Source organism: Pituophis catenifer, unplaced genomic scaffold (assembly GCF_029215685.1).
Source record: "Pituophis catenifer annectens isolate HBS135680 unplaced genomic scaffold, rPitCat1.0.hap2 SCAF_2, whole genome shotgun sequence".
NCBI lineage: Eukaryota > Metazoa > Chordata > Lepidosauria > Squamata > Colubridae > Pituophis > Pituophis catenifer.
The window spans coordinates 284,631,861-284,776,039 of NW_027256882.1; the positions used below are offsets into that span (position 1 = coordinate 284,631,861).

General features: G+C 43.4%; 3 protein-coding genes across 3 annotated transcripts; 1 reads left to right on the plus strand and 2 right to left on the minus strand.

The window, feature by feature from the left end:
- Nucleotides 1–5,590: 5,590 nt before the first annotated feature.
- SKA1 (spindle and kinetochore associated complex subunit 1) lies at nucleotides 5,591–22,593 on the minus strand. The gene is made up of 7 exons (XM_070935992.1): nucleotides 22,509–22,593; nucleotides 21,183–21,284; nucleotides 19,122–19,246; nucleotides 15,209–15,300; nucleotides 13,019–13,156; nucleotides 7,053–7,222; nucleotides 5,591–5,903 (listed from the first exon to the last, which is right to left on the minus strand). Exons 1-7 carry the CDS (start codon nucleotides 22,567–22,569, stop codon nucleotides 5,755–5,757), a joined length of 837 nt encoding a protein of 278 aa, XP_070792093.1. The 5' UTR covers nucleotides 22,570–22,593; the 3' UTR covers nucleotides 5,591–5,754.
- A 3,107-nt stretch (nucleotides 22,594–25,700) lies between these two features.
- Nucleotides 25,701–63,590, minus strand: LOC139313360 (tetraspanin-36-like). The gene is made up of 7 exons (XM_070938937.1): nucleotides 63,329–63,590; nucleotides 46,203–46,394; nucleotides 39,068–39,142; nucleotides 37,604–37,699; nucleotides 33,041–33,193; nucleotides 30,495–30,572; nucleotides 25,701–27,401 (listed from the first exon to the last, which is right to left on the minus strand). Exons 1-7 carry the CDS (start codon nucleotides 63,386–63,388, stop codon nucleotides 27,315–27,317), a joined length of 741 nt encoding a protein of 246 aa, XP_070795038.1. The 5' UTR covers nucleotides 63,389–63,590; the 3' UTR covers nucleotides 25,701–27,314.
- Nucleotides 63,591–82,582: 18,992 nt separating this feature from the next.
- Nucleotides 82,583–109,929, plus strand: CFAP53 (cilia and flagella associated protein 53). The gene is made up of 8 exons (XM_070935993.1): nucleotides 82,583–82,648; nucleotides 86,106–86,338; nucleotides 95,303–95,476; nucleotides 100,062–100,365; nucleotides 104,648–104,866; nucleotides 106,676–106,892; nucleotides 107,222–107,324; nucleotides 109,701–109,929. Exons 1-8 carry the CDS (start codon nucleotides 82,583–82,585, stop codon nucleotides 109,927–109,929), a joined length of 1,545 nt encoding a protein of 514 aa, XP_070792094.1.
- Nucleotides 109,930–144,179: the final 34,250 nt, after the last annotated feature.

The following is a 144,179-nucleotide window of genomic DNA, read 5'->3' on the forward strand; positions in this document are numbered from 1 at the left end:
GGAATGTAGAGCCAAATCAGGATAGAGACTAGAAACCACAAACATTTTGATTTATCATATTTTTATCCCACCTTTATTACTGTATAAGCAGGGGTGGGCTGCTGGGGGTTCATAGGGGTTTGGGAGAACCTCTAGCTAAGATTCTGTGCAGTTCGGAGAACCTCCAAATCCCACTCCTGGCTAGCCCCACCAATCCTGCCCACCCCTCCGAGGAGTCCTCACGCGGCCTGTTTTGTAACAGGTAAGTGCAGAGTCTCAGGGAGGGTGAAAAACGGGCCTACTGGAGTTCGGGAAGGCCAGAAACAGGCCCGTTTCCAGCCTCCAGAGGGCCCCCGGAGCCTGGGGAGGCCGTTTTCGCCTTCCCAGAGACTCGAGGAAAGCCTCTGGAGCCTGAGGAGGGCAAAAATGCCCTCCCCCCATCGTGGTGCAGGAGGCCCAGTAGGCCATGCTCACCATGGCCATTCCCACTGAGCAAACCAGGCAGAGAACCCCTTGCTAAAATTTTTGAAGCCCACTCAAGATGGTGAACATCCCTAGTCCTCCTTCCTTCTCCTATTTTCCCCACAACAACCCTGTGAGGAGAGATAGGCTGAGAAAGAGTGACTGACCCAAAGTTCGCCCTTTGTGCTAAGCCAGGATTGAACCACTTATGTAGGTTTGAGGGTTGTAGCAAACTTGGTAGCACATGGAGAATAGCACCCATGAAGGAGGTTAAGAGTAACTCATTTCATCGTTAAATCTTCCCCCAAATGCAAAAAAAAGGGGGGCACGGAATAGAGGAAAAAACTATTGTCACTCAACATTCCCTTTTTTCCTGTTTAGATAAATATGTTTATATAAAAATGCTGCTAAAAAAAGATATTCGGCGAGATTGATAGCTCCCATTAAAGTAAACTGTCTGCATTTTCTTAAGCTTTTAAGTTAGAGAGAAAAACGAACAGTCCCAACCAGCTAAATCCTGATCAAAGAAGGCAGTCTGTCCCAAACAGAAAAACAAAAAAGCTAAGAAAATAATACTCTTTATATTCTTGCCCTGCCAAATGTTTGCAGAACAAACTTTAAGCAGAGATTAACTGCTTAAATAAAATGGATAAACTGGGATTTAAATAGCTAACAATAACCTATAATCTTAAATATGTCTCTGAAAAGCAAAACGAAATAAACTTGGCCTTTTAATAACTTGACAGAGGGCACAATTCAGAGGCCATGAAGCATGTTTAAATTCCACTGAAATTAATAGCAAAAGCTCGGCGCTAAGCTCCCCATTTAAATGAGATTTAGACAATCGCCTTATGATTTCCATGTAAGAAAAAGGCAGACCAAGAGAGAGATTTGGGCTCTATTATACTGCCACAACTGACCCTGCTACTTGAAAAGTTTTTTTTTTTTTAAGAAACTGACCATCCTATAAAAATCTGCTACCACCCAATAAAAACCATAAACTGATTTACTATTTACATCCTCAGTGGTTACAATCCCTACCAACTGCAGGAACAATACCGAGGGATGCTGGGAATTGTAGTTCAGTAAGATCTAGGTTGCCAAGAGTACTTGATGTTTGATTGATTATGGGTCATCAGGCTTGTTTTCAACTCTTAGCAACCACATAGGTAGCTTTTCTCCAGGGGTGGAATTGAAAAATTTCAGCAACCGGTTCCCTGCCTGGTTGCTGGCCATGGGGGCGTGGCTTACTCAGCTACTGCATCAGAGGGGGGACGTTTTTGCCCTCCCCAGGCTCCGGAGGCTTTCCTCAAGCTTCTAGGAGGGCAAAAATAGCCTCCCCCGGGCACCGGAGGCCCTCCAGAGGTCAGAAACAGCCCCATTCCAGATGTTCTGGTAGGTCCATTTTTTGCCCTCCCCAGGCTCCAGAGGCTTTACTCGAGCCTCCGGGAGAGTGAAAACGGCCTCCCCCGGGCACTGGAGGCCAGAAACAGGCCGTTTCCAGACTTCCGGTAGGCCCTTTTTTGCCCTCCTAGAACTTCCATGCGCACCCTGCACTTACCTGGCATCCAAAATGGACCGCGTAGAGACTCCTGGGAGGGGACAGGTGGTGTGGGCAGGGTCAGCCAGTTCTTGGAACAACCGGTTCGCCCGAACCAGTCCGAACTGGTTGAATCTTTTCTCCATGAAAAATGCTTTTCTCCATGATGATTGTCAGAAGAATAATTTGGGGTTCCAACTCAAGCCAAAGTTGTGGTTCGATAAATAGAGAGGAAATCCAGAGAGCTGGGAGGAAAGAATTATTTATTCCCAAAAGCAAAAAGGTTTCGCCTTGGGTGCAGCTGCAGAGAAATGGGGTACAGGGATATGGTTTTATAGGGGAGCTTGTCCTGGGAATGAAACTGTGTACCTGCTGATACTAGGGTGACGAGGGGCATGGGTGTATGTTTATTTTTGTGAACATGCAGTTCCACCAGTAGACCATTTTAATTTGTTATGGAATGATGGGACCAAACAACATTCCTGGGTCAGCCAGAGACAGTTTATTGCGCAGTTTCAGAATCAGATTTGTATCTGTAATTCTGAACAAAGAAGAGCTCTGATACAACTGCTTTTATACATCTCCAAGACAAAGGATTTTGAGAGCACAGCAGTTTTCCATATATGGTTAACATACATTTGTTACATTATAATTGACACTTTCTAATTACTAAATTCCTTCATTATTTTCTAGTTCATAAGATTATTTTAGCTAAACAACCTGTACAGATCTCGGCATCCCATGTCCGTCCAGCGCCTAGTGAGCTGCCCAGAGTCTTTGGGAGTCAGGTGGAATGAAGGAAGGAAGGAAGGGTTATTTCAATCAATTTATCGTTATGATGACCATATTTTCTTGAAAAAAAGGACAAACAGGAAAGAGGCAAATATGAAAGAGATTCGTAAGGATAAAATATTTTCATTCTTTGTTTATAACTGCTGTAGAAAGGATTCAAGAGCGAAACCAAGAAAAAAACTTCATAAAAAAGGAAGGAAGGAAGGAAGATGTTAAGATTATACTGTAAACAGGAAAGTCAGCATTAGCTCAGAGGTGGGTTTCAGCAGGTTCTGACCAGTTCTGGAGAACCGGTAGCGAAAATTTTGAGTTCGGAGAACTGGTAGTAAAAATTCTGACTGGCCCCGCCCCCATCTATTCTCTGCTTCCCAAGTCCCAGCTGATCAGGAGGAAATGGGGATTTTGCAGTAACCTTCCCCCGGAGTGGAGAAGGAATGGAGATTTTACAGTATCCTTCCCCTGCCATGCCCACCAAGCCACACCCACAAAACCGGTAGTAGAAATTTTTGAAACCCACCGAGCTGAACCTCAATCACTGAATCCCTTCTACAAAGCAGATCTGAAAAATAACAGCATCTGGCATGTAACTTTTTTCCCTTAGACAGTAGAGGCAGCAGAAATGTACAAACATCCAATTAATTTAAATAGGGAGAAAGGTTATCCCGTCATCTTCATGGTTAACAATTGGCCATGGACATCCAGTTGCTTTACACAATCCGTTCTTAAGGATGTGACCTCTGTTGTCAAGTTGTTTCAGACCTGCTCTGTGAACACTAGCCACAAAATGTCATTGTGTCCTGTGGCGTTCCCTCAAAGCAATTTCACCATGTTCGTTCTGCTGCCAATAGAATTGAATCCATGAAGTCACCAGGAGTCAAGCTTGTCTTGAAGATTTTACTTAATCCATGCAGGTAGAAACTATCACCAGCGATGGATATTTGGGCAAATGATGAGCCAGAACAATCCTGTTCCTGGTTTTGTGGCAGAACAAAGGACATAAACTCATCTATTGTGGTGTGCTAGTAATACAGATAGCTGAAAAAAGTAGACATGGGGCATTTAAAAAAAAAACTGATTCCTAACATATATTGGGATCTGGTGTACATATCCAGGGGTACTATTTCCATTTATCATAGTGTGCAGCAGTCAACATGTATTTCAGTGATTCTAGGTTTTCAGCGTAATTAGAATACATAGAACAGAACAGGAATAGAATAGGCATAGGTGGAATATTGAATCAATAGGATAGAATAGTGAATAGAATAGAATAGAATCAATAATTGAATCAAATAGAATAGAACAGAACAGAATAAATAGAACAGAACAGAAATAGAAAAGGAATAGAATATTGAATCAATAGGATAGAATAGAGTCAATAGAATAGAATCAATAATCAAATAAAATAAATAGACTCAAATAGAATAAATAGAACATAACAGAATTTTTTATTGGCCAAATGTCAGGATTCCAAGTAACACCACCAACGAAAGAAAACTCTAAGGCTTAAGTTTTCTCAAAGTTACATTTTATTAAAGATGTCATATTGGCCCATCTGGGAAAACCCGAATCTGAAAGTTTCCAGATTTTCCCCACCCAAAGGAAAGTCCAAGTCCCTGCCCAACACCCACATGTCCATCACATGGTCCAATCAAATCACCGTCCCAACTGGAGATGCCTCCCAGTTCCAGCCTTCCAGGTGCAGGGCAAGATGGCCTTGACTCCTTGAGAAAGGAATGTTATTATGACTATATATCAGCCTGCCTCCACACAATTCCCCCTCCCAGTTTCCCACAGTAGGAAATGTGGCAGGCCTGAAGATCCAATGAAAAAGATGGCTTGACCAAGTGTGATTGGACACACAAGTAATTTGTCTCCAATGCATAAACTCTCAGTGTACATGCAAAGCAACAGAGTAATAATAATCACAATAATGATACCAATAAGAGAAGGTAGTAGAAAAAGTTAAAAGGATAATTCGGCCCTACTACATGGGTAAATATCCATACAGATAAGACAGTGCTGTGAGAATTAGTGTCAGACTTCGATGCTATCTCAAAATAAATGAATTTCCAAACTGCCAATCTTTAAGGAAATCTTTTCTTTAATTGAGCACAGCCACCGGATCATGACTCGATGCGGACAAGGCTGATCTTTTGCCCCCCAATACCTCCCTTTCCGATCCCCAAATCTCTGCTTCTCATTGGCTATCTTCCAAGTCATTCTTCAGACTTCTTGTCTCATCATTTCCCAGGAATGTCCCCCCTCCTCATTTCCATGACAACCCAACTTCAAAGGGATTTAGCAGGCAAAAGTTCAGAGCTTATCTCTCTCTCCTCTGCTCTCTATACCAGTGTTGAAGCGCTGACAATTAGGTGTTGAGCAGTGATGGCACGAGGGGGAAAAACTGTCTCTGTGTCTACTTGTTTTGGCATGCAATGCCCTTTAGCTGTGTCCTGAGAGGTTTGAAAAACCTTACAAACTCCTACAACCCTCCAAAGGAATCCTTTATGCTGAAAATCTATTTCGGGAGGAAATCTTCACCAATGATTTTTTTTCATGAACAGACACCGTGATTCCACACTCTCATTCATACCAATACAAGCCAGCAGTTCTTTTGCACATTTATTCCTTCTCTGATTTATTAGCAACACACAACTTCAATAGTTCTAGTTCCAAAGACGTTGAGCGAATCACATTTTAAACACTTCATCTATTACGCTTCTCGTGTTGCCAAATTAAAATGTCTTAAACTCACCAAGTAGAAAATTAAAGTGGAATGAGGAGATGGCAGGAAAAGCTGTGATATTGGTTCCACTGCCTTCAACACAGCAAAAAGCTAAAAATATCTTTGTCCCACAACAAACGTTTTACTAATGCCGACCCATCTTTTCTAATAATGGCAAGAAAGAAGCAAAACTAAGAAGCAGCATTGTCAGGAGGGAAAAAACAAAACAAAAGTCCACAGCAGTGACCAATAATTTTTAGCAGATGGCATAGCGGACGAGTCGGGATCCTCGGATTTCTCGCACTCGGTGGCAATGTCGCAAGATCGTCAGGATGCTGTGAAAACGTTTGTCAGCCTTCAGCTGGGTGAATTCTTCAATATCAGCCTCCACAATAAAATATTCACCTGGGGAGACACAAGGTTTCATTTGGGAGTCAAATGCAGTCTGAAAGCATCTGGAGCAGTGGTGGGTTGCCCCTGATTCGGACCGGTTCGCAAGAACCGGTAGTAAAACCGGCGGGAGGCCCCGCCCACTACCCCGGATGTCGTCATCAGTGATCTGCGCATGTGCAGAAGCTTCTGCACATGCAAGCGAAGCGAGCACTATCCCGTTGCAAACCGGTAATAAAGGTAAGTAGAATCCACCCCTGATCTGGAGGTCCTGTATTGGCCACAAGTATATACCAATTGCATTAGGAGCTGTGGTGGCACAGTGGTTAGAATGCAGTATTGCAGGCTAACTCTGCCCACAGCCAGCAGTTCAACCCTGACTGGCTCAAGGTTGACTCGGCCTTCCATCCTTCTGAGGTCGAAAAAATGAGGACCCAGATTGTTGGTTTCCCAGTTGTTAATGTCCATTCCCAGGGCCTTTAGGTCCCTCTTGCAGATATCCTTATATCGCAGCTGTGATCTCCCTCTGAGGCACTTTCCTTGCACTAATTCTCCATACAGGAGATCTTTCGGAATCCGACCATCAACCATTCAAATGTCTCACTTAACAATAGACATTTTAGGATCAGTTGTGGTCGTAAGTCGGAGACTACCTATATTTAAAATTGCAGCATCCCAGGGAGACGTGATCTCCATTTGCAACCTTCCCAACTGGATTCCAATAAGCAGAGTCAATAAGACGGCCTTATTCATTGCGTAATTCACTCAGCAACTGCAGTGATTCATTTTATAACTCTGGCCAAAAAAAAAAAAAAGTCGTAAAATCAAGCACAACCCACTTATTAACCACTTTGCTTTGCGATGGAAATTCTGGCGCCAGCTGTGGTCAAGTCAAGGACTCCCTGTACTTGTTTATGGAAGGCTCCTACAGTACGTACCCTCTTCCCATAGCATTTAGAGCAGAGCCCCCCCAAACTTTTAGGCACCAGGGACCGGTTGCATGGAGAGAAGTTTTTTCATGGATCGGAGGGCGCGTGGTTTCATGTGCTGCCTGCATCCCACGGATGGGGCTTCGCTTGTTTGCGTGGCCCAGTTGCTGGCATACCACGGACCAGAGGTTGGGGACCTCTGATTTAGAGACGTGCACTTCACTTAACAACTTACCTTTTGTGTCTTTGGTTTCTTGTTCCTGGAATCGGAAGTAGAGGTTCCTGGTTGGGTTCCCCATGGTTTTAAGAGGCTGGCGCATGATGCTGTATTTGCTAGCAACAGCTTTGTTGATCTCTGCAACGACCGCGTTCACGTGGCTGCAGGTCAGACGGCCTTTCATGTACCTTCAGGGGAGAAGAAAAAAACTTAATGTTAAGTAAGACTGAAAGCGTGTTTTCCAAAGCACGGATGTAATATGAGAATGACATACACAGTCCGTGGAGATTCTCAGTCATCCAGGTCATGGTTGTCCCAAAGGTGTTTCTTTAAGAGGCAACTGGACTTTCTGTTTTTTTTTCTTTGAAGATGTTTCACTTCTCATCTAAGAAGCTTCTTCGGCTCTGACTGGATGGTGCGAAATGTTTTATACCGGGGCCCCCAACCTTTTGGACCTCAGGGACCACGAAGTTCATAATTTTAAATCCTGCGGACCATTAATACGAATCCAGAGTACCGCTTGCTGAAGCGCCTGGACTCCCAGTGATGGGATGGGGTCCTTCAGGCACTCTCCCTCCTCTCTCTCCCCCACTCTCTCTCTCTCATTCTGATTTTCTCATTCTGATTCTCTCTCATTCTCTCTCTCACTCTCTCTAAATCTCTCAGATTCTCTCTCTGTCTCTTTCTCTCTCTCTTTCAGGGTGGATTTGATTTAAATCGAGTCAATTTAAATAATGATTTAAATCAATAGTAAAAAGACTTGATTTAAATCAACTCGATTTAAATCATAATTTTTAAAGAGCAACTGTCATCTCTGCTACTCCTTTGATCCGCTGTTGACTCACCGTGTTGCAGAATATACAGCCTCATGCTACATAACTAAGCTCCATTTCATGCTGAATAAACTAAATTATTTATGTATCTTAAATAGAAAACTATCTTACGATAGATTTTTACCCCAAAAGTTTTTTATTAAAATAAATTCAATAAAAATAAAAAAAAACTGATTTAAATAAAAAAATCCGATTTAAATAAAAAAAAAATCTGATTTTTTTTATTTTTTAAAAAAAATCATTGATATTTATCCACCCTGCTCTCTTTCATTCTGTCTCTTTCATTCTGTCTCTGATTCTCTTTCTCTCTCATATCTCATGGGCCAGCCAGTGTCTTGGGTCTGACAGGAAGTCAAGCGTCTCCCCGAAGGATCGAGGTGCACGGAGCACCAACAAGGGCCGGAAGAAATGCTTCGCTCCCGCTCTGGAATATGGACCGAATCTCCATCCCCCGCCCTTCCCTTGCCAGGCGAGGAGTGACTGGGAAGGGAGGGCGAGGGGCGGGGACAGCCACTGGTGGGTTCAGCCGACAGGAAGCTACAGCAGGGGGAAGAAACAGCTCGGGGTTCCCGCCACCTGTTGCTTCAGCCTGCCTGCACCGCCACCCCCACTTGCACCATTACCTCATTCCAGCTGGCGAGGGCTGCGCTGCAAAGTTGCAAGTTGCACAAACCTCCCTTTACGGTGGTGATTTACAGCCCCACCATGAGCTGCCTGGCTAGTCCCATATTCCAGAGCTCTAGTCACAGGACTTGCCATTGCTCATCCTGGAGCAGCTCTTCCACCCAGGTGCGCCGCGGACCACCAAAATTTTTTCACGGGCCACTAGTGGTCCGTGGACCACCGGTTGGTGACCACTGTTTTATACTCCTTGAATACTCCTAGTCATTTGCATTCTTTTAGAGAATTGTTGAGGCCACTTGGAGCATTGTCTGTGTCCTTAGGGACACAGTGCGGGAGTATGAACGAATGGGGCGAGAGTATGCACGGATTTCCAGGAAAATTGCAGACTGCAGGAAACATTTGCGCTTCAACTACTCGGGTGACCTTGAGGACACAACAAACCTCCAAGTGGCCTCAACGACTCTGTAAAAGAATGCAAATGACCAGCTGTCTGCAAGGAATATTTCATTCCGGTCAGAGCTGAAGAAGCTTCTTGGATGAGAAGCGAAACATCTTCAAAGAAAAATGAGAAAGTCTAGCTGCCTCTTGGAAAAGCACTTTTGGGACATACACAATATTTGAAAAGGATAAGAGTAGGAAACCTGAGATGTTACTGCAATTCATTTCCAGAACTAACCGCGGTAGCATCCCTATAGTCATGCAATTTGGACACTTGGAAACTGGCCCGTATTTATGACGGTTGCAGTGTCCTGGGGTCATGTGATCACTTTTTGCAACCTTCTGGCAAGCAAAGTCAATGGGGAAGCCAGATTCACTTAACAACCATGTTACTGACTTAACAACTGCACTGTTTCACTTAACAATTGTGGCAAGAAAGGTTATAAAATTACTACGCGTAATGTTACCATTCTGGCTGGGGAGAATGCTCAAAATGTCCACCTCCCAAAAGGAAGTTGGATCAATCAATCAGCATGCAAGATGCACATCTCCACACAACACGTAATTTAGATTTGGGAGGTCTGTGCATCAGCCTGTTGTGGCCCGTACGTGGCCTGTGCAGCTAGTAGCTGATTCAGACAGCGAGGAGGCTGGTGTGGTGCTGCGCCAGCAGCCTGTGCAGCTGGCAATCGAGTCAGACAATGAAGAGGCTGGAGAAGATGTGGTGCCAGAGGCGGGGATTCAGCCAGGGCCTTCAGAACCTCCAGAAGATCCTTTAAGTGAAGAGGACAAAGAGGAGGAGCTCTTCTCGATGCACGGGCGCGCAGAGCTGCCAAAAGGCAGGAGTGGCTCCTCAGGAGGAGGTCTCCTCAAGAGTAAGGCTTGAGGCTAATTGGCCACTCCCTTAGCCTATTTAAGGAGGAACGCCGACTGAAGCAATTTGCAGGGAACAACTTAGTTCACCTACCTTCGTGTTTTGTCTTGTTTATCTTATCAGCTTCCTGCAAATTGCTTCTGGGCATTCTGCCAACCAGTTTTCAGTTATTATTCTTTGAATTCTTGGCGGCTGTTAATGCAATTAATTAACAGCTGTTGTTGTAAAAGACTGCTATATTCAGTAAATTAAGGTTTGAATGGACTTTGTGTGTGCTGCGTTCTTTGGGGTTCGTAGCTGGGGCAGAACACAGCCAGTCTGCAACCATCTTCAACCTACGCTTCCCCCTCAACTCTTTTGCAGCATAGATATGCGTCGGTGTCTATGTCAGGGTGTCAAACTCGATTTCATTGAAGGCAGTGGTGGGTTGCTACTGGTTTGCCCCAAATCTGGCGAACTGGTAGCGGTGGAAGACTCTGCCCACCTGCTCGGAAGTCTCTGTGCAGAAGCGTTGTGTGCGCCCATGAGTGACGGGATTTGAATCCCACTACTGATTGAGGGCCACATCAGAGTTGTGTTTGACCTCGGGGTGGGCATGGCCAGCGCAATGTCACTTGTGTCAGCACCTGTGGTGGCCTGAGCGCTCTGCCAGCGAAAACAGGCTCCTGAGCTCCTTTTTCGGCTGTGATGGCCTCCTGCAACCCTCTGCCAGCGAAAACACAGTGTGCGGCCCTCCCGAGCTCTGTTCCTGGTGGCAGAGGCACTGTGGGCCAGTCTTTTGCTGTTTCCAGGTCGGCCCTGTGGGGCAGAACTAAGCACCCTGCGGGCCAGATCTGGCCCACACGCCTTGAGTTTGATACCCCTGGTCTACGGGAAGGTCTGGACAAGCCTAAATCAAGCTTCGTACTATCTCTGAACATCTCAGTGAGCCCAGAATAGGGCCTTGTGAGACGCCAATCAAGCCATTAAGGATCACTCATCGAATCTGGCTTTTGAGTCATGGCTGAGTCACGCATTGTATTATCTTTTGGCCCACACGACATTTTGAGGCACATTTGAGAAGAGTGTTATTGATTTGGCTGCTTTCTGAGCTTATTGTCATCCCCCCAAAAAATTGACCAAGGATCCGATTACTTGGCTGAATCATTGAGCAACAACACACAACTTAATCACATGCGGCTAAATATATCCGCTACTCTGTGGTTGTTTATATTTTAAAGAAGCAACAAAATGAAGAGCCTTGGTGGCGCAGCAGACTAAAGTGCTGTTAAGTAACACCAGCTGCCTGCAATTACTGCAAGTTCAAATCTCACCAGGCTCAAGGTTGACTCAGCCTTCCATCCTTTCGAGGTAGGTAAAATAAGGACCCGGTTTGTGGGGGCAAGAAGCTGACTTTATATAAAAAAGAACACCGCTTAGGGGGGGCTGAAAGCCCTACTAAACAGGTATATACAAAAGTATGAAGGCTATTGCTTAACGCATTGTAAGCCGCCCTGAGTCTCCGGAGAAGGGCAGCATATAAACCGAACCAATAAATAAATAAATAAATAAATAAATAAATAAATAAATAAATAATCACTTGGGCTCGAGATCATCCGTTGGGTCTAGAAAAAGGATGGCACCTTTGTTTTCATTATGTAACAACTGCACATTAACCATAAACTTTTCCTCATTTTTACATTTATGGATATAGAGGAAAAGAAAATCAGAAAGAATGGCGCGTTATGCAATCCCAAAGCCACCTCATTTCATTTGGAAGTCCACATGTTATACCTCAACAGCCATAATTCACTAACCACTATTAATTTATCAGACTTTCCCCCCACATTTATTACAGGTAGTCGTCAAGTTATAAGAACATTCGTTTAGTGACTCTTCATAATTACGTCACTGAAAAAAGTACTGTATTTTTCGGAGTATAAGACGCTCCGAGTATAAGATGCACCTATCTTTTTTGGTGAGGAAAACAAGAAAAAGAAATCTGCCTCTGCCACCCAGCAATTTTACCTCTTTGCAGCAAACAGCAAATTGCCTGCTTTACTTTCATTTTCATCATAGCTTGATTAGCACCAAAAAAAAAAAAAAAAAAAAAAAAAAAAAATCTACTCCCAGCAATTTACTTCCTTACAGCAAGCAGCACAGGCCGGCGCAAAACAGCTGAGAGTAGGGAGGCCGATCCAATCAACTTGTGCTAATTAGGCTGTGCTGAAGTTGAAATGAGCTGTTTCTTCTTGCTGCAAGGAGGTAAACTGCTGGGAGGCAGAGGCCAAAGGGTGGAGGCCAGTGGGTGGGAGGGGCTACATTCCGTGTATAAGACACGCCTAAATTTTCACCCCCTTTTAGGGGGAAAAAAGGTACGTCTTATACTCTGAAAAATATGGTAACTTATGACCATTGCAGAATCCCCATGGTCACGTGATCAATGTATTTATGACAGTTGCATTGTCCCGGGGTCATATGATCACCTTTTGCGACTTTCTGACAAAGTCAATGGGGAAGCCAGTTTCACTTAACAACCATGTTACTAATTTAACTGCAGTGATTCACTTAAGAACTGTGCCAAGAAAGATTGTAAGATGAGGCAAAACTCACTTAACAACACTCAGGCTTAGCAATGGAAATGTTGGACTCAATTATCAAGAGCCTTGATAGTACAGGGGTTTAGTGCACCCTGTTATTAACACAGTTGCCTGCAATTTCTGCTGGTTCGAATCTCTCCAAGGCTCAAGGTTGACTCAGCCTTCCATCCTTTCTAAGGTAGGTGAAATGAGGACCCAGTTTGTGGGGGCAATAAGCTGACTTTGTATAAAATATACAAAAGAATGAAGGCTATTGCTTAACGCATTGTAAGCCGCCCTGAGTCTCCGGAGAAGGGCGGCATATAAATCAAATTAAAAAAAAAAAAAATTATGGTCGTAAGTCAATCTGGAATTTATAAATAACTTAAGGCAGTGAACATAGAAGAATGCCTTCTTCTTCCTCTTTTTTCCACAACAACCCTGTGAGGTGGGTTGGGCTGAGAGAGATTGACTGGCCCAAAATCATCCAGATGGCTTTCATGCCTAAGGTGGGACTAGAACTCACAGTCTCCTGGTGATTGGCCCAAAGATGGCTTTCAGGCCTATGGTTCTATACTGGCTGGTCATTATGATGGTTCAGATCCAGCACAATAATAACAAGCACCAGATTAAATTTCCTGTTTGCAGTTTACTCACGAGGGAACACTATCAAACTCCTTGTCCGTTATGAAGGGTGCTTCTCTGATGCACTTGGGGATTTTGGCTGACTTCTTTGCACATTTATTCTCCTCAGCTTTGCATGGTTCCTTCTCCTTTAGAGTTACGCCCATCGAACTGCAATGCATAACAAAGAGAGTCCATCAAAAGCTGACCATGCCAGAACTATAAATACACTTAAATCCATCAACTTTGGTACTAGCTGCAAGGAAGACAATACAATTTTCTTTGATTTCGCTGCGTTTTCATGGCAGAGACAGGAATGTTTGCAAAAGGCCAAGAAAAAGAAAATGCTCCAGTGCCATTTGTCCAAGAAATATTAATCGACAAAGGAATCGGTTTATTTGATAAGTTCGCAAATGATATAAAACCTTAGATTTGAGAGCTAAGCCTCATCTCTGAGGAAAATCTACTAGCAAAGAACAACACATACAGGTAGCCCTCAACTCACGAGCACAATTGAGCCAACATTTTTATTGCTAAGTGAGACATGTTGTTAAGCAAGTCACTGCACTTGTTAAATTACTGAACTGAGTAACAGATTTGATTAGATATCTTCTAAAGCAGGGGTATCAAACTCAAGGCCCAGGGGCCGGATCCGGCCCACTGGGTGCTTAGATCTGCCCCGCAGGGCCACCTTGGACATAGCAAAAAACAGACCTGCTGTGCCTCTACTAGAGAAAACGGAGCTCATGAGGACAATGTGCGGCACTCCCGAGCTCCGTTTTCACTGGCAGAGGGTTGCAGGAGGTCATCCCAGCCGAAAGCGGAGCTTGCAAGGGCCACTTGTGACCACCCCGAGCTCCGTTTTCGCTGGCAGAGGGTTACAGGAGGCCGTCACAGCCAAACATGGAGCTTGGGAGCCCGTTTTCGTTGGCAGAGCACGCGGGCCGCCACAGGTGCCCCCCCAACACAAGTGACATCATGCTGGCCACACTCACCCAGGCCATGCCCCCCCAGAGGTCAAACACAACCCTGATGCGGCCCTCAATGAAATCGAGTTTGACACCCCTGTTCTAAAGCCTCTTCCACCTATATTTTTTCTAAGTGTTTTTCTGGTGAGACCGGTTTATCAGGGCAATCTGGTCTAATTTAATTTAATTAATTCAATTTATATGTCGCCCCTCTCCAAAGACTCAGGGCGGCTCACAATATATTTTAAAAAATCATTATAAAAACATTTAAAAATTAAAAACATTAAAAATATTAAACATTTGGGGTCTACCCAAATATGGGACAGAGCATACTGGTTCCGCTTTCTACATATCTTTTCTAAGTATGCATGGTCTAGCATTTGAGAGCCATTTTGGCCTAGTGGTTAAGGCATCAGGCTAGAAAGCAAGCAGACCCTGAGTTCAAGTCCCGTCTTAGCCATGACAGCCATTTGGGTGACTTTGGGCTAGTCACATGTCTCAGCCCAACACAGCTCACAAGGTTTATTTATTTATAAAATTTATTGGCCACCCGTCTTATCACAGAGTAACTGGGTTGTTGTGAGAAAAAATAGGAGGAGGAAGATGTGTTGGATATGTTTGCTACTCTGAGTTATTTGTAAAAATAATAAAAGCGGGTTACAAATAAAATAAATAAATAAATAAAATGTGGCCTCAAATTGCAACCAAGCAGATGCATTGAGGAAGCTTGCAGCAGAAACAGGAAGGCAGTAACACTTGTGTGGTCGTTTAAGACATCCTGCCTGTCATTCAGGAATTACTGTCGCATTGATACTTCATATAATTGTTCAGTCCAATTGTAAAACATGCAAAACATCGGCTATTTCTTCATAGTACATATACCATATTGTTCGGACTATAAGACGCACCGGAGTATAAGATGCACCAAGATTTCGAAGAGGAAAACAAGAAAAAAAAAAAAAAAAGCTTTTGGTCTCCGCATGTCTGGTTTTTGCCCTCCCCGGCCCCGAGGAACACTCTGCAGGCCTCCCAAACCCTCTGCGCATCCTGTTTTTGGCAAAAACAGGTCTGTTTTTGGTAAAAACAAGACTTGCAGGACATGATTTTGGGAGGCCAAAAATGGCTGTATTCGGTGTATAAGACACACGAACATTTCCACTCTCTTTTAGAGGGGGGAAAAAGTGTTTCTTATACTCCGAAAAGTACCGTATCTCTTTTGTACCTTGGTAACCAAAGTGATTGACAGGAAACAGACCTGCCTTGTGTGGCTCGGGGAAGGTAGATCGGCACGTTTTCTTCAAGATGCTGGGCTTCGAGGTAGTCCCTCTCCATCGACTCTTGCAGATCCTGTAATCAGAAATATCAATGCACAAGACTGGATTATTAGATACTGATGGCCATTTGGAATATGGAGAAAGTCATGTAGACCAGCCGGTTTCTCATTTGTGAGATGCCATCTCAGAAATGATTAAGCTAAATCTACTTCGGAGGTCTCATACAGTAAGCATGTATAGAAAGAAATATAGAACACTCTAGGAAACATGAAAGCAAAATGATAGTTTAAGGCTGTGATGGTGAAACTTTTCTGGACTGAGTGCCCAAACCACGGATGCATGCCCGAACCCCCAAAATGTAATGTACGCACACGCCTACATGGCAGAGACCCAACTATAGGGCCTGGTGGCTCAGCAGACTGATAGCATTGTGATTAACACCAGCTGTCTGCAATTACTGTAAGTTTGAATCTCACCAGGCTCAAGGTTGACTCAGCCTTCCATCCTTTCTAAGGTAAGCGAAATGAGGACCCAGTTTGTGGGGGCAATAAGCTGACTTTGTATAAATATACAAAAGTATGAAGGCTATTGCTTAACGCATTGTAAGCCGCCCTGAGTCTCCGGAGAAGGGCGGCATATAAATCAAATTTAAAAAAAAAAACCAAAAAACAACCAGCTGGCTGGCGGGAGTGTGCTTGCATTCGCAGCCGAGCTGAACTGGGGCGACTGCTCGCGCACCCACTGTGGCTTGCATGCCATAGGTTCGCCATCACGGGCTTAGGGCATAGAAAAAAATCCAGGAGCCTCCTGAAATGTTTGTTTTCAAAATATTATAAACGATGACTATTTTCACATCAAAATACCATGATAGGATTCTTATGATGCCTAATGAAATTACTTCAAATATACTAGTGATACAAATTCCAACCTATCCTGTATTAATCCATGAACCTGGATGCTTCTGTTGATTTCTAGCTAATGTGCAAATCTTATTTTAGTTCACTCTGAGTTAAGCTAAAATAAATTGCACACTTGGTTTACTTTTTGCATATTTACTAGATTTATTTCCCATCTTTCAGGAACTCAAGGTAGCTTATGCAGGGAACTTCATTCCGTTGCCACAAGAAATAGCTTTTGGTAGTTGTACTACATACAACAAACAATTCCCCAAACACACGTTTCTGCAGCTAAGAGTGAAATAGAGGTAGTCCTCGAGTTACGATCAGAATTGAGGCCAAAATTTATGTTGCTAAGTGAAACACTTGTTAAGTGAATTTTGCTCCACTTCACCACTTTTTCTTGCTACTGTTGTTAAGTGAATAACTGTGTTAAGTTAGTAACACGGTTGTTAAGTGAATCTGGCTTCCCCATTGACTTTCCTTGTCTGAAAGTTGCAAATGGTGATCACATGACCCCAGGACACTGCAACCGTCAGAAATATGAATCAGTTGCCAAGCATTTGATCGCGTGACCATGGGGATGCTACAATGGTCGCATGAAAAACGGTCATAAATCAGTATTTTCAGTGTCATTGTAACTTCGAACGGTCACTAAATGAACTGTTGTAAGTCGAGGACTACCTGTAGTTAGGATTAATTCATAACTCTTGGTCCTCTGCTGAAGAAGACACTATAGCAGGGGTGGGCAAATGTGGCCCTTTTACAACCTGTGGACTTCAACTCCCAGAATTACTGAGACAGCCAAGCTGGCTCAGGAATTCTGGGAGTTGAAGTCCACAGGTCATAAAGGGGCCATATTTGCTCACCCCTGCACTATAGCAACCTTCTAGAATAATGTAAATACAGTGGTTCTCGACTGGCAGTCCACAGACACCTGGGGGTTGTGATTTATTATTTATTTATTTTATTTTATTAGATTTATATACCGCCCTACTCCCGAAGGACTCAGGGCGGTGAACAACCAAAAAGATAAAATACACAGATAATAAAATTTAAAACAGTATAAAAACGTATTAAACAATTTGGCCCGAGACGAATTAAAACATCCCCATATTTAAAAACGGATTTAAAATTACTGATATACCATTTAAAAGGGAAAGTTAGGCTAGGCCAGCCTGTTGGAATAAAAAGGTCTTGAGGGCACGGCGGAAGGTGCGTAAATCCGGGATCCTCCGTATCTCCGGGGGGAGCTCATTCCAGATAACAGGTGCCCCCCCACAGAGAAGGCTCTCCCCCTGGGGGCCGCCTGCCAACACTGTTTGGCCGACGGCACCCTGAGGAGCCCCTCTCTATGAGAGCGTACTGGCTGGTGAGAGGCTACTGGTGGCATCAGGCGGTCCTGTAAGTATCCAGGTCCTAAGCCATGGAGTGCTCTAAAGGTGGTAACCAAAACCTTGAAGCGCACCCGGAAGACCACCGGGAGCCAGTGCAGCTCGCGCAGGAGAGGTGTTATATGGGAACGCCACGTCGCTCCCGTAACCACCCGCGCGGCTGCACTCTGCACCAGTTGGAGCCTCTGGGTGCTCCTCAAGGGGAGCCCCATGTAGAGAGCATTGCAGTAGTCCAGGCAGGAAGTGACGAGGGCATGAGTGACCATGCGTAAGGAGTCCCGATCCAGAAAGGGACGCAACTGGCGAATCAGGCGAACCTGACGAAAAATCCTCCCGGCCACAGCCGTAAGGTGCTCTTCTAAAGACATGATGTTGTCAAAGGGGGTCCACAAAGGCTTGAAGAAATGTTATGATTTAAATCTTGAGTCTTGGGAGTATGTGGCCATGGTTCGTGGCCAAAAAGGTATTTAAAGTGGTCCGTGGTGAAGAAAAGGTTGAGAACCATTGCTGGGAGGCTGTAGGCAAGTGGGACAATATTGCCTCAGATGCTTAACATCTGTAGAGGCCACCTTCATCTCAGAAGATACATTTTATTGAGGTTCTGAGCAGGGGTGAAATGCTCCTGGTTCAGACTGGCTCGGGCGAGTAGGTAGCGATGGCAGCGGGCACTTCAGAGAACCGGTAGCAAAAATCCCTGCCCCCGCCCCCCATGCCCAGCTGAGCCGCGCAATCATCAGAGCCTTTTTTTCCTTTTAAATGGCTCTGCCTGCTAATTAGTAGCAAAAATCCCTCCCCCTCCCCTCCTTCAGCTTGCTTACCTTAGCTGCTGGTCGCAACGCCTTCCTGTAATCCCTGCAATCCATTGCATCAGCAAGCAACTGAATCTCCCTGCCTGCAATCAAGCAGGCAGGGAGTTGTGGACTTCAACTCCCAGAATTCCTCAGCCAGCAAAGCAAAGCTGGCTGAGGAATACTGGGAGTTGAAGTCTACAAGTCTTAAAGTTGCCAAGGTTGGAGACCCCTGTTCAATTGGGTAAGTTTTTTTCCCCTTTGGGAGCTTTAAAAAAATAGTTAATTGGGTTTTTTTTTAGTTGCTCTTTTTATGGCTCTTAATGGCTCTTTGCCATTTAAAGTTTAGGAAGTTTTAAATTTAGCTGCTTTTATATAAAAATAAAAATAAATAAAAATAAAATAATATTTGTGCAGCTTTCTGAGATTTAGTGTGTTTCTGTAGTGTTTCACTTTAACTACACAATCACACAAAATCTCACAAAGCTGTATGTGGAATTTTGTGTGTGTAAAGTGTGAAAGTTGGTTTTTTGGGCTTTTTGTGGCTGTGTGAGGTTCCTGCTTGTTGTAGGGGCTATTTTGGGTCTAGCACAGCTGCTTTTACATTGTGGGTGAGCCAGTTGTGTTGTGTTTTGTAGGTTAAAAAAGGGCAAAGAAGTGACATTGACTTGGCCCCGCCCACCTGACCACCAAGCCACCCCCTCCCAGTCACCTTACCACCAAGCCCCGCCCACTAATTAAGCCACGGCCACAGAACTGGTAGCAAAAAAATTTAGATTTCACCGCTGGTTCTGAGGCACTAAATATCATTAGTACCTTGAGTTGTTTCTGCAGTCTCTTCTGATGGTGATATTCCTCTTCCAATTTATTAAGGAGGTTATTTAAGAGAAACATTTCGTGGACTACCTTACTGAGCACTGTCTTCAAAGATGGATCCTGGTCTACAAATAAACAAGATCAGTCAAAACATGGAAAAACTGGAATGGAATATATAACAGAACAGAACAAACAGTTGCAAAGGACCCTGGAGGTCTTCTAGTTCCATGATGGCAAACCTATGGCACGCGTGCAACAGCTGGCACGTAGAGCCATCTCTGCAGGCACAAGAGCAGCCGGCCAGGTCAGCTCCTCCACGCATCCTGCTGGTCAGCTGATTTTCAGGATGTGCGGGAGGCGGGACCAGTGGTGGGTTGCTCCTGGTTTTCTTGAGAACCAGGAGTAAAAATTTGTAGTAGTTCGAGAACCGGTAATAACATTGGCTGGCCACACCCGTGAACCGGTCCCCAGCCCGGTCGCCGCTCGCTTACCCTGCCCACCTCATTAGAGGCTTTTTTAAAAAAAACTTTTAAAAGCATTTTTTCTACAACCTCTTCAGTGGAAGAGGTTGTAGGGGGAAAAAATGCCTTTAAAAGCCTCTGGTGATCCCAGCTGAGTTGCCTGATGGTCAGAGGCTTTGAAAAGCATTTTTTTTCTGCAACCTCTTAAGGTTGTAGAAAAAATGCTTTCAAAAGTTAAAAAAAAAAAAGTTGGCCACGCCCACCATCATATTAAACCTCCAAGCCACACCCACAAAATAAGCCACATCCACAGAACCGTAGTAAAAAAATTTAGAAACCACCCCTGGGTGGGGTGCATGCATGGGGGGGGCAGCCCCCCGGCTCATTTTTGGGCCCAGGAGTCTGCAGGGGAGGCCTCCTAGGCCAAAAATGGGGGACAGGGTTGTGTGCGCGGGGGGTCCACGTGCGAATGCACGGGGGAGTAGGGGGGTTGTGTGCGCATTGCACTATGGGTGCCGGCACCCGTGCGCACTTTCGGTACACGATGAGAAAACGTTTAGCCATCACTATTCTAGCCCAACCCCCTGCTCAGGTAGGAAACCCACCAATACTATTTCAGACAAATGGTTCTCCAATCTCTTCTTAAAAACAGTGCTGGAGCATTCACAACCTGATTAATTGTCAGGAAATTTTTTCTTAGTTCTAGGTTGCCTCTCTCCTCAACTAAGTAAAGTAAATGTAGGTCTAATCCAAAATTGCTACATGTTGAACACAAGCCAATTCCTCATCATGTTAGCACTGAGAAGTCTTCTCCTTTGTATTCTGAAATCTTTCATTCTTTCTATAACTGTGGTTGGCTAGCCTCCAAGATGATGTCAGACTTTTGCTAATACTTCTACAGGTTTTGATACCCGTCATTCAAGAAGAGCTTTATAGAATTAGCCAAAACATGACCCAGCATCTGAGAGCCAGTTTGGTCTTGTGGTTAAGACATCAGGCTGGAAAGCAGGAGACCCTGAATTCAAGTTCCGTCTTAGCCATGAAAGCCATCTGGGTGACTTTGGGCTAGTCACATGTCTCAGCCCAACACACCTCACAAGTTTATTTATTTATAAAATTTATTGGCCACCCATCTTACCACAGAGTAACTGGGTTGTTGTTATGGGGAAAATAGGAGGAAGGTGTGTTTGGATATGTTTGCTGCCCTGAGTTATTTGTAAAAATAATAAAGGTGGGATACAAATAAATAAAATGTGACATCAAACAGTGACTAAGCAGATGCATTGAGGAAGGCAGTAACACTTTTGTGATTGTTTAAGATATTCTTCCTGTGATTTAGGAATTATTGTAGCATTAATTCTCCATATAATTATTCAGTCTTAATAATTCAGTCTTAACTATCTCAATTGGCAGACACAACGTTGGACGGCAGTAAATTGCATAGTTAATGCCTTGTACAAAGGGAATGAAATAATCTGCAAGTGTAATATTTTTCAGAGTGGCATTTTCCATGCATACGTTCCCAACAGACTCCCAGATCAATTTACAAAACACTATTGCAAACACCAGTTCTGCCCTAAACAAAATGAAATGTTCTTACCTATTTTTCTCAACTGAAGTGACTTTTTGATATTTGAGATCTTGGAGTTGAGATGAAAGCATAAGTCATTTAAGTTTGAAGAAATTGTATCCCAATTTCTTGCTTTAAGGAAAAAGAAGGGAAAATAGACTAATGATGTTTTGCACATTTTCACTGTAAGAAAAACAAGTATTTTTACCTATCTGCAATAGACACAAAAATATTTAATATCATAGGTAGAGGGAACGCAAAGGCAGAAATGGTTTTAAAAGTATTATAAATATATATAAAAATTATAATGAAAATAAAAGTATTATAATGAAAATAAAATAAATAAAATAAATTATAATGAAAATAAAATAAAAGTATTATAACTTTTTGCACAACATTTTCACGCTTTTCTAAGGATACAAATGTTTTTACAAATCTGCCAACAAATAGATAGCAGAAATATTTAATATCATAAGACCAATTCCAAAATAAAAATGAAAGCATTCTTAAGTTGAGAATGAAGAACAATTGATCTCTTTACTAACAACACATAGAGTACCTGTATTTTATGACAACTATTATTAAATAGTTTCCCAAAAGAATCGTGGCCAGTTCCAAAAATGCTAAAAGGGAAGTAGGGTTTATATGCACACACACACACACACACACACACACATATATCAATAGAAGGCAATTAATTCATTATTATAAAAATAATGTGCTATAATAGCAATAGAAAAACATAATGTAATAATTTTATAATAATGCAAAATATAACAATCACTACATATTAAATATTTATTTATTTCAGTTAATGTTATATTAAACTTTATTATAATTTTGGAATTTTAAGTCTCCCAGAGTCACTGGTTGAGATGGGCGGCTGGAGTAGTAGAATATGAATGAATATATATATATCAGCCGCCCATCTCAACCAGTGACTCTGGGAGACTTAAAATTCCAAAATTATAATAAAGTTTAATATAACATTAACTGAAATAAATAAATATTTAATATGTAGTTATTGTTATATTATATATATATATATATATATGAATATATATATATATGAATAGAAGTTAATTAATTCTATATTATAAAAATAATGTGCTATAATAGCAATAAAACACATAATGTAATAATTTTATAATAATGCAAAATATAACAGTCATTACATATTAAATATTTATTTCAGTTAATATAATATTAAACTTTATTATAATTTGGGAATTTTAAGCCTCCCAGAGTCACTGATTGATATGGGCGGCTGGAGTAATAGAATAAATATATAAACAAATATTAATATTATTTTAAACTGTGTTCGAAAGAAAGACAGAAAGGGCATCGTGATCTCACCGTCAGCATCACCGGGAGAATCAATTGCCGCCTTGTCCTCTTCCATAGCCACGATCACCATTTAATACACAAAATCAAAAACTTCCTTCCAGCGGCGACTCGCTCGCATTCAAATGACCCGCCCAAGCGGTTGGGAATCTCCAATCGCGCGAGAACTGGGTCATCTCGCCGCGGAGGCGTGCCTGCTCATTCCCAACCTCGGAGGGAGTGGCGAGTTTAGCCAAAGACGAGAAATATAGAGCGGCGCACAGTTTAGCCACCCATTTACGAATAGTGAGAAGTTTAGCCATAGACGAGAAATATAGAACGGCACACAAGTGTTGGGAGATAGAAATTGTAGAGTCGCGCAGCATCGTCATACTTTGGTGGTGGTGGGGATGGATTGTACCACTGGAGAGAAAAGGATTAAGAATTAAGTCCTTAGTTTGAACTAAAGGGGTTTGCATCTGAATTGACAGGCATAGGGGAACTTTATCAATAGGGTAGACTTTAAAAGTTTTGCTCGGATGGAGTTTTTCCTCCTGCACTTTCAGACAACCAGCGATAAAGACTGTCGAGCTGTAAAGATTTAAGATGAATGGACTTCAACTCCCAGAATTCCCCAGTCAGCAGAATTCTGGGAGTTGAAGTCCATCCATCTTAAAAACAGTAACAAAGGTGGAAGGGACCCTGGAGGTCTTCTAGTCTAACCTCCAAATGCTGAGATTGAGAAACACTGATCTGGACGGTAGTAAAGAAACAGGCAATTCCTGTCCTCACATGGTCGTCCACATTGCTGCGGCCCAGATGTCCTAGGACAGGGGTGGGCAATTGTGGCTCTCTTACAACCTGTGGACTGCAACTCCCAGAATTCCTGAGACAGCCAAGCTTTCACCTAGGATAGGTGGGCAATTGTGGCTCTTGGCTGTCTCAGGAATTCTGGGAGTTGCAGTCCACAGGTTGTAAGAGAGCCACAATTGCCCACACGTCCTAGGTGAAAGCAGAAAAGAACATGACAGAAAGACCAGCCAAAAGGCAAAAGTCCATTAGAAATATGCCTAAATACAGTGTTTGTCAACCTTGACAGCTTTAAGATGGATGGACTTCAACTCCCAGAATTCCCCAGAACCATGCTGTGGCTAGGGAATTCTGGGAATTGAAGTCCAGCCATCTTAAAGCTGCCAAGGTTGAGAAACACTGCTACAATGAATCTATACATTCTCTACACAAGATGCTGGCCCTCTATGCTAATTGCTGTATGGTCAAGATCTTGAATTCCATAAAGTGGAATGCGAGTACAGGTAGTCCTTGACTTACAACCATTCATTTAGTGACCGTTTGAAGTTACAACACTTTAAAAAGTGACTTATGACCAGTTTCCACACCATTGTAGCATCCCCATTGTCACATGATCAAAATTTGGGCACCTGCCAACTGGCATGTATTTGACAGTGAGTTGCAGTCCCGGGGTCATTTAGATCACCAGCTGTGATCTTCCCAGATGGCTTCTGATAAGCCAAGTCAACGGGAGAAATCAGATTTGTTTAGCGGCTGCATGATTCACTTAACTGCAGTGATTCATTTGACAACTGTGGCATAAAAGGAGGCACAACTCACTTAACAACTGCCTCTCTTGGTAATTGTAAGTCAAGGGCTGCCTGTATTTCATGGCAGCAATTCTGACCAATAACAGAATATCAGAATTGGAAGGGACTTTGGAGGTCTTCTAGTTCAATCCCCTGCTCAAGCGAGAGACCTTATGCCATTCCAGACAAGTGGTTGTCCAGTCTCTTCTTAAAAGCCTCCAGTGATGGGAGCACCCACAACTTCTGAAGGCAAGTTGTTCCACTGGTTAATTGTTCTCTCTGTTAGGAAGTTCTAGGTTGCTTCTCTCAATTAGTTTCCATCCATTGTTTCTTGCCTTGCCTTCTGGTGCTTTGGAAAATAGGTTGATCTGACCCGTCTTCTTTGTGGCAGCCCCTCAAATATTGGATATTGGAATACTGTTGTCACCCCCTACCCTTCTTTTCAATAGCCTTAGCAGTGATGGGATTCAGCCAAATCGTACCACTTCGGGAGAACCGGTTGTTAACTTTCTGAGCAGTTTGTCAAACTGGTTGTTGGAAGAAATCATTAGGGCAGAGAACCGGTTGTTAAATTACTTGAATCCCATCACTGAGCCTTAGCCATGCCCAATTCCTGAAACTGTTGTTTATAAGGGCAGCAACACTCAACTGGAAGTCTGAGCAGTAAAAGCTGTGTCCCTATTCAGCCTTACAATTCAGTTGAAGCTAAATGGAAGCCTGAAGTGAGGGATGAAACTGGGAATGCAATGGTTCCAGTGTTCAAGCAAAAGGTATGCTGAAGTCTAGTGATCGTTTGCTCGCAACCAGTTTCCAAGTTATTTGGAAAGCTTAGCAAAACCATTCATCAGTTCTTAGGTGTAAACTGGACTTATCCAAGCACACATAACATAAAAAAAAAATCTAGTTTTGCATTCAAACAATATAGTTTGTTTTAACCAGGTCTTTTCTCTTGTTTGTGCCTTTGCAATATCTTGTGTTATGTATTATGTTTTATGCATAATACATAAGGACTGGTTCAATCATGGGTTGTATGAATAGAACCTTAGCAAACAAATGAGAAGATGCAGGAATTTGCTGTAATAGTATAGTCTGGCTTCTCTTTCCTTATTCTCATTTGTTCCTGGCAGATCTTGACTGGATTCTGAAACTCTGAGGGATGGGCCTGATTGGCACTTGGATGGGAGACCACCAAGTGATTCCAGAGTTCAAAATTAAGACTGGGATATTTTTTTAATAATTCAAGAAGGTAGCAATTACATAGCACCACCATAGTGCCAGCTCCATGGAAGTGTAAGTGGAGTCATGACCTAAATTCATCTTGGAGACTTTATTGTATGTAGTAGGTGAATTCCACAGCAAATTGTCGAAAAGTCATTGAGTATTTTGCCATTCTATGTATGATAGAAACCCAGAAAATGTATTAAAAATGAGGGGGGGGGAATAATAATTCCAGAACAGGACACTAGCAAAGTCCTTCTATATTTTCCAAGTTGCTTGTGAAATCATCAGAAGTTTAACTAAAATATCTTCGTGTCCTTGTGTTATTATTTTACACGCTGGCTTTTTCAATTCTCCTTGTATTTTCAAATGAAATAAAATACTGCACTTTTTTTTTTTGAAGTTTTTATTTAGGGTTTCAGGAGGCTCTTTATGTAATCTAAGTAGCCATACAATACTCAAAAATGAAAGATGGTTTGAAAAACCAAAACTATTGCTTTTCCCCCCAGCAACATATATGCTATGTAAGTTGTTTCTTTGCTAACAAAAACAAAACGACAAAAGATGGAAGAATACATTGTTCGTGCCCCAACAAATCAACACCCTTCATCTGGAGAAATTGTTTTAATACCATCCAAGAATGCAGAATAATATCAAGCTCAGTTGTTGTTGGAATGAAAGTAGCATCATGTTTCCAGGTTTTACTCAACTGTGGTGCCTACTTGATTATTGGGACCAAAAATAGACTGTATTCAAACTGGAGCAATCCAGCGAATAAAGACTAAAAAATTAAAACCACATACACCTATATCAGCCTTCTGTAACCTGGTGTCTCTGAAATACATAATTACTCTGTGCAGATATGGCTAGGAATAAGTAATTAATCCATCACTTCTGAAGGATTCTTGCAACTGTGATTTTGTTCTGTAGCTCAACAAATTTATAGCTGGGAATTGTACTTAGTTTTGACAGACCAGAACTAAGAATGCAGTGGTAACAAGGAATAACTATGTATTTTTTCAAAGATAAGGCTGTGATTGATATTTAGAGCAGTGTATCTTCTTTGCTTAAAATAGGGATGTCCAACCTTGGCAACTTTTAAGACTAGTGGACTTCAACTCCCAGAATTCTCCAGCAAGTATGGGTGGTTGGGGAATTCTGGAAGTTCAAGTCCACAAATTTTAATGTTTCCAAAGTTGGACACCCTGAAGCCTATTTTAGGGATTATGTTACAACTGCATTGTGCTTCCCCTATATGAATTGTCAGTTTGGAGAACCTTTACCACCAGAATTCATCATCATGAGCTAAAAAAATGGAATCTTATATGCATTTTTGACCTAACTCAACTTCTGAGCAAAATAATTCATACGGTCAGACATTTAATGGATATTCTGTTAGAAAAGCTGGTCACTCCCAGATAAAGTCTGCCTATGTCTAAATCTTTCAAGTTACTCTAGAAAATATCAGTCTAGAGTAAAAGAAATTGTCCGCATTCATACCCTATAATTTTTCTTGGGAAAAGAATCCAGCTTCAATCCAAGGCATGCTATATTCCCAACATTTACCTCAGAGTGGATTTCAACATATCTAACTGGAAACTGCCATTTCCACTGGATTTTAGAGATTTGCTATAAGCACCTAGCTGTTTACCATATGCCAATGGCCTAGCCAATCAAGGAAAAAGTGTGCCTTGGGTAAAAAAATAATTTCTTTAAGTCTCTCTTCAAGGATAGATTCACAAATTATATCATCAGACATTGGAATTGCAAGCGTTGGTCTGCCTTTTCTGGTGAATGTCTCCATCTGCTGTTTAAAAAAAGGGCACCTTAATTTCAACTACATCAGACAAATCTCAGCCTTATCAGGATGTTAATGCCAACTATTTCACCTTTAATACGACTTCTGAAAGCCAGTGTAATCTCTTTTGGGATTTCATAAAAAGTAGGCTAATGCTTTCTACTCAAGACATCTTTCCATTTTTGTTCATGGAGATCCCAAAAGGAAGAGTCATCTATTTCTTGGTCAGGCAAACACTCCAGTGCTCAGGGACTGATACCCTTGGCTTTCCTTCTTGCAGGCCAACACGCAGATCCCAAGCATTCCAAAAAACTGAAATGAAAAAAACCCAGTAATTAATCTTTCAGTCTGTGTGCAAAGCATCGAAGAGAATATTTGTAGGTCAAAGTTGAACTGTGGGGTCCTTGATCCTTTCTCAGCTTGGCATCTTTTCTTGCAGACATTTCACTACCAAACTAGGTAACATCATCAGGGTTACTGGTTTTAAATGTTCCTTTTAGAATTTTAGTTGATTAGCATCACCTGTATTGAAGTGGAGGCCTCTCTGTAAAATATTGTGTTCTGCAGTAGATAGTGGATGGCTGGACATGTTGACCACCCATTCAGACTCCAGGGCCTCTTGGATTTTGGGATTTAGTTTTAGGTAGCACTGATGATGTTACCTAGTTTGGTAATGAAATGCCTATAAGAAAGCTATCAAGCTCAGAGAGCACGAAGGACCCCATACTTGGCAACCTTTATAGAATTTATAGTTTGAAAATAGATTGCTCTTCTCTCAAATCTGACCCTTAACATTCTCTTTACAACTATTGATTGTAATTTCTCTATCAAATTCAGTTTTGCCCTTCTGAGTGTCCTCTAGATATTCTGGATTATAGGTAGTCCTCAATTTATGACCAGTTGCTTAGCAACCTTTTGACGTTCCGACTGAGCTCCATGGAGGCGGGTACCCACAACCTAGATTCAAAGTTCCAATGCTCCTCTGAAGTCATGTGACCACATGCCATGTACTTGGCAACCATTTACTTCCAGTTTGGGACTAAACTGGCCCAGAGCGAACCAACTGTTTGCTAAACAACCATGGTGTTTACTAAACTATTGTTACATAAAAGACTGTAAAATCAGGCTGGTCATGTGAGTGACCTGTTTTATGATCATTATGACTTACAACCGTAATGGGCAGACTCCATTATGGTCATAAGGTAAGGACTACCTATATATGCTCTATCCATTTCAGTTAGCACAATCCTTGGTGTGTGACACATCAAGTGAGGAACCAACTGGAGAATATGAAGGTAGTTATAACTCAGGGCTATAAACAACCTGGTATTCTCCAGATCTTTGCCGCTTCATAATAAAACAACAGAAGGGATTGTACCATGGAAGTACTCAATGGGATCCATAGACCAAAATGTCTGGAGGGACGCAGGTTGTCTACCCCCTTCTTTAGAATCAATCAAAATAAATTGGACTAAAAATTGCACTAAATTGGACTGCAAAATATTATTGCCTGCAGGTCCAGGTTAACACCAGAGTAATGATGCAAACAATCTAATAGTGGGGTTGATTCCATAACTTGCTTAGTTTGGGCTTATTGCATAGTATAGTTTCTAATTCTAACCAAGGTTTGTGGCCTGATGTACTGTTTGGATGCAGTCCATTACAGTTTATTCAACAATCAGGACTAAGCAAGCCATAGCTACATGTAGCATAGTCATAGGTGGCATGCAGGGGTGGGCTTCAAAATTTTTAGCAAGGGGTTCTCTGCCCGGTTGCTGGGTGGGCGTGGCCATGGTGGGCGTGGCCTAGTCGGCCTCCTGAACCATGGTGGGGGGGGGCGTTTTTGCCCTCCCCAGGCTCTGAAGGCTTTTCTTGAGCCTCCAGGATGGCAAAAACAGCCTCTGGATGCCTCTGGAGGCCGGAAACGGTTCCCGAACTTCCAGTAGGCCTGTTTTTCCCCCTCCCCGAGCCTCTGAGCATACCCTGCACTTACCTGCATCCAAAACAGGCCACATGGGGACTCCTGGGAGGGGCGGGTTGGGCTGGGCTAGCCAGGAGTGGGATTTGGGGGTTCTCCGAACTGCGCAGAATCTTAGCTAGAGGTTCTCCTGAACCCCTACGAACCTCCAGCAGCCCATCCCTGGTGGCATGGTTTGTAAATCATGGTTTATAAAGTAAATACTGCATGAACCCTGCACTTCTGGTTTTTTTTAAAAGAAACGCTGTTTGTGGATTACGGCTATGTGTGATTACTCATAACAGAAGATCCAAGCAAATAATGAATCAATTTCGTTAATTGGCCCTGGAAAGACACCAACTAGGCTAGAAACGGCAGCGATAGAAATATAACTGAATGACAATTGCTTAAGCTTTCAAAGGGAAGACAAGAGCCCTTGGAATGTTCCACTTAATCTGGTGGATGGAGTTTTCAATTGAGCAAATGAAAAGATAAAAACCTTTAGAATCAAAAGAACATTAGAGGAAACTGGCAGGATAAGGCCATGTTTCTCTAGCGACCATCTATGAAAACTCTTGGACTGCAGGAAACCTCCAGGATCACTGTTGTGGTCCGCCAGTAGCCTGCGGAGCTGGTAGTGGAGTTGGACAGCGAGGAGGCTGAGGAAGAACATGGGCCAGTCCTGGAGGCTGGGGAAGGCCTGGATGAGGGCTCTGCATCGGAGGCAGAGATGGGGCCAGGGCCATCTGGGAGTGATGCTCGGACTCCGGAGCCTCCAGAGTTGAACAGCAGAGAGGCAGAGGAACAGGAGGAGCCTGTTCCTAGTGCATGCATGAGAAGAGCTGCCAGAAGGCAAGAGCAGCTAAAGCAAAAAGGACGACTCGGGAGTAAGGCCAGGAGATGATTGGCCCTTCCCATAAGGCTTAAAAGACCAGCAATGGCTCTTGGGCACTTTATCGGAAAACAACATTGATAGATTTGTTTTCTTGTCTTGCTGCATTTATTTCTTGTCAGCGTCTTCTGCTTCTGAACTTTTGCCAAGAAAAGCCTTTGGCAGGTTGCCTAATTAGACCAAGGTTGGTGATAAGGCTGAAGAATTGTGTTATGAAGAATTTGCTTTGAATTAGTTTGGGCTATGCTGAGAATGAGTTAATTCTCAGCTGTTCTAATAAAGTCTGTTTGTTTTGAACTGATTGCGTCTGATAATAACTACTTGGGCCTGGGTCACAACAATCGCCACCATTTAAACAGAAACAGCCAATTTTGAATGTTGTGTTTTTTCCTTTAAAAAAAAAAAAAAAACCAAATCAGGATGGGAACGAGAAGAGCAGGCCATTCGGATTGAAAGTGGATTGGAACCATTTGGGGTCCACCATGCAGTTTTTTTCTTTCCAGTCCCCGGATAAACCCAACTGAAAAACATGTTCAAACTTGGCAATCACACATACCTTCACAATGGCAAAAGCCAAGACAATGAGCATCGCGTAATTGAGCAGGTCACGGAGATCTATTATCTTTTCACAGCCCTGTTAGTGAGGGGAGATGATGGGGAAGAACTGATTACATAAGCTCAAAGAGTTTTGTAGAAAAGTTCAAGAGTTTTGTTCAAGAACTTGGTAAAGATAGCAATAGCACTTATATACCACTTCATGGGGCTTTACAGCCCTCTCTAAGCTGCTTACAGAATCTGCATGTTGCCTCCAACCATCTGGGTCCTCGTATTACTCACCTCGGAAGGATGGAAGGCTGAGTAAACCTTGCCCGCTCAGAATCGAACTGCTGGAGTGAGCAGTGAGTTAGCCTGCAGTACTGCATTCTAACCACCTACGCCACCACGGCTCTATAAGGATAAGGACACAAAGGCCTCTGGACCTGCCCACAAGTTCATCTAGTCCAGGGGTCCTAAAACTTGGCAGCTTTAAGACTTGTGGACTTCAACTCCCAGAATTCTCTAGCCAGCTGGCTGGAGAATTCTGGGAGTTGAAGTCCACAAGTCTTAAAGCTGGCTGGAGAATTCTGGGAGTTGAAGTCCACAAGTCTTAAAGCTGCCTGGAGAATTCTGGGAGTTGAAGTCCACAAGTCTTAAAGCTGCCAAGTTTGAAGACCTCTGATCTAGTCCAATGTTTTCATCCTTGGCAACTTTAAGATGGGTGGGCTTTAATTCCCAGAATTCTCCAGCCAGCCATGACTTGAAGTCCACTCATCTTAAAGTTGCCAAGGTTGAGAAACACCAAGCTAGTCCATTGTCATATTTTCCACAGTAGCCAATCAGAGACTTGATGATGGACTATAGTAAGGAGGTGGATCCTCAGGAGGGAAGGGGTGCAACAGTCCAGAAGAATAAGAGGCAACTCAGCTCAGATATTATGTGTGATAGAAAGAGGATGAATATGGCTCCTCCCTAATAATTCCCAGAGTATATTGTAGGTGCAGATAGTAGAGTCCTACATCTTTCAAGATTTTGTCTACCATGTTTCTCTGAAAATAAGATCCTGTCTTATATTTTTTTTGCCACCAAAAAAAATGGCACGTCTTATTTTCGGGGGATATCAGCCACTGATATCACTTGCGGGCATCACCCCCGGCCTCCTTTTTGCTGTCAGAGGCCTTCAGGAACTTCTTCTGTGTCTGGCAAGGCTTTCCTGAAGGCCTCTGCAGCCAATAAGAGAGCTGCAGCTCTGTTATCTTGTTATCAGCTACAGAGGCCTTCAGGAAAGGCTTGCCAGCTGCAGAAGAAATGGGCCGGAAAGGCAGTGTCGGGGTGTGATAGGGGCCTGGCTACAACTATCCAAAAGTAAGTAGTAGGGCAGCTCCACCATCCCCACCCTAGCTTAATTTTTACCCGTGCACTCTGGAGCGGGCGGGATCTTAATTAGGGCTTATTTTGGGGGTAGGGCTTATATTGGGCACACGTGTAAAAATCAAGCTAGGACTTACTTTCAAGGGTAGGTCGTATTTTTGGGGAAACGGTATAGGTGTGAGAACAATAAAGAACTCATCCTGGAAGATCACCGTGTGTCATTCTTGGTTTAGATTATTCTATTCCTCTCAAACAAATTGGATGAAACCCTATCTTGGGGCAGTGAATTCCACTAGTTAATGATAGTACATATTGGTTTCATCAGCTCAATCCACAAATATGAAAGGGCTGGTAGACAAGTGTTTTCTTTGAAGTTAAATGTAGGGAGAGGACTCTCAAACGTGGTTTTTCAAAAGGCAACTGGACTGTGTTTTTTCCCCATTGAGAAAGAAGATGTTTTGCTTTTCATCCAAGAGGCTTCATCAGTTCTAGCTGGCTGGTGGTGGGAGAAGTGGGGGAATGAAAGGAGTAGTTCTGATAGGAGGTATTATATTCTTTGCACTCATATATATTATATGACTGCAAAGAAATATAATCCTTCGACACACATCCAACGTCCTGTCGGAACTAATCTTTCCATTTCCCCACCACCGCCACCGTATAGCCAGAACTGATGAAGCTTCTTGGATAAGAAGCAAAACGTTTTCTTCCTCAAGGGAAAAAACAGCAATAGCACTTATTTATATACCGCTTTACAGCCCTCTCTAAATGGTTTCTAGAATCAGCATCTTGCCCCCAACAATCTGGGCCCTCATTTTATCAACCTCAGAAGGATGGAAGGCTGAGCCAACCTGGTCAGGATCGAACTCCTGGCAGTGGGCAGAGTCAGCCTGCAATACCGCATGCTAACCACTACACCACCATGGCTCTTAAAAACATAGTCCAGTTGTCTTTTGAAAAAAACCACCTTTGAGACAACCATGGCTTGGATGATTGAGAATCTCCACATATATGTAGGGAGAGGAATTTTGTATATGAAACAGGAGACATATATTCTAGAGTAAGGTTAAGAAAAGACAGCCAGCAAAGCCAAAAAAAACCCCAAACCAACATTGTAGGAAGCTGGTTCATACAATTTAAATTCTCGTTTCCTACAACTTTGATCACACTCAAGCAAACTCTGAATGATCTTACTTGTGTGTTAACAAGATGCTTCTCACTTAGTTGTCCTGTGCAATTCTTGAAAGCCGGACCTTGCTTGCAGCAGCTCAGAGGAAGAGTATGGTTGCCTGTGAACCACTGGGTCCCAATCCAGTCAGTGTAGTTTTGGACACCGCAACACTGAAGCTGAAAGAGCAACAACTGTGGTTGGAAGAGGCACATCCAAAGTTCAGTTCATTTGCCTTTGAGACTTGGAGGGCTTATCCCTCAAGGTCACCTTCTCCAGAACGTGATACCCTCCAGATGTGCTAGAATGGCAAGTCCCAGAATCCCCCAGAATTCCATGCGTCTGGACAGTGCCAGGTAAAGAATGCTCAGTAAGAGCCATAATAGCAATAGCAGTAAGACTTATATACTGCTTTACAGTGCTTTACAGCCCTCTCTAAGCAATTTACAGAATCGGCCTCTTGCCCCCAACAATGTGGATCCTGTTGTGACCCTGGTCCAATTAGGTAACAGTCAACGCAAACAATTCCAAAACAAACAGATTTTATTAGAACAGCTGAGAATTAACTCATTCTCAGCGTAGTCCAAACTAAAGCAAAACAAACTCTTCATAACACAAATTCTTCAGTCTAATCACTAACCTTGGTATAATTAGGCAAACTGCCAAAGGCTTCTCTTGGCAAAAGTTCAGAAGCAGAAGATGCCGACCAGAGATAAGTGCAGCAAGACAAGAACAAGTCTATTAATGTTGTTTTCCGACAAAGAGCCCAAGAGCCATTGCTGGTCTTTTAAGCCTTATGGGAGGGGCCAATATCTCTTGGCCTTACTCCCGATTTGTCCTCTTTGCTTTAGCTGCTCTTCTCATACGTGCACTAGGAACAGGCTCCTCCTGTTCCTCTGCCTCTCTACTGTCAGCCTCTGGAGGCTCTGAAGTCTGCACCTCACTCCCTGGCCCCATCTCTGCCTTCGACGCAGAGCCCTCATACGGGCCTTCCCCAGCCTCCAGGACTAGCCCGTTCTTCCTCAGCGTCATCGCTGTCCGACTGCGCTGCCAGCTCCACAGGATGCTGGCGGACCACAACAGGTCCTCATTTCACCCACCTCAGAAGGATGGAAGGCTGAGTCAACCATGAGCCTGGTGAGATTCGAACTGCCAAATTACAGGCAGCCGGCAGTCAACAGAAGTAGCCTGCAGTACTGCACTCTAATCACTGCGCCACCATGGCTCGTAATATAATATACAGACTCTCTTCCTCTTTGGGAAAACACTGCAATCAAGTGCTGAAATTGGCATCTGTGTGTTGTGGAGACTCCTGCCCAGATTCAGTATGCTGGAGAACTTTCCAGAAACATCAAACTATTGTTGCTGATGCTTCACAATGAAAAGAAAAAAAAACTGTTTCAACTTGACTTTCCCTTGTGATGTTTATGTTGGTATAACTATGTAGGGGGTTTTTTTTGGGCAATAAAGTAGTTTTTCATTGCCTTGTCTAGCTTTAAAAAATAACCTTTATTTTCCAGGGCCACCCATCTAAGGGCCAAACAGACATTCATCTTTTCTCAGTTTTGTTAAAAGATTCTCACCGGATCCTTCATTATGTTCTGCGAAAGATTAATCCCTCTGGTGAAAAGTCAATTCATACAGTGACCGTATTGTAAGGACAGGCCTTTATTTCAGAAAGCTGTCTTTTAGATGGGACTTATTTTTCACAAAATCACTTTTGTCCTTTCTTTTAGGACAATTGTTTACTGTACAAATGGTACCACAGTGCGCAGTTTTTCACATTGTGTGAAAAACATGGACATTGAATTGTCTTTTTTCATACATTTATACATAGGTTTCAATTTTAGATATCTTTATTACAATATGCATTTTTACAAAGTTTTTTGTTGTTGGTTTTGCACCTGAATCTTTCTTTGTAAAGCAAAGTTATAAACATTCAGAATTAAAATGTTTTACCTTTATGAATCTCTTTCATATTTGCCTCTTTTTCTGGTTTGTCCTTTTTCCAAGAAAATATGGTCACCGCAACAATAGATTGATGCAGTAACCCACCCTTCCTCCCTCCCTCCCTCCCTCCCTAATTTTAGGCTAATTGAAAAAGTGAGATTTAGGAAGAGAACTGGTCTCTTTAAATAGAGTATCAGCTCTGTATAGCTAATTTTTGGAACAATAATGTATTGAGAATGTTGTGTTTTTTTCACATGATCAGGAAACACTTGTTTAAATGCAATCATTACTTTGGAAGCAAAACCATCTGCTTTGCAACTCTAACAGATAAGATCTTTCATACCGAGCCATTCATCACGACACTGCTGTGTTTCCCCCAAAATAAGACCCTGTCTTATATTTTTTTGAACCCTGAAATAAGCGCTTGGCCTTATTGCCATGCACTCAAAAGCCCGATTGGGCTTATTATCAGGGGATGTCTTATTTTGGGGGAAACAGGGTAATATGATCAACATTTCTTAAATAAATAAGAAATAAATAAGGGAGTGGGCCTTCTCTGTGGGCGCGCCTACTCTGTGAAATCAGCTCCCCCTGGAGCTCCGGGTGGCTCCTGAACTTCGCTCCTTCTGCCGTGATCTTAAAACATGGCTATTTGGCCTGGCCGGATTGGACTGAAGGGGTTTTTAAATGTGATTTTAACGGGTTTTTATATCTGTTATATTTTATAATTGAATTTGTGTATATAATTATTGTTGTGAGCCACTCTGAGTCCTTTGGAGAGAGGGCGGCATACAAGCCCAAATAATAAATAAATAATAAATAAATAATAAATAAATTTCTGCTGAAAAAAAGATCCTAAAACGGAATATATTAATTTTAAAAAATTACAATCAAATCTAAACCTTATTGAATATTTTATACTGTTAACTTCAGATGAATGTTTTAAAAATAAAGTGAAAGAATTAGATAAATTTATACACAAGAATGGCCTTATCTTTGGGCAAAATGGTTTTGGTTCACCATACAATGTGAATCAATCCTTCTTCGTTATAAACCAAGCCTAAGTTTTGGTGAATTTGGAAATCTAGCTGGCTACTATTTAGTCAATCACTCTTGGCTTAACCATGTCTTAGCAAACCAGTGTCCTTCCAATATGATGTCCTCCAACTTGGCTAGGAATTCTAGATACAACACCTAGATCCAGCAACCAGGTTGATAAAGCTGGCTTAGCCATTGTTTTTAATTAATCTCTACCTGCTTTAGAGAACTCTATGGGGCTGATAGGGAAATGCACAATCTCAATCTATTCAAGATTTTCCCATTATTATATAATACACTTGCAATCCAGAAGCTTTCAGCATTTGCCTTTCTAAGAAGGGTGGACGGCGTACCTTTTTACTTATTTTTTATACCACCCATCGTATCTCCACTACAAGGTGACTCTATCTATCTATCTATCTATCTATCTATCTATCTATCTATCTATCCATCCATCCATCCATCTTCCTGCCTACCTACCTACCAACATACCTATCTATTTAATCTATCTAATTTATCTATGGCAGGGGTGTCAAACTCTATTTCATTGAGGGATGCATCAGAGTTGTGTTTGACCTTGGAGGGCTGGGGGGGCTGAGGGGTGTGGCCATGGTGGGCATGACCAGCTCGACATAACTCATGTCAAGGGCACCTGTGCTCAGGACTTCCCTGAGACCCTCCCTCAACTCTCATTATAATCTCTTTCCTTCCTTCCTTCCTTCCTTCCTTCCTTCCTTCCTTCCTTTTCCTTCCCTTCCCTTCCCTTCCCTTCCTTTTCTTTCTCTCAATTGCAAAAGGGGAAACATTTCTCCTTTTGTTTTGTTTTTAGTTTGTTTTGATAGCCCTCTGCCAGTGAAAACGGAGCTTGGGATGGGCAGGGTGTTTTCACCGTGGGCCAGTCCTTTGCTGTTTCCAGGCTGGCCCTACGAGCCAGATCTAAGCATCCTGCAGGCCAAATCTGGCCTGCGGGCCTTGAGTTTAACACCCCTGATCTACAGCATCTACCTACCTACTAACCTACAGCTGTTAAGTTAGTAACATGGTTATTAAGGGAATCTGGCTTCCCCATTGACTTTGCTTGTCAGGTCTCAAAAGCTAATCACATAACTCTGGAGCACTACAACCATCACATGAGTCAGTTGCTAAGCATCTGAATTTTGATTACATGACTGTGTGGATGCTGCAACGTTCGTAAGTGTGAAAAACAGATGTAAGTCACTTTTTTCAATGCCATTGTAACTTAAAACAGTCACTAATTAAACTGCTATAAGTCAAGGACTACCTGCATTACCGTCTCTATTCACTTTACAGTGGATTTGCTATTTTTCTTCTATCTAGGGATCACAGATCTATGTCTGCTATTTTATGTTGATTGGCCACAGTTCAATAATTCTTCAATAATTCTTTTAAAATATATATTTCTATCCCAACTCCAATTCAAAATCTGTTTTTTTGTTCTTAAAAACAAAACCACCACCAACTAGGGAAACTGCAACCAGAAAGAACATACAGCAAAATAAAAATAAATCCATGTTTCCAAAACCAATATCGTCGTATCAGGAATTGAGACACAAATGCTAGCCCAAAACCTGTTTTCCTACCTCCTGCTGCAGGTAATCTACACTATGAGAGTTTTCTGATTTTCCATCGTAGGCTGCAAATGCTTTCGACATAGAGTCATGGAACTCAGCTATTATCTGTGGCAAGAAAAGAAAGGCACAGATAGTTATTACATCACATCTTTTCATCCATCTGAAATGCAACGGAAAGCTTTAAGCCTTAAAAAGGCAAGGTTTGTGTATCAAATAGCAGCACCTCTAAACAATGAGGTTTTGCTGTCCTTCCTCCTTAATAAAAGGGTTTAAGCAACAGGTAGTCCTTCATCAAACACCAGGATCATATCATCATATGTGGTGGACATGTCCGGAAGCTAAAAACTATTGGAGTAGAATTAAGAGTTGGCTGGAGGAAATGATACAGAAACGTATCGAATTTAAACCAGAGCTGTTCCTATTGGGTATCCTACCTGAAAAAACTAGCAAGGAAAATGTTTATTTGATAATACATGTAATAACAGCTGCAAGGATTGTCTATGCACAAAATTGGAAAGTAGAGAAAATACCTCTGGAAGAAGAGGTAATAAAAAAAATCTTAAGATTATGCAGAAATGAATAGATTAACCCTGATGATTTAAGGATAGAGAAGACTCGGAATATTTTAAAATATGGAATTATTTTTATTATTGGCTGGAGAAGAGAGATAAATCACTAATTATATAAGTATGTATAAATATGTGATGAATAGAATATTATGTTAGTGATGAATTGATAAGAATGGATTGGATAAGAATTCAAAATAGAAGAAATAACTACACAGAAGAAGAAAGAACTTTGGAAGACAACACCGAAATGTCGCAGGGGAAAGCTAACTGATGTATTAAATGTTTGTTTGTTTCAAAAATAAAAAAACTTTTTCAAAAAAAAAAAAAGAAAAAAGAAACAACAGGTAGTCCTTGATTTCCAACCATTTATTCAATAACTATTCAAAGTTATGAAAGCACTGAAATGACTTGCAACCGGTCCTTGCACTTATGACCATCAAAGTGACTTTGTCACTTTGTGACCATAATTTTTATGCTTGGCAATCAGCATGTATTTACAATGGTTTCAATGCCTCAAGGTCACAAAATCACCATTTGCAATCTTCCCAGGTGGTCTCTAACAAGCAAAGTCAATGGGGGAATCCAGAAATGCTTAAAGCCCATGGAGAGTCGCTTAGTGACCACAGGGATGCATGCTGCAATAGTCATGTGAGGACCACTGCAAGTCACTTTTTTCAGGGTCCTCATAACTTTTTTTTTTTTTTTTAATATGCCGCCCTTCTCTGGAGACTCAGGGCGGCTTACAATGCGTTAAGCAATAGCCTTCCTACTTTTGTATATTTTATACAAAGTCAGCTTATTGCCCCCACAAACTCTGAACAATCATTAAACAAGTAGTTGTTAAATTGAGGACTACTGGTGTTGCTTCAATACCTGGATAATCTTTATAGATATTTTCACTCACCTTTCCTTTGTAAACAAATCCAAGCACAAAGGCTGCCATTTCTGCAGTGAAGATCAGCAGGATGATGACCAAGAACTGAAGAAAGAAAAGGAGACAATTTAAGAAGCAGAGAGACATGTGATCTTCTCCAGATGCTGCCAACAAACCAACATCTGGAAGATTTGACTGTTCTGAGGAAAGATCTACCCTCTTTCAAGAGATCTACCCTCTCTTTCAGGGAGTTGGAAGTCCTCATTTTCAATTTTTTTTTTTTAAATTTGATTTATATGCCGCCCTTCTCCGGAGACTCAGGGCGGCTTACAATGCGTTAAGCAATAGCCTTCATACTTTTGTATATTTATACAAAGTCAGCTTATTGCCCCCACAACTGGGTCCTCAATTTACCTACCTTAGAAAGGATGGAAGGCTGAGTCAACCTTGAGCCTGGCGAGATTCGAACCTGCAGTAATTGCAGGCAGCTGGTCTTAATAACAGGGTGCTTTAAACCACTGTACTACCAAGGCTCTTGGTTGAGAAATTTCATGAAAATGAAATTGTCATGGTTGAGAAACTCTACTGTAGGCAACAGGGTTTTTTAGACATCTGTGGGCATGATGGAATGGACGTTGTCTTACCTGAACGTCCCTTTTCTGGGCGCTGCGTACACTATCCATGCATGGGTTAATCCTTCAGTGCTTGGCAAACAACTGAGTGAAAACAAAAGACTTTTCCTCCCCTTTCCGGCTCCCAAGCCACGCCTCTGGTCCCATGATCCCCCAGTCTGAACGAAGGTGCAGCAGACAAGAATCCACACTATGAGTAACTTATAAACTCAACTTTATTAACTCAAATTAACGTAATGGAAAAAGAAACTAGTCTCAGTCATAAACAGGGGGCAGGCAGCCCTGACGGGCGGGATATGGATAGTGTACGCAGCGCCCAGAAAAGGGACGTTCAGGTAAGACAACGTCCATTTTCCTGTGCGCTGCTCCCACTATCCATGCATGGGATATACCCAAGCTTAAACTCCCTGGGTGGGAAGCTGACTGCCTCCAGAGTCCTCCTCTGTCAACACTTTCTGCAGTACTCTGCGGCCAAACGATGCCTCAGCCGAGTTGAACGCATCGATCTTGTAGTGGCGGATGAACGGTGTGAGGGACCACGTCGCAGCTCTGCAGATGTCCACGACCGAGGCTTGGGTGGCCCAGGCCACCGTGGTGGCCGCGCTGCGAGTCGAGTGCGGTAGAATCCTGCCGGGGCCCGGTTTGGAGTTCAGGTCATATGCCAGGGCGATGCAGGCCTTGATCCATCTGCTGACCGTAGCTGCTGATATCTTCTGACCCATGGACTTCGGGTTGAAGGAGACCAGGAGACCCTCAGTACGGCGGAAGGGAGCGGTCCGTCGGATGTAAGTGCGGATGGCGCGTCGAACGTCTAGGGTGTGCCACCTCTTCTCTGGGGTCACGAGGTGAGGGGCAGAAATCTGGCAGAATGAGCTCCTGGGCTCGGTGGAACCACGAGTTGACCTTCGGGATAAAGGCAGGATCCAGGCGTAGCGTCACGGTGGAGTCGTGGAAAATACACAAATCTTTGCGGACTGAAAGGGCCGCTAGCTCTGAGACTCTCCTCGCCGAGGTGATCGCCAGCAGGAAGGTCACCTTAAATGATAGGTACTTAAGAGAGCTTGAGTTTAGGGGCTTGAATGGGGGCCCGGTCAGCGCCCGTAAAACAAGAGATAGATCCCATGAAGGGTAACGGTGTACTGTGGGGGGTCGCAGGTTGGTGGCCCCATGCAGAAACTCCTTGATGCGCGGGTGGTGCGCGAGGGATTGGTACGAAGCGCATACGATGACTGTTGACAACGCCGCTGTCTGTCTTCGTAGGGTTGCCGGGGCCAGGCCTTTGTCTAGGCCAGCTTGTAGGAACCGCAGAATGTCCCGAATAGTAGCTGACGTGGGGTCGATATGCTGGTGGGCGCTCCAGCGACAGAACGCCTGCCATGATGACTCGTAGATGCGGGTCGTAGACGGCCGCCTGGCCGCCTGGATAGTGGCAACTACCTCGTCTGGCAGGTTATCCTTCTTCAGGATGACCCGTTCAAATGCCAAATGGCTAATTGCAGCCACTGGGGCTCTGGATGCGTGACTGCTCCTTGGCACAGAACGAGCTGCTGTGGTGGGATCACCCATGGCTGTTCCACAGACAGTGCCACCAGGTCGGCGAAACATGGTCTCCGGGGCCAGTTCGGGGCTACCAGGAGTAGGTCTGCTTTTTCTGCCAGTAGCTTTCGGATGAGACACGGGAGCAGCGGGACTGGCGGGAATGCGTACAGGAGACCCTCGGGCCACCTGCAGCGCAGCGCATCGTGGTCCTCCGCTTGCGGTGTCGGGTAGCGAGATATGAAGCGGGGGAGTTGAGCGTTGGCCGGGGTTGCGAAGAGGTCTACCACCGGGTTTCCGAAGCTGGAAGGAAGTTCTCGAAACAGCTGAGGGTGGAGCTGCCATTCCGCTTGATCTATTGTTTCGCGGCTGAGCCAGTCCACCCTCACATTGGTTGCCCCCGAAATGTGGTCTGCTCTGATAGAGAAGTGTCTCTCTGCCCAGCTGAACAGCTCCGCGGCCTCCCGCATCAGGGTACGGGACCTTGTGCCCCCCTCCCTGTTGACGTGCGCCTTGGCCGAGATGTTGTCGGTCAGGATTAAGATGTGATGCCCCTGCACCGTCGGCTGGAAGTTGCGCAGTGCCAGTCTGATCGCCCGAAGCTCTAGGAGATTGATGCTGCATTGCCGTTCTTGAAGCGACCACTGTCCTTGCGTGACTAGGTTGTGGAGATGGGCTCCCCACCCCCGAAGGCTGGCGTCGGTGGTGAGTATCAAAAGGTCCGGCTCTAGGAAGCTGGACCCCTTGAGGAGCGCTGGCGATGTCCACCACCTGAGGGACCGGAGGACCTGGAGAGTGAGGCGAACTTCCTTTTGGGAGTTGGCCCTTCCCGTTCGCTGGAAGGGAAGGAGGAACCACTGCAGGGGTCTCGAATGTCTGCGTGCCCACGGTACGATGCCAAAGCAGGATACCATCTTCCCGAGGAGGCTTGAGAGGTGGATCAGGGCAACTCTCCTCCTCGTCAGGATCTGCAGGATCAGAGTTCGGATGCTCTGGACTCTGTCCGGTGATAAGAATACTTGGCCGCTGGACGAATCTATCACCGCCCCTAGGTGAAGAAGCCTGGTGGTGGGCTGAAGTTGACTCTTTGCAAGGTTTATGGTGAAACCGTGATCCTGGAAGATCTTCATCACCATCTTCATGTCTCTGGAGGCCTGGTCGGGCGTGGACGACAGGACCAGAATGTCATCCAGGTAACAGAGCACCCGGATCGGGACGGCTCGGAGCCTGGCCGCCACCACCGCTACCAGCTTGGTAAAGGTGCGGGGGGCCGACGAGAGTCCAAATGGCATCGCGCGGTATTGGTAATGCCGGCCCGCATACTCGAACCTCAGGTACCGACGGTGATGCGGGTGAATGGGCACGTGCAGATAAGCCTCCCAGAGGTCGACCGACTGAAGGAAGTCGCCCTGTCTCACCCCCGCTAAGATGGACTTGAGGGAGTGCATTTTGAACCTGCGGTATTGAACGGACAGGTTCAGACGCTTTAGATTGAGTATAGCCCTCCAGCCCCCAGAGTTCTTGGGTACCAAGAAGAGGGTTGAGTAGAAACCTGAGCCCCGCTGGCTGTGCGGGACCGGCTCTATGGCTTCAACCTCCAGGAGGTGGGCAATCTCCTGTGACATTAGGTCCTGAAGCTCCGAGGATCGAGGGGTTGGGCAACGGACGAACCGGTGGGACGGCTGACCGGAAAATTCGATGGATAATCCTGAAGAGACCGTACGCCTTACCCAAGAGTCCGAAGTCGAGCTGGCCCATTGTAGATGGAAGAGGGTGAGCCTTCCCCCTATGGGTCCCATGGGCCTGGAGTCATTTTCCCCTTCTGGCGGGCTTAGGGCCGGCTCCACGGAAGTTGCGCTTAGGCTGCTGTTGTCGTCCTCGGTCTCGGAACTGCTGCCTGTCGTGAAATCTGTCTCCTCCCTGGTATTGGGAGCAATGAGAGGAGGACCCCCTGGGTCCGGCGCCAGCACGAAAGGGCTGCTGGAGCGGGTAAGGTGTGTATCTGCATTCCTGGCACCGATACGTTGAGGGGAGGATCTTCCTCTTGTCCTTCCCCTCGATCAGCATGGGCTCCAGCGCGGCTCCGAACAGCTCTGGTGCCTTGTATGGCGCGGCTGCCAACTTCCACTTGGCTTTGAAGTCGGCCTTCCAGGGCCGGAGCCAGAAGAGCCTCCTAGCTGTCAGGGTTGAAGCCAGAGCTCTTGAGGCAAATTTGGCTGCGTTCAAAGAACCGTCGGCTGTGTATTCTGTAGCAGCTATTATCTTATTTAGATCTTGATGCAGTCTGGTGTCCTCAGGGGGAAGCCTGTCCTGTAGATGCCGGAGCCAAATGAGTGACGTTCTGTTGAAGAAGGAAGTTGCCGTTGCCGATCTGATCGCCCAGCCTGCAGCCTGATGTGCTTTGCGGAAGGCCCACTCCATTCTCTTCTCCTCTGCCTTAAGCGTGTCCAGAGGGTCAGTGGAGATCAGCGAACTGGAGGCTAATGCTGCCACGGGCTGGTCTACAGAAGGGAGCGCCAGAAGGTCCTCTAACTCTGGGGCCGAGCAGTAGAGTTTTTTATCTAGGTTGCTAGGTGTTGCCAGCGAGGCCGGCTGGCCCCAGGGATTCTGGATCACATCCGCAAACAGCTGAGGGCAAGGAATGTAGTCCTTTTGCGGTTTTGAGGATTTGAAGAGCGCGTCGTGAGGGCCCACCGTTGAGGGGGTAGCGGCTGTGACGTCCCCTGGCACTCCCAGGTTGGTTGTAAGTCTAGCCTTGTGGAGTAGGGACTTGAATAGGGCCGGGCGAAAGAGGCCTGTGAATGCCGGTGTGTCCGGTGCTAGGCCCTCATCCTCTGATAACTCCATCTCCTCAGGGGCCTCCTCCACTTGGTCTGATTCCTCAGACGAGGATTCTTGGCCCTGTACTGGGAGAGGATGGGACTGGAGCTGGTGTTGCCGTGCCTGGGCAGGTGCGGCCTGTCCAGGTGTCTGAGTTGCCTGCTGCAGGGTTGCAGAGAAGAATGACGATAGTGCAGCCGAGAACATGGCCTGAAAGTCCATTGGGGCTGCTATTCCTGCCCCCCCCTGAAGCTGAGGGTCTGCCCTTGATGGCGTTGAACTTGCTTCAATGGCCCGATGATGATGAGCTGGTGAGGGGCCCCTTGGAGTCTCTGGTCCGGCCCCTGAGCCTGCCTCGAAGCGGGGTGTGATAAGGCCCTCCATGGGGAAATCAGGAGTTCTTGGGGTCACTGCAATGTCTGACACACTTGTAACTCCTGGCTCTGCCTCTCTCGGAGGGGCGTGTGTGGCCTCCAAAGGGGCAGGCTCTCTGGATGAGGACTCTGAGGCTGCCTTGTGCGCCTTCTCCCACTGTCGTTCCAGAGCATTGTGTCTCCTTAGGGCGTCTCTATTCTGGAACGGTAGGGAGCCCTCTGAAGCCGCCCTGCTGGCAGAGCTCTCATGCCTCTTCTTTGATTTCTTTTTCCCCCCTTTTGACTCCTTGCACGGGGGGGTGAGCTCTAGCTCCATATCTGAGGATGGAGGGGAGCGAGACATAACTGCAGCCGCTAGGTTCTTCGGGCAGGCCCCTTGCCCTGTAGCTCCACAAGCCGAGGGGTAATCTCTTCAAAAAGAGCCTCGAGCTAGGCCAGAACCACTCCTCAGAAGGTGGGGGTGAGGTGGATTGATTGCCCCCTGCGGGCGTGGGGCGGAGTCTGCGGCCGCCCCCTGATGGCCGATGGGGGCGTAGGCTGATGAGTCTGGCCAATCTGGCGGCCCGAAGGTCCCCCAATATGGCGCTGGCACGTGAGGAGGCCTGTGCCCGACTCAGGCAACGGACTTACAATGGCGGCCCGAGGGTCCGACCAAACGCCGCGCGACTGCCTTGGTGGGAGCTCGTTCCTGGAATTTGCCCTTCCTAGCGCAGGGGGGGGCTGCCGAGCTCTCTGGCGCTCCGCTGCGCCTCGCGCTGATGCCCCGAAGCCGGTGCGGCGAAATCACTCCTGGGTGGGGGGGGCGTTGTTTAGGCGAGCTGAGCAGTTTGAAATAGGCAGGTTGCTCAAAGCGCGCCGGCCAGCTGGAGGGGCGCAGCTCGATCGCTGCAGCAGCGCCGCGGGAAGATATGCCGGTTTAAAATTCAGGAGGTGGCCAAGCGAGCGGCGTGGGCGCGATGCTCTGCTCCCCCCCCTTCCAGCTGGTGATTGCTATTCACTCCGAGAGCAAAGTAAACTGCGAAAGGGAATCTATTCAAAATTAACAAAAAAGCCTAATCGCCCTAAGGAAAGGGAAGAAAGAAATTGGAAGAGTAATAAAGAAAAAAAGGAGGAAAACCCCACAGACTACTGTACCTTTAAGAAACCTGTGGAGCTCCAAAAATCACTACAGTGTTTGCCAGCAACTGAGTGAAGACTGGGGGATCATGGGACCAGAGGCGTGGCTTGGGAGCCGGAAAGGGGAGGAAAAGTCTTTTGTTTTCACTCAGTTGTTTGCCAAGCACTGAAGGATTAACCCATGCATGGATAGTGGGAGCAGCGCACAGGAAAATCAACCCTCAAGCAAGTTGACAAGTGTCAGGGATTTCTGGATCATTTGGATCCAATAATTTACTAAAAATAAATTAGGCAACCGCAAGAGCCCAGGAATGGAGGGACTGGGAATGGGATAATCTCAATGTCCACCTCTACCATTGTCCACCTTCCAGCATCACCTCCATTTTTTTGTGTGTGTCTTTTAATGACCCCATAATCCCTTGCATTGGAGTGGTGTTGGGGCAACTGAATGGAACTGAGTGTTTACTGGCCAGATGCCCTTTCTGTCACCAATGCAAAGTTCACAGCAGATATTTACCCATTGTGCCCAGAGAGAAAAATATCTGCCGCTACCTATTATCGAACTCACAGCCTCCTAATTGTGAGGCGAGAGCTCCACCTCTAGGCCACTGTCCCACTCTCCAATATCACCTCCATGCGATGGTATTATTATAAATGGGACCACTAGCCGCCAGGTCCTATTCTTACCACTCCGAGGCCGATCTTGGATTCACGAAGGGTGGCACAGCAGCCAACTATGCCAATGACCATCATGACCACAGCAACGGCAATGATAATTATGGGGGGTAAGAGAGCATCTCGGTTCTGAAGAAAAGGGTCGTATTCCTTGTAAGCGTTGAGGATGTGCGCGCCAACATAGAAGAGTCCAGCTGCTGCACCCTTTAAAAGATAAGGAGATGGTTTCAAAGTGTAATCCAATCAATCAGCTTCAGTTAGGAGATCTTCTATCACCCTACCTCAGGGGTCGGCAACCTTAAACCCTCAAAGAGCCACAAAGGTCCTAACCGGAAGCCCCCCTTCAATTTTGGAGCCGACCGGAAGTCCAGTTCCCCCACCATAGAGTCTCCTCCTAGTGCGGTGTCCTTTTTCCTCTACCTGTCCTAACCAAAAGCCCTATCAATTGTGGAACCGACCGGAAAACCCGCCCCTTGACATAGAGTCTCCTCCTGGCACACCATGCTTTCCCCCTAACCAAAAGCTCCTCTCAAAATTGTGGCGCTAACCAGTGACAGGGAGCCGCAGCAGAGGGATGAAAGAGCCACATGCGGCTCCAGAGCCATGAGTTGCTGACCCCTGCCCTACCTCCTCTATAAACCCAAAGGACTCCTTCCAACAGCGTCTGATACAAGATTCACTCCAGATTCCATGTCACTGCCAGCTACCCAAGTTGCAAGCAAAATCTAATTTATACTTATACTTTTATACTTTCACATTGTATTACAGTGTGGTTTGGAGGTATTTCCGTTTTGGAAAGGAAGACTGTGCAGAGAGTGGTGAGGACAGTAGAAAAAGATTATTGATAGTTCACTTCCTTCTAACCAGGACATAGCACACAAACGATGCTTGACCAGGGTCAGCAGTATTGTCCAGAACGCTACACATCCTCTCCATAACTGGTTTTCTTTGTTATCTTCTGGGAGGAGATTTTGCAGTATCCAAAGCAGAAGAACTAGATTCTGTAACAGCTTTATATCACTCCATACAGTATTGACTAACAACTTTCAAGACTCTTTTTTTCTATGTATTCTAAATGGTCTGTGATTTACACCCACCCACACACATATATACATACATACATACCGTGTTTCTCCAAAAAGAAGGCTGGGTCTTATTTTCTTTTGACCTCCCAAAAAATGGCTTAGGCCTTCTTTTTGGAGGGTTCTAATTATTGACTCACCTCGCGGCGGTGGCACCGACAGCCCCAACTAGCAGGAGCCCACTGCTGGCCCACTTCTTCTGCTGCCACTTGCCGCCACTCACATGCATCCCCCTGGCCTCCGTTTCACCTTCAGATGCCTGCCGGAAAGCCCTCTGCAGCCAATAACAGAGCTCCAGACTGATCTGGAACTCTGTTTATCAGTTGCAGATGCCTTCTGGCAGGCATCTCAAAACAAAATGGAGGCCAGGACAATGCATGCGAGTGGTTGCAAGCGGTCGCAGAAGAACCGACTGCAGAAGGCAAGGCAGGTGTTGGGGTGTGCAAGGCCTGGTAAGTAGGGCAGCTCCACCACCACCCCATCCCCACCCTAGCTTATTTTTTTACCTGCGCGCATCGCCCCACCCGCTGCACCTGGGGTGGGCGGGGTCTTAATTAGGGCTAATTTTGTGGGCGGGGCTTAATTTGATCACATGCGCTCAAAAACGTGATAGGGCTTCTTTTCAAGGTGGGTCGTTTTTTTGGAGAAACGCGGTACATATATAGATATACATACACACACACATATATATTGAAGTCCACAAATCATAACGAGGCCATAGATGCCCAGGCCTGGTCTACCACATACATTCTGGTAACCAGTTTTGAAAACTGGTAAAGCATAGTAGAATATAAGCAAAAAGATAAAAAGAAAGCCGGTGAGATGTCAGAATTCAAGTACTGGAAAAAAGATGGGGAAGAGCCTGTTTTTCAAGTCTATTCACAGCTATGGTGAATACTAGGTGATTCTGAGCCCATCAGAATTATAAATTGGTTGTTGAGGAGAAAAACTGGTGAAGAGAACATTACGCTTGTGTCTGATTTTTTTTTTTAAGGAAAAGCATGATTTCATCTAATGAGTGAAGGAATGCATGGATGAACAACAGATAAAAACACCTGACTATTAATCATATGCAAAATCAAAACTGAAAAGGCCACATGAGACAAACTCATGTGACGTAAATCGTAACTGGTCATGCCCTTAAAAACCAAAAAATTTCCTCCTCTGCCTGGTTATCTTCAAAACTCTAGCAGGGGGTTGGACTAGAAGACCTCCAAGGTCCCATCCAACTCTGTTATCCTGTTATGTACATTAGGTTCATTGAACCCAAGGAGACCAACATAATGCCTATTTGGCACACTTAAAAGTCAAATTATACCATTGGTTCTTCTATTTCAGCTATCGTCCTTAACTTATGGCCATAATTGGGATCAGAATTTATGTTGCTAAAGAAGGCGGCTGTTCGGTGACTTGTGCCCAATTTTACAACCTTGCTATTAAACAACCATTATTAAGAGGGTCCCTACAGTTGTTAAGTGAGTCATGCGATGGTCATTAAGCGAATCCAGCTTCCTTCCGCCCACTGACTCTGCTTGTGGGAAGCTGGCTGGGAAAGTCACAACGGCAATCACATGATCCCAAATGATCGTAAACACATGATAAACACATGCCTGTTGCCAAGTCCCACTGGGTAGTGCCTGCCAACCTACACAAGGATGGGGGTAGGTGTGTTTGTGTGTGTGTGTGTGTGTGTGTATTCAAATAATTTAATTTAATTTAATTGGGATAAATTAAATTCAAATAATTTAACAACTGGTTCTCTGCCCTAATGACTGGGTGGGCGGGCGTGGCCATACTGGGCATGGCCAGGGGGTGTGACAGGCAGCACTCGGCCTCCTGCACACCCCTGGGAGCAAAAACGGGCCATGAGGGCCCCTGTTTTGGGCCTAGTAGGCCTCCTTGCAGCCTCCTGGGAGCAAAAACGGGCCACGGGGGGGGCACACCGCACCTCGTTTTGGGCCTAGTAGACTTCCTTGCAGCCTCCTAGGAACCAAAACGGAGCGTGGGGAGGGGGGGACTCCTGGAAGGGGCGGAACCAGCCAGCAATTTAACAACCGGTTCAGCGAACCGGCTGAATCCCTGTGTGTGTGTGTGTGTGTGTGTGTGTGTGTGTGTGTGTGTGTATAGAGAGAGAGAGAGAGAAGGAGAGAGAACACTACAACCAGTAAAGTTTGTTACTTTAAATTCACTGGGTCCTCATGAACCCGTTTGTGCCTGTTCTGACCTGGCCTACACAGAAGCAAGAAAACAGACTTCTCACAAAGGAAAAACCCCTCTTTATTTACACCTTGGGAATTAACTGCATTCACCAACAGAAAGTCCAGGCAAGAGACCTGCAAGGAGTTAACTGAAGCAAGAGTCCTTATCAGCTCGTTAAGATAAATGCAAGGTTATGAGCTCCCAACTGGAAGGCTGCAAATTAAGTCAGAGAAATAGACAAACCTCAGTCCTGGCAAGGCAGCCTTTGTCACACGAAACACACAAGGAATAAACTTTCTAGAAATGCAAATGGTTGTCTGCTACAACCAAACCTTTCCTCCTATTTATTCCCCAGCCAGGGAGGGGCCATTCAGCGTCCAAACTTTTGTTTTGCTTCCCGACTCATTGTCCTCCGTTGTTCACCTCTCCTATCTGCTCTGCGCATATGTGCATCTGGAATAGGCCCCAGCTGTTCCTCCTCCTCACTCATCTCTGACTCCAAAGGCAGCTGCCCCTCCAGCGGCTGGGAAATGTCAGACGACCCTCACTCTATCGCTGTGTCCAACACCGAGCATCCATCAGACCCTTCCTCAGGCTCTGGAACTGGCCCACGTTCTTCCCCAACCTCCTCCTCATCCGAGTCTACTGCCAGCTCTGCTGGCAGCTGGCGGGCCACAACAATGTGTTCAGTTGAAAGTGATTTGAGTATGGCTGTTAACCAGAGCTGTGAGTGAATGACCACAAACCAAATCAGGGAGAGGGTACTGTTAAACAACAGCTAAAAGATGTGATCTAATGACTGAGCTAACTTAGAGGTAGTCCTCGTCTTACAACAGCAGCACTGAAAAAAGTGACTTATGACTTATGACTGAAATTTTACCCAACGTGTTGCAATTCTGCAGTTCTTCCCAGCATCCTCATGGCTGGTGTAACTGACGTCCAAACATCTGGACCAAATTGAAGCAAATTGAATTGTTTGTTCATTTCTTGGCCACCCCCGGTACTCAAGGATTTTCCTTGTGGTTCTTCATACAAGGACACTCAACATTTCTAGTACATTAAAAATGGGATCTTCATATCAAGAGGTTCAATGAGAACAAAGGGTTAGTAGGGCAGGCAAATTTGATCACCCAAAATTTAGAAAACTTCGGTCCTGTTTGACCCCCGAGATGAAGCAAGAAAAAGAAGGACTCTTAACTTACCATTTAGCCAATCCTAATTGTTCTGGCTAAAATCCAGAAGATACTCTTGCGCAAGAGTACAGTAATAGTTGTACGGAGATCCTTGAGTATATGTTGGTGTAAGAATGACTTCAACCAATGGCTGAAATACTATATTTATTTAATATTTATAGCTTGCCTTTACAAATGCAGGTAAGTCCTTGACTTACAACAGTTCATTTAGTGACCAAAGTTAGAACGGCACTGAAAAAAGTGACTTACAACCATTTTTCACACTTATGACCGTTGTAGCATCCCCATGGTCAGGTGATTTTTCATTTAAATGCTTGACAACCGACTCACATTTATGACGGTTGCAGTGTGCTGGGGTCATGTGATCAAATTTTGCAACTTTCTAACAAGCAAAGTCAATGAAGTGAAACCAGAGTGATTCACTTAACAACCATGTTATTATCTTAACAATGGCAGTGATTCACTTAACAATGGCAGCGTGTCAGACCTGGATGCCATCTTTTCACCTTTGAGCCTTCAAGCCTGCCACAAATTTTATTGTGGGAAAATGGGAGGGGGGATTGTATGGGGTGAAGACGATATGTAGTCAAAATAACATTCTTTCTAGAAAGTCAAGGCCATGAGGCCCTGCAGCTGTGCTGAGAAGAATGAGGAGGTGTTTTTCTGTTCTGGAGGGTACCTGATTGGTTCATGTGATGGACATGTGGGTGAAGGGCAAGGACTTGAACTTTCTTTTGGGTGAGGAAAACCCGGAAGCTCTCAGATTCGGGTTTTCCCAGATGTGCCAATATGACATCTCTAATAAAAATTAGCTTTGAGGAAACTCAAGCCTCAGAGTTTGATTTTGTTGGGGGTGTTACTTGCAACCCTGACACAGTGATTCATTTAACAAATGTGGCAAGAAATGTTGTAAAATGGAGCAAAACTCACTTAACAATTTTTTTCACTTTGCAACATTAATTTTGAGCTCAAATGTGGTCATAAGCCAAGGACTGTTTGTTGTTAATGCTTTAGCAGCCCTATAAAAGTATCCAGAAATGAGGCTTTGTTATCTTTGTAGCTTACAATGAGGCAAGGAGTTGGAGAGAAAACATTTGAAGATGCTTACTCACAGTTTCCAATTTCTATCACCAAACAATGTACTGTATAGTTATCTTCAGGCTACCCGTCAGGTTGAAAACAAGGCATTTCTTCCTTTTTTTAAATCAAGAATTTTTCAGCAGGGGTAGCTTCCTGCGGTTTACTTAATGTAGATTCCTCAAACAAAGTCTTATCTGTTCTTATAATTATGGAAACTTTACGGGGAAATCATGCTGTGTAAAGCTAAACTCATTTAGCTGCAAAAGCTCATTATTGTAAACGTATTCAGTATTTCTTGCTGTGAAATGGGAACATTTCTAATTATAGGATTAGAAGATGTAATTTAACTGAGCTCTGCCACAATTTACTAATAAGCTAGTTATACAAATTAGAAGAATTAAGTAGAATTCCAATGCTTTAACCAAGGTATCTTTTTACCGGATGTTGTAGCATGTTGCTTCTTCTCCCCAATTGAAATATTTAAGAAAAAAAAAGGAAAGGAAAGACACCTCCACACGCTGCTTTCCAAATACAAAATAACTGATGCCAATTCACATTACAGGTACCATAATTCTCGATTTATGACCATAACTGAGCCCACAATTTTGATCGCAAGTCGTAACAGTTGTCAAAATAAGGCTGTGCCTAATTTTATGACCTGTTTTGCAATGGTTGTTAAGTGAACACAGCAGTTGTAAAGACAGCAACACAGTCCTTAACTGAGTGCTGTGGTCGTTAAGCAAATCCACCCTTAAGGAAACAGCATGGTTGTTCACTATAAGGCATTTTTTTTGTAGGAAAGCGGAAGGAATGACCAGTATTTTTTTTTTAAAAAAAATTTGATTTATATGCCGCCCTTCTCCGGAGACTCAGGGCGGCTTACAATGCGTTAAGCAATAGCCTTCATTCTTTTGTATATTTTATACAAAGTCAGCTTATTGCCCCCACAAACTGGGTCCTCATTTCACCTACCTTAGAAAGGATGGAAGGCTGAGTCAACCTTGAGCCTTGGAGAGATTCGAACCAGCAGAAATTGCAGGCAGCTGTGTTAATAACAGGGTGCACTAAACCACTGTACTATCAAGGCTCTTTTGGGCAAAAACATTGTAAATTGCGATCAGATGACCACGAGGCATTGCAAATGGCTGTAAATGCAGCCGATTGCCAAGTACCCAAAATGTGATCCTGTGACCGTTGGAATGAGGTCAGATATTGGGATTCTGAATCCTGTTTTGGGGAGTCTGTCATAATTTTGAACAGTTGCTAAACAATCTGTCACAAGTTGAGGATTACTTGTAGTGTTTATTCCAGGAGTGGGGCAACAGGCTTCCTTACTGTGGTACAGTACAAGCAATTTTCCTACTATTCATTTTGATCTCAATATTGCATTTTCCTGCAGGTTTCCAAAGTGATATTTTTCCTGTGGTTGCCATTTGGAATGTGACACACCCGAAGTTCCAATTAAACTGATTTATTACTAATGATTTATTACTATTATTATTATTACTCATTCTTTCTCTGTTTTACAATGATGGGGGGGGGATAAAATAGCCTCTTTACAAATAGTGGTTGTTAAGCGAAACGGTTACTAGATAAAATTGTGACTGTGCTTATGATTTTACCTCAGCTTTCCTTTAGGGAAAGACTTGATAGAGGGGCGTCAAACTCAAGGCCCGGGGCCCGGATCCGGCCCACGGAGTACTTAGATCTGGCTCGCAGGGCTGCCTTAGAAACGGTGAAGACCGGCCAATGGTGCTTCTGTCAGCGAAAACGGAGCAGCCCTCCCCAAGCTCTGTTCTCACTGGCAGAGGGTTGCAGGTGGCCATGGTAGCCAAAAACAGAGCTCAGGAGCCCATTTTCACTGGCAAAGTACTCGGGCCGCCATAGGTGCCCCCGACACGAGTGACATCAAGCTGGCCATGCCCACCCTGGCCACGGCCACCCCAGCCCTCTGAGGTCAAACACAACCCTGATGCGGCCCTCAATGAAATTGAGTTTGACACCCCTGTGATAGATGGATAAAAATGCCAAATCCAGTCTAAACATCTCGTTGGTTGGTCAACCAACCATAGCAATGTTTATTTCCAAGGGGCTGCCATAGAGAAGAGCACCTGAAGGCAGAACAAGAAACAATGGATGGAAACTAATCAAGGAGGGAACCACCTGGAAATAAGGAGAAATTTCCTGACAGTGAGAACAGATAATCAGTGGAACAACTTTCTTCTAGAACTGTGATGGCGAACCTATGGCACGCGTGCCCAAAGTGGCACACAAAGCCAAGTCGCCCAGCACGCGTGACCTTGTCTGTTTCTCTTCCGGTTTCTGGCACGCATGCGTGCGCGATGACCAGCTGTCCCTGCGCGCGGCAGTGCCAAAAACCGGTGCACACTTGCATGCCGACCAACTGATTGTCAAGTGCGCATACGCGCCAGAACCCAGAAGCTCAGCTTTTCCAGAGTGTGATCCCTGCCCATGTGTGGCAGTGCCAAAAACCGGCCTGCACATGCTTGCCAGCCACCTGATCGTCAGGCGCGCATGCGCGCTAGAACCTGGAAGTTCAGCTTTCCCAGAGTGTGATCCCTGACGAGCACGCGCATGACATTTCCGCCCCAAAAAGGTTCGCCATCACTGCTCTAGAATTTGTGGGTACTCTAACACCAGAGGTTTTTAAGAAGAAATTGGACAACCATTTCTCTAAAAGAGGATAGGGTCTCCTGCCTGAGTAGAAGACCTCCAAGGTCCCTTCCAACTCTGTTATTGTTATTCTATGGTGTGGAGCTGGGCAGACTAAGAGATTTCCAGAAGACCTCTGCCAGCAGGAATAGTTGTAACTTCAGATATGAACGATCACCTTCAATTTCAATGTGTTGGCAATTATTTCAACCTCCATTTATGTAAGAGATAGTGCAGAGCATCCATTCCAGGGCAAGAACAGCTTCTTGAAAATAAGTAAATAAAATATTCTCTGATGTGTCTGGAAAAAGCCTGAAAATCTAACCATCTTGAACTTAGTTGACCAAACAGGAAAGAGATGTGCAACTATTTGTGTGTTGTGTAACCTCATCCTGTGGTTTCTTTGTCTCACATTTTGTGAGAATTTAGGCACCGCTCTTGGAAAGGGGGGGGGGGACTGTTTGCCTTGGATATCCTGCTTGTTATAGTTTCTTCAAAAGCAAACCCAAAGATTGTTTAGTTTTGTGGTGTTGTGATGCTCCTAAAACAGTTTCTTAAAATTTGGCAATTTTGGCTGGGTGTTGGGAGTCCACACACTTTAAGTTGAGAAGGCTGAGAAACCCAGCCCTTATATAATAAATGGGTTTGTCTGACCTCTGCAAGGATTACTGTTATTTTTGCTATGGATAGCAATTAAGCTTTCTCCAATTGAGTACGACTTGTTCCACAGGACAATTCTGTGTGTGTCAATGATCCGGTCTACATACACAAAGCTGGAGGTTTGGTCTTGTTCTAGGCTTGGCTTGGAAAAGCCAGGGATATGTTCCACAGCTAGTCTTCAACTTATAACCATTTGTTTAGCAACTATTTGAAGTTACAACGGCACCTATTCACTTAACAACTGCAGTGATTGGCTTAACAACCATGGCAAAATGGTCATAAAATCAGGGGTATCTCACTTAAGAACTGCCATTCTGCCCCCAATTCTCTTCTAAGTTGAGAACTTAGACTTACTGCCTTGCTCCTACACTGTGTAATAATTGTTTAAATAATTATTTTAAAATTTCTTTTAATACAGGTAGTCCTCGACTTATGAGCACAATTGAGCCCAGAATTTATGTTGCTAAGTGAGACATTGTTAAGTGAGTTTTGCCCCATTTTATGACTTTTCTTGCCACATTTGCTAAGTGAATAACTGCAATTGTTAAGTTAGTAACACAGTTGTTAAGTGAATCTTAAGCCGTTTTAACTTTTAATGGTCATAAATGAAGTGTTGTAAGTTGAGGACTACCTGTATTAAACAGTCTATATTTTCCACTTCAAATATTGTCCTAGCAGTATCCTAAATCCAAAACAATGCAATCACATTCTGGTTAATACAAAGAACCCTTTGCCATTTATTTTTCTGCTAGATAAAAGATGACTGAGATTATATGTCACCTGCTGTTACTCTCAGTATCAAATAGTGAACTATCAGGAAGTAATCTAGCCAAAGAAAACTTCTGGATATAGACGATAGAAACATATTCTGGATGAGAAGGGTTAATAGAACACTAAAAATCACTAAATCAAATGTAAATCTGTTGAATGTGAACTACACAGAATCCATGGATTTAATTTCATTCAGGAATGTTACAATGATTTTTTTTTTTTTTTTGACTAATCATGCGTACATGGCCCTCTGGCTAAATTTACAGAGATTGAAAATAATTATGGTATGCTTTTCTTCTAAAACACCTGTGGTTGGCCCATATAAATTCAGGAGTATAACATATCAGACAATATTTGACATCCATCTGACATTTCTCCTTCAACAAACAGCTTTAAAAGGCTAATAAATCAGCCACGCCTCTTGTATTATTTGGCAGTACCACTTGGAGAATTCTCATCCACCCAAACGTTGAGTAATGCCTGCTTTTTTAGGGAGACCATGAACCTCCTACAGAAAAACAAGAATTCGGAGAGCTGCAACACATCCACAGCCTTCTGAATTGAAGAAATCTGGACTAGATCTAATTTTAATTTAATTTGTTCAATTTAGGCACCGCCTGACTCCAAAATGACTCTAGGCAGTGCACAATAAAACCAAACAAAATAGAAAATAAAATAGAACATTATAAAAGAAAAGAAAACTCAAAGGCGAGTCCAGCTAATAATATGCACACCTTGAAAAAAAAATCTGACAGGGGCCAAACCACCTTACTCCATGGCGTAAGTCTAATTGATTCCTATAAATTAATTTCCTTCCTTCCTTCCTCCCTCCCTCCCTCCCTCCCTCCCTCCCTGGAATGTACATAAGTATGTATTCAAAATGCAGTTTCAATTAGGAAACTGGGGCAGTTGCAATCCAAGCTACGGTGGTTTTTTCTCTCGTTAAATTTCCATAAATGCCATGTAAAAACTAACAGAGTGGATGTGATTCTTTCTTCCGGAAATTTCCACCTTATAGCTGCGATTTAAATTTAACTTGAAAAAGAGAAGTAGATATGGAAATTGCAGAACAGCTTCATTTAGTTCCTTTAATTTAGGCATCTTTGCATCCTGATGCATTGGCACGGAGAGGGTGGCTGTGCCATTATGCACCCTGATCGGGTTTGAAGATAAAACACTGCAGCAATTGTGAAGATCTTCCTTGCATCAGAATGTCAAATGCAGAAGCTGAAAGGCCTTCTTCTTTCCACAAGCTTTGCTTCAGAAGGTCATAAGTGCTGGTGCTTACCTATAAAGCCCTTCATGGCTTAGGCCTGGGGTACTTGCAGGACCATCTCCAGCCGCTCTCCCACCGTCCTGTGCGCTCTCACAGAGTCGGCCCCCTCAGGGTGCCGTCGGCCAAACAATGTCGGCTGACGGCCCCCAGGAGGAGAGCGTTCTCTGTGGGAGCCCTGACCCTCTGGAATGGATTGCCCACCGAGCTCAGGACAGCCCCCGACCTTCTTTCCTTCCATCGCGACCTGAAGATGTGGCTCTTCCGTCAACTCAACTGATCCGTTTGGGGGTACACTGTACACTGTCATAATTTTAAACTGTTTTAATAGGGTTGCTGATTTTAATTTTATTTCATTGTGATTTGTATTGGAATTTGTCATTTTGTAAGCCGCCTTGAGTCCCCAGGGAGAAAGGCGGCATATAAATCGCAATAATAAATAAATAAATCCCAGTGAAGATCAGAAGAGGGAATTTTTCTCAGCTAGCAGCCCTGCTCAACCTTCCTCTTAAGCGTGAACAATTCAAGCAGGATGGGGATGGAAATATGCCATGGAGACAAGTGTGCAAGATTAAACCTTCAGGTCTGGCACACTGTTCCTTCAGAGGTCATCTGGACCTTCCTCCTTTTAGCAACCCTTCTCCCATCCTGCCCTGCAGTGGCATCTAGAAAACAAGATCTTTTTTGTAATGCCAGGCTGGCTGGGGAATTTTCAGCAGGGAAGGAAGAATGAGAAGAAGACAAAGAGGCAGTTGAATAGAAGCAAAGTGTCCCTAATTATAGAAATACAGTAGTGGTTCTACCCCATTCTGCATTTATCAGCCCTGACCTTGATCCGTGTCCTGTTTGGAGCTACATAATTTAAGGAGGTCTTAGATAAACTGGAGCAGAGTCACCGAAGAGAGAAATGAGAGGCACAAGGGCAGGCTGGGAATTGAAAGCTGAGGATAGTTAGCTTTGAGAAAAGAAGGAACATGATAGTACTTCTAAATACTCTGAAGGGGTGTCCAGTTACAGAGAAGGTAATTCCCATCAATGACAGAGGAAAATTCGGTTCCTTAGTGAGATGGCACTCTCCCTGAATTTGGATTCCTACACTGAAGAAGAAATGAACAAGAGGGAGTAGAACTCCATCCTAATTTTGGGGTGATAGAACATTTATATACCCCAACCACTTGTTGTAAGAGAGATCCTCCATAGCAGGGGTCTCCAATCTTGGCAACTTTTAAGCCTGGAGGATTTTGCTGGCTGGGGAATTCTGGGAGTTGAAGTCCTCCAGGCTTAAAATTGCCAAGGTTGGAGACCCTGCTCCATAGCTAATGGACACAAATTTTCATTGACACCGTAGACTTGTATTTCTCAGCCTTAACAATTTTAAAATGAGTGGACTTCAACTCTCAGAATTCCCCAGCCAGTATGAATTCTGGGAGTTGATCCATGCATGAATTCTGGGAGTAAGATCCATGTATGTTAAAGTTGCAAGGTTGAGAAACACTGATATAGACAAACAACGGCAAATACGAGGTTCCTTTCAGTGTCATATGAAAAATAATCTATGCCTGCGTGCCTTAGTAACCCAGTACAGGGTTAAATCAAGGTCTTCTTGAACTCAATTCCAGAGAATTCATTCATGGAAGTCCCATCCATTTCTTTTATTGATTTATTTTAGCCACCAGTGGAAGATAAATGATATATATTGACCAGTTATATGTCAGTTCTACCACAAAAACAAAAAAAATATATAATTGACAGACAAAAGTCAGGTTCTAAAGATTAAAAAGAGATCCTGCTAACAATGGTTTTAAAAATTGCAATGATAATCTAAAGAAGTTAGATTGGCAAAGCATGTCTGAGGAATTCTGGGAGTTGAAGTCCAGATATCTTATAGTTGCAAAGGCTGGGAATCACTGTGTCAAAGCTCCGACTAATGAATCCAAGCAAATCAGGTAACTCTGAGACTGGGCTCCTTCTCAAAGGTCTTCTTTATTGAGTACATCATATCGGCACAGCGTCAAAAGAAAACCAATTCTAAATCTTTCCCGCCAGTACAGTATAATTAAACTAGGAAATAACCACCATCCCCAAGTGTCACAGGTCACCTTAGCCAACTGGGTTAATTGGCGGGCTCTCCAGGCACTCCTTCCCTAACCTTATCTACTGAGAATCAAGATGACCTTGATTCTCTGGAGAAAGTGCTCTGTTGTGTCTAGTAAAACATTCCAATCTCCTTCCCCCTTTGCCCCTCTGCATGGCAACTGAGAAACAGAAAAATAGGTGCTGCCAGGTTCGGTTCTAAGTTGACGCACTAAGGAATTCATGAATATCCCGTATGTGAATGTGTGTACAAAGGTTCAGTTTTGAGGGACCTAACACACTTTTAACGGTTATAAGGTTCAGCAAATATCCCCCCCCCATTTTGTTTTTTCTGCCAAAAATGAAAACCAACCCTTTGCTGAGCATCTGGGGTTATTCAGGAATCCAGATTCTGAGAAACAGCCCCAATGCCTGCAATCCTAAGAGAGCAGATTTATTTATTTATTTATTTATTTATTTATTTATTTATTTATTTATTTATTTATTTATTTATTTATTTATTTATTTATTTATTTATTTATTTATTATTTATTTTTCAATTTATATACCGCCCTTCTCCCTAAGGACTCAGGGCGGTGCACAGCCAGAATTAAGAACATAAACTACAAATATTAAGAACAATTTAAATATATATAAATTTGGCCCAAAAATTTAAAAATCACAAACCAATGAAAACATTTAAAAAATTTAAAAATGTTTAAAAATTAAATTTAATTAAATTTAAATTTAAAAATTTAAAAATTAAAGATGTGGTCTTCACCACTATTGTCAAAGATGACGCAAGATGGTGCGGACAACCAGTGTGAGAAGAAGGCGGTTAGTAAGATCAGCAACAGGTGCATCCTGTTTCTCTTTTAAAAGTTGAGCCATCTTCGAGTCATGCTTGACTTTTGATGACCATATTGACATGCAATTTTCTTGGTAGGCATGAGGAAGTGCTTTGCCATTTGCCTTCTGAGATTTTTTTTCAACTTTCCAATCTATAGCTCTGGGATTTCCAACTCCAATCCCAAGAGTGAGTGAGTCCAACCCAGTTTAGCATTTTTGGACCCAGCCAAAGTCAACAACTTGTGAGCAGCCTTGGCAGAAATGAATCACCAATCCAACAAGGGTACCCAATCTGTGATTTCCTCTTTCTATGGTATTTTGAGTTCTTCATTCCCATAACTTTCTTTCATCATGCAGTTTTCTTGCCTCAATTGTGGAAGTTAATTTGGCAAGGGATATCAACAGAGTTCCTTCTGCAAGCCTTTGAGATCAGACAGTTTGCAGAAGGAACCTATCCTAGAAGGTTATCTAGCCTATTTAAAGCTAGATCAGAGGTCTCCAAACTTGGCAGCTTTAAGACTTGTGGACTTCAACTCCCAAAATTCTCTCTCAAAATTCTGGGAGTTGAAGTCCACAAGTCTTAAAGCTGCCAAGTTTGGAGACCCCTGAGCTAGATAACCCATTCTTACCCAACCTGCTGGCTGAGAAGTTGAAGGGCATTTGTCCAAGAAACTTGGAGAGGATCAACCAGATTAAAGAAGTCTGGTTTAGTTATTAAAGAGTTGTGACATGCTAAAGAAATGACATATTTCCATTCATTTATACAGAAGACAATTATTATATATACTGTTGTCTTAATGCCATTCTGAATAACATTGGTCCTCTAAATGATACTGACAAGCTTCACTTCACCATTGCCAGGGGACTACTGGAGCTCTCTTGTGTATCAACATACGGAGGACCATACATTAGAAACCTTCTTCTAACGGAGGAATTACAGATTAGAAAGCAGAAGGAAACCAATATACTACCTTAGCAACTGATATAAACAACAATAAACATTGCTACTCCTTATCTGAAGTGGAGATTTGGGCTCTTTGTTAGAATCATAGAGATGGAAAGAACATTGAAGGCCTTCTAGTTTCTCTCTCTCTCTCTCTCTCTCTCTCTCACACACACACACACACACACACACACACACACACACACACACTGCCCAGGGCAGGGATCTCCATACCATTTCAGACAAGTGGCCCAGACTTTGCTTGAAGCTTCCAGTGAGCATCCTCAGCTTCAGAAGGCAGTCTGTTCCACTGCTTAATTTTTTTCACAAGTCTCAACGTTCCTCCTTAAGAATTTGGATCTCCTTCTGTAACACTTCCATTCACTTGCCCTGTCCTCTAGAACTATGAAAAATACATTCACAACCTCTTTCCAATATTTGAAGATTGTTCACATGTTTCCCCTTAGCCTTCTCGTCTTTAAGCCAGCATTTCTCAATCTTAGCAACCTTTAAGATGGATGGAATTCAACTCCCAGAATTTCCCAGCCAGCATGGAAAATTCTGGAAGTTGAAGTTCATCCATCTTAAAAGTTGCCAAGGTTGAGAAATGCTGCTTTAAACCCAACATACCCGAGTTCCTTTCACTTTTATTCTTGTTCAGCATCCACACCGGTCACTAATTGAATTACAGTACACTTAATTCAGAGTTGAACTTGAAACAGAATGTACAAATTCAGCAATGTATAATATGTGCGGACTTCAACTCCCAGAATTCCCCATCTTCTACCGTACTAGCTGCCGAGATTGAGAACCAGTACTAATAGATGGATGATTTTCAATAAATCTGCAACCATTACTAATCTCACTTGTTTCACAATAGAATCCACTTAAGATGCATTTCCAAGACACATAACAAAGCCTTGAGGGAAAAAACAGGGTGGATGGATTTGGGAAAGGACTCCATTCTCCAGACTCCTTTTTAAGCCCAGTTTCTGAGTAACCATTGACTCAAAGTCATTTTTCTTCCTTATTCCCAAAGTCATTTCTTCCACAATTGTGCTGTACAACCTTATATGGTTTACTCCTTAGGATAGCTACTGGTTGATTTATCATAACAACTTCTCCAGGAATTCAAGGAAACATATACAACAGGCAGTATTCACTGTATTTTAATCCCCACAACATCTCCATGAGGTATATTTTTGGTTGGGAGATCCACACTCCCTGCATCCAAAATCCAAAATCATCCAATGTGATATATAGTTATGGTCAAGAATTAGGATTTAGTTTGGAATCCTTTTATGTTCAATTCCTGAACAATAACATTGCAGTGTTTTCCAGTCTTTTCAATTCCACAGCAAAGCTGGCTGGGGAATTCTGGGAACTGAATTTCACCTATCTTAAAGTTGGCCGGGGAATTTAGGAGGTGAACTCCACCAATCTTCAAGTCGGCTTGGGAACTCTGGGAGCAAAAGTCCAACTATTTTAAGAGCTGACTGGGAATTTTGGGAGTTCAAATCCACCTTTCTTAGAATGGCCACTAAACACTGCTTCAGTGGCTATTACTATGGAACTAGAATTTGGGTTTCTAACAACAAAAGTATTTCTCTTCTTCACTCAGTCTGCTACTACCTTTTCTGAATGGAGAAGCAATTCTTGATTTCAGACCAAAAAATAAATAAATTATTCCACCTAAATTTTGCTGCTAGGGAATCAGCAGAAGAAGCAAGGACTTCAGGAGGCCATCATCCTGTAACCTGGTTCTTTTGGAAGAAGTCTTAAACAAAATGGGTGTTAGTTAAAAGGAAGGCATCACAAATATTTCAGCTTCTTCATGAGTACATCTCACTCCTTAAATGATGGAAAATTCCAGTTGCAACACACAAAAAAGCCAAAAATTAGTTTATACCCCAGAGATGCCAGACTGCATCTAAAAACCACGTTTAGACAATTGCCCTGGATTATAATTTAACCCTGGGAACTGGCTTTACACAAACTACGACAAACTATGGTTAACAAGCCCTTAAGGGCCGTTTTCAAACAATATACCGAAGCCAGAATCACAATAGAGGTTAGCGAACCCTATAAACCAGGCCAGCGCATCACCCATCTTTTGAGGCTAACCTCCCAAGAAAAACTTTTCTAAATTCGGAGCAAAAACTTGGGGGGGGGGAATCAATCTCCACTTCTTTCAAGCCACCATCCGGTTCAGTTTCCTTGCAAAATACAGCTTGGTGGTGGGTTAGAAGCCCCCAACCATCCACCGCACCAGTTGTTGTATAAGTTTTAGCTGCGTGTTCATTTAAATTCGGAGCAGAAGGATGGAAGCCTTCCAGACTTACCCAGAAGATGAAACTGATAAATAGCAGCACGCTCTTGGAAACAATCACCCCAAAATCCATCTTGCCCTTCGGACGCTTCTCCCAAAAAAAAAGGAAGAGGGAAAAAAAAGGGGGGGGGAATTAGAAACGCAGCAGCTCGTTCCGGATTGAGAAAATAAACGAGGCGCAGTTCTGGCTGGCGCGCTGAACTTTTTCTGGGAGGCTGAACTGAGCTCTGCCAGTTTATCACATGATGCCCTCGTAACTTGCTATTTCCTGGAGAATGAAAACCAACACCTCAGTGTAACTTCAGCTCCCACCCTCTGCCATTCTTTTGATGAACAAGGCTACCGCAAACTTGCTAAAATAGCTGCAGGACAAAAAAAAAGAAGAGGTACCGAAGAGTTCCTAGTAGCAGGCTCGCCAGGAAAATGATTTTTCTTCTCATTCTTCTTCTTCTCAACAAGATCTTATTGTCTAAATAAGCCTGGTGTAAACCAGGCACAGGGCTGGTGGTGTTCACAAGATAACCTCCTGATGGCCTCTTCGGGGTGCCATCAGCCAAACAATGTAGGCTGGTGACCCCCAGGGGGAGGGCCTTCTCTGTGGGGGCACCTACCCTCTGGAACCAGCTGCCCCCAGAGATAAGGAGAATCCAAGACCTCGGTGCCTTCCGCCGTGCCCTTAAAACCTTCTTTTTTCAGCAAGCCGGGCTGGCTTAACTTTTTTCTTAATTTTTTAAATGTTTTAAATGGGTTTGTTATTGTTCTTAAATTACGGGGCCAAATTTATATATATATATATATTTAATACTATTTTAATGTTTGTAATTTATGCTTTTATTCGGCTGCCCTGAGTCCTCAAGGAGAAGGGCAGTATATAAATTGGAAAATAAATAAATAAATAAATAAATAAAATAAAATAAATGGTAACCTAACTCCCAAGTGCGTTGTTGTTTATTGAATTGACTCACTTTCCAGCAATTTTTTTTTTTTTAATTTCGAATTTATATACCGCATCTTCTCCCGAGGGACTCAGGGCGGTGTACAGCCAGATAAAAAACATACAATACAAACATTAAAAACAATTAAAAAGATATATATTAATTTGGCCCCAATTTAAAATAACAAACCAATTAAAAATATTTTAAAAATATATTAAGCCAGCAATTGAATTATAAGGTGTTCTTGGTGCTCTCTGAGGTTGCTTGGGCTGATTGCTTGGGCTATCTGGGCGGCTTCCTCCGCTTCATTTTTTTAATAGAGTGACCCTGATTTGGCTGCGGCAATTACAGAGCCAGCTAACCCCCGAGGCAGTGCGTCTTCACCAAGACGTTAATGTTAGTAACCGCTACTGAGTATTCAGCGGAGGCAACTCTGGACACGGTGAAGTTTGCGTCTCGAGCAGTGGCCTCTACGGTCACTTCAGACTGCTATGGCTCCGCTATTGGAAAGCAGACACAAAATCAAAATGGAAGCTCACATCGGCACCATTTAAGGGATCTAGCCTCTTTGGGGACCCATTGGAGCCAGTATTAGTAGAGGGACGAGATAAACGTAAGGTCTTATCTTCTTCTCAAAGGAGACTGGACCACAAATATGCTCCCTATTCGCAGCGGCAGTTCTTTCGTTATGATTTTGAACCCGGGGGGTCCTACTTTCAGCGGCTTATTCCCAAGGATTTAATCAATCTTCTGACCGAGCAACCTTCAGGGATCGTGGCAGACGCCAAACTCAGTCTAGGCGATCCTTTCAGGGAACAGCCAACCGGTCCTTTCGGCATGGCAAGTGACTCCCATCCACCCTCTCACATTGGCTGGGTATTGGCAGAGTATTCAACCTTCAACCTTTTTTTTTCTTGCAAGAAGTTTCATGACCCAAACTAGAGAACATCGTCAGTGATGGGCCTAGCACTGATATTGTTACCTAGTTTGGGTCATGAAACTTCTTGCAAGAAAACAATCAAGCTCAGAGAGCACCAAGGGCCTCTCAGTTCAGTCCTGAACTATAAATATTCTCCTTTTACTGAGACTGAATTATAAGCTAGTGTGTAAACCGGGGCTATATACTTTTATTTTCTTTTTGTCTTCAAGTTAGCACCCACCCCTCCTAGGAAAATGAGATATCTTAGGAAATATTAAAAGAGCACAATATCTCCCCTAAAAGGGAGGCAGAAACTCAGCCCCTCCCTCCACCTTTGAAAATGGGCCAGTCTATTCAACATAACAAAGATCTACCTCCTTCTGGCAGAGCCATAATGGGAATCCCAAAGCCCTTTTATTACATCATCACCCAGCAAGAATCAACCAAGCTTAGGACAGCCTACAGCAGTGATGGCGAACCTTTTTGCCGTCGCATGCCAAAAGGGGGGGAGTGTGCATGCCCACACCCATAATTCAATGCACCCAGCCCCCCCTGTGCATGCATGTACGTGCCCCTGTGCCCCCCTGTTTTTGGCACGTGATGGCACGGTGGGCCTGGTAGGCCCGTTTTTTCGCCCTCCCCAGGCTCCAGAGGCTTTCTTGGAGCCTGGGGAGGGTGAAAATGGCCTTTCCCCATCCCCCCGGAGGCCCTCCGGAGGCCGGAAATGGCCCGTTTGCCGACTTCCAGTGGGCCTGGAAGGCCCAAAAATCAACTGGCTGGGCAACGCTCGTGTGCCCACCGATATGGCTCCGCGTGCCATCTGTGGCAAGCGTGCCATACATTCGCCATCACAGGCCTACAGAGTTGCCCCTGCATGGCCCCATGGGAGTCTGACAACCAATCAGAATACAAGCTCAAATTCAAAAGCCCAGAGAGGGCATAAAACCAGGGCCCTCTCAGCATCTCTTCCCTCCATCACCGCCCCCACCTCAAACCATGTGGTCCTGTCCATCATTAAAAGCCATCTTTCCAAGCAGTCTCCATGTTTCCAGTGTCTTTCTTCCCCACTTGGAACTGAACCCAGATGGACATTTCTTCCAACAAAGTCAGGTTGGCAGATACAGGGACTAGAACTCACAGTTCCCTGGTTTCTAGCCTGGTGTCTTTAACCATTATACCTAACTGGTTCTGGTAACTCACTACTAGCCATCATACTGGAGGCTTGGCACTTAGCACTAACCAACTTGGTTCTAACATTATAGCTGCTTGTGCATGGCATTTTTTAAAAATCGTAATTTCTATAATTTTCCTCACTTTCTGGGACCACACAAAACCCTGGTACATATATTAGCTAATCAAACTGGGATTCTGCACATGTTAGATTAAAATGTGGCTAGACGGCTTCTGGTTCAATGTGATATCATAAACCTAAAATACAGAAATAGAGGGATTCCTAGTAAGTCAGCAATGTCATTTATTTAGTTTAAGTGATCGTGGTTTGCAAACCATGGCTTGGTTTGATACGGTAGTCCTTGATTTATCACAATTAGAATGAAAATTTCTGTTGCTAAGCCAGGCAGTCGTTAAGTGAGTTGCACCTCATCTAACAAACTTTTCTGCCACAATTAAGTGAATCACTGCAGTTATTAAGGGAATTGTGGTCATTAAGCAAATCCAGCTTCCCCCGTGAAATTTGCTTGTTGGAAGCTTGTTGGGAAGGTTGGAAATGTGCTTGGAAAGCACATTGTAAGCCGCCCTGAGTCTTCGGAGAAGGGCAGCATATAAATCAAATTAAAAAAAAAAAAAATGACAATCATGTGACTCTGGGACATTCCAACCGTCCTAAATACATCCTGGTTGCCAAGTGCCTGGATTTTAATCATATGACTGTGGGAATGATGACAGTGTAAGTACTGGTTCTAAGTCCCTTGTTACAGCACTCTTACCCATATTTTTCAGACTATAAGGTGCACCTAAATTTAGAAGAGGAAAACAACAACAAAAAGTTTTTTCGGGCCTTTTTTCTGCCCTTTCCCAGCCTTTTTTCAGCCTGTTTTTGAGGCTTTCTTGGGCCCATTTTGGGGCCTTTTTTTGACCCATTTTCGAGGCTTTTTTTGGCCCGTTTGGGGGGCTTTTTTCAGCCCATTTTTGAGACTTTTTTCGGCCTGCTTTGGGGGCTTTTTTCAGCCCGTTTTCAAGGCTTTTTTTGGGCCTGTTTTTTTCCAGTCATAAAATCAGGGTTATCTCACTTAAGAATCGCCATTCTGCCCCCAATTCTCTTCAAGGTTGAGAATTTAGACTTATTGCCTTGCTCCTACATGGTGTAATAATTGTTTAAACGATTATTTAAATTTTTCCTTTCATACAGGTAGTCCTCGACTTATGAGCACAATTGAGCCCAGAATTTACGTCACTAAGCAAGTCATTTCTTAAGTGAGTCTTGCCCTATTTTACAACCTTTCTTGCCACAGTTGTTAAGTGAATCACTGCAGTTGTTAAGTTAGTAACACGGTTGTTAAGTGAATCTGGCTTCCCCATTGATTTTGCTTGGCAAAAGTTTGCAAAAGGGGATCACATGACCTTGGGACACACCAACGGTCATAAGTATGAACCAGTTGCCCAGCATCTGAATTTTGATCACATGATCATGGGAATGCTTCAACGGTTGTAAGTGTGAAAAATGTTCATAAATCATTTTTTTTCAGGGCTGTTGTAACTTTGAACGGACACTAAATGAACTGTTGTAAGTCTTGACCATTTTTCACACTTGCGACCATTGCAACTGGTTCATACTTATGACGGTTGCGGTGTCCTGGGGTGATTCACTTTGCAACTGTGGCAAGAAAAGTCGTAAAAGGGGGCAAAAGTAATTTAACAACTGTGTTGCTTAGCAAAAGAAATTTTGGGCTCAGTTGTGGTCATATGTCAAGTAATACCTATAACATTTTCATTTTCAGCCAGGCTTTTGTTTATTTAGGACATTATATGGCCACCCTATATACCATTTAATTATTTGATTTTTATCCTGCTTTTATTACTTTATCAGTAACACAGCAAACATACATTATATTCCTTCCTCCTCCTATTTCCCCCACACAACAACCCTGTGAGGTGGACTGGACTGTGAGAGAGGGATTGGTCTAAAGTACCCAGCCAGCTTTTATGCCTAAGGCGGGACTAGAACTCATCATCTCCTGGTGATTGGTCCAAAGTCAGCCAACCAACTTTCACGCTTAAGGCAGGACTAGAACTCACAGTCTCCTGGTTGATTGGCCCAAAATCACCCAGCCGGTTTTTATGCCTAACATGGAATTACACCAAAGTGGTTCTTGTGAATTTACAGGATCCTGTGGGCTCCCACCTTGCATTAAACTATGGTTTATTTTAACCATGGTTTGTTAAATAAGCCACCTTGGTGGTATTTCTAAACAATGCGAAAGCTATAAACCACAGCTGAATTCACACAACACTCCCACCCACATTCAGGTTTAAAGACACGAATGTCTCTGAATCGCAGTGCAAATTTATTTTCTGTAAGCATTGCTAATTTTAAAATTATCAAAGCTGAACAGAATTATTTTGCTTTATTTCCCTTGAACCACTCTTATTATACTTGCCAGCTTTCCTGGAGGTGAAAAAAAGAAAATTTATTGCCTTTTTTTTTTAAGTTCACTTTTGAGCTACTATACTTCAGCAACAATTATTGAATTTAATGAACCTAAACAGGCACTAGAGGGCAGAATTGTCCTTTTTAAAAAGAATGATAGAGTGGATGAAGAAAAATCGTCTCTTTTCTTTAATAATTAAAGGTGAGGTTTATTTTATTGCTGCCTATCCTACCATTATATCTTTGAAAGGCTACAAGGAAATACACCTTGTATTTAAAATATCCTTAAAATGCTTTCTTCTTTCTCTTTTTTTAACATTACCAAAAGATCATGGAAACAAACAGCGGAAGTCCCAAAGGTGCTTTTTCAAAAGGCAACTAACTGGACTTTGTTTTTCCTTGAAGATGTTTTGCTTCTCATCCAAGAAGCTTCTTCGGTTCAGAACTGAAGAAACTTCTTAGATGAGAAGCAAAACGTCTTCAAGATTAAACAAAGTCCAGTTGCCTTTTGAGAAAAGCACTTTTGGGACAACCATGACCTGAAAGACTGAGAATCTCCATATAGGCAAACAACTTAAATCCATCTATTTCTTCTCACCTTGCTAGGCAAGCTAACTTCAGTGCCAAACGTCCTTAAAGAAAACTTGGTGAGCTGAAGAACTTCTTCTGAAGACAGCACAACCCAGGGAGATGCAAAGAGAGATTAGGGTTATGACCGGGTCCTAAGTCATACAGGGCTACATATGTCATAACAACCTCTTTGCATTTTACCTAGAAACAGACCAGTAGCCAAGAGAGTTGTCTGAACAATCAAACTGTCAGATGTAAATGCCTTATTCTCTATTGTGTAAATAATGTATATATGGGACATCAGGGGTTAACTTATTCTTTGGATTTTAATGTATTCATAATTTACCACTCCCATTCCTGGCTCCACCCCTTGTATATATAAGGAGCCACCCTCACCATTTTCTTGGCTTCTATCTTGAATATTCAGCGAATATAGAATGCCTATTATGATTAAAGAGAAATATATTTAAATCTAATTCTTATTATCTTTATTGAGTCTGATCCTGAAAATATTGCAACAAGCTGGTAGCAGAGGATGGTTAATTGACTCAATAAATAATTAAAAATGTCTAAGAAAGATAGGCCCAACACCAGGGCCTACAGCAAGGAAATAGAAACTGAACAAGAGATGATCAACGAATCCACTAACGCGATTTCGAGAGAATCCGAAGAATACACCACTGAAGAAGAAGAACTGATAAATGAAAATAATGACCAGGAAGAAACCGAAATAGAAAATAACGAACTCAGGTCAGAGATATTGAAGATACTAAAAAGCCAGAAGAACGATGAAAGCCTCATCGCGAACCTCCAAGAAATGCTGAAGAACAACGGAGCAGCGAGAGAGAAAAACGTCGTTAAAGAAAAACCCAAAGATCAAAAAACTGTGAGTGAAATGAATACTGAGAAAGTCGTTGTAAAAAAGAAAAGATGTGATCCCGCGCGAAATTTTGAATGGCAGCCATCTTGGTTTCAACGAACTTCAAAAGAGAATGGAGCAGAGCCAATCAAAACGCTCAGTTCAAAATTTCTGGCGCGAAAAACGCTATCAGACGACGAAAGTGAAAAAGAAGACTCAAACTCTTCAGAAGAACCAGAATCAGAAAGTGAAGACGATTTAACAAAGTCTCAAGTAAAGTCAGCAATGAAAACGCTTTTTGCTGCTTTTGGGCCAAGATTGAAAATTTCCAAAGCACCAACGAAGAAGCAAGAGATCAAACCGACAACTCGAGACCTGCACGCTCCCATCCTGACTTCGAAGGCGACGACACCTGAGCCCAGAGAGCCATGCCGATTCCGTCCTACACCGCAGACCGGATCAAGTGCCAACGCACACGAAAGAAAGAGAAGAGCTGTCGCCACCACCAGAACCCCTAAAACCGAACCAGAGACCGACTCATCTGAAGAGGAGCGGAACGAGAGAGCTGAAATGGAGAGAACCTTCCACGACGACGCCAAGGAAGAAATGAGCAACGCGCATGTGCAAAGCTACGTAGACGGCCCCGAAAGACTTGAACTGGCCAGAGAACCGCGCAGACTCGTTGCGAGCATCCCCATGCCGTTCTGTAATTTCCTGCACTTGCGAGACCACGGACTGCCTCAGGTTGTAAGTAATGGACAAAATAATGTGGGGAACTTACCCAGTGACTTCCCAAAACTTAGAGTTGATGGCATTAATTTACAAGAGTGGTATCAACAGCTTCAGGTTGTCTTTATGAAAGAAAATTTATTATTCTTTATAACTAATCCTCCAAGAAGACCTTGGACTTTAAAAATAGATTGTTTACATCATAGAGCGTTTTTCATAATAATATCTAGCGTGTCTCCTGCAATGTATCATAGCATCAAATCAAACCTAACTGTGTCAGAAATAATTCAATGCATGTTTAATCTATTTCACAGCGATAGCGTAGCTACAACTACAAGAATGTCTAAGGATTTCTTTTCTTCTAGAGTGAAACCAGGGGTTTCTATAAGTGAGCATTTGATATCTCTAAACAAAATAAGAGCTGAGCTGCAATTGAGGGGGGAAGTGATTTCAGATCAAACAATGAAAAGTGTTATTATCAATTCACTTGATCCATCATGGGATAGCTTTATGTCACACTTAGATACTATTAATTTAGGATATTTAACCATAGAAAGTCTATCTAACAAATTGATAGCAGAAGACAATTCAAGAAAAAATCGTTCCAGTAATCAAACTGAACACAAATCTTTTAGGAAAGTAGCTTTCCAAGAAAAATATAATGAAGCCTTTAGATGTCACAATTGTGGGTCCAGGGAACACAGTAGAAGAGACTGTCCCAAAGTCTCAAGGGAGAGACATAGGCCAGAATATAGGAGCAAATACAATTATAGACAGTCTTCCACAGATAGACACAAATATAGAAGCCCACCAAATTACAGAGAAAGTAGAGGGGGTAGAGAAAATTCAAAAGAGAGAAAATCTGGGTCACTAAATGGACTAAACAAACAAGAAAACACCAAAACACAACAAAATGAGAACAATAATTGGCTTATTGATTCTGGTGCAACCAATCACACCACTAACAACAAAAGTATATTATCTTCATTTACAGAAGATAAGTTTGTGATAAAGGTAGCTAATCAAGAAAAGGTTCAAGTATTAGGCAGAGGAAATGTGACCTTGCCTGGTTTAGGTAAAATAGAGGGGGTATTATTAATCCCAGAAATACCTCATAACATACTAAGTGCTATAAAACTAAGCAGAGATTCTGACATCAATATAGTTTTCTCAAAGGGGAAAGCAACTTTAGAGAAGGACAAAACAAATATAGGCACTGTGATGATAAAAGGAGGTCTACCCTATCTGATAACGAAAGAAAGATGGTTACATAACATTGATTCAAATATGGAAGATTGTATTGAAGCAGATGATGAAAATGTTAGTAACAGTGACAATGATGAATGTAAAATACCTCATGATCACAAAAATACACACAATGAGAAGAAACCAAAAATAGGTAAACCAATTCATGATGAGTGTGCTCACATCTTACATAGGAAGTTAGGACATGCAAGCTTTCCTGTAGTTCAAAAAATGACTGAACACGCAGAAGGTGTCAAAATAAAAAATTGTGAAAATTATTTGGAATGCTCAGTATGTAAATCCACCAAACTAAAAACCAGTCCCAGACCAAAAAAATCTAACAGATCAACTAACAATATTTTTGACTTAGTACATATGGATTTAGTTGGTCCATTAACTCCATCAATTACCTATAGAAAACGTTACTTTCTAACAATAGTGGATGATTATAGTCGCTATGGTTTTGTTTACACATTAAAGCACAAGGATGAAACCTTTCAGAAATTTAAGGAATTCTACAAACGCATAGAAACACAACATAATATCAGAATAAAACAAATTATGACAGACAGGGGATGTGAATTCATGTCTAAAGAATTCTCCCAATGGTTAAAGGATAGGGGAATGCTACATTTCACGTCCAATCCATTTTCTGCGTTTCAAAACGGGATTGCAGAGAGAAAGAATTCCACACTACAAACCATGATTAGATGCACATTAGAGGATGCTGGTTTAGGCAAACAATTCTGGTCAGAAGCCCTACATTATTCAAATTACACTCAAAATAGAACCTGGTCCAGTATTGTGAATAAGACACCGTATGAGGTGATGTACAATAGGAAACCTAAATTAGCACACATGCACATATTTGGAGTCACTGCAGATGTGCACATACCTAAGCAGTTGAGGAGAAAGGGAGAAAACGTATCCAGAAGATTAAGATTTATGGGATATGAAACTGGAACCAAAGGGTACAGATTCATTGATAATAATAACAAATTTATAGTCTCCAGAACAGCTGTGTTTCATGAGCAGGCCAATTGGTCTAAATTGCACCTTAATGAGATATTTCCAAATAAATGCAAAGATGCGATATCTTGCGAGGAAGGGACAATAGAAAATCAAAACATTAACAAAAATAAGAACAAAACCAAAACTTGGACAAATAGTCAGCATAAAATAAAGACAGACACATTAACAAAAAAGGAAGCTAGATATTTGCACGACAACCATAGCAAACCTGAAAGAGCTATTAGAAACAATAGAAATCAAATACCAAGTAAATACAAAGATTACATAATGCATATGAATGGAGAACAAATAACACCTAATACATATGAGGAAGTATTAAAACTCCCTCGTGAAGAAAGAGAAAAATGGGAACTAGCTATGAAAAAAGAGATGGAAAGTTTGCAAGGATTAAATGTATTCACTCCTACGATCGCACCTAAGGATAAAACAATTATAGGTACCAGGTGGATTTATAAAATTAAGAACCTAGAAGGAGGCAATACTTTATACAAGGCTAGACTAGTTGCACAAGGTTATGCACAAAAATATCCAGAAGATTATACTGACACATACTCCCCCACGGTGAGGACAGAGAGTGTTAAAACAGCTCTAGTAGTAGCATCTGCACTCAATCTGGACGTATTTCAATATGACATACAGACTGCGTATTTACACGCAAAACTAGATAAGGAAATATATGTAAGAGCACCACATAGTCAATACACTAATAAGAATGAAATTTGGTTATTAAACAAGAGTCTATACGGATTAAAGCAATCTGGCAAGAGATGGTACGATTGCTTGGTAAAAGTACTAAAGACCATGGATTTCAACGCTACCACTGCTGATAACTGTTTCTTTGTAAAAAAGAGTGATGATCACGTTGAATTTGTATTAATTTATGTGGATGATATTTTATATATAGGAAAACACAAAGAGAGCAGAGAAATCTTTGTAAATAAGTTAAACGAACATTTCTCGTTGAAATCTCTAGGTAAAGTGAATAAATACCTTGGTGTACAAATTAACAAAACTAGAAGGGGATTCAAACTTACTCAGAAAGATAAGATCATTGAACTTCTAAACAAATGTAATTTAAACAATGCCAAAACCTGTGACACTCCTATGCAAACTGATTTCCTTAGAAACACTGATGAGTCTTCCCCTGAATTTAAAGATAATACATTTTACAGATCAGTTATAGGCTCACTCCTTTATATATCTAATTGGACCAGACCAGATATTGCATTACCTCTCAATTTATTGTCAAGATATGTTAGCAAACCAACCATGTATCATTGGGAAGCTGTCAAAAGAATTCTAAGATATTTGAAAAGTACATTAGATTTTTGTTTAGTATTAGAACCTAATAATGACAAAGAACCAAAAATTACCTGTTATGCGGATGCAGATTGGGCTGGTGATACATCATGCAGAAAGAGTACTTCTGGTTATATTTTTCTATTGAATGATTGTCCAGTTTACTGGTACACTGGTAAACAAGAACTGGTAGCCACTTCAACCACAGAAGCGGAATATGTTTGTTTATCCAAAGCTGCAAATAACCTTGTATGGTTCAATGACTTGATCTCAGATGTTTGGAAAAAACCTGCATTACCTTTTGTTGTGCATGAAGATAATAAAGCAGCCATTGAAATATCCAGATCCGATGCCATTGGACAAAGGTCCAGGCATATTGATATAAAATTTAAGCACGTGAGACAATTATCTCAAGATGGATTCATCAAAGCAATACATTGTGATACTTCTGAACAATTAGCTGACATATTAACGAAGCCTTTACCTTCTAAACAGCACAAATATTTAACTTCTAAATTGTATGTATTATATTGTCCTGAATCTGAATGTAATTGGTGTTGTATAGCGAACCGGCATTTAGAGGGGGATTTGTCAGATGTAAATGCCTTATTCTCTATTGTGTAAATAATGTATATATGGGACATCAGGGGTTAACTTATTCTTTGGATTTTAATGTATTCATAATTTACCACTCCCATTCCTGGCTCCACCCCTTGTATATATAAGGAGCCACCCTCACCATTTTCTTGGCTTCTATCTTGAATATTCAGCGAATATAGAATGCCTATTATGATTAAAGAGAAATATATTTAAATCTAATTCTTATTATCTTTATTGAGTCTGATCCTGAAAATATTGCAACACAAACTTCCCTGTTTCATATAACCAGGCTGTGTCCTGATGTGGATTCAAGTGGCATTGTGGAGCAACTGAAACTCCAAACATGAAGTGTGTTCCAATATCAGAAAGGGGATATCATAAAGATGATTAAGGGACTGGAGGCTAAGACATACGATGAACGGTTGCAGGAACTGGGCATGGCTAGTCTAGTGAAGAGAAGGACCAGGGGAGACATGAGAGCAGTCTTCCAATATTTGAGGGGCTGCCACAGAGAGGAGGGGGTCAACCTATTTTCCAAAGCACTTGAAGGCCAGACAAGGAATAATGGATGGAAACTGATCAAGGAGAGATTCAACCTAGAAATAAGGAGAACTTTTCTGACAGCGAGAACAATCAACCAGTGGAACAGAAGTTGCCTTCAGAAGTTGTGGGAGCTTCATCACTGGAAGCTTTCAAGAAGAGACTGGACAGCCATCTGTCTGAAGTGGTGTAGGGTTTCCTGCTTGGGCAGGGGGTTGGATTAGATGACTACAAGGTCCCTTCCAACTCTATTGATCTGTTAAGTGTCACCATGGCTGTCTCTGATGTCTGATATCAATATACCGTATTTTCCGGCGTATAAGACGACTGGGCGTATAAGACGACCCCCTACTTTTCCTGTTAAAATATAGGGTTTGGGCTATACTCGCCGTATAAGACTACCCCTCTTCCAACGCACACCAAATAAAAATTAAAAAACATCAGATTTGATTTCAATATGGTAATTTTAATTCAAATGCTTATGACACGCAGGTACTTAGCAGGAAAACTGTCACTTATAAACATAAGGCTGTTTGTCATCAAACATGTCAACATAAAACAGTGCAATTGGATTAAACTTTTCCTAATTCACTCTAAAGCTGAAAGGAAGGATAAGACAATAAACCCATGGGAGCTGTTTTCTAAGCTGTCAACCAAACTGGAACTGATGATGATAGGAGGAAGATAACAAACAATAGAGAGCCAGTGCCGGGCAAGTCCCTGGCGAGTCAGCAATGCCCATCATAACTGCAAGCTATTTTTACAGGTTTTGCTGGCGTGACAGTTTCCCTTTAAAAGCCTTAAAAATCCTCCTGTTCGTCATCTGATATCATAAGTACATTAATGACATCTTGTGATACATTTGTAAGGCAGTTATCATATGGATCTAATTCCGTATCAGATGGTGTGGTCTCAGCTTCGGCTTCCTCTTCATCTTGCCACAAGTAGTCGTCCTCCATACCATCTAATGAATTTGATATGCCACACTTCTTGAAAGACTTGATTACTGTTTCTGCATCAATATCATTCCAGGCTTTTATGACAAACTTGCACAAAACATCCAACTGTGGAGCACGCATGTTTCCTCCTTTTGTGAATGACTTTTCACCGCTAACCATCCACTCATTCCACTGTTCTCAAATGCGATCTTTAAATGGCTTGTTTAGGCACACATCCAGTGGCTGTACCAACGATGTCAATCCTGCAGGAATAACTGCCGCATCTGTGTTTATTCTTGCAAGCCTTTGCTTGGTGCTGGGAGTTAAATGAGCCCCGAACATATCCCACACCAGTAGACTACGTTTTTTAATAAGTCCACCTGGTCGCCTGCTCCATACATTATCAAGCCATAGCTTTACCCCTTCTTCATCCATCCAGCCTTTTTCATTCACATGTACAAAACAACCAACAGGGAACTTTAGTTTCGGCATTGTTTTTCTTTTAAAAATAATCATTGGTCTCAGTTTGGAGCCATCAGCTGTGCATGCTAGTACCACTGTAAAACTGGACTTCTCATGTCCTGTTGTTTTAATTAAAATTGTTTTTTCACCTTTTGGATGGACAGTTTTATTTCCAATCATATCAAAATTCATTGGAGTTTCATCCATATTTCCGATACTACTTAACGCATAGCCATGTTTCTTGCGCTGTTTTATTACATATCGATGGAAACTATTTACTTTGGCATCAAGATCTGCAGGTAATTTTTGTGCAATTTTTGTCTTTTGCCTCAGAACCAAATTATGCCTTTCCAAGAATCTAGTACACCAGGATACAGTGGCCTTAAATCTGTTGCTGTGATCTGGGTTAGATTTGGCCCACTGAAGTACAAACAAACGTATTTCGTGTCACTACATAACCGTTTTGGCGATGCTCATTCACCATGTCTGCTACATGTTTTTCGAGTTCTGGCCAATGTGGGGTGCCTCTTCTTAATGCACACTTACCCCTTGGCATACTCTTTAATGCTTTTACATTTGCTTTCCACCAGCAAGAAGAAAGAAATATGAAGCCAGTTTTAAACTTAAAGTTGTAAACTTTGCCATGGAACATAATAACTGTGCTGCTGCAAGACAATATGGAGTAACAGAAAAGATGGTTCGGGACTGGACTAGACTAGCCATGCCCAGTTCCTGCAACCGTTCATCGTATGTCTTAGCCTCCAGTCCCTTAATCATCTTTATGATATCCCCTTTGTGATATTGGAACACACTTCATGTTTGGAGTTTCAGCTGCTCTACAATGCCACTTGAATCCACATCAGGACACAGCCTGGTTATATGAAACGGGAGTTTGATTGTTCAGACAACTCTCTTGGCTACTGGTCTGTTTCTAGGTAAAATGCAAAGAGGTTGTTATGACATATGTAGCCCTGTATGACTTAGGACCCGGTCATAACCCTAACCTCTCTTTGCATCTCCCTGGGTTGTGCTGTCTTCAGAAGAAGTTCTTCAGCTCACCAAGTTTTCTTTAAGGACGTTTGGCACTGAAGTTGGCTTGCCTAGCAAGGTGAGAAGAAATAGATGGATTTAAGTTGTTTGCCTATATGGAGATTCTCAGTCTTTCAGGTCATGGTTGTCCCAAAAGTGCTTTTCTCAAAAGGCAACCGGACTTTGTTTAATCTTGAAGACGTTTTGCTTCTCATCTAAGAAGTTTCTTCAGTTCTGAACCGAAGAAGCTTCTTGGATGAGAAGCAAAACATCTTCAAGGAAAAAAAGTCCAGTTAGTTGCCTTTTGAAAAAGCACCTTTGGGACTTCCGCTGTTTGTTTCCATGATCTTTTGGTAATGTTAAAAAAAGAGAAAGAAGAAAGCATTTTAAGGATATTTTAAATACAAGGTATATTTCCTTGTAGCCTTTCAAAGATATAATGATAGGATAGGCAGCAATAAAATAAACCTCACCTTTAATTATTAAAGAAAAGAGACGATTTTTCTTCATCCACTCTATCATTCTTTTTAAAAAGGACAATTCTGCCCTCTAGTGCCTGTTTAGGTTCATTAAATTCAATAATTGTTTGAATGGTGCTGGCCGGGCTGGGTCTGGTGCGGCGGGCGGAGATGAAGGAGCAGCCTCGGCGGCGGCAGCAGCAACAATTACAACCGGAAAAGCCGTGGGGAAAGGAGGACGAGGAAGATCTGGCAAGGTGGTGCGAGCGCGCATGGAGCTTCTCATAATGGAGACGCAGAGCCAGGTGTGCAAGGCGCTGGCCCAGGTCGACTGCGGCGCCGCTTTCACCGTGGACTGCTGGGAAAGGAAGGAAGGTGACCCGAATTCCGGGGTAGAGTGGGGATGCGTTCCTTTCTCGTGGGCCGCGCACTGCCTGGCACCTCTTATAGGTTGGAACTAATTCGGAATACAGCTTCCCCTCAATGTTGCCGGCGCTCCCAAAGTGTCATCGGTCAGCGCCAGCAACTCAGATTCGGGTACCCGGCGTATAAGACGACCCCCGACTTTTGAGATGATTTTCCTGGGTTAAAAAGTCGTCTTATACGCTGGAAAATACGGTATTCAGAGACATACTCGATGCATATACACTAGTTCGGTGTGCCCTGCCCATCCAGATACTCTCTCTGCAGGTTGTGAGAACCAGCTTCTTAATATAGCTTGTAGAGTCATTGGTGTTCTCTGAATTTCGTTGCTTATAGATAATCCTCAATTTATGACCAGTCGCTTAGTGACCAAGGTTACAACGGACCCAGAAAAGGGGACTTATGATCCGGCTTCAAAGTTCTGACATCTGCCTCCCCCCCCCAATGGTCACATGGTCGATGTCATCACTTCAAGCTGCATTTACTCTAGTGCTGACATAAGAAGGAGAAGCGGAGACGTCTGGAAAGGGACGTTTGACTTTTCACCTACTTATTTTCCCTGGAGATAATATCCCCTAGGAGATGGGATGGGAGGGGAGAAATTCCTTTGAGCTGGAGCAGTAGATTAGGGGTAGAGTGGCTTGGAAGATGGCCAATGAGTGCAGGGGAGTGGGGAACGGAAAGGGAGGGTTTTGGGTCTGGAAGTCAGTGTTGGCTGCGATGGAGTCGGAGTTAGAATGTCGTGCTTAATAAATGGGAGTTTTTCTTCAAAGACTTTGTTTGAAATGCAATTTATTTGAGACGACCTTGAAACTTGACAGTCACATTTCAGCAACCACATGCTCGGCAACCAGTCCATATTCATAACCATTTGCACCAAACCTGCAGTCACAGGACCGCAATTAACAATGATGTTTACTTCTGGCTTTTGGCAAAAACTGCCCCATGGCGAACAACGAGTTCGCTTTACAAGTGCCCTGTTCGCTTTACAACTGCCGTTTTGCTTAACAACTGCCACAAAAGTTGTAAACATCAGGTCCGGTCATATGGTGATCTGCTTTACGGCTGTCACAATTTACAACTGGGGGCCTCAATTACAGTTGTTGCTCGAGGATTAACTGTATTTGCAAATGTTTCATTACCTGACTAGGTAACATGGGTAGCAAATGTGAAATTTGCTCCCTGCTTGCTTGGCCTTCTAGTGTGGGTGGGGGAATGTTGTTTTCTCCTTGAATAGTTCCTTGATAAGGGAACTGTTTTCTGTTTGCTTGTTTGTCTGGGGTTAATCCCTGATTATCTGGATGTTGACTGCTACAGAGGATGTGTTCTGATCTTTTCATTTCCTTCTTAGCTTTTTTATAATCTTTTGAAAGGTGTGTAAACATAGTTTATCTCTATGTATCTAATATTCCCTATGCACTAATCTGTATGTATCTAATAATATTCTAATCTGATTTCTTTGGGCGTAATAGCCTGTGTGAACTCTGAATATTTCGCTAATCTGTGTTGTGCGAACCTGCATAATTCTTTGCACAATTCTGCATAATCCTCATACAATGCAACATCCTTTTCCTTTTCAACCATTCCATGACTGATACCCAAGATCTTTCTAAAACTTAAACAGATGATGACGATGATGATATTTTTCCTTACGTATAAAACTTCCCTTGAGGATCTTCTTTGAGGAAAAAGATGATCACCTACCTGTTGTTCCGGTCCAGTAAAGTCAGAAAAAACAGGCTCACTGTCCTTTCACTTCTCTTCCTCTTTAATCTATTTCAATTCAGAACAGAACTGGAAGGGACCTTGGAGGTCTTCTAATCCAACCCCTTGTTCAAACGGGAAATCTTATACCATTCCAGACGAGTGCCTATCCCATCTCTTTTTAAAAGCCTCCAATGATGGAGCCCCTGCAATTTCTGAAGGCAAAGCTATTCCACTGGTTAATTGTCCTCACTGTCAGGAAGTTTCTCCTTAGTTCCAGGTTGCTTCTCTCCTTGATTAGTTCCCATCCATTGTTTCTTGTCTTGCCCTCAGGTGCTTTGGAAAATAAGTTGACTCCCTCTTCTGTGTGGAAGCCCCTCAAATACTTCAGAAATTGTGGGCGCTTCATCACTGGAGGTTTTTAAGATGAGACTGGACAGCCATTTGTCCGAAATGGTATAGGGTCTCCTGCCAGAGCAAAGGGCTGGACTAGAAGACCTCCAAGATCCCTTCCAGCTCCTATTCTATTCTATTCTGTTCTGTTCTGTTCTATTCTATAGATATTCTATTCTATTCTGTTCTTTTGATATTCTATTCTATTCTATTCTATTCTATTCTATTCTATTCTATTCTATTCTAGTCTATCGATATTCTATTCTATTATCTTCTGTTCTTTCGATATTCTATTCTGTTCTTTTAATATTCTATTCTATTCTATTCTAGTCTAGTCTATTGATATTCTATTCTATTATCTTCTGTTCTTTCGATATTCTATTCTAGTCTGTTCTGTTCTATTCTATTCTTTCGATATTCTATTCTTTCGATATTCTATTCTATTCTATTCTAGTCTAGTCTAGTCTAGTCTATCGATATTCTATTCTAGTCTGTTGTGTTCTTTCGATATTCTATTCTATTCTGTTGTGTTCTTTCGATATTCTATTATGTTCTATTCTATTCTATAGATATTCTATTCTATTCTGTTCTTTTGATATTCTATTCTATTCTAGTCTAGTCTATCGATATTCTCTTCTCTTCTGTTCTTTCGATATTCTATTCTAGTCTGTTCTGTTCTATTCTATTCTTTCGATATTCTATTCTTTCGATATTCTATTCTATTCTATTCTATTCTATTCTAGTCTAGTCTAGTCTAGTCTATCGATATTCTATTCTATTCTGTTCTTTCAATATTCTATTCTATTCTGTTCTGTTCTTTCGATATTCTATTATGTTCTATTCTATTCTATAGATATTCTATTCTATTCTGTTCTTTTGATATTCTATTCTATTCTATTCTAGTCTAGTCTATCGATATTCTATTCTATTCTCTTCTGTTCTTTCGATATTCTATTCTAGTCTGTTCTGTTCTATTCTTTCGATATTCTATTCTTTCGATATTCTATTCTATTCTATTCTATTCTAGTCTAGTCTATCGATATTCTATTCTATTCTGTTCTGTTCTTTCAATATTCTATTCTGTTGTGTTCTTTCGATATTCTATTATGTTCTATTCTATTCTATAGATATTCTATTCTATTCTGTTCTTTTGATATTCTATTCTATTCTGTTCTGTTCTTTTGATATTCTATTCTGTGTTCTATTCTACTGATCTAATCTCCCTCGTTCTTTCATGAATTTGCTGCAATTATTATTATTATTTTTTGCATTGCAGTTTTTAACAAGGAAACTCACTTTCGATAAGTGAAAAAAAAAAAGAAAAGAAAAAAAAGATCTGGCTGCAAATGCTTTTTGCTGCTCCCAACCCTCCCAATCCCAGGCAGGGGGATCCCTACGCAAAGCCCCGGCGGGAATCGCCCTTGCGTGGTGACGTCACTGCCCCCGCCCCCGCCTCCCAGCGTTGGTTGCCGCGGCAACTGCAGCGCGTCGGAGCCGGCGGCGAGTCCGAGAGGCAGCCGGCAAGATGATGGACGATCGGGGCCGCGTGCATCGGGAGGTGAAAGGCCCCAAGCCGTACGTCGTGGCCTTAGTGAGTCGCCGTTGGGGAAGGGGGATTGCCTTGGGGAATGGCGGGGGACGCTCACGGGACGCTCTTCTTTTTTTTTTTTTACCCGCGGGCCAGCCAAGCAGCTAGTCCTCAAGGAGGACGTTCCGTTCCGCACGGCTTTCCACGATTTAGTTCCCTTTGCTCCACGCGTTAGGGGAAGCCGTCTACCAAGCTAGCCCTGTTCCTCCCCGCCAGAGGTTGGAGCTACAGCCCTGGACATTGCATTTTCCACTAAGAAGCCTCAAATAGCAACCGGTCCCCCTCTGCGGGATGTGTAGGTGGCCTAGACACATCATTGTTGTTGTTGTTTTCCGGGTTTTGTAACTCTCCAAAGTGGCTAATAACTTCTTTAATAAATTGAGCATTTTAGACATAAAGATAGTTTGTTTCCCCATGCCAGCAACTTTGCTGAACAGCTAGTTTCCACAGCACTGTCTTATGCCTAAAGATATTTACCCATGTAGTAAGTGTATTGCTATTATCCTTCTCATCTCATCTTTCCTACTACCTTCTATTGGCATCTGAAATTTATCATTTGTTTGTATCTTATGATTAATGATTGTACTTATGATTTATGATCTATAGCCTATCCCTTTTTTTTTTGGAATTTTTTAAAAATTTTTTGAACATAACAAAACATAAAAACCATTATTTATTTATTTATTTATTTATTTATTTATTTATTTATTTATTTATTTATTTATTTATTTATTTATTTATTTATTTATTTATTTATTTATTTATTTATTTATTTATTTATTTATTTATTTATTTATTTATTTATTTGATTGATTGATTGATTGATTGATTGATTTATATACCGCCCTTCTCCGGAAACTCAGGGCGGCTTACAATGCTTTTAAGCAATAGCCTTCATACTTTTGTATATACCTGCTTAGTAGGACTTTCGGCCCCCCCCTAAGCGGTGTTCTTTTTTATACAGTCAGCTTATTGCCCCCACAATCCAGGTCCTCATTTTACCTATCTCGGAAGGATGGAAGGCTGAGTCAACCTTGAGCCTGGTGAGATTTGAACTCGCAGTAATTGCAGGCAGCTGGTAGTTAAGTGCTACTTAATAGCACTTTAGTCCGCTGCACCACCAAGGCTCTTCTACAAGTGATTGTATCACTTTTGTATATAGAATAGAATAGAATAGAATAGAATAGAATAGAATAGAATAGAATAGAATAGAATAGAATAGAATATTCTTGACCAAGTGTGATTGGACACACAAGGAATTTGTCTTTGGTGCATACGCTCTCAGTGTACATTAAAAGAAAAGATACGTTCATCGAGAATCATAAGGTACAACACTTAATGATAGTCACAGGGTACAAATAATCAAATCATACTAGGAAACAATCAATATAAATCATAAGGATACAAGCAACAAAATTGCAGTCAAACAGTCATCAGTATATACACTGGAGAGTTTATGCACTGGAGACAAATTCCTTGTGTGTCCAATCACACCTGGCCAATAAAGAATTTTATTCTATTCCTAATCCCTATTCCATTGCATGAAATGGAATGAAGCTGCTTGCTGCTATTGGTACTGCATAGTGAGTCTGGGATTAAGGGATAGAGTGCTTCTGAACATGGAGGATCAGCATAAGAGGAGGGGCTGCAGCCCTGGGCTTGGTGTGGAACTACCTCCTTAAAAAATAAAAGATGAAGGGACTATTGAGCATTTAGATCAGTGTTTCCCAACCTTGACTGTTTTAAGATGGGTGGACTTCAACTCCCAGAATTCTAGGAGCTGAAGTCCACCCATCTTAAAGCAGCCAAGGTTGGGAAACACTGATTTAGACCAATGTTTTTTGAACTCAGCTGGCTGGAAAATTCTGGGAATTGAAGTCCACACTTCTTAGAGGTGCCAAGTTTGCAAAACATGGATGTAGAAAAACTGGATGTACAACCAGGTCTAGGCATTTCTGCCACCCCTTGGTGATTACAGAATAACAGAGTTGAAGGGACCTTGGAGGTCTTCTAGTCCAACCCCCTGTTTAGGCAGGAAACCCTACACCACTTCAGACAAATGGTTATCCAACATCATCTTAAAAACTTCCAGTGTTGGAGCATTCACAACTTCTGGAGGCAAGTTGTTGTTGTTGTTGTTGTTGTTGTTGTTGTTGTTGTTGTTGTTATTATTATTATTATTATTATTATTATTATTATTATTATTATTGGTTTGATTTATATGCCGCCCTTCTCCGGAGACTCAGGGCGGCTTACAATGCGTTAAGCAATAGCCTTCATACTTTTGTATGTACCTGCTTAGTAGGGCTTTCGGACCCCCCAAGCGGTGTTCTTTTTTATACAAAGTCAGCTTATTGCCCCCACAATCCGGGTCCTCATTTTACCTCCCTCGGAAGGATGGAAGGCTGAGTCAACCTTGAGCCTGGTGAGATTTGAACTTGCAGTAATTGCAGGCAGCTGGCAGCTAAGTACTACTTTAACAGCACTTAGTCCACTGCACCACACAGGCTCCTGTGTGGCGCAGTTGTTCCACGGATTAATTGTTCTAAGTATCAGGAAACTATCAGGCTTCTCTCCTTGATTAATTTCCATCCATTGCTTCTTGTCCTACCCTCAGGGGCTTTGGAGAACAGCTTGACTCCCTCTTCTTTGTGACAGCCTATCAAATATTGGGACCCTGCTATCATGTCACCCCAAGTCTTTCTTTTCATTAAACCAGACATACCCAGTTCCTGCAACCGTTCTTCATATGTTTTAGCCTCTGGTCCCCTAATCATCTTTGTTGCTCTTCTCTGCACTCTTTCTAGAGTCTCAACATCTTTTTTACATCGTGGTGACCAAAGCTGGATGCAGGATTCCAGGGCTGTCAAACTCGTGGGCCGTGGGCCGGATGCATCACACGCTGCCCACGCCCACTTTAGCAAAGGGGGGAAAAGTCGTGATATGTCATGTGACATCATGAGTTTGAGACTCCTGCAGTATTCCAATTGTGGTCTTACCAAGGCATTATAAATTTATATTAACATGGTGAATTAATATGGTGAACCGGGCAACGGTGGCGCAGCAGATTAAAGCACTGTTAAGTAACACCAGCTGCCTGCAATTACTGCAAGTTCAAATCTCACCAGGCTCAAGGTTGACTCAGCCTTCCATCCTTTCGAGGTAGGTAAAATGAGGATCCGGTTTGTGGGGGCAATAAGCTGACTTTGTCTAAAAGAGAACACCGCTTGGGGGAGGCCGAAAGCCCTACTAAGCAGGTACATACAAAAGTATGAAGGCTATTGCTTAACGCATTGTAAGCCGCCCTGAGTCTCCGGAAAAGGGCGGTATATAAATCGAACCAATAAATAAATAAATAAATGGTTTGCAAAAGCTTGTTCGGGGCCAAGGGGGCTGCTGGCTTTCTTCTCTTCTGCAGTTGTGGCCGGATGCTTCAATTAAATCACGTTTCTTCCCGCAGAGAGCCGTGTTGCCCAATACAGCGGAGGATAGCCAGAAGCAGCTCTTTTATTGGAGGGCTCAGGAAGCAAAGCGCCATGAATTTGCCCGCTACGCCAGAACCCACGAAGTTGGGATCATTAAGGGTAAAATGGAGGAGATCAGCGAACGGAAACGACATCACCGGGAGGTTCAGAAGAGAATCGGCGAGGAAATCCAGGCTTATCTGACTGGTGAAGAAGAGAGGAAAGACAGGTAAAAAAGAAGAATTACTCAATGACGGGGTTTGTGGGTTTTGATTTTGGCCGACTAAGCCTGAGGAGAGGAAAACTGACACAAAACCTCTTATTGTCTGAGCAATACAGGTAGTCCTCAACTTACAACAGTTCGTTTAGTGACCGTTCGAAGTTACAACACTTTAGAACAGTGTTTCTCAACCTTGATAGCTGGAAGATGGGTGGACTTCAACTCCCAGAATCCCCCAGCCAGCGCTGCTGGCTGGGGGATTCTGGGAGTTGAAGTCCACCCATCTTCCAGCTATCAAGGTTGAGAAACACTGCTTTAGAAGGTGTCTTATGACCATTTTTCACACTTACGACCGTTGTAGCATTCCCTCATGGTTGTGTGATTTACATTTGGGTGCTTGACAACTGAGTCCCGTTTATGACGGTTGCAGTGTCCCAGAGTCACGTGATTCCCCTTTTGCGACCTTTCGACGAGCAAAGCCAATGGGGAAATTGGATCCACTTAACGACCATGTCACTAACTTAACAACTGTGGTGATTTGCTTAGCGACCATGGTGAAAAAAGTCGTAAAATGGGATAAAACGTACCTAGCTACTGTCTCGCTTAGCAACAGAAATTTTGGGCTCCGTTGTGGTCGTAATTCGAGGACTGTCTCTAACAGAATTTTGAATGCTTCTCATAGTTTATTTCTCTACCGTCTTTACACTAAATAAAAATAAAATAAAAAATAAAAAAATAAAATAAAAATAAAATGAGGTTTATTTCAATTTTCTTTCTCACCCTTTATTCTTGCTACATTCCTTCACATCAAAAAGGAGAAAGTATACTTTAGAATACAGGTAGTCCCTGACTTACAATCATTCGTTTAGTGACTATTCAAAGTTACAACAGCTCTGAAAAAAATAACCTCTATGACCATTTTTCACACTTACGACCATTGTAACATCCCCATGGTCACAGGATCAAAATTCGGACACTTGGCAACCAGTTCACATTTATGGCGGTTGTAGTATCCCAGAGTTACCACCTTTTACAACCTGACAAGCAAAGACAATGGGGAAGCCAGATTCACTTAACAACCGTGCTACTAACTGAGCGACTGCAGTGATTCAACTAAAAACTGGCAAGAACGGTCATAAAATGGGACAAAATTCACTTAACAACTGTCTTGCTGAGCCACAGAAATTTTGGGTTCAATTGTGGTTGTAAGTCGAGGACTACCTGTAACTTAACAAGAGGTAGGTGTTAGGCACTTACAGTCATAGAATGAGGACTATTGTAGTACCTTAGCAGACTGCACACATTTAATCTCCAGTTCAAATGAACTTGGAAAGCCTTAAGCCACGTTCATCTAAAATGTTGAACCACAAATTATAATTCATAAGCCACAGGGGAAGAAACAAGCATTAAAGAATTATGTGGTTTGCTTTGGTTTAATTAACAATAGGGTCTTGCAGGGGTGAAATCCTCCCGGTTCGGATCGGATCGTTCGATCCGGTAGCGATGGTGGCGGGTGGTTTGGAGAACCAGTAGCAAAAATCCCTTCCCAACCCCATGCCCAGCTGAGCCGCGGAATCATCAAAGGCTTTTTATTTTATTTTTAAAAGCATTTTTTCTACAACCTCTTCGGCCGAAAAAATGCTTTTAAAAGTAAAAACAAAGCCTCTGCTGATCAGGCAAGTCAGCTGAGATCGTCAGAGGCTTTTAAAAGCATTTTTTCAGCTGAAGAGGTTGTAGAAAAAATGGTTTTAAAAGTAAAAAAAAAAAAAAGTTGGCCATGCCCACTCAGTCATATTACCCCCCCACCAAGCCACACCCACAGAACCGGTAGTAACAAATTTTACATTTCACCACTGGGGTGTTGAGATGTACCAAAGATCCTTTATCTGAAAATTCGGAAAATGGGGGAATTCTGGGAGTTGAAGTCCAACCATCTTTATTTTATTCCTTTTATTTCTTTAGTTTGTCAAACATGTACAAGATAACAGGTATACGTATAAACATGGAATGAGCACAGGTAATGAGTACAAATAAATGGAACAGCGGGACAGGGACGGTAGGCACGCTGGTGTGCTTATGAACGCCCCCTTACCTCTTAGGAATGGGGTGAGGGCCACAGTAGACAGTTTAAGGTTGAAGCTATGGGGGTTTGAGGATGTAACAATGGAGTCAGGTAGTGCATTCCAGGCATTGACCACTCTGTTGCTGAGGTCATATTTTCTGCAATCGAGTTTGGAGCAGTTTACCTTGTGTTTGTATCGATTGATTGCCCGTGTATTATTGTGGTTGAAGCTTGAAGTCATTTGTTGACAGGTAGGATGTTGTAGCAGACAATTTTGTGTACTATACTTCGGTCAGACCGTAAGTGGCATAGTTCCAGTGTTGCAATATTTTCAGGATCAGACTCAATAAATTCAGTAAGAGTTAAAGGTTTAAATATTTCTCCTTTTATTTACATTAGGCATTCTATATTCACTGAATATTCACAGATAGAAGCAAAGAAGTGGGTGCATTCAGCTCCTTATATATACAATGGGTGGAGCTAGATATGGGAGTGGTGAATTATGAATACATTAAGAAGTGAAGAATAAGTTAACCCCTGATACCCCGTTCATATACTATTTACACATTAGAGAATAAGGCATTTATATCTGACAAATCCCCCTCTAAATGCCGATTCGTTATGCAACACCAATTACATTCAGATTCAGGACAGTACAAAACATACAATTTAGAAGTTAAGTATTTATGCTGCTTAGAAGGTAAAGGTTTTGTCAATATGTCAGCTAATTGTTCTGAAGTTTCACAATGCACTGCTTTAATAAATCCATCCTGAGATAATTGTCTCACATGTTTAAATTTTATATCTATGTGTCTGGACCTTTGTCCAATGGCGTCAGATCTAGATATTTCAATAGTTGCCTTATTGTCTTCATGCATAACAAAAGGCAAAGCAGGTTTTTTCCAAACATCTGAAATCAAATCATTAAACCATACAAGGTTATTTGCAGCTTTAGATAAACAAACATATTCTGCTTCTGTCGTTGAAGTGGCCACTAATTCTTGTTTACCAGTGTACCAGTAAACTGGACAGTCATTTAAGAGGAATATATAACCAGATGTGCTTTTTCTACATGAGGTGTCTCCAGCCCAGTCCGCATCTGCGTAACATGTAAGCTTTGGTTCTTTATTATCGTTAGGTTCCAACATTAAACAAAAGTCTAGTGTGTTTTTCAGATATCTTAATATTCTTTTAACAGCTTCCCAGTGGTACATTGTTGGCTTGCTGACATGTCTGGATAATAAATTGAGGGGTAAAGCGATATCTGGTCTTGTCCAATTAGATATATAAAGAAGTGAACCTATGACTGATCTATAAAATGTGTTATCTTTAAATTCAGGGGATGATTCATCAGCATTTCTTAGAAAATCAGTCTGCATAGGAGTATCACAAGGTTTGGCATCACTTAGATTGCATTTGTTTAAGAGCTCTATGATCTTATCTCTCTGAGTAAGTTTGAATCCTCTTTTAGTCTTATTAATTTGAACACCAAGATATTTGTTTACTTTGCCTAAAGATTTCAATGAGAAATGTTCACTTAGTTTAGTCACAAAAGTTTCTCTTCTCTCTTTATGTTTTCCTATGTATAAAATGTCATCCACATAGATCAATACAAATTCTATGTAATCATCACTCTTTTTGACAAAGAAACAGTTATCAGCAGTGGTGGCATTGAAGTCCATGGTTTTAAGTACTTTTACTAAACAATCATACCATCGTTTACCAGATTGTTTTAACCCGTATAAACTCTTGTTTAACAACCAAGTCTCATTCTTGTTTGTGTATTGACTGTGAGGTGCTCTTACATATATTTCCTTATCTAGTTTTGCGTGTAGATACGCAGTCTGTATGTCATATTGGAATACATCGAGATTGAGTGCTGATGCTACCACTAGAGCTGTTTTGACACTCTCAGTTCTTACTGTGGGGGAATACGTGTCAGTATAGTCCTCCGGATATTTCTGTGCATAACCTTGTGCAACTAGTCTAGCTTTGTATAGGGTATTGCCTCCCTCTAAGTTCTTAATTTTATATATCCACCTGGTACCAATAATTGTTTTATCTTTTGGTGCAACTGCAGGTGTAAATACATTTAATCCTTGTAAGCTTTCCATCTCTTTTTTCATTGCTAATTCCCATTTTTCCTTTTCTTTACGAGGGAGCTTTAACACTTCCTCATATGTATTAGGTGTCGTTGACTCACCATTCATATGCATTATATAATCCTTGTATTTATTAGGCATCTGATTTCTGGTGTTTCTAATTGTTTTTTCAGGTTTACTATTGTTATCATGCAAATATCTTGCTTCCTTTTTTGTTAGTGTGTCTGTCTTTATTTTGTGTTGGCTATTTATCCATGTTTTGGTTTTGTTTTTATATTTGTTGATATTTTGCTTTTCTATAGTCCCTTTCTCTTGAGATTTTGTATCTTTGTTGTTACTTGGAAATATTTCATTAAGATGTATTTTAGACCAGTTGGCCTGTTCATGGAACACAGCTGTTCTGGAGACTATAAATTTGTTATTATTATCAATGAATCTGTACCCTTTAGTGCCTGTCTCATATCCCATAAATCTGAGTCTTCTGGACACGTTTTCTCCCTTTCTTCTTAATTGCTTAGATATGTGTACGTCTGCAGTGACTCCAAATATGTGCATGTGTGCCAATTTTGTTTTCCTATTATACATCACTTCATATGGTGTCTTATTTACAATGCTGGACCAGGTTCTATTCTGTGTGTAATTGGAATAATGTAGGGCTTCTGACCAGAATTGTTTGCTTAAGCCAGCATCTTCCAATGTGCATCTAATCATGGTTTGTAATGTTGAGTTCTTCCTCTCTGCAATCCCGTTCTGGAACGCAGAAAATGGACTAGATGTGTAATGTAACATTCCTTTGTCCTTTAACCATTGGGAGAATTCTTTAGACATGAATTCACATCCCCTATCTGTCATGATTTGTTTTATTTTGATATTGTGTTGTGTTTCTATGCGTTTATAAAATTCTTTAAATTTTTGAAAGGTTTCATCTTTGTGTTTTAATGTATAAACAAATCCATAGCGGCTATAATCGTCTACTATGGTCAAGAAGTAACGTTTTCTATAAGTGATTGAAGGAGTTAGTGGACCAACTAAGTCCATGTGTACTAAATCAAAAATTTTGTTGGTTGATCTAGTAGATTTTCTTGGCCTGGGGCTAGTTTTTAGTTTTGTAGATTTACATACTGAGCATTCCAAATAGTTTTCACAATTTTTTATTTTAACACCTTCTGCGTGTTCAGTCATTTTTTGTACTACAGGAAAACTGGCATGTCCTAACTTCCTATGTAAGATGTGAGCACACTCATCATGAATTGGCTTACCTATTTTTGGTTTTTTTTCATTGTGTGCATCTTTGTGATCATGAGATATTTTACATTCATCATTGTCACTGTTGCTAATGTTTCCATCATCTACTTCAATACAATCTTCCATATTTGAATCAATGTTATGCAACCATTTTTCCTTTGTTATCAGATAAGGTAGGCCTCCTTTAATCATCACAGTGCCTATATCTATTTTATTTTTCTCCAAAGTCGCTTTTCCTTTAGAAAAAACAATGTTAATATCAGAATCTCTACTTAGTTTTATAGCACTTAGTATGTTATGAGGTATTTCAGGTATTAGCAATACCCCCTCTATTTTTCCTAGACCAGGTAAGGTTACATTCCCTCTACCTAATACTTGAACCTTTTCTTGGTTAGCTACCTTAATTACAAATTTATCTTCTACAAATGAAGACAATATATTTTTGTTATTAGTGGTGTGATTAGTTGCTCCAGAGTCAATAAGCCAATTATTGTTCTCATTCTGCTGTATGTTAGTGTTGTCTTGTTTATTTAATCCATTCAGTGAACCAGATTTTCTATCCTTTGAATTATCTCTGCCCCCTCTATTCTCTTTGTAATTTGGTGGGCTTCTATATCTATGTCTATCCATGGAAGACTGTCTATAATTGTATTTGTTTCTATATTCAGACCTATGTCTTTCTTTTGAAGTTTTGGGGCAATCTCTTCTATTGTGTTTCCTGGATCCACAGTTATGGCATTTAAATGTTTCATTATATTTTTCTTGGAAAGCTACTTTCCTATATGGTTTGTGTTCTATGTGATTGTTAGAACGATCCCTTCTTGAATTGTCTTCTGTTATTAATTTATTGGATAGACTTTCTATGGATAAGTATCCTAGATTGATTGTGTCTAAATGTGACATATAATTGTCCCATGATGGGTCAAGTGAGTTGATAATAACACTTTTCATTGTTTGGTCTGAAATCACCTCCCCCCTTAAATGCAGTTCAGCTCTTATTTTGTTTAAAGATATTAAGTGCTCACTTATGGAAACCCCTGGTTTTATCCTAGATGAAAAGAAATCTTTAGACATCCTTGTGGTGGTAGCTACACTGTCACTGTGAAACAAATTGAACATGCATTGAATAATTTCTGAAACAGTCAGATTTTGCTTAATGCTGTGATACATTGCAGGAGATACACTAGATATTAATAAGAAAAATGCTCTATGGTGTAAACAGTCTATTTTTAGAGTCCAAGGTCTTTTTGGGGGACTAGTGATAAAAAACAGTAAGTTTTCCTTCATAAAGACAACCTGGAGCTGCTGATACCATTCTTGTAAATTAATGCCATCTATCCTTAGCTTTGGGAAGTCACTGGGTAAATTTCCGACATTATTAGGTCCATTACTTACAACCTGAGGTAGTCCGTGGTCTCGTAAATGCAGAAAGTTACAAAACGGCGTGGGGATGCTCGCAACGAGCCTGCATGGTCTTCTCGTCAATTCATGTCTTCCCGGACCGTCTGCGTAGTCTTGCGCATGCGCATTGTCCATTTCTTCCCTGGAGTCGTCGTGAGAGGTTCTCCTCGTTGCGGCTCGCTCGTCCTGCTCCTCCTCAGACGAATCGGTCTCTGGCTCGATCTTGGGAGTCCTGACGATGGCGGCTGCTCTTCCTCTTCTTTTGAGTGCGTTGGTGCTTGCTTCGGTCTGTGGCGTGGGGCGGTATCGGCAGGGCTCTCTGGGTTCGGGCGTCGGCGCTCTCGTAGTCAGGATGGGAGCGAGCAGGTCTTGAGGCATTGGCTTGCTCGTTCGCTTCTTCGTTAGCTTTTTAGTAATTCTTAGTTTTGGCCCAAATGCAGCAAAAAGCGTTTTCATTGCTGATTTTATTTGATTGTTTGTTGAATCACCTTCACTTTCTGATTCTGATTCTTCTGAGGTGTTTGAATCTTCTTTTTCGTTTTCGTTGTCTGATAATGTTTTTCGCGCCAGAGATTTTGAATTGAGTTTTCTGATTGGCTCTGCTTCGCTCACCCTGGAGGTCTGTTGAAACCAAGATGGCTGCCATTCAAAATTTCGCGCGGGATCACCATTTTTCTTCTTCACAACAATTTTTTCTGCAGTCATATCACTCACTATTTTTGGGTCTTTTGATTTTTCATTAGTGATGTACTTCTCTCTCGCTGCTCCGCTGTTCTTCAGCATATCTTGGAGGTTCGCGATGAGGCTTTCATCATTCTTCTGGCTCTTCAATAGTTTTAATATCTCTGACCTGAGTTCGTTATTCTCTATTTCGATTTCCTCCTGATCATCATTTTCATCTATTATTTCTTCGTCTTCAGTGGTGTATTCTTCGGATTCTCTCGAAATCGCGTTTGTGGATTCGTTGGTTATTTCTTGTTCTATTTCCATTTCTTTGCTGTATGCCCTGGTGTTGGGCCTATCTTTCTTAGACATTTTTAAGTATTTATTGAGTCAATTAACCATCCTCTGCTACCAGCTTGTTGCAATATTTTCAGGATCAGACTCAATAAATTCAGTAAGAGTTAAAGGTTTAAATATTTCTCCTTTTATTTACATTAGGCATTCTATATTCACTGAATATTCACAGATAGAAGCAAAGAAGTGGGTGCATTCAGCTCCTTATATATACAATGGGTGGAGCTAGATATGGGAGTGGTGAATTATGAATACATTAAGAAGTGAAGAATAAGTTAACCCCTGATACCCCGTTCATATACTATTTACACATTAGAGAATAAGGCATTTATATCTGACATCCAGGTTGTCCAAAATTTCAAGCCTGGTGGCATAAGGTATTCTATTGTGAGCAGAGGAGTGGAGTCCTCTTCTTGTGAAATACGTCTGGATCCGCTCAATTGTATTAATGTCCGATATACAACGTGGATTCCAGGCAGACGAACTGTATTCGAGAATTGGTTTGGCATAGGTTTTGTATGCCCTAGTTTGCAGTTCGATGTTACCGGAGAAGAAGCTTCACAAAATTAGATTAACAACTCTTAATGCCTTTTTGGCAATACTGCTACAATGAGCTCTGGGGCTTAGATCATTTGAGATGAGTACTCCTAGGTCAGTGGTGAAATCCAAATTTTTTTACTACTGGTTCTGTGGGCGTGGCTTGGTGGGCTTGGTGGGCGTGGCTTGGTGGGCATGGCAGAGGAAGGATACTGCAAAATCTCCATTCCTTCCCCACTCCATGGGAAGGATACTGCAAAATCCCCATTCCCTCACTCCTGGGGGAAGGATATTGCAAAATCTCAATTTCCTCCCCACTCTGGGGCCAGTCAGAAGTGGTATTTGTCAGTTCTCCAAAATACTCAAAATTTCTGCTAGCGGTTCTCCGAACTGCTCAAAATTTCCACTACCAGTTCTCCAGAACCTGTCAGAACCTGCTGGATTTCACCCCTGTTCTAGGTCCTTGACAGAGTGGGGGACGTCTACGAGGTCGTATCCGCCCAGCTTGTATTTGGTGTTCTTACAGTTTAAAATCTTACAGCTAAACATTTGTAAAATCTTTATTAGCTTGATTTCAAGAAAAGCCCAATTGCATCTGTCTCTTTTCAGACTTCGGGATCTCCTGGAAACTGAAGAGAAGGGCTTCATTGCCGAAATGGAATCGCAGGAAGAAACCATCGACAGTCGTAGGAATAGCATGAGAATGAGAGCCAAGGAGCTGAGGGAGAAGAGGGAAGAGGCTCGGCGGAAACTAGTGGCGGAAAAACGGGAACTGCAGTTCCGGTAAGTGAGCCAAATCTAAGAATGTTCCTCTAGGAATGTCTGTGGAGATTCTCAGTCATCCAGATCATTGTTGTCTCAAATATGACTTGATATTTGACTTGTCTTGGACAGCTCTCTATCCAAGAAGATTCCACAAGCAATGGCATCCTGATTCAGGTGACCCTGAGAGTACAGATAAACCCCCAAGTGGCTTCAAGAGCTCTCAGGGGAGGGTTGATTACCACAATGGAGGAATGGCTGCAAAAGTTTATAGAGTTAGCAGAGATGGCTAAATTGACTGCTTTGATCAAAGAAAAAAAACACAATTATTTTTGTTTCTACTTGGAAACCGCTTCTGGACTTTGTGCTTGAGATGGAAAAAAACCCAAAACTCTGATTTTGCGTTTTGCTAACTAGATAGGCTTGTTGTTATAGAAATGGCTGGTTCATATGACTATTTAAAAGTAAAAAAGTTGAGATTTGATGCTATTATCTTATTCTATTGCATCAAAGGGAGTCCGAAGTCAACACCCAAGGTGAACCACAGCCCTGAGGCGGCCCTCAATGAAATTGAGTTTGACACCCCTGCCCTAGGGGGTAAACACACAAAGAGCCATTTGGACCCGTTTCCCACAGAAAAAAAAAAAAACCGGGAGCCACAAAACCCTTCCCGTGCCTGACTATTTCTTGAGTGGCCACAAAACTAGCATATGTAGCTGAATTAAACGTTCTGTTTTTTTCTGAAACTTTTCCTTTCTTGGATTTATCCATGGTTGGCCTACCAGGGGTTGAAAAGCTCAATAAATCACGTGCCGGTGGGTGTTGCACATTGGCGGCTGTGACGCATATTTTATTTATTTATGTATTTATGTATTTATTTATTTATTTATTTATTTATTATATTTCTATACCGCCTTTCTCCTGTAGGACTCAAGGCGGTGTACAGTCAAGAAAAATATAGATACACAAACATCATAAAATTGCTAATTAAAATTATTATTATAACATAGTTTGGCCCAATTAAATAGAACCTAAAATTAGATAACATTTTAAAAACATTCACATGTTCATATGTTTAGCCCCGCCTGTTGGAACATCAGGGTCTTGAGGGCACGGTGGAAGGCACGGAGATCAGGGATATTCCGTATCTCAGGGGGCACTTCATTCCAAAGGGTTGGAGCCCTCACAGAGAAGGCCCTCCCCCTGGGAGTCGCCAGTTGGCATGATTTGACTGACGGTACCCTGAGTAGTCCCTCCCTGTGAGAACGAACTGGTTGGTGGGAAGCTATTGGTGGCAAAAGACGGTCTCGTCTTGAGTGACGGAGCCGCAACAGAGGGGTGAAAGAGCCACATGCAGCTCCAGAGCCGCAGGTTGCTGACCCCTGCCCTAGGGGTTTAGATTTAGCTGTGCAGAATCCAGTAGGGCCCCTTTCTTCCCTCTATTAGCTTGGGAGAGGAGATTAAGATTCAGAGGAGCAACAGAAGTAGCAAGGATTGGCATGGAAGCCTTTTGAATTTTGTGGATAGAAGGGCAGCCATTACTCCTGTTAAGCCATTCCATCCTCCCTTCCCACCCACTCCTATCTCCTATGCCCATTGTCTCTCCTGATGGGCAAAATGACTCTTTTGCCAGCTGAGTTAATCTCTTTCAGAGATACCAGCCTGCATCCCAAGAGCCAAGTAATTTCTGACAGAATTCTTTTCAGTGACGGTTCGTTCTTAGACAGTCAGTAATTTACGTTGGTGTTGTGGTTGTTTGGGCTTCTCATTTGGAAAGAGACAAAGCCGACATGCTGAAAATATATTCCCAGATGTCCTTTGACAGTGACACAAATCAGCCACAGAGTTGGTTATAGTCTGGTTTAATAATCTTGTTGGAAGGATAAAATTTGGACAGGGAGCATCCTGTAAATGCAGAGGAGCCAAATGCTGTTTTGCTGGCCACAAATGCCAATAACCGAAGGGGCTAAATGGTTCCTTTCTTTTCTTTGTTTTTTTCTTCTTCTTTTGGCCGTACCCTTTCAGGGCCACTTCGAAAGCTGTGACAAGAGAAAAACGAAAACATTGAATTTCCCCTCTCCATATTTGGAGTCCCATTTGAAGGAGAACTTGGATATGGTCCTAGAGAACACCTGGGAGGGTTTCACCCAAGGGTGAAATGTAAAATGTGTTACTACCGGTTCTGTGGGCGTGGCTTGGTGGAGGGGGGTGTAATGTGACTGGGTGGACGTGGCTAACTTTTTTTTTTTTTAACTTTTCAAAGCATTTTTTCTAATGCTTTGAAAAGCCTCTGGCGATCAGGCAACTCAGCTGGGATCGTCAGAGACTTTTCAGAGCTTTTTTTTTAACCACCTCTTCGGCCAAGAGGTTGCAGAAAAAAATGCTTTGAAAAGCCTCTGAGGATCCCAGCTGAGCCACGCGATCATCAGCGGCTTTTTTTTTTGTTACTTTTAAAAGCATTTTTTCGTCGGAAGAGGTTGTAGAAAAAATGCTTTTAAAAGTAAAAAAAAAAAGCCTCTGATAATCGTGTGACTCAGCTGAGCATGGTGGCGGGGCGCAGGGATTTTTGCTACCGGTTCTCTGAACCACCCACCTCCATCTTTACCGGATCGGGCGATCCGGTCCGAACCGGGAGCATTTCACCCCTGGTTTCACCTCATTCTTGTAGAGCTTCTTCTGTTGATCTTCTGTAACCTAGAATCGCCCAGATTGGTGCCAGCAAGAAACAGTTGCTATTCAGATACAGATCCTTGACTTATAACCATTCATTTAGTGACTGTTCAAAGTTACAATGGCACTAAAGAAAGTGACTTATGATCGGCTTTCACATTTTACGACCATTGAAGCCTCCCCGTGGTCACATGATCAAAATTAGGATCCTTAGCAAACTGGTTCGTATTTATGACGGTTACAGTGTTCCGAGGTCATGTGATCCCCTTTTACGACCTTCTGACAAGCAACGTCAATGGGGGAAGGCAGGTTCACTTAACAACCGTGTTACTAACTGAACAACCGCTGGGATTCACTTAACAACTCTGGCAAGAAAGATCGTAAAATGGGGCAAAACTCACTTAACGCCTTTCTTGCATATCGGTGGAAATGTTGGGCTCAATCGTGGTTATAAGTCGAGGACTACCTGTATATGCTTAAAATTTAAATGATTTTTCCACTGAAGAAATCATACCCTTTCTTCTTCTCCTACCTCGACCCATTATTGTCAAATGTCTATGGAGATTCTCAGTCGTCCAGATCATGGTTGTCCCAAAGGTGTTTTTTTCAAGAGGTAACTGGACTTTTCTTTTTTTTTCCTTGAAGATATTTCGCTTCTCATCCAAGAAGCTTCTTCAGTTCTGACCGAATGGTGGAGAATGGAATGGAAGGATTTATATTCCTTGCAGTCGTCCGGTTGTTAGCACTTTCTCTCAGAGTCATTGAGGCCACTTGGAGCCTTATCTGTGCCCTCAGGATCACCTGAATAGTGATCTCCAAGTGGGCTCAATGACTCTCAGAGAGAGTGCTAACAACCAGACGACTGCAAGAACACAAATCCTCCCATTCTCCACCATTCAGTCACCCTTTAGAACTGAAGAAGTTTCTTGGATGAGAAGCGAAACGTCTTCAAGGAAAAAAAAGAAAGAAAGTCCAAAGGTGTCTTTCGAAAAAGACACCTTTGGAACTAATTATTGGTAGTTTACAGCACAATGAATAAATACATTTGGGCCTAATGTGTACCCATACTTATATATCCTACCATAACATTTTATTTTCCAGTGGTGGAATTCAATTTTTTTTACTGTGGTTCTATGGGCGTGGCTTGGTGGGCGTGGCAGGAAAAGGATACTGCAAAATCTCCATTCCCTCCCCACTCCAGGGGAAGGATACGGCAAAATCTCCATTCCCACCACAGTCTGGGGCCAGCCAGAGATGGTATTTGCCAGTTCTCCGAACTGCTCAAAATTTCCACTACCAGTTCTCCAGAACAGAAGTGAAATCCAGCAGGTTCTGACAGGTTCTGGAGAACCGGTAGCAGAAATTTTGAGCAGTTTGGAGAACCGGTAGCAGAAATTTTGAGTAGTTTGGAGAACTGGCAAATACCACCTCTGGCTGGCCCCAGACTGCGGTGGGAATGGAGATTTTGCAATCTCCTTCCCCCTGGAGTGGGGAGGGAATGGGGATTTTGCAGTATCCTTCTCCTGCCACGCCCACCAAGCTACACCCACCAAGCTACACCACGCCCACCAAGCCATGCCCACAGAACCGGTAGTAAAAAAAATTGGATTTCACCACTGCTCCAGAACCTGTCAGAACCTGCTGAATAGCATCCCTGTTATTTGCCCAATTGCATAGAAAACCTTCTCTCCTCATATGCAGTAAAAATTAAATCACCGTCCATCAACACATCAATCAAGCAATAGGAAGGCATCACATAAATACGAAACGTAGAATAGCCCAAAGCACATATTCCGGTAGAGAGAAGTTCCCTGAGGATGGGCTCCAGCACGAGTCCGAAAGCTTCGGAAGACAAAACTTCTGGTTCCAGGGACCGATCCAGATTGGATCTTGCAACTCAAAATTACAATCTCTCTCCTTCTTATTTGTGTTTCAGAGAAACTTGTGAGGAGGTGCGGTTATTATTAAGCCAGCAGCACCTGAAGGAGGTCTGTAAAGACCGGGTAACCCAGCTGGCTCTCAAGGAGGAGCTGAACAAGCAGAAGGAGATGGAGGAGGCCATGTACACCACTCTCTGGGAAGAGGACCGGTTAGCCAAGGAGAAACGAGCCTTTGAGGAGGCCAACAAACGATCCGGTTGGAGAGAGGAAATGATTAACACGCTCAATGCCCAGAAAGCCATCGTGGATGCTCAAAGGGAAGAGGCGAGGCGACTGAAGGAAGAAGAGGCAAAACTGATGGTAAGGTAGTAGCTTCTCATTTCCTCATTACAGGGAGTCCTCGAGTTACGACTGTAGCTGAGTCTGGAATGATGGTCGCACATCATGCTGGTCATCGAGGGGGTCACCCTGTGACCGTGCCCTATTTTATTACATTTTTGCAGTGGTCATAAAGTGAATCCAAGGTTCACAATGAGCGGGGTTTTTTTGGGGGCCAGAAACTGGAAGTAAATGCCATTTTTTTGAGCAAAAATCATCATAAATCATGGTCACATGACTGCAGGATGCTGCAAACATCATGTAGGTGCCTCGAGTTATGACTGTAACAACTTATGGCCGTGATTTCGGGATCAGTTATGGTCGTAAGTCAGAGACTGTTGGCATTGTACAGACATCAGCAAGAAGATTTAACGCCCGAATTGGAAGAAGGATTAGAAACATCCAATCCTTCTTTATTAATGAGTTCATTAATGTCCACAAGCTGGTTTCCAAAAGGCTTCAGGCTGTAATTCAGGGTTATCAACTTCAAACCCCCATCCATGGTACAGGTTATCCTTGATTTAGGACCACAACTGAGCCCAAAATTTATGTTCCTAAGTGAGACATTCGTTAACTGAGATCCTGCAATGGGTGTAAGGGGGGAAAAATGGCGGTAAGTCACTTTTTCCACTGCTGTTGTAACTTCAAACTGTCACTAAAGGAATGGTTGTATGTCGAGGACTATCTGTCAAGTGGGATCCTGATCTGGCAATATGGGAAGTGATGCAAAGGGACATTCAGGGGTGAAATGCTGCTGGTTCGGACCGGATTGCCCGATCTGGTAGCGATGGCGGCGGATGGTTCGGAGAACCGGTAGCAAAAATCCCTGCCGCCACCCCCCATGCCCAGCTGAGCCACGCGATCATCAGAGGCTTTTTTTTTTACTTTTAAAAGCATTTTTTCTACAACCTCTTCGGCTGAAAAAATGCTTTTAAAAGTAAAAAAAAAAAAAGCCTCTGATGATCGCGTGGCTCAGCTGGGATTGTCAGAGTCTTTTAAAAGCATTTTTTAAAATGCCGAAGAGGTTGTAGAAAAAATGCTTTTAAAAGGCTCTGACGATCACAGCTGAGTTGCCTGATCGCCAGAGCCTTTTAAAAGCATTTTTTTAAACAACCTCTTCAGCCAAAGAGGTTGTAGAAAAAATGCTTTTAAAAGTTTTTTGTTTTTTTTTAAAGTTGGCCAAGCCCACCCAGTCACATTACCACCTCCCCAACCCACGTCCACAGAACCGGTAGTAACAAATTTTACATTTCACCACTCGACACAGCTCTCAGACCACTGCCCTCCCTGCCCGCTGCAGTTGTATATTGTTCAAAGCCACCTCATATATCGTGCACTGCAGCTGTCCAACCCAGAGGTGATGAGAATGTGAGTTACTGTTACTTTTACCTTTCCATTTTGAGAACAGTTAGAAGTCACACTCCCCCAGCAGTTTGCTTGTTATTCCCTCAATAAAACTAGAGTGCACACATGTCAAAATCAGATTTACACAAGATTGGGCCCAGATGAATAAGAACCTACCCTGTTTCCCTGAAAATGAGACATCTCCTGATAATAAGCCCAATCAGCCTTTTTGAGTGCATGGGCTAAAATAAGCCCCCCCTCGAAAATAAGCCCCCCCGAAAATATTTAAATGCATGCGCACACGGTCCCCGCCATTTCCTCTGGTTAGGGTTAGGGAGACAGAGCTGGAAATCAGGTAAGATGGCAAGAGTAACCCCGTCTTGCTCCACGCGCCCCAAAATAATAAGACCTCCCTGAAAATAAGGCCAAGTGCTTATTTTTGGGGTTCAAAAAAATATAAGACATGGTCTGATTTTCTGGGAAACATGGTATTTTTTTATGCTAGCTAATGAATATTATATTGCTGACATCAATAAGAGCAGCCCAATACATTGTGTTCCTGGAGACTAGTTAAGGCTTAACGAATGGTTTTAAGTCGAGGACTAGCTGAGTAGCTCCCCAAGATCGTCTTGTCTTGCTTCCGACACCTCCCCAAAGACTTGCTGTCAAGCCCAGTACGTTTGGGTTTGATTGGCAGCAGTTCTCCAGAGTTCCCGTTACAAGAGTATGACCAATCCTTCTACCTTGATGCTTTTCCTTCTGATGGAAATGCCACGCTTAGCTACGGATCTCCCTTAGGAGGCTTGTTTCCCGCAGCAATCTTACTCCACGTTGCCTGGCAGAGACGAGTAGCTATTCCCAGGGCTGTTCTGTAGTGCCAGCATTTTCCCAGAGGTCTCTGACATGTGTTTTCTCGCTTTCCAATCAAGTATGGCTCTGTTGTCGGGGACCTTTTGGGTGTTTTAGCATCCTCTTTGCATCTTTCCAGGACTTTGTGGACACAATTGTGGGGTGGAGGAAGTGGGACTGCTACAGTAGGCCCTGCTACAAAGTAGCAAAGTAGGCCCTGCTACAAAGTAGGCCCTGCTACAAAGGCTCTACAAGACAAATTCCTTGTAGACCCCAAAGTCCTCAGATTTATATCTCATGGAAAGTTTTAGTTAACACTCAACACTGTCAAACTATTCACTAAGGCTGCATTACTATGACTATTAATCTTCTCATCGTTCCTATCACCCATCTCCTCCCACTTACTAATTTGCATAATTGCTTATTTGTACCCCATGACTATCATTAAGTGCTGTACGTTATGATTCTTGACGAATGTATTTTTTCTGTTTATGTACACTGAGAGCATATGCACCAAAGACAAATTCCTTCTGTGTCCAATCACACTTGGCCAATAAAGAATTCTATTCTACTCTGTTCTGTTCTGTTCTGTTCTGTTCTGTTCTGTTCTACTCTACTCTACTCTACTCTACTCTACTCTACTCTACTCTACTCTATTTTATTCTCTGCTTTAAAAGCAGCTGTCAATGCTAAAAGCCACCTCATCTATTCTAGCGACACCTTTAGAGGCCTTTACTTATTTGTTTACTTTTAGGATTCAAAAAGATGCCAGATGGCTGTACTGCATAAAAACAGCTAAAATGAATAAAAAAGAAAGAAAATTGTTAATAACAATAACTGCAAAATGCTGACCAAGCAGATAACAAGGAGAGGCTAAATCAGCCTCTAATGCTGGTCTGAAGAGCTTTCCTAAACAGGAGGAGAGTTGGAGCCTGTTGTAGACTTGTGACAATCACAACAAAGACAGACTTTCCATGTTCCATAAGATGACAAAAGATTTAAAAGGGAGAAGCCAGAGCTTGGCCTCTGAGCATATTGTAAGCCACCCTGTGTCTCCGGAGAAGGGCGGCATATAAATCAAATTAAAAGAAAAAAAAGAAAAACTGGTAGCCCCTCAATTTGACAGTGGCCTATAATTAAACCTGAGTTATTGTGGCTTGCTATAATCTGCTGTGCATAATTATCTCCCTTCTGCAGTCCTTGCACTCAGGTTTAGATTGGATGATAATTTATGTTAGTTGGCTATATCATTGGTTATATGGATTTCACCTATAGATCACAGGTGGGCAGCCTCTTATGCACAGGGGTAGCCCAATCATTTTGGGACACAGAGGTAATAAGGAAAGGAAAGGAAAGGAAAGGAAAGGAAAGGAAAGGAAAGGAAAGGAAAGGAAGGGAAGGGGAAGGGGAAGGGGAAGGGGAAGGGAAAGGGAAAGGGAAGGGAAAGGGAAGGAAAGGAAAGGAAAGGAAAGAAGGAAAGGAAAAGAAAGGAAAGGAAAGGAAGGGAAGAGAAGGAAAGGGAAGAGAAGGGAAGGGAAGGGAGGAAAGGGAAAGGAAAGGAAGGAAAGAGAAGGGAAGGGAAGGGAAGGAAAGGGAAGGGAAGGGAAGGGAAGGGAAGGGAAGGGAGGAAAGGGAAAGGAAAGAAAGGGAGGAGAAGGGAAGGGAATGGAAGGGAAGGGAAGAAAGGGAAAGGAAGGGAAGAGAAAGGAAGGAAAGGAAAGGAAAGGAAAGGACAGGAAAGGATCATGTGTGTTTGGAGCCAAGAATTTTCATTCTTCCTTAGATTTTAGTGAGGAGTTTGAGGGTACCCAGAAGACTTTAAACTATATTAAACCTCTGTAGAATTAACACTACTTTGTTGTCCATCTCAAAACAATGGAAATTGTGTGCTGACTCTCAGATTCATCAGAACCTCTTGATGAAGTCAGCCTTCCATATTCCCACCTACTTCATCTATTATGCTTACTTAACTCCTTTTAGCATGTTGTGGGCCATTACGTCCAACTCCTGCTCCTTCGGAACTTGTCAGGCGGAAGGTGACGAGTAACCAACTGCTGCTCCTCTTGCACAGGAAGAAGAACGGCAGCTGATCAAACTGGAGAACGAACAAGCCGAGATCAGGAGGCGAGAGAAACTGAGAGAATGCAGAGACATGTTGCTGGATTCCATGAAGATGAAAGCGAGGCGTCTCAATGAAGAAAGGCAGGATGAGCTCGCTTTAGAAATGAAGATCTTAGATCACGTCCTGCAAGAATCCCTGGAGGACACGGAGAGCCAAAGACAAAGGAAGGTAAAGCCAACAGTGCACCTGGTTGTAAGCTTGATATATTATGCAAGATACCAGTGCTGAGATTCAAATCATTTAACAACCCATTCGCTCCCTTAATGACCGGCTGGGTGGGCTTGGCCAGGGGGTGTAAGAGGTAGCACTCGGCCTCCTGCAACCCCCTGGGAGCAAAAACAGGCCGTGGGGGGATGGGACACGGGACACGCCCCTTCCTGCGCTAACCCCCCCCCATTTTGGGCCTAGGAGGCCTCCCTGAAGTCTCCTGGGAGTGAAAATGGGCTGCGGTGGGCGGGGGGGGCGCTGCACCCCCTTGCACCCTGTTTTAGGCCTAGGAAGCCTCCCTGCACTTACCTGGGAGCCAAAATGTGGCGCGCGGGGACTCCTGGAAGGAGTGGGGCGGGGCCAGCCAGCAATTTAACTACCAGTTCCCCTGAACCGGCCTAAACCGACTGGAACCGGCTGAATCCCACCACTGAAGATAACTATAATTCATCTATCTATCTATCTATCTATCTATCTATCTATCTATCTATCTATCCATCCATCCATCCATTCATCCTTCATCTCTCTCTCTCTCTCTCTCTCTCTCGCTATCTACTGTCTATATCTACTTATCTATCTACTGATCATCTACCACCAATCCATCTCTATTTACTTACTATTGATCATTTATCATCTCTCTCTCTCTCTCTCTATCTGCCTGCCTGCCTTTCTCTCTATCATTTGTCTGTCTGTCTGTCTGTCTATTGCCACATGACTATGTAGCCACAATTAGAAGAGTGATGTGTGCAATAGGAGCTACAGTGCCACTAAGTTGGAGATACGTTCGTACTTGAAGCTTTGCAGATTGTTGTATTACACAAACATATATCTGGAAAAAAATGGTGGAACTTAAAAGTTATTATATCCATACAAATGGAATGTTCCTTTTTAACTGTGTAGTAATTTCATCTTCCCTTTTCTCGGGCCTTGTTTTGGGTAAGGATGGCAGTACTGTTGTGAAAGCATGGTTTGAGCATGATGAGGCCAGGCAGATGCATAAAAATAGGCCTCGTGAGGAGAAGTCTGCTCATCCACCATGTGATAGGTCACTCCAGTGGTTTTCAGACGCACTTGACCTCAAGTAGCCTTTAATGTCAACCACTAAATTTCTTCTGCAGATTGGTTGAATGGGTAAACGGTGGCCTGAAAGATTCTCCTTAGCTCCTGAAGTTATGTAGTTGTAGGAAAACATTTCAGTTTGCCAGTTATGAAATATGGAAGACTAAGAGGATAAAAGTCAAAAAAAGGGATGGAAAAATCCATCAGAATTTCAGACCTTGCAGGTTTTTAAGCAGGGAAGCTATCAAGTAATTCATAGAAATGGAGGTCCTGCCCTTCTCCTTCCTCCTCCTTCTCTTCTTCTTCTCCTTCCTCCTCTTTTTCTTCTTTTTCCTCTTCCCCTTCTTTCCTCCTCCACTTCCTCCTTTTTCTTCTTTTTTCTCCTTCTTCCTCTTCTTGTTCCTCCTCTTCTTCTCCCTCCTCCTTCTCCTTCCTCCTCCTCCCCTTTCTTTTTTCCTCTTCTTCTCTTCCTCCTCTTCTTCCTCTTCTCCTTCCTCTTCCTCCTCTCCTTCCTCCTCCACTTCCTCTTCCTCTTTTCTCTTCTCCTTCTTCCTCTTCTTCTCCTTCCTCCTCCTCCTTCCTCCCCCACTTCCTTCTCTTCTTTTTTCTTCTTTTCTCCTCCTCTTCTTCTCCTGTTTCCTCTTCTTCTTCTCCCTCCTCCTCCTCCCCTTCTCTCCCTTTTAAAATCTCTCCCCTTTTTGCATTTTTCAGAGGGAACTCTTTCAAGAGCAGCAGATGTATCAGGCCTACCTGGCTCAACAGAAGGAAGAGGACAAACGACAGGAAAAAGAGATGGACAGGTTGCGGGCTGAGGATGCTGCCAAAATGTGGGCCAAGAGAGCTGAGAAGGAAAGGGCCCTGAAACTAGCCAGAGATCGGTTACTCAAAGAAGTCATGGACACAAGGAAGCTTCAGATTGAGGATAAATGTAAGGAACTGTTGGGGACAGTCAGCAATTTTAACTACCGGTTTGTCCGAACCGGCTGAATCCCACCACTGGGTAAGACTCACTTAACAGCTGTCTTGCTTAGCAGCAGAAATGTTGGACTCAATAGCGGCCGTAACCCTAGGACTGCCCGTATATTTGAAACAAGGACCCTACGGTGCATGGATTGTCTGTTTACGATGTAGTTAAATCTTGTAATGACCAAAACTGCATTAAGAAAGTGGGGTGGAACTATTGAGCATGGCTGTCCAATGAGCCCCGTGTTCTGTTTCGACATTAGCCAATGACTTGTGCCGTTTTCCACCTCTCAGTGCAGAGAAACGCCAAGGAGCAGGAAGATCTTCTACAGGACAAGGAATTATTAAAGGCCGCCATTCAGGAATACCAACAGATAGAACAAGAGACCTGCACAAGGTAATTGCTCATGGCCCTGTCAACAGGCCTGACTTTTCTCAATCAAAGGGCATTTCCTACTACAGGTAGTCCTCGGATTACAACAGTTCATTTAGTGACCATTCAAAGTTACAACGGGATTGAAAAAAGAGACATGATCATTTTTCACACTTACGACCCTGGCGGCATCCCCATGCCTCATGTGATCAAAATTCACATGTTTGCAACTGTCTCATATTTATGACAATTAGCAGTGTCCCGGGATCATTTTTGGTAGTTTTCTGACAAGCAAAGTCAATGGGGAAGCCAGATTAACAACAGCCGTATTAATACAGTGGTTCACTTAAGAACTATGGTAAGAAAGGTCATAAAATAGGGCAGGATTCACTGAACAAATGTCTCACTTAACAATGGAAATTTTGAGGTCTGTTGTGGTTGTAAGTCGAGGACTACCTGTACTTTCCCAAGGGCATCTTCAAGGAGGGGGAAGTGATGTCACGGGCACCATCACACACATGATGTCATGAGATGATGTGATGTCACTGTGGTTTCTACTGAATGCCCATGTGCACAGCTAGTCCTCGACTTAATAACTATTTGTTTAGCGACAGGTTTGAAGTTACAACAGCATTGAAAAAAATATCTTAAAACCAGTCCTTGCACTAATAACTGTTGTAGCATCCCCATGGTCACATGATGAAAATTCAGGTAATTGGCAACCAGCAGTGGTGAAATCTAAAATTCATTACTGCCAGTTCTGTGGGCGTGGCTTGGTGGTGGTGGGTAATGTGACTGGGTGGGCATAGCCAATTTTTTTTTAACTTTTAAAACCATTTTTTCTGCAACCTCTTCGGCGAAGAGGTTGTAGAAAAAATGCTTTCAAAAGGCTCTGACGATCCCAGCTGAATTGCCTGATCAGCAGAGGCTTTTTTTTCTTTTAAAAGCCTCTGCCGATCAGGCAACTCAGCTGGGATAGTCAGAGACTTTTAAAAGAAAAGAAACCCTTTTTTTCTTTTAAAAGCCTTTGACGATCTCAGCTGAGCCGCGCAATCATCAGAGGCTTTTTTTTTTTACTTTTAAAAGCATTTTTTGACCAAAGAGGTTGTAGAAAAAAATGCTTTTAAAAGTAAAAAAAAAGCCTCTGATGATTGTGCGGCTCAGCTGGGCATGGGGTGGGGGTGGGGGCAGGGATTTTTGCTACCGGTTCTCCAAACCACCCAACCGCCTCCATTGCTACTGGATCGGGCGAGGAGCATTTCGGTCTGGGAGTATTTCACCCCGGCAACCAGCATGTATTTAGCACAGCTGCAGTGCCCTAGGATCATATAAATTGTCTTTTGTGACCTTCCCAACTGGCTTCCAACAAGCAAAGTCAATGAGGGAAGATGGATTCACTTGACAACCATGCAATTCACTTAATGACAGCACTGATTTGCTTAACAACCATGGCAAAATGTTCATAAAATCAGGCATGATTCACTTAGCAATGGGAATTCTGGTCTCCTTGTGGTCAGAAATGGAGGATTACTTGTACTGGAAACCAGTATAATATTTGTCTGTGCTCCTGGAGAAGTAAGCAGTTGGGCTCCAAACCCTTTGGAGTGTACCAGATTGGGGAAATAGCAATAGCACTTGGACTTACCGTATTTTTCGCACTATAAGACGCACTTTCATCCCCCCCAAAAGTGGGTGGAAATGTCTGTGCATCTTATAGAGCTAATATTGTGGGGGGGGGGGCAGGGGGGTTGGTATCACCGTTGCTGCCGTTCACCGCCGCTGGGGAACACTGGAGCCTTAGCTGCCGAGCAGCTGATCGGTGGTTGGATCGGCCTCCCAGAATACTGCCAATCAGCTGTTCTAGGCGGCGGGAATCACCGCCACCGATCACTGCTGCCAATTGCTGTCGATCACCGCTGCCAAATGGCGACAGCGACAATAGGTGGCAGCAATCGGCGGCCGCAGCAATCACCACTGCCTAAAACAGTTAACTGGTGGTATTCCGGGAGGCCAATCCAACCGATCAGCTGCTCAGCAGCGAAGGCTCCAGTATTCCCCGGCAGCGGCAGCAGCTCAGCAGAATTGACTGGTGGTGATTGCAATGGAGCGGAGCCCTGACGAGCCACATGCTGGGGCTGCGATAACTGAAGCTGACCAAGCTGTTTGCTGTTTGCTGCAAGGCTAAGTCAACCTTGAGCCAGTTAAGATCGAACTGTCAAATTGCTGGCAGCCGGCAGCCAGCAGAAGCAACCTGCAGTACTGCATTCTAACCATTGTGCCACCACGGCTCCTGAAGATGAAAGGCAATTGTGGAACCAGTTCTTGGCCTTCTGAACCTCCATGGCAAGTGCTCAACGTGCCAAGTGCTAAACTCCTTTCTCCTGTACATGTTCCCTGCAGGCGTTTGCAGCAATCGAAACAATACCGGGAAGAACTCCGTGCTCAAATGGATCACCTCAAGGAAGCCCGTGAAATGGAAAAGGAGGAGGAGCGCCGTGAATATGCCCTGGCAGAGGAAGCGGAAAAGCTTTATCATCAAAAGTTGGCAGATATCCTATCCAGACCATACATGAAGTTGAAATTTCTTCACCCTTTAAGGAGGCAGCTAGTCGTTAGCTCTAGGAGTTAGTATCGGTTCCCTATATGGATATGTCGATGCTAACTGAGCCCAGGGATAGAAAGGAAAGGGCGGGAATTTGAAGGAATATCTTTCAGTATTATTATTATTATTTTGTCCAGGTAAACGCTTCTCTCCTCACTACTTTTTTTCTCTTTCAATGTTAAAATAATTATATCTTAAATAAAGTCTTCCAGCTATTAAAACTTTAAGAAATAAATACTAACCTAAAAGAAGAGCTGCTGTAAATCATTTTTAAATCTTGTTCAGTTTGGCTTTTGAAAGTCTAAATTTGACATTTTTAAATTATCCACCCTGATCTATTGCTAGTAAGTGGTTATTTCAGGAGCAGCATTTACACAACTCTTCAGTCATACTGTGCATTTTGGAACATCTAGCTTAGCATGCTGTGAGAATCTAACCATTTGCAAAATAAGATTTAGAGCAGATTATGTCACATGAACAAGTCCATTGTGATTTGGAAAGCATTGTGAGCTGTTGCTCAGTAACAGGGATCTACAGAAATCATGCTAATTACATTTGGAGGAATATAAATCTTTGCCCTGTAGATTTCTATCTATGAAATAACAGAGAAGTCCCAGCAAATAATAAAAATTATCTGGAAAAGACATGAACTATCATCTCAACATCCCATCAGTAGGTAGAACGAAAGCAGTAAGACAAAGTGAGTCTGCTAAAGGCAAATGTTCATTTATTCTGAATTTATGTAATATCTGTAAATTCTGTGTGAATTGTGTAGCACCATTCTAATTGATTTTGTCAAACTGGCAAGTGCGCCGTTTGGGAAATCTGACTGAATATACATATTTGTCTGAATGATGGGATGATCATAAGGTATGGGTGCAATCACAGTGCAGAGTGAAATGTTGAAACCAATATGAGAAAACAGAATTCAAAGCCCTGGCGTCCAGATAAAATGCAGAAAAAAAAGAAAATCAGCCTAAAAGTAGAAAAGGTTAAAATGGTTTTATACTTTGTGCCACAATTTTCATGCTTCCTTACTGCAAGGCTCTGAATGAACATACCAGAGATCTAACTGACACTAAGAGACTATTTCCTCTTATATTAAGATTAGATTAATTTCACTTTGCAAAGATTTTTTTAAAATAACGATTTTTTTAAAAAAAGCCTTAAGGTGTTGCTAAGAAGAAGAAAAAATCCTGTCAGCTAATTTCCCTGGAGTGGTCTGATAAATACCACCAAATGTGTCTTCCATTTAGCAGCTCACTTTTAGACTTCAGAATGTAAGGATCCTAAACCTTAAAGAATATGTCTCCAAAATTATTTTAGGCACTGATAGGCATCAAAGTTTATTTCTTTTATTGCATTTTAACACTTGTTAAATAGTGTAGTATGGCAGCATAAAATGTCCCACAAGAAAATGTGTCAGTTAGTGCATCTACTCCGTTGCTGTATTAAGTGATTGATTTACCTTAGAATTTAATTTACAGCTAACAAGTAAACCTTCTCAAATGTTTTACTGTGAAGTTTTATCAGCATTCTTCCCTATCTGGTTTTCTCAGCTCCCAACATTACAACTGAGAGTTATGTGCTATAAATTACGCCTACTTCCTCCATTTTATATAACTTTTCCCCAACCTGGATCTCTCTAAACAGATTAGATGGTAATACCAACATTTTGGTGTTCGTAACCATTGCTTTTAGTGGTTAAGGATGATGGGAACAGTAATTAAATGTATCTTTAAGGCACCAGACTTCTAGGGAAGATATCCCGTACCTCTGGATCAGTCTGGAAAAACAGGTACAGCCTACTCAAAAATCCACTTTACAAGAAAATCACAGCCTTACTAAAAAATACTATAAACATTGTCCTTTTGTCCTTTAAACCATTCTAAAATGTGTCTTAAATTTTTACCTCCTATACCCGTAATCCATTTTGTGCTTCATAGTTCCTACACTAAAAAGTTCAATTGCATCCCCCTTTTATATTGCCTTCCTCTCCAACCGCTCATTTACTGCTTCTGCAAAATAGGGAAATTAAATTTATTAAAAATTACAAATCTAGGCTGGAGTATTCCATAGTAACTGAATAAGCTTTACACATTTAATAGTTGGAAATTTTTCTCTCTCTTTCTGTGTGTGTAACATTAGAAAGACACTTGGTAGTTTTTAGTCTAAAATGGCATTTATGTGAAACCCAGCAATTACTTTTGTATCCCAAGTGAACAGGCCATCAAATTAAACTATATTATGGTTTATTTGTTTCAATATGGCATATTACATGGAGATAGCAATTGTATTTGCTAAATCTGCATTAACATATTGTGTGGATCCAAGTTATAAAGTGTAATAACCAAAGATTTAACATAGCTGAATGAATGAATGAATGAATGAATGAATGAATGAATGAATGAATGAATGGACATCCTTTTTTCCAGTGGTGAAATGTAAAATTTGTTACTACTGGTTATGTGGGCGGGGCTGGGGGGGGTAATGTGACTGGGTGGGCGTAGCCAACTTTTTTTTCTTTACTTTTAAAAGCATTCTTTCTTTCAGCTGAAGAGGTTGCAGAAAAAAATGCTTTGAAAAGCCTCTGATGATCCCAGCTGAGCCGTGTGATCATCAGAGGCTTTTTTTTTTTACTTTTAAAAGCATTTTTTTGGCCGAAGAGGTAGAAAAAATGCTGAGCTTCTTAGCCACTGCATCCCTATAATACTCATTAGCTAGCATTAAAAAAAAAGTTCTTGATCATTTGAGCCCAATTTTGTGTAATTTTGATGCTTGTGCATACTTCACTCTAGTTCTAATTGAGGGAATAGCAAACAAACTTTGGAAGGAGTGTAACTTCTAACTGTTCTCAAAATGGAGAGGTAACGGCAAAAGTGAACATATCATAACAAATGAGCTCGGGTGGGCCATTGTGGCCATAAATGGAGCCTCAATTTTTTTTTCTTTAATTTATATGCCACCCTTCTCCGGAGACTCAGGGCGGCTTACAATGCGTTAAGCAATAGCCTTCATACTTTTGTATATTTATACAAAGTCAGCTTATTGCCCCCACAATCTGGGTCCTCATTTTACCTACCTTTGAAAGGATGGAAGGCTGAGTCAACCTTGAGCCTGGTGGGATTTGAACTTGCAGTAATTGCAAGCAGCTGATGTTAATAACAGTGCTTTAGTCCACTGTGCTACCAAGGCTCCTCCCATGAGTAATGCCGAGCTGGCCACACCTACCCTGGCCACACCTACCTCTACCCCCAACCCCCCACCCCACCCGAGGTCAAACACAACTCTGATGCGGCCCTTAATGAAATTGAGTTTGACATCCCTGATCTACTCCTAGAAATTCCTCCACCTTCTATTCTGTGAGGTTTCTTGCTGTGTTCATCATAAACCAGGGTCCCTCCATGCCTTTGGTGACAGTCCTTGGTATCCGCAAATGAGTAGCGAGCTTCCTGCCACGTTCAATATTCCTATATGGCTCTGGGCAGATGGGTAGACCTTTTAACCCCCCAAATCAAAGCAATTTCTAAATGCTTCTCTTTGTTCCCAGAAGTCAACCTCAGAGGGTTTCGTCTCACTCCAGCGCTTTAGAATAGAGAACTAATTTAAAAGCATCTGTAAGGAACACTGATGTAGAATGAAAAGAATATCTGACTCGGCATATCGTTAAAACCACAGAGAAGCATTTTTAGTGGTTAGATGCCTGGTCATTTCTAAGCACTGAACTACAAAATTCAGCCTGACGTCTCATGAAATTCAGGCTTTGGGCTGGAATGATTTTTGAGGACCTGTACAGAAATCACTGTGGAGTGATATAACAGGTGCATTGCTCTCGAAAGGCAAGACAGGAAACAGTGGATGGAAATTAACTAAGGGAAGAAGCAACCTAGAACTAAGGAGAAATTTCCTAATGGAGAGAACAATTAACCAATGGAATACCTTGCCTTCAGAATAACAATTAGATTTGGAAGGGACTTTCGAGGTCTTCTAGTCCAAACCCCTATATCAGTGGGCATGCAAGCTCAGCTCCGGTGCGCATGTGCGTGCTGGCCAGCTGATTTTCGGGCCTTCTGGGCCCATCAGAAGTAGGGAAACAGGCTGTTTCCTGCCTCCGGAGGGCCTCGGGGGTGGGGAAGGCCTGTTTTCTGCTGTCCCTAGTCTCCAGAGCCTCTCTAGGAGTCTGGGGAGGGCGAAAACGGCCTCCCCCACCCACCCACCCACCGGAGGTCCTCTGGAGGCCGAAAGTTGGTAAACGGGCCGTTTTTGGCCTCTGGAGGACCTCCGGGGAGGGGGAGGGAAGGCCGTTTTCGCCCTCCCCAGACTGCTAGAAAGGCTCTGGAGCCAGATAAGAGAGAAAAACGGGCCTACCGGGCCATCACGTGCCAGGAGTGGGGTGAGTGTGGTGGTGTCGTGAGCACATGCGTGAGGGTGGGGCGCATAGAATTATGGGTGTGGACACGCACATGCGCGACCTCCCCACTCCTGGCACGCAATGGCAAAAAGGTTAGCCATCAGTGGCCTATATCCTTTGAGATAAATGGTTGTCAAATCTCTTCTTAAAAACTTCCAGTGTTGGAGCACCCACAACTTCTGGAGGCGAGTCGTTCCACTGATTAATTGTTCTTAGAGTCAGGAAATTTCTCCTTAGTTCTAGGTAGCTTCTCTCCTTGATTAGTTTCTATCCAGTGCTTCTTGTCCTTCCCTCAGGTGCTTTGGAGAATAGGTTGACCCCCTCTTCTTTCTGACAGCCCCTCAAATATTGTAACACTGCTATCATGTCATTTGTAGTCTTCTTTTCATTGAACTAGACGCACCCAGTTCCTGCAACCGTTCTTCATGTTTTGGGTGCTTTAAAGAACAGGCGTCAGCCCTGAAGCTCCAAAGAAAAGGCTGACAACAGGTTGACCATCTCTTCTTTGTGGTATCCCCTAAAACATTGGAAGACTGCTATCATGTCAACCCTAGTCCTTCTTTTCATTAAACTAGACATACCCAATTCCAGCATGTTTCTGTATGTTTTAGCCTCCAGTCCCCTAACCATCTTGGTTGCTCTTATTTGCACTTTTTCTGGACTCTCAACATCTTTTTTACATTATTTCGACCAAAGCTGGGTGCAGTATTCCAAGTGTGGTCTTTCCAAGGGCTTATAAAATGGTATTAACACTTCCGTTGTGGGTGCTCCATCACTGGAAGCTTTCAAAAAGAGACTGGATAACCATTTGTCTGAAATGGTATAGGGCCGTGATGGTGAACCTATTGCACGCGTGCCACCTGTGGCACATGGAGCCATATCTGTGGGCACGTGAGCTGTTGCCCTAGCTCAGCTCCAGCGCGCATGTGCGCACCAGCCAGCTGATTTTCGGTTGGCCCCACCCACGCCACCCCTCCCCTCCCAGGAGTCTCCACGCAGCCTGTTTTGAATGCCAGGTAGGTACAGGGCTCGCACAGAGGCTCTGGGAGGGCGATTTTGGCCTCTGGAGGGCCTTTGGGGGACGGGGGGGAGGCCATTTTCAGCCTTCCCAGCATCCAGGAAAGTTTCTGAAACTTGGGGAGGGCGAAAAACGGGCCTACCGGGCCCACCGGAAATCAGAAAACAGGCCGTTTCTAGCCTCTGGAGGGCCTCCGGGGGGGGGGGGGGAGGCCACTTTCGTCCTTCGGAGGCTTTATGTAGGCTTAATAGGCCAAAACGGGGTGCGGGGGGGGTACGTGCACATGTGCAGGGGGAGCATGCTGGTGGCATTGAATTATGGGTATGGGCACGCACACGCACGATCCCCCCACGGTCCCCCCTGCTTTTGGCATGCGACGGCCAAAAGGTTAGCCATCACTGATATAGGGTATCCTGCTCGAGCAGTGGGTTGGACTAGAAGACCTCTGAGGTCCCTTCCAACTATTGCATATGCTAAAGTAATGAATGAGATTTCCAGGCAAACAAAAGAACAAAAACCCTACACAGCTTTGCTACAGTTTTGGAAAGTGTGGGTACAGGAGGTGAATATCAGGAACACCTGTGGGTTTCCCCTTATTAAATCCATGACTTCTCTCAAAATCAGTGGGCCATGTTTTAGCCCAGTGCACTGTGTGATTCCAATGCAACCCAGAAGCAGCAATTTGAAGTCAAAGGAATATAACATCACAGATTCTACACTTTTGAGATCTTGCCAGCCTTCAAGACAGATACGAACCCCGTGGAGTGCAAGAACTTGTGATTTATAACGTCAGACATAGATTGGAATCTCGCACCTGGACTACTGCAACGTTCTCTACATGGGGCTCCCCTTGAGGAGCACCCGGAGGCTCCAACTGGTCCAGAATGCGGCCGCGCGGGTAATCACGGGAGCCGCCTGGTGTTCCCACATAACACCTCTCCTGCGTGAGCTGCACTGGCTCCCAGTGGTCTTCCGGGTGTGCTTCAAGGTGTTGGTCACCACCTTTAAAGCGCTCCATGGCATAGGACCTAGTTATTTTCTAGACCGCCTGCTGCTACCAATGACCTCCCACCGACCTGTGTGCTCCCACAGAGAGAGCCTACTTGGGGTGCCATCAGCTAAATAATGTAGGCTGGTGACCCCCAGGGGGAGGGCCTTCTCTGTGGGGGCACCTACCCTCTGGAATCAGCTGCCCCCAGAGATAAGGAGAATCCAAGACCTCGGTGCCTTCCGCCGTGCCCTTAAAACTTTCTTTTTTCAGCAAGCCGGGCTGGCTTAATATATTTTTTAAAAATTTTGAATTGGTTTGTTATTTTAAATTGGGGCCAAATTAATATATATCTTTTTAATTGCTTTTAATGTTTGTATTGTATGTTTTTATCTGGCTGTACACCGCCCTGAGTCCCTTGGGGGAAGGTGCTGTATATAAATTCGAAATAAAATAAAATAAAAATAAATTTAAAAAATCACACAGCACACTGGGCTAAAATATGGCTCCTTGATTTGCGATTCACTGTGTCACGGAAACACAGCCAAGAGAGAGATTAGCCTTTGGTAGGTAAGGTGGACTGAGAATCTCTGACTTCTAAACTCTCCTAGTCATTTGGCATATGACTGAGACAGTCCGTATTTATTGCCAATGCTTACCATGGGGTGTGGGTGTGCGTATGTGCACACTCACACTAAAAAAAATATGCTAGAAAGAGCAGCAAACAATGGTTTCGATACGAACATATGCTGTAACATCTACGCAAGTCAGGCAAAACGTGGGATCCTCTTATTCATTGATTTTTCCCACGCTTAATTCAGTTACTCACTGCCTGTGATGCAATGAAGCAGAAATTGATTTAATAAAGGCACACTTTCTGATATTCATGAAACGCCTCCTGTACATACACATTTCAAAACTGAGGCCAAACTATGGTTTTTTGTTCTTTCGTTTGCCTAGAAATCTTTCAAAAATTGCAGGAATGTCTAATCTACCGTCCCTGTCCTACTGTTTCCATTTATTCGTATTCATTTCTTATGTATATACTTATACCTGTTTATGTTTATATGTTATGTTCATATTTATACTTGTTTTCTCATACAGAAGAAATTAGCTAGTTATTTAGTTAGCTTGACAAACTAAATAAATAAAAATGAAATAAATAAATAAAAAATAAAGTCCTATCTGTGCTACTGTCATCCAAGGAAGAGGGAGAAAGGCTCCCTCCCTCCCACCTTTCTTCCTTTCCTTTCTCTTTCCTTCTTTCCCCACTTTCCTTTCCTTTCCCCATCTTTTATTTTCTTTTCCTTTCCTTCTCTTCCCTCCTTCTTTTATCATCCCTTCCCTATCCTCCTTCTTTTATCTTCCCTTCCTTTCCCCCATCTTTTATTTTATTTTCCTTTCCTCTTCCCTCCTTCTTATATCTTCCCTTCCCTACTCTCCTTCTTTTATCTTCCTTTCCTTTCCCCATTTATTTATTTATTTATTTATTTATTTATTTATTTATTTATTTATTTTATTAAATTTCTATACCGCCCTACTCCCGAAGGACTCAGGGCGGTGAACAGCCACAGGATAAAACACATAAATACAAAAATTTAAAATAGAAAAAAAACAAATTAAATAATTTGGCTGAACAAATTATTATTATTTTTCCTTTCCTCTTCCCTCCTTCTTTTATCTTCCCTTCCCTACCCTCCTTCTTTTATCTTCCTTTCCTTCTTTCCTTTCCTTTCCCACTCTTCTTCCTTCCTTTCCCACTCTTCTTCCTTCCTTCCTCTCACATTTCTCCCTTCCCTTGTCTTCCCCTTCTCTTTTTCATCCATTTATTTCTTTTTCTTCCCTTCCCCATTCATTTACTTTCCCTCTCCCTCCCTTCTACATTAGGTCAGATGGTAAAATTGTCTGACACATCCTTTCCAGGGGAGTTTTTTTTAAAAAAAAAAAGAAAAGAAAAGAAAACATAATGTAGCTTTCTAAACCTGGCAGCCTCCCATGGGTGGGCTTGGCATCTCACCAGCCAAGAAGAATTGTGGGACTCGGACTACCTGGAGAACCATCTGATGATTTTGCCAGAGCTCCTGATGTTCTCCCAGAAGGACAAAGGTGGTGGTGGTGGGATTTTCTCCAAGGACTTACTCAGGATGCCATCTTTTACTATAACAAAGTAGATCCTCAAGTCAGGGCTTGTCATCATCTTTTGGAGCCTGGCTGGGAAAAGAGGGATGAGGAAAAGAAAAAGAAAAAAAAAGATGGGACCGGGGTGCAGGATGCATCTCCCCAACTTTCCTCAGCACGTCGCATCCTCAGGCCTTATTTATATATTATAAAAAAAAAAAAAAGGAAAGGAAATTTGCCGCTCTTCCCCCAGGGACCTTCCGGAGAAGCCAAGACGGCCGGTGGTGAAACCGCAGCTTTTGTCCCGGGAAGAAGTTAAAGGAAAGGGAGGGAGCCTCGGAGAGTGCTGAAGAGCCGAAGGGTACCCCCCGAGGGCATCTAGCCGTGCCGTCCCTCGGCAGTTCGGCCGCGCCACCGCGAGGCGCCATCGCGGCGGGAGGGTGAGGGGAGTGGGGGCGACGGACGGCCGGACGGCGCGGCGCTTGCTTCCAGGCCTCGGCCGGCAGAGGGCGAGCCGTGCCCGCGGGCTTCGCCCGGCTCTCTCCCACCTGCGCCAACCAAGCGAGCGCCAGGAAAGCGGAACCGGGCGGCCGCCTCTCCCGCACCCTCCCCGCCGAGCGCCAGCGCCTCCCCTACCTGGCGACGAGGGAGCGGCGCCCGGCTCCGCCCGCTCGCCTCGCCGGGCAGCGGCTGCTCCTCTCCCCCCACCTTCCGCCTTGCCGCCTCTTCGCCGGCCGTTGGGTAAATAAGTCGGGGCCGAGAGGCCGGGCAAAGGTCGCGCGGGGCGCTTTTCCACCGGAGCGCGCCGGCCGTCGGAGCTTCCTCGGCCGACGGGTCCCCTGGGTATCTCCACCACCACCACCACCACCCCGCGCCTGGAACGCCGGCTTGGGCTTGCATGCTTCGGAGTTGCCTCGGGACTTTCCTCCGGGGCGCCAGCGCCGCGCTCGGCTTTGCGCATCGCCGGCCGGGACATGTCGGTGACGGAGCTGTACAGCAAGGTAAAAAGGGAAGGGAAAGAAGGGGAGGGGGGGGAAGGTCGGGCCGGGGCTCCCTTGATCGCTTTTGCTTTCCTCTCCTCTCCTCCGTCTCCTTTCCTTCCCCGGAGCCGCCTGCGGCGCGCCCTGCGGTTTCCTTCGCGGCCGGTTGAGTTTGTTCCTGGAGAGTGCAAGTCCGCCCTCGCCCGCTTGCTTTCAGGGCAGCCCGGCTGAGAAAGGCGTCAGCTGCGGCGGCGTGGGAAATCTGTGGTGTTCCCATTTCCCGGAGGGGAAAACTGAGGCACGGTTGTGGGGTATATGTGTGTGTGTGTGTGTGTGTGTGATCCCCGCTGAACGCGGACGCCTCCTTCACAAAAAGCTGCTTTGGCTCTTCTTTCTTCCAGGGTGGTTGTGAGAATAAGCGCTGCTGCCTGACCCGCGAGTTTCCGAAGTCCCGGGTCGGGTGTGTGTGTGTGTGTGTGCGGGGGGGAGGGGGGTTGGATAGGTGCGGCTCGAATCAAGGCCGATCTCCAGCCTTGGGGTAGTGGTGGTGGGGGCTATCCCGACTCTTCCCCTCGTCCAGTAACAGTAACAGAGTTGGAAGGGACCTTGGAGGTCATCTAGCCCGACCCCCTGCTCACACAGGAGATTTGTATTAGGGATTCGAACTGCTGAACTTTATGATCGACAAGCTCGGCGTCTTAGCCACTTGAGCCCCTTCTTCTTTCCGGGGCTTCCCCGATTCCTTTCCTTTCCTTTCCTTTCCTTTCCTTTCCTTTCCTTTCCTTTCCTTTCCTTTCCTTCCCTTCCCTTCCCTTCCCTTCCCTTCCCTTCCCTTCTTTTCTTTTTTCTTTTCTTTTCTTCTTTTCTTTTTTTATTTAAAAAGTTTTTTATTTTAAACACATTAAAACACATTAAAAATCAAACATATACATACAACAAGAAGTAGCACAACAAAGAAAAAGATCACTTTTCTTTTCAGCTACATACAGCGGTCTATTCTTTCTATACATCAATATTTACAGATATTTAAGTATTAAACTTATTTGACGTTAATTTTCTACTTTATATCGTTGTTTCTTTACAAACAAAAGATCATACACATTTTCCCACATTTTCTTTTCTTGGCTTGCTTCGCCTTCCAACTTCTTGGCTAGGAAGCGGACGGGTTCCGTCCTTAGGACCCGAGTGGAAGTGGAGGAGTTCCCGGGTCGCCCTCCTGCAGCTCCCGCTCTGCTGACTAGGAGTCTGGCGGGCCCTGGAGAGACCCCTTGCCCCTTCTGGCTCTTGGGGTGGGGGGACGACGCCTTCCCGCAGCCAGGATTTTGCTGGTTGTGCAGGGTGTCCGATTTCGTATCTTCCAATAGAAGATGCAAGAAGTAACCTTTCCCCCCCCTCCCCCCCCGTGGACCTGGATGGATCCCTCCAGGTTAGCCCCGGGACCATAACTTTTCCCAATCCCTCCCCCCAGCCCGGCATTGGGCAGGAATTGGAATTCTGGGAATTGCAGTCCCAACTCACCCAGAGGGTGGCAGGTGAGACTCTTCATAAGTGATTTCGAATTTAGAATAGAATGATCTGGAAGGGACCTTTGGAGGTCTTCTAGTCCAGCCCCATGCTCAAGCAGGAGAACCTATACCAGTTTAACAGTTTAACAGTAACAAGGTTGGAAGCAGTGGTGGGATTCAGCCAGTTCGCACCTATTCGGGAGAACCGATTGTTAAAAGAAATCTTACTTTGGTTTTTTTCCACTTTACAGGGCTAATCCTGTAAGGAAGGCAGGAAGGAAGTATTCTGGAGTTGTTTCTAGCCTAATCTTTATTGCCCTGCTTACAGAAACTGCCTCTCTGGTTAACCCTTATTACATTGTAACAGCTAAGGCGCTTCGCCCATAGACGTGAATGATGTTGACTTGGCCACGCCCACACAGTCACATGACCACTGAGCCACACCTACCCAGCTGGTCATTAGGGCAGAGAACCAGTTGTTAAATTATTTGAATCCCACCACTGGTTGGAAGGAAACTTGGAGATCTTCTAGTCCAGCCCCATGCTCAAGCAGGAGAACCTATACCAGTTTAACAGTTTAACAGAGCCTTGGTGGCGCAGTGGACTAAGTGCTGTTAAAGTAGTACTTAGCTGCCAGCTGCCTGCAACTACTGCGAGTTCAAATATCACCAGGCTCAAGGTTGACTCAGCCTTCCATCCTTTCGAGGGAGGTAAAATGAGGACCTGGATTGGGGAGGCAATAAGCTGACTTTGTATAAAAAAGAACACCGCTTAGGGGGGCCGAAAGCCCTACTAAGCAGATATATACAAAAGTATGAAAGCTATTGCTTAATGCATTATAAGCCGCCCTGAGTCTCCAGAAAAGGGCGGCATATAAATCGAACTAATAAATAAATAAATAAATAAATAAATAAATAAATAAATAAATAAATAAATAACAGTAACAGGGTTGGAAGGGACCTTGGAGGTCTTCTAGTCCAGCCCCATGCTCAAGCAGGAGTTCTGTACTAGGGATTCAAACCACCGAACTGCCGACCTTTCTGATCGACAAGCTCAGCGTCTTAGTCACTGAGCCACCTAGTTTACTTTTAGATAAGTGACTGTCCAGATCCGTGATGGTGAACTTATGGCACATGTGCCAGAGGTGGCACACAGAGCTCTCTCTGTGGGCACACGCGCCATTGCCAGCTGCTCTTCCAGGTTCTGGTGCTCCGGCACATGGGCTTCAGTTTCGTTAACCATCCCTGATCTAGATTCTTCTTAAAAACCTCCAGTGATGGAATGCCCACGATTTCTGCAGGCAAGCTGTTCCCACTGGTTAATTGTCCTCCCTGTTAGGAAGTTTTTCCTTAATTCCAGGTTGCTTCTCTCCTTGATTAGTTTCCATCCATTGCTTCTTGTCCTGCCCTCTGGTGCTTTGGAGAATAGTTTGACCCCCCCCTCTTCTTTGTGGCAGCCCCTCAAATACTGGAATACTGCTATCGTGTCCCCCCACCCCAGTCCTTCTTTTCTCTAGACTAGCCCAACCCAAATCCTGCAGCCGTTCTTCTTATGTTTTAGTCTCCAGGCCTTAGTTCAGGGGTGAAATGCTCCCGGTTCGGACTGGATTGCCTGATCCGGTAGTGATGGTGGCCGGTGGTTCGGAGAACCGGTAGCAAAAATCCCTGCCCACCCCCCATTGCCCAGCTGAGCCACGCAATTTTATCAGAGGCTTTTTTTTTTTATTTTTAAAAGCATTTTTTCTACAACCTCTTTCGCCGAAGAGGTTATAGAAAAAATGTTTTTAAAAGGAAAAAAAGCCTCTGCCGATCAGGCAAGTCAGCTGGGATCGTCAGAGGCTTTAAAAGCATTTTTTTACAACCTCTTCAACTGAAGAGGTTGTAGAAAAAATGGTTTTAAAAGTTAAAAAAAAAAGTTGGCCAGGCCTACTCAGTCATATTACCCCACTCCCCATAGAACCGGTAGTAACAAATTTTACATTTCACCACTGCTTTACTTGCTCTTCTCTGAACTTCTTCCAAAGTTCACAGAAGGTTGATGATGATGAAAGATGATGGAGGTTCCTGCTGGAAGAGAGATTGCCCCTTCAATATCTGAGGTTTGTGGTGGGCCCCACCAGGGACTTCCAGAAGTGAGCTTTATTTGAGTTTTCTCCATGGTGGTGGCTGGGCCAGGAGAACTTTGGAAGTGCAATGTACGTTTTCACATCATTCAGAGAGGACTACCATTGGAGGTTGGTGGACCTTTTCTCCTCCCATCCTCTCCGAATTAGTGGCTCACCTCAGGGTGGATTTGATTTAAATCTAGTTGATTTAAATCACGATTTAAATCACTAGTAAAAAGGCTTGATTTAAATCAACTCGATTTAAATCATAATTTTTAAAGAACAACTGTGATCTCTGCTACTCCTTTGACCCACTGTTGACTCACCGATAGTCCCAGTGTTGCAGACTATACAGCCTCCTGCTACATAACTAAGCTCCATTTCATGCTGAATAAACTAAATTATTTATGTATCTTAAATAGAAAACTATCTTACGATAGATTTTTACCCCAAAAGTTTTTTATTAAAATAAATTCGATAAAAATCAAAAAAATCCGATTTAAATAAAAAAAATCCAATTTAAATCAAAAAAATCTGATTTTTTTGATTTTTTTTAAAAAAAATCATTGATTTTTATCCACCCTGGCTCACCGGCATTTGGATTCATTTCCTCTGCTTTTGCTTAGCATTGCTGAAAAACAGCAGCGCAAGTGATTACTTTTATTATTTAGATGTAAAGATAACCACCCACTCCAGTTGACTCCGGGTGCCTTACAAAATAAAACAGCAATTAAAACAATTTACAAACACAAACAAAATTGTTCCTTTGAAAAGCATCCCTAAAGCTGGAAGTTAAGCAGTTTCTAAAGATAAACGCAACGATAAAGTTCCACTGTCTTTCTCTCTCTCTCTCTCTCTCTCTCTCTCTCTCTGTCAATCCTGCTTGCAACAAGTCATCACCTGGCCAGTTAAACTGTGGCTTGTGGGTGCTACTTACCTTAGGACTGGGTGCCGAGAAGGAAGTGGATTTTGATTGCTTTATTGCCTTTTACGTTTTTGTTGCTAGACCTTCAGTTGGGACGGCTTTCCTTTGACAGTTGAAATATGTGGCCCTAATTAGCTCCCTTTCTCTAGGATAAGTGCAAAGTACATTGTTTTACAGGTCAGGATGGATTTGATTTAAATTGAGTTGATTTAAATCACGATTTAAATCACTGGTAAAAAGGCTTGATTTAAATCAACTCGATTTAAATCATAATTTTTAAAGAGCAACTGTCATCTCTCCTACTCCTTTTACCCACTGTTGACTCACCGATAGTCCCAGTGTTGCAGAATATACAGCCTCCTGCTACATAACTAAGCTCCATTTCATGCTGAATAAACTAAATTATTTATGTATCTTAAATAGAAAACTATCTTACGATAGATTTTTACCCCAAAAGGTTTTTATTAAAATAAATTCAATAAAAATAAAAAAAATCTGATTTAAATCAAAAAAATCCAATTTAAATCAAAAAAATCTGATTTTTTTGTTTTTTTTAAAAAATCATTGATTTTTATCCACCCTGTTACAGGTAGAAACCAAACAAAAGAGCCTAGTGGACTAGTGGGTAAGCTAACCAGGCTAGAAAGCAAGAGATTATGAGTTCAAGTCCACTTCAGTCAGGAAAACCTGGTGACTTGGAGCCGGTCATTCTCTCTCAGCCCAACTCGCCTCACAGGATTTTTGCGGGGAAAAGAGGAAGAGGAAGAGGAAGGGGTGTTGGATACGTTCACTGCCTTGAATTATTTGCAAAAATTTAACAGATTAACATAGTTGGAAGGGACCTTATAGGTCATCTAGTCCACCTCCCCCCAAATAGGAGATCATGCACCATTTCTGACAAATGGCAGTCCAATCTTTTCTTGAAAGCCTCCAGTGATGAAGCTCCCACAACTTTTGAAGGCAACTTCTGTTCCATTGGTTGATTGTTCTCACTGTCAGTTATTTCCAAGTTGAATTTCTCCTTGGTCATTTTCCATCTATTATGAAGCTCCCACAACTTTTGAAGGCAACTTCTGTTCCATTGGTTGATTGTTCTCACTGTCACTTATTTCCAGGTTGAATCTCTCCTTGGTCATTTTCCATCCATTATTCCTTGTCTGGCCTTCAGGTGCTTTGGAAAATAGGTTGACTCCTTCCTCTCTGTGGCAGCCTCTCAAATATTGGAACACGCTATCATGTCTCCCCTGGTCCTTCTCTTCTCTAGACTAGCCAGGCCCAGTTCCTGTAACCATTCTTCTCATATGTTTTAATCTCCAGTCCCCTAATCATCTTGGTTGCTCTTCTCTGCACTTTTTCTAGAGTCTCAACATCTTTTTTATAGTGTGGCGACCAAAACTGGATGCAGTACTCTAGATGTGGTCTTACTTCCAGTGTTGGAGAATTCACAACTTCTGGAGGCAAGTTGTTCCACTGATTAATTGTTCTAACTGTCAGGAAATTTCTCCTTAGTTCTAGGTTGCTTCTCTCCTTGATTAATTTCCATCCATTGTTTCTTGTCCTGCCTTCAGGTGCTTTGGAGAATGGACGTTGTCTTACCTGAACGTCCCTTTTCTGGGCGCTGCGTACACTATCCATGCATGGGTTAATCCTTCAGTGCTTGGCAAACAACTGAGTGAAAACAAAAGGCTTTTCCTCCCCTTTCCGGCCCCCAAGCCACGCCTCTGGTCCCATGATCCCCCAGTCTGAACGAAGGCGCAGCAGACAAGAATCCATGCAATGAGTAACTTAAACTCAACTTTATTAACTCAATTTAACGTGTGAAAAAGGAACTAGTGTCAGTCATGAACAGGGGGCAGGCAGCCCTGACGGGCGGGATATGGATAGTGTACGCAGCGCCCAGAAAAGGGACGTTCAGGTAAGACAACGTCCATTTTCCTGTGCGCTGCTCCCACTATCCATGCATGGGATATACCCAAGCTTAAACTCCCTGGGTGGGAAGCTGACTGCCTCCAGAGCCCTCCTCCGTCAGAACTTTCTGCAGTACTCTGCGGCCAAACGATGCCTCGGCCGAGCTGTACGCATCGATCTTGTAGTGGCGGATGAACGGTGTGAGGGACGACCACGTCGCAGCTCTGCAAATGTCCACGACCGAGGCTTGGGTAGCCCAGGCCGCCGTGGTGGCCGCGCTGCGGGTCGAGTGCGGTAAGATCCTGCCAGGGGTCGGTTTGGAGTTCAGGTCATACGCCAAGGTGATACAGGCCTTGACCCATCTGCTGACCGTAGCTGCTGATACCTTCTGGCCCATGGACTTCGGGTTGAAGGAGACCAGGAGTCCCTCAGTGCGGCGAAAGGGCGCGGTCCGTCGGATGTAAGTGCGGATGGCGCGTCGGACATCTAGGGTGTGCCACCTCTTTTCTCTGGGGTCACCAGGTGCGGGGCAGAAGTCCGGCAGGATGAGCTCCTGGGCTCGGTGGAACCACGAATTGACCTTCGGGATGAAGGCTGGGTCCAGGCGTAGCGTCACCTTGGAATCGTGGAAAATACACAAGTCCTTGCGTACTGAAAGAGCCGCTAACTCGGAGACCCTCCTCGCCGAGGTGATCGCCAGCAGGAAGGTCACTTTAAACGATAGGTGCTTAAGAGAGGTCGAGTTTAAGGGCTCGAATGGTGCCCCGGTCAGCGCCCGCAGAACTAGAGGCAAATCCCATGAGGGGTACCGGTGTACTGTGGGGGGTCGCAGGTTGGAGGCCCCATGCAGGAACCCCTTGATGCGCGGGTGGTGCGCAAGGGATTGGTACGGGACGCATGCAATGACTGTTGATAACGCTGCTGTCTGTCTCCGAAGGGTTGCGGGAGCCAGGCCCTTGTCTAGGCCGGCTTGTAGAAACCGTAGAATGTCACGAATAGCAGCTGACGTGGGGTCGATATGCTGGTGGGCGCTCCAGCGACAGAATGCCTGCCACGATGACTCGTAGATGCGAGTCGTGGACGGGCGCCTGGCCGCCTGGATGGTGGCAACTACCTCGTCCGGTAGGTTGTCCTTCTTCAGGATGACCCGTTCAAATGCCACACGGCTAATTGCAGCCACTGGGGCTCTGGATGCGTGACTGCTCCCTGGCACAGGACGAGCTGCTGTGGTGGGATCACCCATGGCTGTTCCACGGACAGTGCCACTAGGTCGGCGAACCATGGTCTCCGGGGCCAGTTCGGGGCTACCAGGAGTAGGTTGGCTCTTTCTGCCAGAAGTTTTCGAATGAGGCGCGGGAGCAGCGGGACTGGTGGGAATGCGTAGAGGAGACCCTCGGGCCACCTGCAGCGCAGCGCATCGTGGTCCTCTGCTTGCGGCGTCGGATAGCGTGACACGAAGCGGGGAAGCTGAGCGTTGGCCGGGGTTGCAAAGAGATCTACCACCGGGTTTCCGAAGCGTGACGTGAGTTCTTGAAAAAGCCGAGGGTGGAGCTGCCATTCCGCTTGATCTATCGTTTCGCGGCTGAGCCAGTCCGCCCTCACATTGGTCGCCCCGGAGATGTGGTCTGCTCTGATCGAGAGCAGGTATCTCTCTGCCCAGTTGAAGAGTTCCTCGGCCTCCCGCATCAGGGAACGAGACCTTGTGCCCCCCTCCCTGTTGACATGCGCCTTGGCCGAGATGTTGTCGGTCAGGATTAAGATGTGATGCCCCTGCACCGCCGGCTGGAGGTTGCGCAGTGCCAGTCTGATCGCCCGAAGCTCTAGGAGGTTGATGCTGCATCCCTGCTCCTGTTGCGACCACTGTCCTTGCGCAACTAGGTTGTGGAGATGGGCTCCCCACCCCCGAAGGCTGGCGTCGGTGGTGAGTGTCAGCCGGTCTGGCTCTAGGAAACTGGACCCCTTGAGGAGCGGTGACGACGTCCACCACCTGAGGGACCAGCGGGCCTGGCGGGTGAGGCGTACTTCCTTTTGGGAGTTGGCCCTTCCCCTTCGCTGGAAGGGAAGGAGGAACCACTGCAGGGGCCTCGAATGTCTGCGTGCCCACGGTACGATGCCGAAGCAGGATACCATCTTTCCGAGGAGGCTTGAGAGATGGATCAGGGCAACTCTTCTCCTCGTTAGGCTCTGCAGGGTTAGAGTTCGGATGCTTTGGACTCTGTCTGGTGATAAGAATACCTGGCCGCTGGACGAATCTATCAGTGCCCCCAGGTGAAGTATTCTGGTGGTGGGCAGGAGTTGACTCTTCGCGAAGTTTATAGTGAAGCCGTGATCCTGGAAGGCCTTCATCACCATCTCCATGTCTCTGGAGGCCTGGTCTGGCGTGGACGACAGGACCAGAATGTCGTCCAGATAACAGAGCACCCGGATCGGGACGGCTCGGAGCCTGGCCGCCACCACCGCTACCAGCTTGGTAAAGGTGCGGGGGGCCGATGAAAGTCCGAATGGCATCGCGCGATATTGGTAATGTTGGCCCGCGTATTCGAACCTCAGGTACTGACGGTGATGCGGGTGAATCGGCACGTGCAGGTACGCCTCCTTGAGGTCGACTGATTGAAGGAAGTCGCCCTGTCTCACTCCCGCTAAGATGGACTTGAGGGAGTGCATCTTGAACCTGCGGTATAGTACGGACAGGTTCAGGCGCTTTAGATTCAGAATGCCCCTCCAACCCCCGGAGTTCTTGGGTACCAAGAAGAGGGTTGAGTAGAAACCTGAGCCCCGCTGGCTCTGCGGGACGGGCTCTATGGCCTCGATCTCCAGGAGGTGGGCAATCTCCTGTGACATTAGGTCCCGAAGCTCCGAGAAGCGAGGGGTTGGACAGCGGACAAACCGGTGGGGCGGCTGGCCGGAGAATTCGATGGATAGTCCGGAAGAGATTGTACGCCTTACCCAGGAGTCCGAGGTCGATCTGGCCCATTGTTGATGGAAGAGGATGAGCCTTCCCCCTATGGGCCCCGTGGGACTGGAGTCATTTCCCCCTTCTGGCAGGCTTAGGCCCGGCTCCACGGAAGTTGCGCTTAGGCTGCTGGTGTCGTCCTCGGTCTCGGAACTGCTGCCTGTCTTGGAATCTGTCTCCTCCCTGATAATGGGAGCGCTGTGAGGAGGACCCCCTGGGTCCGGCGCCTGCGCGAAAGGGCTGTTGGAGCGGGTAAGGTGTGTACCTGCGTTCCTGGCGCCGGTAGGTTGAGGGGAGGATCTTCCTCTTGTCTTTCCCCTCAATCAGTAGGGGTTCTAGCGTGGCGCCAAACAGGTCTGGCGCTTTGTATGGGGAAGTCGCCAGCTTCCACTTGGCTTTGAAGTCGGCTTTCCATGGTCGAAGCCAGAACAACCTCCTAGCGGTAAGGGTGGAGGCCAGAGCCCTTGAGGCGAACTTGGCTGAGTTCAGGGAGCTGTCGGCCGTGTATTCAGTGGCAGCTATGATCTTGTTAAGGTCTTGGTGCAGCCTAGTGTCCTCAGGCGGGAGTCTATCCTGTAGGTGCCGGAGCCAAATGAGCGACGCTCTATTGAAAAAGGACGAAGCTGTCGCGGATCTGATTGCCCAGCCTGCAGCTTGGTGTGCCTTACGGAATGCCCCCTCCATTCTCTTTTCCTCTGCTTTGAGAGTGTCTAGCGGGTCGGTGGAGACCAGGGAGGTAGAAGATAATGCTGCCACCGGCTGGTCTACTGAGGGGAGCGCCAGGAGGTCCTCCAGCTCCGGGGCTGAGCAGTAGAGTTTCTTATCCAGGCTGCTGGGTGTTGCTAGGGAGGCCGGTTGCACCCAGGGGTTCTGGATCACCTCCGTAAACAGCTGAGGGCAAGGGATATAGTCCTTCTGCGGTTTCGACGATTTGAAAAGCGCGTCATGAGGACCCGCCGCCTGCGGGGTGGCGGAAGCGACGTCCCCTGGTACTCCAAGGTTGGTTGTGAGCCGCGCCTTATGGAGCAGGGACTTGAATAGGGCCGGGCGGAAGAGGCCTGTAAAGGCGGGGGTGTCCGGTGCCAACCCTTCGTCTTCTGACAGCTCCATCTCCTCCGGTCCCTCCTCTGCTTGGTCTGATTCCTCAGACGAAGAGTCCTGCCCTCGCTGCGGGGGTGGATGGGACTGCTGGTGATGTTGGCGCGCCTGGACCGGTGCGGCTTGCACGGGTGCCTGCGAGGTCTGCTGTAAGGTTGCCGTGAAGAAGGACGAAAGGGCAGCCGAGAACATAGCCTGAAAATCCATTGGGGATGCCATCCCAGGGCCCCTTTGGGGCTGCTGGTCTACCCCTAAGGGCGTAGAGCTTGCTTCCCTGGTGCAAAGGGGCTGTGCAGGCGATGGAGCCATTGAAGGATCCGGACCGACCCGGTCCGGCCTGGGCACCTCTGGGGTTCTTGGAGTTACTGCAATGTCGGTCAGCGATGTAATTCCCAGCTCCGTCTCCCTTGGGATGACCACTGCTGGTTCCAAGGGCCCAGGCTCTCTGGGAGAGGTTCCGGTAGCCGCCTTGTGGGCCTTCTCCCACTGGCGCTCCAGCGCATTGTGCCTCCTTAAGGCGTCTTTATCCCGGATGGGTAGGCAGCCATCTGATGCAGCCCTGCTGGTTGAGCTCTCATGTCTCTTTTTAGATTTCTTTTTCCCCCCTTTTGAGCTTCTGCGTGGGGGGGTTAGCTCCAGCTCCATATCTGAAGATGGGGGGGAGTGAGACATGGCTGCAGGCTGAGGGATGTTCGGGCAGGCCCCTTGCCCTGTTCTTCCCAAAAGCGCTTGGGCTGCGCTGACCTTTCCCCAGCTGATTGCCCTCTCCAGCGGTGGAGTGGTGGGGGGGTGGTCTGTAGCCGGCTCCCTGCTGGTAGGGGGAGGCACAGGCTTAATCCCTTTGCCAAATATGGCGGCCCGAGGGTCCGTCAAAATGGCGCTGGCACGTGGTGCGCTGACCCACTGTGCCAGACTCTAGCAGCGGACTCACAATGGCGGCCCGAGGGTCCGACCAAACGCCGCGCTTTCCCCCTGCTGCGAGGTGTTCTGTAGTGCAGGGGGGGCTGCTGAGGCTCTAGGCACTCCTCTCTGCCTCACGCTCCTGTAGGTCGCTCCGGTGAAGCGCGGCTGAGGAGGGAGCCTTACGGGTCGGCGCCACGTGGCCTGAGCGTTCCGACCCGCTGCCCAGCTGATGAGCGCGCAACCGTTTGAATCCGGGCGGCAAAAACGGCGCGTTGGCTGAGCGGGCGCTGAGGGCTGCGAAGGAAGGCCCGCCGGTCAGCTGGAAGAGCGTCGGGGCGGCTGCAGCAGCGGCGGGAGCAGAGCGGTCGTTTGAAAATCGCCCCCCCCGATGGAGCAGCGTGGGTGGCTGAGCTCCGCTCCCCCCACTTCCTCTGATAACGTTGCAGCCGCGATTGCAAGGTAAAGGAGCCCGAAACAAAAACAAGCTAATCAAAATAAAACTAAAAGCCTAGACGCCCTAAGGAAAGGGAAGCCTGAATAACTTAAGAAAAAGAAAAGAAAAGGAGAAAATCCCCACAGCTGTACAATACCTTTTCAGAAACTGTGGAGCTCCCAAAATCACTACAGTGTTTGCCAGCAACTGAGTGAAGACTGGGGGATCATGGGACCAGAGGCGTGGCTTGGGGGCCGGAAAGGGGAGGAAAAGCCTTTTGTTTTCACTCAGTTGTTTGCCAAGCACTGAAGGATTAACCCATGCATGGATAGTGGGAGCAGCGCACAGGAAAATAGCTTGATTCCCTCTGCCTTTGATTGCTGGCTTTTCTGCAGTTTTTGCTACTACTGTTTCTCCAGGATTTTTAAAAGAACAGGACACTCAAGGTTGTCACAATGCCCAGCTCCCTGTTCTAGTTCAGGAACCTGGGAAATTGTAGAATACAGGATAGTCCTCGACTTCCTTTTGTGACCGTTCAAAGTTACAACATCCCTGAAAACAGTGACTTACGACCATTTTTCACATTTATGACCGTTGCAGCATCCCCATGGTCTCGTGATTTACATTGAGATGCTTGACAACTGACTCACAATAATGACGGTTTCAGTGTCTGTGTGTGTGTGTGTGTGTGTGTGTGACGTGATCACTTTTTGTGACCTTCTGACAAGGAAAGTCAACAGGGAAGCCAGATTCACTTAACAACCCTGTGACTAATTTAACGACTGCAGTGTTTCACTTAACAACTGTGAGAAGAAAGGTCATAAAATGGGGCAAAACCCATTTCACAAATTCCTCACTTAGCATCATAAATTCTGGGCTCAATTGTGGTCGTACGTTGAGGACTACCTGTACTCATCCAAGCATCAGTAACAGCGTACTATTCCTTGTTCTGTGTTGGCGGCTGTGGCAGCCGGGCTGCCTGTTTGCAGACGTAAAATTCTACCACCAGGATAAATGTGAACTGGGATGGTTACACCATCTGCTTTGTCTTTATGAAGGGAAGATCTAGGTTCAAATCCAGCTTGTTCATAAAGAATTCCCTTTATGAACGAGCTGGATTTGAACCTGGAACCTAAATAAATAAATAGAATAATATACATAGAAATCATAAAGAAATTATTGTTCATAAAGAATCCAGCTTGTTCATAAAGCTATCCAAAAGAAACTGGGCAATCATTTATCGGAAATTGTATGGGGGTCTCCTGCTTGAGCAGGGGGCTGGACTAGAAGACCTCTGAGGTCCCTTCCAACTCTCTTGTTCTATGTTCATAAAATGCATGGAGTGTTTAGTCCAATTTTACTTTTGCTTCGGCTACCAAACAGGGAAATGAGTGTAATTATATGAAAAAACATATTACATATAACTTACATATAATGTATATTAAAATTGTAATAAATATGTTTTAATATATTACAGACATTTTTATACTAGAGAGAGAATATTTCCCAATACATTTTAAACTTGTCTGGAGCTCATTCTGAAATGTTGGGCTTCCCAGTTCTGGAATTCCTCACATAATTAGTCGTTGTACATTATGATTAACCATGGTTAATGCACCCCTGCTTTCTGAATTAAATTGATTGCCTGGATTTGTCTAGCAAACCGAACTACAAATTAAAAGGCAAAAAGTTCATTTGGGATAAGTTCAACCCTTGGTGACTTGATGAGGATTGACATTCATTATTATTGTTAAATTGACATCCCAGCTTTATTTTGGCATAATTTTCTTTCCTCCTATTTTCTGCCCAACAACCCTATGAGGTGGGGCTGAGAGAGAGGGACTGGCCTAAAATCATCCAGCCAGAGAGGACTAGAACTCACAATCTCTCAATTTCTATTCCACCAATGTTACCATCACACAAAAAACTCTGTGCTGTTTTAACAGTTAAAAGTGGTTTGTCCTGCCTTCCAAGTTTTTTTTTTTTTATTACTTTGCACTTTAGCCCACGATCCTCAGTTTTCCTTATTCTTTCCTTTCAGGTATTAATAGCTTTTTTTTTTTTTTGTGGTAAAGCCATAAATGGAAGTCGTAGTCCAAATATTCCTGGAGGCAGCCAGATTGTTTTAACGAATTATGGGAAACTTCCATAAAGTACTGTAAATGCATAAAATGTTATTCTCAGTTGACATGTTTTTACATCCATTTAAAATAGCACAGATTTTAATGTGTGATTTAATGTAGATTTTGAAAATCTACAGCGGTATTCTGCCTTGCGGTGTCTATAAAGTAAAATTAAAACAGCAGTGATAAAACATCGTTACTTTCCATGCTTGCTCACAATTGTTGTGTTTATTTTGTATTGTTGTGTTTATTTTGTAAGTTTCAAGATTGGTACAGAAACATCAGAAATTCTTACATGCATTTTATTGCTTTTAGGTTTTAGCTATTGCAATTTTTAACTCTGTTGTGCCAATATATTCTGTAGACACAGTCATCTACAAAAATAATATTTCATGCATTTTCAAAATGTGGCCTCTGTCCTGTAAACATCTTTACTTTAAAAAAAAAACAAAAACCCTTAATTTCTTATAAGTACCAGCAAGCTCTTTCAGTATAATCCTAGGCATGGTTACTATGATGTAAACATTTATAGACATATTCTCAAGTCAGTCTGTTGAAGACTGCAGACTCAGTTAATTTTGTTGTGCCATGCTAACACTGCATTTCCCTGAAGAAGTAGCCTACATACACCAACTTGGAGGAATTTAAAGATTAATATACAATTGAAACCGGATGTTTCTCTTTTGAGATTGATAGACAAACAGCTGGAAAAAAGACATTTGCTTTTATATAGGGAGATTATTATTTGTGCAAAGTGGAAAGATTTGGCATTAACCACAATAGAGAACTAGTCGGTGAAGATGATGAAAATTACAGAGATAGCTAAATTGACTTCCTTGATTAGAGAAAATACAATATTCATTTTTATTGTTGACTAGAAACCTCCTATAGATGAGCGGAAAATAAATTTAATAAATAAATGTTAACATCTCATGTTTGCAAAAGTAGGGTATGTTTTAGCCCAGGGGTCTGCAACCTTAAACACTCAAAGAGCCATTTGGACCAGTTTCCCACAGAAAAGAAAACACCGGGAGCCACAAAACCCTTCCTGTGCCTGACTATTTCTTGAGAGGCCCAAAACTATCATATGTACTTGAATTAAATATTCTGTTTTCTTCTAAAAGTTTTCTTTTCTTGGATTTATCCATGGTTGGCCTACCGGTGGGTGTCGCACATTTGCAGTTGTGACGCATATTTTGAGTGACAGGAAGCTGCAGCAGAGGGGTGAAAGAGCCACATGCGGCTCCAGAGTCGCAGGTTGCTGCTCCGTGTTTTAGCCCAAAATAACAGAACAAAAGAAAACTCCCAGTCAATCAATCTGTCTCAAATGTCTTTATGTACGTCAGCTGGAAAATGAGATTTTTTTTAGGATTGTGTAGTATGGTGTTATGTCAACACACTGTAACCTGGATTTTGATTTTTAACTCCATATTAAAAAGCATGACATGGACCCCTAAATCCAGTTTATTAGTGTTATCCGTGAAGAAACTATATTCTTTTTTTAGATGCCATGCTTAAAATAAAACCATTTTTTCCTGAAGACTTAGAGTGAATATGACTGTTTTGATGGGCACAGTATTATCTTGGCCTTCCATCGCTATTGTTTGATAATTGACAATTGGACCTGTAGGTAATAAAAGTAGTTCTTGACTTATGACTGCAATGGAGCCTGCCCATCATGGTCATATGCCGTGACAGTCATAAAATGGACCAGTCACATGACCAATATATTTTACAATTTTTTCCTGTGGTGGTTATTTAGCAAATCATTGGTTTGCCAAAAACCAGTAGTGCCAGTTTTGGGCGCAACCATCTCAAAACTCAGTCATGGGACACCATAAATGTACAGTTGCAAGAAAAAGTATGTGAACCCCTTGGGATTACGTGGAGTTTTGCATGAATTGGTCATAAAATGTGCTCTGAACTTCATCTAAGTCACAACAATAGAAAAACACAGTCTGCTTAAAATAATACTGCACAAACATTAGATGTTGCCATGGTTTAATTGAATATAACATGTAAACATTCACAGTGCAGGGAGGAAAAAGTATGTGAGCCCCTAGCCTAATGACTTCTCCAAGAGCTAATTGGAACCAGGAGTGAGCCAACCTTGACTCCAATCAGTGTGATGATATTGGATGTGTTGCTGACAGTTGTCCTGTCCTTTAAAAACACATACCTGTTTTGGGTTTACTGGTTTCAAGAAGCACTGTCTGATGTGAACCATGCCTCGCAGAAAAGAGCTCTCAGAAGACCTACGATCAAGAATTGTTAACTTGCATGAAGCTGGAAAGGGTTACAAAAGTATCTCCAAAAGCCTTGATGTTCATGTGTCCACGGTAAGACAGACTGTCTACAAATGGAGAAAGTTTAGCACTGTTGCTACTCTCCCTAGGCGTGGTCATCCTGTAAAAATGACTGCAAGAGCACAGCGCAGAATGCTTCATGAGGTAAAGAAGAATCCTAGAGTGTCAGCTAAAGACCTACAGAAATCTCTGGCACATGCTAACATTTTTGTTGACACATCTACAATAAGGAAAACATTAAACAAGAATGGAGTACATGGGAGGACACCACGGAGGAAGCCATTGCTGTCCAAAAAAAAATATTGCAGCACGTTTGAAGTTTGCAAAAGAGCACCTGGATGTTCCACAGCACTATTGGCAAAATATACTGTGGACAGATGAAACCAAAATTGAGTTGTTTGGGAAGAACACGCAACACTATGTGTGGAGAAAAAAAGGCACAGCACACCAACATCAAAACCTCATCCCCACTGTAAAACATGGCAGAGGGAGCATCATGGTTTGGGGCTGCTTTGCTGCCTCAGGGCCTGGACGGATTGTTGTCATTGATGGGAAAATGAATTCCAGAGTTTATCAAGACATTTTTCAAGAAAACGTACGACCATCTGTCCGTCAACTGAAGCTCCGCAGAGGATGGGTGATGCAACAGGACAATGACCCAAAGCATACAAGTAATTCAACAAAAAAATGGCTTCAACAGCACAGAATACGCCTTCTGGAGTGGCCCAGTCAGAGCCCTGACCTCAACCCGATTGAAATGCTGTGGCATGACCTTAAGGGAGCGATTCACACCAGACATCCCAAGAATATTGCTACACTGAAACAGTTTTGTGAAGAGGAGTGGTCCAAAATTACTCCAGATCGTTGTGCAGGTCTGATCTGCAACTACAGGAAACGTTTGGTTGAGGTTATTGCTGCCAAAGGAGGGTCAACCAGTTATTAAGTCCAAAGGTTCACATACTTTTTCCTCCCTGCACTGTGAATGTTTACATGTTATGTTCAATTAAACCATGGCAACATCTAATGTTTGTGTAGTATTATTTTAAGCAGATTGTGTTTTTCTATTGTTGTGACTTAGATGAAGTTCAGAGCACATTTTATGACCAATTCATGCAAAACTCCATGTAATCCCAAGGGGTTCACATACTTTTTCTTGCAACTTGTAGCTGCATTGTTCAGTGCCTGAACTTCAATCACGTGACCAGGATTTGGGCCTGACAGTCAGAACTTCAAATCCAGGTTGTAAGTAGCCACAAGGTAGATCCGTTTTAACTTTGAACAGTAGCTAAGTCTCTGTGGTCATAAGTCAAGGATTGCCTGCACCATAGGAGCCTAATAGCATTGGATCAAAGGCAAAATAAATTATTTCCAGATTTGGGTGCATGTCTGTATTGCTACTGTATATTTACATAACGGGAAAAAAAGGATTTGTGTGCCTAAAACTAGTGATATGTAATTCAAGTATTTTAAAATATTCTGACAGTTCTAATTTTGGCATTGGCAGAAGAAGAGTGGTTTTTAAAGTGTTTTTAAGTGTTTCAAATTCCATTTGATATTTGGCATAAATATACACAGGTGTATAGGATTGTATTCAGCTTTAATGAAGATTCTGTTTTAATAAATGCTACTCTCCTTTAGTCTGTTAAATCAAAGGGTTAGTGCATCCCTTTTCTTCATAAAAAAAAAATCTTAATTCCTTATGAATCAGTCAAGCAGTTTGCTGATCTCCTTTTCTTCACCCACAAAAATTCCAGCTAATGATATATTAAGGTACTTGCAAAGAAATTGTAAGCATCTGGAATCTTTTTTCCCATCAGCCTTAAATGCATTATGCTGTAGAGCATAACTTTAATTCAACTTTTTATCCTGACCTGGGCTGTAAAGTGTTTCCACTTGGTTTCTCTTCACTCACTTTTAAGGCAAGCAAGATACCAAAATTATTATTTTAATAACTTCTATCAAGGATAATGTGTTGGATAGGAAACAATTTCTTCTGGGTGACTGTAATTTTGAATTAAAGAGCAGTCATTAGCACTGCCTTCAATTATCATGTGATGTTTTCGAATCTTGAGACTATCCAATATTACTGTAATAGGTGTCCTTTTTCCTGCCTGCTGTGTAGTTTACAAATCATGGTTTTATTAGTCATTTGCTTGGTTATGGGTGCAAGCATGCAGTGTGTGAAAAAAATGACAGGTGTGTATAGTATATATCATCTAAGCGTACCGTATATTTACTTAGAACCTTTGTATTCAAGAGGATTTCATATTCTGTGAACAGTAATGTCTAGGGGTGAGCTTCAGATCCTTTAGCAACGGGTTCGCTACCCTGTTGCTGGGTGGGCATGGCCATGGTGGGTGTGGCCTAGTCAGCTGCCTGCACCATGGCGGCGGAGGGTTTTTTGCCCTCCCCAGGCACCGGAGGCTTTCCTTGAGCATCCAGGAGGGTGAAAACAGCTTCTCCCGGGTTCCAGAGGCCCTCCAGAGGCCAGAAACAGGCCCGTTTCTAGATTTCCAGAACCTCCAGTAGGCCCGTCTTTTGCCCTCCCAGACCCTCCGCTCGGCCCCTGCACTTATCTGGAATGATGAACGGGTCGCATGGAGATTCCTGGGAGGGGTGGGGCGGGTTGGGCATGGCCAGCCAGGAGTGGCATTTGGGGGTTCACCGAACCCTGGCAGTCCTTGGCTAGAGGATCGCCCGAACCCTGCCGAGCCCCCATGAGCCCACCCCTGGTAATGCCTACAGACAGTAATGAAATTATGAACACTAATCGTTATTTCAGTGAAATATTAATATCAGTGGGGTTTGATGTGGTTGGAAAAAAAAGGCAAGGGACAATTAAATGCAGTTTTAGATTGCATCAACCTCAGCATAATTTCCAAGCCATGGAAAATAATAGTTCCCCATTATTCTGTACTAATCAGATCTCATCTTAATATTAGTTCTGGACACCATACTTTAAGAAGTATTTTGTAGGAGAAGGAGGGGTGGAGTTAAAAGAGCGATCAGCCTAGAATTCTATGTAGTCACAAGTGGACTAAGTCCAACCTTCCTTGAATTCCTTGACCCTAACCCTTAACTCAAAGCAGGTGCTGACCATTAATAGAGAAGATTTCTGTATACAGGCTCTTTAGCAATAAATGTATTGATGTGTTAAATTTATTTGCCGCCTATCTCACCATAGGGCACCTCACAACAGTAAAAACGAATAAATGAACAGTGTAAACACAACGGTGGCAAGATAGTGAAACAAAATAAACAATGAAGTAGACAATTAAAACACAGTAATATGAGATTAAAAGATGGGGGAGGAAGAGGGAATGCAGGGGGATGAAAATCAGTTTAAATCAGTTTAATTGGACTGTCAGGTGTAGACCTCGTCTACTGTGCCTGAAAGATTAAAAAAAAATTGGAACAGATTCAGGAAAGGATAACAAGGATGTTGAAGGTGCAGGAAATTATTGGTGGTCCTCACTGAACAACTACTTTTTAAGTGGCTGTTCAGACTTAATGATGGCACTGAATGAGTACTATTGTGACCATTGCAATATTCTTGCAGTCACAGATTACAATCCAGATACCCAGTGACCAGTTTGTAATTACTGGTATCATGTTCTATTGTCCCATAGTCACATGATACCATTTGCTAGCTTCCTACAACCAAAGTCATTGGGGAAGCTAGCAGGAAGTCACAAATGCAACAATTTGATGTCACTCTTAATGATGGCATGGGATTCGCTTAAAGACCAAAACCAGTACTGGAATTTTCATCATTGAATAGTATGGTCATGTGGGGTCATGCTTTATGACTGCATCACTTACTGATAAGAAATCCTGTTTACAATTATGTTGTTAAATGAGAGCTACCTGTACATCAAAAGATGAAAGAAGTAGAAATAGAATTCTTTATTGGCCAAGTGTGATTGGACACACAAGGAATTTGTCTTGTTGCATACGCTCTTGGTGTACATAAAAAAAGATACATTTGTCAAGAATCATAAGGTACAACACTTAATGATAGTCATAGGGAAACAGTCAATATAAATCATAAGGATACAGCAACAAGTTATAGTTATACAGACATAAGTGGGAGGAGATGGGTGATAGGAACAATGGGAAGACTAATAGTAATAGTAATGCAGACTTAGTGAATAGTTTGACAGTGTTGAGGGAATTATTTGTTTAGCAGAGTGATGGCGTTCGGGAAAAAACTGTTCTTGTGTCTAGTTGTTCTGATGTGCAGTGCTCTATAATGTTGTTTTGAGGGTAGGAGTTGAAACAGTTTATGTCCAGGATGCGAGGGGTCTGTAAATATTTTCACAGCCCTCTTTTTGACTCATGCAGTATACAGGTCCTCAATGGAAGGCAGGTTGGTAGCCATTGTTTTTTCCGCAGTTCTAATTATCCTCTGAAGTCTGTGTCTGTCTTGCTGGGTTGCAGAGCCAAACCAGACAGTTATAGAGGTGCAGATGACATGTGTCATGAGTAACTATGAAATGTGTAACTATGAGAAAAAAGAGTGAGAATAAGAGCACTGTTCAGATAGGTGAAAGCATGCATCACAGAAGAAAGACAAGATTTTTTTCTATAGTTCATGGCATCCTTAAAAGTAGTCTTTCCTTCTTTGGATGTGTTGAAAGGACATCAAGGTAGCAATTTGTTGAGAAAGGCATAATCTGGATCCTTGCATTAAGCAAGCATTTAGACTTGACTGTGAATCTTCGGTTGAACTTGGCTGGCTATGTGGCTCAAAAAGGGGATATATTAAATGAAGAAAATATTAGAAGGTGTTCAGCAGTTGATTTTTGTATGTTGTCTGCTTAAAATAATACTGCTAAACTTGGATTTATTTATATGAGAATAAAATAGTTCTGAACTTTAAGATGTCTTCTGCTTCCCACAAAACATTAGCATGAGCCACAATTGTCTGTTCAAATAAAGTGTCTGTGTTTTTATACCTATCAGAGAAAAATATAGTTTTTTTTACCCTCATTGAGCTGAACTCCTTTTGACTTCATGTGCCTGGCCATTTAGTGTTTTTGTCAATGATTCAGAAGTTTGACATTTCCTTCTTTAGGATTTTCCCCAGTTTTCAAATCTAACCTACAGTCTATTCCTAGTGGTCTCCTATCCAGCTGCCAAAGAGGTCTGACCCTGGTTAGGTTTTTTTTTTTTTTTGAGACCAAAGTCAGCTAAGTGCTGCCACCTGCTGGGTATGTCTTGAAACCAAAATGGGGTTCAACCAGAACAACCAGAACTAGAATTAACTGCTTCTCATTCAAATTCATTACCTATGTTGCAAGATAACTTATCTGCATATGTCAACCACTTTCACATACAGAGAGACTTCCCCCTTTCCCGGAGAACCAAGAAAGAAAAACAGGATGGAGATGGGATGGGAGGAAGGTGTAATTATCTTGGGAAGATAAGGAAAGGAACAAAGGAGGAGGAGCTAACCTGGAGTAGTTGAGAAGGATGGAAGAGACAACTGAAGACTGCTCAGGCATTACTAAAGGGTTAAAATCAGCAGGCAAACTGCTCCTCCCAGGAGCAGCCACTTCAAAGTAATCTTCAAAAGTATCCACCCTTTGTAGCAAAGAGGCTTGTAAGTCATTTGTACCTCTTCCTTGCTCCTTTGTTTTCAACAGCTTCTCCTATTCTCATCTGGGAATGCAAGATGACTGCCCCTCCCAAGCCACAGGTAATAATTTTGGGGGAGAAAAACTCACTTTCCTCCATTGTAATTATTTTTCTGGTATTTATGTTTTGAACCTTTCCTGGTTCTAATTGTTAGCTTGAGTTTTGAGAGGTTCTTGAGAACATCGTTCTGGTCTTTTTGAGAGTGAAGAATGACAGCAGCTTCAGGGACATCCCACGTGTTGTTGTTTGTTTGTTTTTTTGCCTGCCTTGCTAAAGTTGGTATTTTATCACTCTGTGTTTGGATACGCACTTTGGGAGCTGTTTGCTAAATTACAGACCTACCTGGAGTTGTGTGTTTAGAAAAAGGCTAGAACCATGATGGCGAACCTATGGCACGGGTGCCACAGGTGGTACACGGAGCCATATCTGTGGGCACGTGAGCGTTGCCGTACCTCAGCCCAGCGCACATGCGTGCGCTGGCCAACTGATTTTCGGGCCTTCCGGGCCCACCGGAAGTCGGGAAACAGGCTGTTTCCGGGCCTTTGGAGGACCTCCAGGGGAGTGGGGAAGGCTGTTTTCGCCCTCCCCAGGCTCCTAGAAAGGCTCTGGAGCCTGGGGAGGGCAAAAAAATGGGCCTACTGGGCTCACCGTGCCATCGCATGCCAAAAGCGTGGGGGAGCGGGGGGGGGCACACGCGCATGCGTGGGGGGATGGGCGCATTGAATTATGGGTGTGGGCACGCGCGCATGCAATCCCACCCACTACCCCCGCTTTTGGCACATGATGGCAAAAAGGTTCGCCATCACTGGGCTAGAAGAAACTTGGATGGGACGCATGAGACAGTATTCCAACGAATAAGATGCTGGAGATTTACTTACTGAGGCTTCGCACCCACATTGATGAATAAAAAGTCTTAAGAAGTATGGGTTGGAGAAATCCTCATGGTTGTGGCAGGGAGCAGATATTTTCCAGGGCTGTGAAGTAGTGAAGAGTTAGTTCTTTTCCTTTGTACATCATCTTGCCCATCCAGCTGTCCGCAGTTCCTTCCTTTTTATCCCACCTTTTGATGTGGCTTTTGAAAAAATTGTTTGAAAACTAATCTATACAGGATAACTCAATTGATTTCCTGGGATTCGGTCCGTGAAATCTGTAGTACAGCTAGTCCTTGACTTATGACCATCATTGGGACTGGAATTTCCATTGTTAAACGTTTAACTGTTGTTAAATGAATTCGTGCTTGATTTTACGACCTCTTTTGCTATGAATCTTAAGTAAATCGCTCGCGTTGTTAATCGAATCATTGCAGTTATTAAGTAAATCAAGCTTCAAACCTGTTGGATATGCTTGTTGGATGCAGTCTGAGAAAATTGCAAATTGTGATTATGTGACCCTGGGACACTGCAACTCGTAAATACGTGCCGGTGGTTAAGCATCCACATTTTGATCACATCACCATGGGGATCAGTGGTGGGTTCCTCCCGGTTCGGCCCGGTTCGGCCGAGCTGGTAGCGGTGACAATATGACATCACCAAACCGGTTCTCTTTGTCCGGGAGTTGGGCCCTCCCGCCCGCCCCCGCATTATTCCTACCTTATAGGAAGCGCGCGCATGAAGAGAACCGGTAGTAAAGCTGGTTAGAACCCACCACTGATGGGGATGCTGCCATGGTTGTAAGTACAAGGACTGATAGCAATAGCAGTTAGACGTATATACCGCTTCACAGTGCTCTACAGCCCTCTCTAAGCGGTTTACAGAGTCAGCATATTGCCCCCAACAATCTGGGTCCTCATTTGACCGACCTCGGAAGGATGGAAGGCTGAGTCAATCATGATCATAAATCGCTCTTCTCCACGCCGTTGTAACTTCAAACAATCACTAGAAGAATGGTTGTTAGTCGAGGACTACTTATCTATTGCTTTTAGATATCAAATTGGAAGAAGGCTCTATTGTTTCTCTTCAGCTCATTCTCTGGTTCATCCAAGGATGATTCTGTAAATATGCAAGGCGTGGGGTCTCAGAGTGGGGTGACCGATCAGCTCCCATTTGATGTTGTACAAGCAGACACTGATTGAGGCATTCTCCTCTGGAAAATGAAGAATATTCTTATTTCTTTGTAGTAGATGAACAGGCTGAGCTAGAAGGAGGGATTAAAGGTGTCAGCAGTTTGGCTCCTGTGAATTCTGTGGATCCTTATCTAGTGCCAACTTGGCTTGACCCAAGCCAAGTTCTTGTGTATAGGTAGCATGTGATAAACTCTTAATCCTTTGAACTCAACTCACGTTCCTGCTTCCTTGTGCCTGATATTCCTATACAGGTAGTCCTCGACTTACAACAGTTCATTTAGCAACCGTTCAAAATTACAACGGTACTGAAAAATGTGACTTGCAACCGTTTTTCACAGTTACGACCCGTGCAGCTTCCCCATGATCATGTGATCAAAATTCAGGTGCTTGGCAACTGATTCATTTTTATGACGATTGCAGTGTCCCGGGGTCATGTGATAACCTTTTGCGACCTTCTGACAAGCAAAGTCAATGGGGAAGTCAGATTCATTTAACAACCGGGTTACTAACCTATCAAAGGCAGTGATTCACTTAACAGCTATGGCAAGAAATTTATAAAATGGGGCAAAACTCACTTAACAAATGTTTCACTTAACAACACAAATTTTGGGCTCAATTATGGCCGTAAATTGAGGATTACCTGTACACATCATACAGAAAGATTTTTTTAAAAAAAGATCTATGGAGAATGTATTGATATTTATGGAGAGTATCTGGGTTGTTTGGAGTTTATGGTGTCATTCTTCTGGTTTTTTTTTACTATGCTTTTTCCCAAGTCTCTTTCAAAAGTGATAAAGACTTC

Excerpts from the sequence above, each read along its gene's own strand:
- SKA1 (XM_070935992.1), bottom strand. The coding sequence starts at position 22,569 with ATGGTGATCGTGGCTATGGAAGAGGACAAGGCGGCAATTGATTCTCCC. Across the intron at positions 21,285-22,508 it reads TTCTCCCGGTGATGCTGACG|CAAGAAATTGGGATACAATT; the intron begins GTGAGATCACGA and ends TTTTCCTTAAAG. Across the intron at positions 19,247-21,182 it reads ACTTCAGTTGAGAAAAATAG|ACCAGGATCCATCTTTGAAG; the intron begins GTAAGAACATTT and ends GTTTATTTGTAG.
- LOC139313360 (XM_070938937.1), bottom strand. The coding sequence starts at position 63,388 with ATGGATTTTGGGGTGATTGTTTCCAAGAGCGTGCTGCTATTTATCAGT. Across the intron at positions 37,700-39,067 it reads GATTTGTTTACAAAGGAAAG|ATAATAGCTGAGTTCCATGA; the intron begins GTGAGTGAAAAT and ends TTCTTGCCACAG. Across the intron at positions 33,194-37,603 it reads TAGATTACCTGCAGCAGGAG|CTTCAGTGTTGCGGTGTCCA; the intron begins GTAGGAAAACAG and ends TTGCTCTTTCAG.
- CFAP53 (XM_070935993.1), top strand. The coding sequence starts at position 82,583 with ATGATGGACGATCGGGGCCGCGTGCATCGGGAGGTGAAAGGCCCCAAG. Across the intron at positions 86,339-95,302 it reads GAAGAAGAGAGGAAAGACAG|ACTTCGGGATCTCCTGGAAA; the intron begins GTAAAAAAGAAG and ends GTCTCTTTTCAG. Across the intron at positions 100,366-104,647 it reads AAGAAGAGGCAAAACTGATG|GAAGAAGAACGGCAGCTGAT; the intron begins GTAAGGTAGTAG and ends CCTCTTGCACAG.